The sequence below is a fragment of the Chelonia mydas genome, chromosome 9, assembly GCF_015237465.2.
Source record: "Chelonia mydas isolate rCheMyd1 chromosome 9, rCheMyd1.pri.v2, whole genome shotgun sequence".
Classification (NCBI taxonomy): domain Eukaryota; kingdom Metazoa; phylum Chordata; order Testudines; family Cheloniidae; genus Chelonia; species Chelonia mydas.
The window spans coordinates 74,259,971-74,369,926 of record NC_057855.1 but is presented as its reverse complement, the minus strand read 5'-3'; the positions used below and the strand labels follow the sequence as shown (position 1 = coordinate 74,369,926).

The window sequence follows — 109,956 nt, the reverse complement described above, 5'->3', positions numbered from 1 at the left end:
AATGAGCTGCTTGTTTTGAAAATAGCCAAATTTTTAAAAGGCTTTAAAAAGGGGCTAAAAATCCCCAAGTGAAACTAAACGTTTGTTTTGGTGAGAAACCTAAAAAAATTTCCATTTTGAATCAACCCAAAAAATTTCATTTTTAAAAAAATTGGTTCAGCCATTATTTGCCCAGTTCTAGATGGTAAGAGTGGAGGATGATGTACCAGCTTTCTCTTAGAGGGCATGGTGTCAAATAATCTGCTAACTATATAGCTGGTCAAATAGTGGGACAGAATGCATGAATATTTCATAGATTTTAAGGCCAGAAGGAATCATGTAGTACAGGAGGTCAGACATCACAGGCCCCAGAACATCACCCACCCACTCCTAGAGTATGCTCTCAACTTCTGGCTGAGTTACTAAAGTCCTCAAATCTTGATTTAAAGCAGAGGTGAGCAAACTACAGCCCTCGGGCCACATCCAACCCGCAGGACCGTCCTGCCCAGCCCCTGAGCTCCCAGCTAGGGAGGTTAGCCCCCGGCCCCTCCCCTACCGTTCCCCCTCCCTTGGAGTTGCGCCGCTACACGGGCAGCGCAGCTTGCACCCGCCCACCTTCCAGGCTTTCCAATAAGCCTGTCCTGCCACTCTGAGCGGCATGGTAAGGGGGCAGGGGGAGAGGGGGCTGGATAAGGGGCAGGAGGTCCCAGGGGGCGGTTGGATGGGGCCAAGGTTGGGGGTGGTGGTCAGGGAACAAAGAGTGTGTGTGGGGGGGTTGGATGAGTCAGGGGGGTCTGTCAGGGGGAGGGGGTGTGGATAGGGGTCAGGGGGGCCTGTCAGGGGACAGGGAGCGGGGGGGGGGGGTTGGATAGGGGTTGGGGTCCTGGGGGGTAGTTAGGGGCGGGGGGTCCAGGGAGGGGGCAGTCAGGGGACAAGGAGCAGGGGGGTTGGATGGGTTGGGGGTTCTGAGGGGGGCAGTCAGGGGGCAGGAAGTGGGAGGGGGCGGATAGAGGGCGGGGCCAGGCTTCCCTACCCAGCCCTCCATACCGTTTCGCAACCCCGATGTGGACCTCAGGCCAAAAAGGTTGCCCACCCTGATTTAAAGACTTCAAGTTAAAGAGACTCCACCATTTACCCTAGTTCAAACCAGCAAGTGACCTGTGTCCCATGCTGCAGAGAACGGTGAAAATCCCCAGGGTCTCTGCCAGCCTGACCTGTGGGGAAATTCCTTCCTGACCCCAAACATGGTGATCAGTTAGACTCTGATTATGTGGGCCAGACCCACCAGCCAGAGACCTGAGAAAGAATTTTCTGTAGTAACTCAGAGCCCTCTAGTGCCCCATCTCTGGCTGTCAGACATATTTGCTAATAGCAGTCACGGATGGGCCATATGCCATTGTAGGCAATCTCATCATACCATTCATTCCATAAACTTTATCAAGCTCAGTCTTGAAACAAGTGAGGGTTTTTTGCCCCCACTACTCCCCGTGGAAGGCTGTTCCAGAACTTCACTCCCCTGATGGTTAGAAACCTTCATCTAACTTCAAGCCTAAACTTATTGATGGCCATTTTATATCAATTTGTTCATATGCCAGCGCTGGCCATTAATTTAAAGAAGTCCTCTCTCCCGGCCCCTCTGATGTATTTATAAAGATTTCATTTCACTGAGTCTCTTCAAGTCATTAAAACTAGTCTGGATGATTCAGCTGAATGCATGTATTTGATGTCTAATGCTCATATTCAGTTGCAAATACATGTATATGACATCCAATATGTATATTCAAACTACTCACTTTGAAATCAAATTTCAAACCTCAGACACTGAGTACATCAGGAACTGTGCAGATACTTCAGAGCTATTATTTGTTAATTTAATAGATTCCCATGTTATGGGATTGATTCATAAAGGATTTGTGAAGAAAAAAAAAAAGCTACAGTTCACTCAATTGTGTGTTTAGGAACTACTGTTTAACCAGGTGAAACGAAAGAGGTAGGCGTTTAAAAATATAACAGACATATTATTAAGTTGTTAACTATGTGTATGGTGAGATTATTCAAAACAATTAGGGTTGCAATTTCCTCCATGCTCAGTTTGGAGGTCTCGTGTTTGAGAATCTTAGGAGAAAGGCCAGATTAACATTATGTGTAGTTTAGCCTGGCCATTTGAAGAGTGAACTCTTTTCTAAAATGGCTGTTTTTATGGATTTTTATATTGCTGAACTGGTTTTATTTTGCTACTCTTTTTTGGTTTCATTTTACATCTGATGATGTTTTGGAACACTTTTTCTCTGAAGATGTTAAAATTTGTGGGTGAGATGATAATGCCCAAGTCATTGGACTTAAGTCAAAGGAGCTATGCTATTTTACATCAGCTGAGGATTTGGCCCATTAATCTTTCTATCACTCAGTTTATTCAATTTAGGGGTTCTCTTTTTTAAATTTCTTAATTATAGTCACTTAATTTTTTTTAAAATGAAGTTCTATAGCTTAGGGGCAAATTTTCACAAGTGTTCATCCAAGCCTAATGAATTGCCCCCCCAATTTTATGAATGTAAAAAATAATCTACTGATCTGTTTTATACGGTCACCCATCACTGCAGTATCTGAGCACCTTCCACATATGATTAGTAGCAATACTAAATTCTTGTGACAAAGCTCTGTCCTTGCCTCCGTGGGTCCCGCATTTCCTGGCGGATTTTGCTCACCTCAGAGGCTCACTGTGACCCTCCACGTAACCCTTCTCTCTAGAGACAAGGGTCACAGTCTACTGAGCCATTTTCCTCATAAGCCAGCAAGGGAGGTGAGGAGAAGTTATCCTTCCTTGCACAGTCTCTGTTGTCTCCCAGTCTCAGTGATTAATCAGGAGGCAAAGGTGCAGGGGGGAGCCCAGGCTCACCCTCTACTCCAGGCTGCAGCCCAGGGACCCTAATAGTATCAGCTATGGTAGCTGACCTTTTAGAAACATAACATGTACAATTCCCTGGGCTACTTCCCCCACAGCAGCCCTCACTTCCTAAAGCTCCACTTCACCCTTACCTCAGGGCCTCCTTCCTTGTGCCTAATATGGTGTGTACTACTCAGCCTCTCCAACAGCACAACTTCCTTCCACAATTCCTGACATGCACACCCACCTGACTGGCTGGGAGGCTTTTAACTAGTTTCAGTCAGCCCCTGATTGGCTTCAGGTGTCCCAATCAACCTAGCATTCTCCCTGCCTTCTGGAAAGTTCTTAATTGGCCCCAGGTGTCTTAACTGATCTGGAGCAGCTGCCATTTCACTTAACCTGGTACCAGGGATTTGTTTAGCACGGAGCTAATATATCTGTCTCCCACTACTTTTCTATAGCTGTCTGGCCTTGCCCCGTCACATTCTGTAGTGGACTTCCTGGAGAAGTAATAGAACCTAGATGCCTGACAGTCTGATCAATTCAGGTATCTGCATTTTATTATTTGTGCTTGTAAGTGATTGCACTTAAAATTGCAGGCACAAAACAGCCGGTGCCATTGTAGAGGCTGTTTTTGAAAATATGACCCAAACATTTATAGGTTGAAGTAGATCTGAGCTCTCACTTAAAATATGATATGAATGGCTTGAGACTTCTCTTAGCCGATCACATTGAGCAATTTGTTGCCTTATTACGAAACTAAATAATGGCCTTATTGCTAAATGGTATGACAGTATCCTCTTTTAAGAAATACCCCATTAAATTTGATATGATGATGAAAAACTTATCTGTAAAAACTGCATGATTAAGCTAGGAAAATATTAACCTAGCAGCTTTCCCTAGTAAATAGTTCCTTGTGTATTAGTACTGCTTTTTTCAAATGTCCCACCTACCTCTTTTCTATTTATAACTGAAAAAAAGCATCTGATCTTTACACAGTTGCTGCTGGGTTCTGTTTTCTTATTTTCTGAAAGGGAAGTTAACCACTCTCTTGCACAGAAAAATCAATTTGGGGAAATGAAGATATCCCTATAAGAATGGGCATACTGGGTCAGACCAAAGGTCCATCTAGCCCAGTATCCTGTCTTCCAACAGTGGCCAATGCCAGGTGCCCCAGAGGGAATGAACAGAACAGGTAATCATCAAGTGATCCATCCCCTGTCACCCATTCCCAGCTTCTGGCAAACAGGCTAGGGACACCCTCCCTGCCCATCCTGGCTAATAGCCATTGATGGACCTATCCTCCATTAACTTACCTATTTCTTTCGAACCCTGCTATAGTCTTGGCCTTCACCACATCCTCTGGCAAGGAGTTCCACAGGTTGACTGTGCGTTGTGTGAAAAACTACTTCCTTTTGTATGTTTTAAACCTGCCTATTAATTTCATTTGGTGACTCCCTAGTTCTTATGTTATGAGAAGGAGAAAATAACACTTCCTTATTTACTTTTTCCGCACCAGTCATGATTTTATAGACCTCTATCATATTTCCCCTTAGTCGTGTCTTTTCCAAGCTGAAAAGTCCCAGTCTTATTAATCGCTCCTCATATGGAAGACGTTCCATGCCCCTAATCATTTTTGTTGCTCTCTTCTGAACCTTTTCCAATTCCAATATATCTTTTTTGAGATGGGGCGACCACATCTCCAAGGAGTGTTCAAGATGTGGGCATACCTTAGATTTATATAGAGGCAACATGATATTTTATGTCTAGTTATCTATCCCTTTCTTAATGATTCCCAGCATTGTTTGCTTTTTTGACTGCTGCTGCACATTGAGTGGATATTTTCAGAGAACTATCCACCATGACTCCAAGATCTCTTTCTTGAGTGGTAACAGCTAATTTAGACCCAATCATTTTATATGTATAGTTGGGATTATGTTTTCCAATGTGCATTACTTTGCATTTATCAACATTGAATTTCATCTGTTATTTTGTTGCCCAGTCACTCAGTTTTGTGAGTTGCTTTTGTAACTCTTCACAGTCTGCCTGGGACTTAATTATCTTGAGTAGTTTTGTATCATCTGCACATTTTTTCACCTCAGTGTTTACCCCTTTTTTCAGATCATTTATAAATATATTGCATAGGACTGGTCCCAGTACAGAGCTCCCGGGGGACATCACTATTTACCGCTCTCCATTCTGAAAACTGACCATTTATTCCTACCCTTTGTTTCCTATCTTTTAACGAGTTACCAATCCATGAGAGGACCTTCCCTCTTATCCCATGACAACTTACTTTGTGAAAGAGCCTTTGGTGAGGGACCTTGTCAAAGGCTTTCTGAAAATCTAAGTACACTATATCCCCTTGTCCACGTGCTTTTTGACCCCCTCAAAGAATTCTAGTAGATTGGTGAGGCATGATTTCCCTTTACAAATACCGTGTTGACTCTTCCCCAACAAATTACGTTCATCTGTATGTCTGACAATTTTGTGCTTTACTATAGTTTCAACCAGTTTGCCTGGTACTGAAGTCAGGCTTACGGGCCTGTAATTGCTGGGATCACCTCCGGAGCCCTTTTTAAAAATTGGCATCACATTAGCTATCCTCCAGTCATTTGGTACAGAACCTGATTTAAATGATAGGTTACAAACTACAGTTAGTAGTTCGGCAATTTCACATTTGAGTTCCTTCAGAACTCTTGGGTGAATTCCATCTGGTCCTGGTGACCTGTTACTGTTTAGTTTATCAATTTGTTCCAAAACCGAACCTCAATCAATGACAGTTGCTCAGATTGTCACCTAAAAAGAATACTCAGGTTTGGGAATTTCCCTCACATCCTCAGCCGTGAAGACAGATGCAAGAATTCATTTAGTTTCTCCACAATGGCCTTATCATTCTTGAGTGCTCCTTTAGCATCTCGATTGTCCAGTGGTCCCAGTGGTTGTTTAGCAGGCTTCCTGCTTCTGATATACTTTAAAAAAAAATTTGCTGTTACTTTTTGAGTCTTTGGCTAATTGTTCTTCAAATATTTTTTTGGCCTTCCTAATTATATTTTTACACTTCATTTGCCAGAGTTTATGCTCCTTTCTATTTTCCTCAATAGGATTTAATTTCCACTTTTTTAATGGATGCCTTTTTGTCTCTCACTGCTTCTTTTACTTTGTTGTTTAGCCACGGTGGCACTTTTTTGGTGTTCTTACTATTTTTTTGAATTTGGGGTATACATTTAAGTAGAGCCTCTACTATGGTATCTTTAAAAAGTTTCCATGCAGCTTGCAAGGATTTCACTTTTGGCACTGTACCTTTTAATTTCTGTTTAATGAACTTCCTCATTTTTTGTAATCCCCCTTTCTGAAATTAAATGCTACTGTGTTGGGCTGCTGTGGTGTTTTCCCTGCCACAGGGATGTTAAATGTAATTATATTCTGGTCACTATTACCAAGCGGTCCAGCTATATTCACCTCTTGGACCAGATCCTGTCCTGCACTTAGGACTAAATCAAGAATTGCCACTTGTGGATTCCAGAGCTAGCTGCTCCAAGAAGCAGTCATTTAAGGTGTCAAGAAACTTTATTTCTGCATCCTGTCCTGAGGTGACATGTACCCAGTCAATATGGGGAGAGTTGAAATCCCCCATTATTATTGAGTTTTTTATTTTTATAGCCTCTCTAATCTCCCTGAGCATTTCACAGTCACTATCACTATCCTGGTCAGGTCCCTACTGCTATATTCTTATAGCATGGAATTACTATTCATAGAGATTCTATGATACAGTTTGGTTCATTTAAGATCTTTACTTCATTTGATTCTACGTTTTCTTTCACGTATAGTGCCACTCTGCCACCAGCACGACCTGTTCTGTCCTTTCGATATAGTTTGTTCCCTGGTATTACTGCGTCCCATTGATTATCCGCATTCCACGAAGTTTCTGTGATGCCTGTTATATCAATATCCTCATTTAATACGAGGCACTCTAGTTCACCCATTTTATTATTTAGACTTCTAGCATTTATATACAAGCACTTTAAAAACTTGTCACTTTTTAGCTGTCTGCCATTACATGATGTAATTCAATGGGATTCTTTTTCATTTGACTGTTTCTCATCAGATCCTACCTGTACTTTATCCTCGTCCATTCTCTCCTCTTTACTAGGACATAGAGAATCTCCATTAATAAATCCTCCCCTAAGGGATGCCTCTGTCCAAACCACGGTGCTCCTTCACACCTGTCAGCTTTCCCCCAGCCCTTAGTTTAAAAACTGCTCTATGACCCTTTTAATGTTAAGTGCCAGCAACCTGGTTCCATTTTGGTTTAGGTGGAGCCCATCCTTCCTGTATAGCAGGGGTGGCCAAGCTGAGCCTGAGAAGGAGCCAGAATTTACCAATGTACATTGCCAGAGAGCCACAGTAATACATCAGCAGGCCCACATCAACTCCCCCACCCGTTCCCAGCGCCTGCCACCCACTGGCAGCCCCACCCATCAGTGCCTCCTGCTCCCTCCCTGCATCTCCCGATCAGCTGTTTCGTGGCGTGCAGGAGACAGCGGGGGGGAGGGCGGAAAGGAGTGAGGGCATGGCAAACTCAGGGGAGGGGATGCGAAGGGGTGGAGTGGGGGTAGGGCCTGTGATAGAGCCAGAGGTTGAGCAGTGGGCGCCCCCCGGCACACTGGAAAGTTGGCGCCTGTCGCTCCTGCCCCAGGGTCGGTGCCTATACAAGGAGCTGCGTATTAACTTCTGAAGAGCCACAGGTTGGCCACCCCTGCTGTATAGGCTCCCCCCTTTCCCAAAAGTTTCCCCAGTTCCTACTAAATCTAACTCCCTTCTCCCTACACCATCATCTCATCCACGCATTGAGACCCTGCAGTTCTGCCTGTCTAACTGGCCGTGCACGTGGAACTGGAAGCATTTCAGAGAATGCCACCATAGAGATCCTGGACTTCAATCTCTCACCTAGCAGCCCACATTTTGCCTCCAGGACCTCTCCCCTATCCTTCCCTATGTCATTGGTACCTACATGTACCACGACCACCAATTCCTCCCCAGCACTACACATAAGTCTATCTAGATGTCTTGAGAGATTCGCAACCTTCGCACGTGGCAGGTAAGTCACCATGCGGTTCTCCCAGTCATCACAAACCCAGCTATGATCAAATCCCGCACAAATATTACCTTTCACCCATTCGCTGATCAGAACCTTTTCTCGGGCTTAAGGGTATTCTTTTCTAGTGTAGAAAGGGCCTTAGAAAGTGGGAAAACAGTGCCTGGAGCAGGGCCGTCCCAAGCTATTTGGGGAAGGGGGCTGGCCTCAGGCCTCCGTGGGAGGGGGGTGCTGGCCACTTGCTGCAGGAAGTGGAGTGACCTTGCCCCAGCCTGCTCTGCTCCCCTGGCTCCCAGCCGCGCCGCCGGCGAGTGCTGGGGGGCGGTTCCCCGCTCCCCCCAAGCCTGGGAGCCAGGGGAGCGGAGCAGGCTGCAGCCGGGTCACTCCACTTTCCGCAGGAAGTGGCCAGCCCCCTTCCTCCCCCCGTCCCCCACGGAGGCCTGGGGCCAGCTCCCCCTGCTCCCGTCCGTGGAGAACCACCCCCAGCACTCACCGGTGGCGCGGCTGGGAGCCAGGGGCACGGAGCAGGCTGGGGCTGGGTCACTCCACTTACCACGCCGTGAGTGCAGGGTCGGGCCTGGCTGCAATCTTCAGGGGTGTGGGGGTAGGGCTGGGGCAGGAAGAGGCGGGGCTGGGGCGGAGCAGGGGCGGGGCCTGGGAAAGAGCCAGAGCAGGGGCTGGAGCAGCACACAGCTGCACAGGGCACCCAAATTTCCTGGTGCCCTACCCAGCTGCGTGCTTTACGTATGGGTAAGGACGGCCCTGGCCTGGAGCATAGCAGCGTATAGCAGTGAGGTTTTGAAAGTGATCCGGTCTCCAGCTGGCACCTGAGCGTCTAGACATCTTGGGCACTAAGTGCTGAGAGCTTATTTGGAAAGAACACATCACAATCTGCTTTGACAGTCCCCTTTCTCAGTACCCACAACTTTCTGGAAAATACAATGCAGAGCTTCCAACAGAGGCACTTTGAAATTTCCCCTGAAGGGGACTTGCCCAAGGTCATACAGGAAGTCTGTAGCTTTCAGCCAGGAATAGCATTCTGGTCTTCAGGCTTCTAGTACTGTGCTTTTACCACAAGATCTTCCTCCTCCTCTGTCATCTTAAACAAATACAAATGCAGTCTGACAGTAGAACAACAATGGCTAACTGGAGATATGCATTTCTATTAATTGAGCCTTTCTGTACATAAATATTGCCTATTCTAATATCTATCTTCTAAATTTTATTGTTAGTTTCTCATTCATTGTACATGTACAGAAAAGGCTTGGCAAATATACAATTAATTAGGTATATTTTTAAAGGTAAAATGCAAGTCTAAGATGATGTGATCTATTTCCCTCTAGATACATAAGGATGTATATGAGCTTCCTGAATGTTGAGATCATGTGTGTATTCCTAAATGAGAACAATAGTATTTCTTGTACAATCCACATTTCTAAATGCACTGTTCAAGGGAGGTCTAAGAGCAACAGACATATTAGTCCAACTCCATTGACATCAACAGAGGTTTAGTGATTTAGACTGGCTGAGTATCTGTCCCCATATGTGACAACACACCAGGAAAGATAATTTCTTTGGGGGAAAAAAGGGGGGTGGGCAAAGGCAGATAAAGTATTCCACCAAGAATTTGTAAAATATATATTTTTCAAGTGTTTCGGCCTGGTTGCCTGAGTTCCTCCTGTCAAGTGATAAGCAGCCTTGATTCCCATTAACTTCAGCTGAATCTCATGGTGGTCAGCACTTTATGAAGGTGCTCAACATCTTGCAGCATTGGGCCATTCTAGATTGTGCCTATAGCAACACTTATAATTAAGAATGTCCGACAACTTCCATTATAAAACCCTGTTTTCAATTGTTTCTAATATTGCCCCACTGGGATTTAAATTTGGCATGCTAGGTATATGTTTCTAGCTGACTTCTAGAAAACTGCAAAAACAATTTAGGCATTTCTCAGAATCAGGCTAGGGAAAAATACATTCCTTTTGCCCATGTTAAAAAAATTCTTATATCTTTTTAATTGAGAAGATCTATGCATGCCCCATACATCGGAACAGGAAGGTGACCTTTGGCAGGGGGATTGCTCTGATGTTAGGGATGGCCTTCTGCTGTCCCCATGAAAATCTGATGAAATTTGGTCAAAGTATGAGCTTCTGAAAATCTCAATTTGCACATGCTCAGAAGACACTTTCTAGTTTGGCAGCTAAATTCTCTGAAGATTCTATCTGAACTGAGGATGCTCCTTCTGAAGGTTGTGGGGGCTGAGCAGGATTTTCCCTGCTGTGGCACTGGGCACAGGAGCTGAGTGCAGGGAGATTCTCTCTTGTGCTCTCACTGATTCCGCTGGTGCCCAGGGAGTGGGGAGGAGAAGGAGGAAACTGCTTGACAGAATGGTGAGGAGCCAGGATGGGGGGACTGCAAAGGGTATGTGACGGGATCCCCCGGGGTACAACCTGGAACTGGGGTACTGCTCTGCCCTCTTAACTCTCCAGCCTGGGCTGTCTCTCTCAATGTTTTGCTAGTGAGAAGCAGCAAACCCCTCCAGGTGCTGTTATCACTCATGCTCCCTGAGCTACTCGTGAATCACACAGAGAAAGGTATCACTAAATCTCCCCAGCCCTGTACCCCAGAAGCCTGGCCAGTGTAAGTTCATTACCCAATCCGCCCCTCCCTCGATGTAGAGAGAGCACATGCTAGTCTTTGTAAACTGAGCAGAGATTTCCCAATCACTTCAATCAAAACACACAGTTTTAGGTTAAACATATAACAGATTTATTAACTACAGAAAGATAGATGTTAAGTGGTAGGCAGAGATAGTTACCAAAGAAAATAAAAAGGTAAGCATGCAGTCTAAATCTTAAACTTTATTAGTCTAGGCAGTATTTGGACCAAGCAGTTTTTCTCACCCCACTGGATGTTTCAGGTTGGTTACAGTTCTTAATATACAGGCTTCCCCTTTAAGCCTGGGACCAGTCTCCTCAGTTCAAGTCTCTGTTTTCCAGCGTTCTTGTTGCTTCCAGTGTAGGAGGGGAGGAGAAAGGTAAAGACATGATGCCGCTGTCCCTTATTTTATATCCTCAGTCCATGTGCCTGGAAAACACTAACCCAGACATGTCCTGGTGTGCTCTGCTGGGTCACAGGGTTGAGCAATCCTCCATTGTGTGATGCTTGCACAACTCTTTTACAGCATTGTAAATCCCTTGATTACAACTCCCCTGCTGATTAATGGTCGTTTACCACCCTCCTGGGAGTGGGTTACCTCCTTTGTTGTCACTGGAGAACTAGCAGTGGAGACTCTCAAACTACAACATATTTCAGTAACAATCATACAGCAAAATCTCATAACTTCCTACACACTAATGATATACATATTTTGACAGAACATTGGGTTTCAGCAGATCATGACTTTTCATTTGATGTCTTACATGGCATGCTTTTTATGAAATATATGTTGGGTGAATACGGGGTTCCAGGGTACGGCTTTGAGGTACAGAGTGCCATAGGTGGAGACTGGGATGAGGAACTGGAGGTAGGGTATCTGAGACAAGGAGCTGGGGAATTGTTTTGAGGGGCTGACGGGGTTGTAGAACGAAATTGGGATTTGGACATGCAGAGGCTGGACAAGCTAGGGGCAGAAGAGGTCGGGCATTGAGGGTACAGGGGTAGAAGGATCTGTAACCAGTAGAACACCCTCCCCATAGAACCTGGAATAAAACCCAGTATTCCTGGGCCTCAACATTCATCTGTTGTCAGCAAACAGCTGTGAAACCAACCGAAGGGAGTTAAATACTCAACTTCCACTGAATTCCAGTGAGATTTGGGCACCTGTTTCCTTTAGGTGTCTTGAAAACTTCAGTCCTGCTGTTTATGTTCCTCACCTTAATACCATACTTTCTGTCTTAGGTATGTCTACACTGCAGTTAAAGGTGTGATTGCCACATGAGTAGACATGTGTGACAGATATTAAAACCGCATACAGTATTTTTCGGGCAACATATTGTATGAAGTTTATGTATCACAGTGGGCCAGAGATTGTATGTATGGTTGTGCTCTGTTCCATGGGGGAGGGTTATTGCAACTCCTTCAAGAATCAAAAACAGTAGGGGGTGCTTGAGGTGAATCACTTAGGTTTTAAACACCTCCAGAGAATTACCACCCCCAGAGAATCTTGCATATACTCGTTCAAACTAGGTTTTCCAGAGAGCAACAGACAAAGAAAGGGCTTTGGCATAAAAAGGCTTCATTCAAATTGACTCAGGACCTTCTTTCTTATCCAGCAAACAGACAGGACCTTCTGTCTTAAGCAGGATAACAACCCTTGCAGAAGGATTGAAAAGACTTTGGCCTATTAGGGCCCCATAAGATTGATGGGTGACCTCTGATAAGCTGCTTGCATGCATATAGGAACTTCTGGTTTTTTACACGTTTTCTCTATAATGCTTTTGCCTTAAGAATAAATGGGCTTATTTAGAAAGAGCTGTGTAGTAATTTGTGATTACTGGCAATAACCTCAGAGAGAAAGCAAAGCACAGGCCTGCCCTTTTGGCAAACTGGCTTGCTGGGGATATCACAATGTAAGGCTGGGAGATGTGCAGCCTTAAAACCTACTCAGAAAGGAGACAGACCTGGGTCTCTGCCCAAGAAAGGTGACATCTGGGAACCAGAAATCTTATGTGGGTGCCCTTGAGTGACCATGTAGAGGGAAGACTTGTGCAGTTACCCTGAAACTGTGACAATATAAATATATATATTAGTCTTGCCGGTAATACTGAATCTCAGCTGAACTCATCAATGTGGTGTAATGGGGTATCCAAACTCCACACTGGGCTGAAAGAGGTTAAAGGACAGTACTGGGCCCAAGTAGCCCCACCCCTCCATCCCTGCAGACCATGCTCCAACTGGAGAAGAGGTTGAAAAGGGAGCAACCCCATTTAGAAGGGGGAGGTTGAGGAACAGGACAGACTTATCCTGAAGGCTCCTGAGAAGGGTGCTGGAGAAGCCTCCCTGAAGGAGTATGACTGTATGCTGAGTCCATTTGGGGTAATGGTTTGGTTACCTTTTCCTTTTCTTTTCACTGTATCTGGGACTGACCACTAAGAGAGGAAAGCAGCAGCAAGAAGTGACCAAGGGGAGGTAACTCAGAGGGCACCTTTGGGGGCCAGGCACTGTTGACCCTCTTAGGGCCCTGGGTCGGAGCCTAGTGGAGTGGGTGGGCTCAGGCTCCCCTACCACTGCCCTTACTACAGGAGGGACTTGAATCACCTATACTGCTCACTGTACCTCTGAGTAGAGGTGAGCCAGCACTGTGAGACTGACTCTCTGGGAGAGGGTAGTAGGTGAGCTTACCACTAGGCAATCTTAACCCACAAGGACCCTATTACAGGGGATGTTATGGGGCCCTGAAAGAAGGTAGATGTTTAGATATAAGAGAGCAGTAAAATCACAGCAATATGGTAAGTGCCTGACTGTATGTACAGAATTCAGTTCTTACAGAGGAAAGATAGTGAGTGGGCTGTGACTGAAAAAGCAAGAGACCTTCTATCTTCTATGAAGAAACTGACAGCAAAGACAGCTGATAGAATCTAGCAAATTAATATCTCCTGGAATTATATTATATATGGAATCATATTATATATATGGAATTATATATAATATAAATAAAATCAACAAGTAGACTCCTCCACATCAAGGGCCTAGTCAAGCACTCCTTTCCTACTCAAAACTCCCACTGACTCTATTTGGAGTTCAGGGAGCACAAGGAATGTAGGATCAGGCCCCTAGCTTCTTAGCGCCTAACAGAAGAGAACATTGCTCTTCCCGTACATTGCTTTCATAGCATTCTAACATTGCTCTTCCTGTACATTGCCCCTAAATTCACATACCCTCACAATCACTTTCTCAACTTGAATAGTTAAATCAGGTCAGGGGTCTGGTGAGAGTGAGAGGTATAATTAAATTCTTGCAGAGTCCAGATGTATTCTGGGAAGTTGTTCGGTACAGGTGCAGAGAATGTGTTTACTGATGGTGAGAGGAAAAAAATAGGTGCAGTGGGAAAGTCACCCACATCTGCACCCAACCTTGTGAAGGGCTGTCCTGTGCCATTTGGGCGGCCATGACCTAACCTTTTACCTGTGTAGTTATAGTTCAAACCAAAGACTTAAAAGAAATTAATTGGCTACAGTTCTAGCTCAGGGATACTGGGAATATGAAGACTGAGGGCCAGATTGATCGGTTACATCTTTATAAATTCAGAACAAGCTCACTGACTTCAAGCATAAATGAGATCAGAATTTGGCCCTCAGAAATGCAAAGGGAGAAAGCCACCTTAAAGGATAAATAAAGCTCTGTGGTCCTGGTCCTGCTGCAGTGAAGTCAGTGGGAATGTTAACACTGATGTTAATGGGAGCAGAAACAGCCACTAAGTGCATTGAGCTGTAACAGACGGAGAAATCTGCAGATATCTGCCTACTCTGATAATTATTCAAGGAATCAGGTAGAAGAAGAGTAGGTAATTTGGGAATTACTATACTCAAGGGGAAAATATTTTTTTCCGCTAATCTATTTTGCCTCTTTTCACAATGCCTGTTTTAGTAACGTAATCAAGGGGCTGTATAAATGCATATTCTTACTACTTATGACTGTGGAGCGTATGTTCCACTTTGATTCTGTGCATTTTGACATGTGGCAAAGGATTATCTGTATTGTTTTTTCCCCAGTATGCGTTAAACTACATTTAATCCACATTTTCAACTGAAAACTCATCTCCGTGCTTAGTAAGTGCATCCTCACAGCAGAATACTTTGAGTTGGGGAAAGCATAGTATTTCCTGACTGGCAGTTATGCACGTGCCAGAAAATCTGAAACCCAATGGGAAATGCAGGAAAGGATTTCTCCACTTTGAGTTCCAGTCCTCACGCCCAAACCCATCCAGAAACACTCCTCAGGCACTGTGACCTGAACCCTGGAGGATGTTAGGTGCTAAGGCTCTTTAGGAAATCCCACTCAGTGCCTACCTGCAACTTTCAACACCTACATACCCTCAAAAACCATGCCCATAGTGGCTGCTCTTGTCCCAACACCAACGAGGGCCTGTGGAATAGAGTTTTCAAGGAAAGTCGTGGGAGCCCCATCTCTTGAGATGATAGCCAGGAGGAAAATATTCAGCAGATAATTTTTGAAAAATAATATATTTGCGTATTTGTATTCAGTAAATTACCTGAGGATAATTTCTTTCCATTTTTCCTGGATCCACAGATTTTAAGGACAGAAGGAAAGGACCATTTAGTCCAGTGGTTTTCAACCTGTGATTCATGGATCCCTAGGGGTCTGCAGACTATGTCTAGGGGGTCTGCGAAAGGTTGTCATTACCATAAAACAGTGGTATTCAACCCGTGGTCAGCAGACCCTTGAGGGGCCCCAGACTATGTCTAAGATTTTCAAAGGGGCCACATATCCATTCAAAATTTTTTAGGGGTCTGCACATGAAAAAAGGTTGAAAACCACTGATCTAGTCTGATTTATATAATACATTTGCCGAGCTTTACTTGACACAAGATTAAACTAGATAAAGCACTAGACATTGCATTAGAGGCCAATCCTGCCTTGAGTACGGGATGGGCTTTCTATCATTGTAACTCCATTGACACAGAAGACTTGGGTGCAGTGCTCTTCTTACAGTCTACCTTTGTCATTATTAACACCTAAATGGAAACCTCTCTGTAATTTCTCTCTGTGAATCCTGTTTATTTGTATGTACTCTTTTGTGAAGGAAATGCATGACATACAATGCTTAATGGAAAGCATGACTCTTGTGTACTGAGATGTCCTTTGCAGTTTAGCTTTCGTGTCTGGATAATGAGGAAATCATGTGAAATGATTCATACTGAAGCCATAAACTGGAAGGAATTTGAAATGAAATCAATACAAGAGCAATTTTGAGGAATAGCAAACTGATAATAGAAGCAAGCTGAAGGAGCAGAATTATTTATTTCTGTTCCAAATTAACTTTTATTATTACATTGAGTTCATATGAGAATAAAATAATAATAATAAAGTGTTTTTCTGTAGCACCTTTCAGTTAAGGATTTCAAAGTCTTTTACAACATCAAATAATTACAACATCCATTCCATTCCCCTTAGAGTGCAGGATCCCTACAATAAAAGTTACCCACCTATACAAGGTACAAACTTGAGAGTAACATTTAGGTATCCTGAATTTTTTCTAAACCAGAGAAAAATTATAGGAGTTCAGCTGTGTCTTCAGTGCTTGTATTTGCAAATTTAATACAGAAGCCTGGAGAATTTCCACAGATGAATATTATTATTAGCTGGCCAATGCACTGATAGGGATCAGGACAGAGCCATGGGAAGTCAAAGCTGCTTTCTGTATTTAGGTTCAGTCCCTCGTTAAAGTTCCCCCTTCTGGAGGGAATGAGAAAAAGTGCACCTCTCCCAAATGCCTCCCAGTTATGTAAAACAAAACATGTCGCTCTCAATTCTGACCAACACCCTATGCAATTCTACGGGGGAGCAATGGGGTAAGTCAGCAGAAGCTGGCTCATGTTCTTTTAGATATTCTATGCAGTTTAGCCACAAAGGGATCATTAGTCAAACAGTGTGATTGCTAACTTTTATTTTCCCTTACTGTTGGACTCCATATCATGGACTGAGTATCTGTGAATTACCAACAGGAAATCAATTTGAATCCTATGGAAATAGTAATTCTGGTATGAAAGTAAACTTGTGCTTATTGAAGCTGAGGATCTTAACTTTATATGAATCATTATGAATTGCTAATTAAGCTACAATGAGCTTCCATACTTTTGTATTAGTGTTTTCTACAAGGTCTTCAGGTCTTATTGTTTCCATAATGTTACAAGTTCTGAATAGATTTTGTAAGCTTCAAGTCACTGTATGCAATTGGAATTCCTTGTATGGTATTCATTCAGTGCTTTGTTTTTACCTATTGGATCTGCTTTATAAATTATTATATTGATCCCTTGAAAATTATTAACAATTAAACTAGTTTGAGTGTGAGTGCTCGGAAGATGTGGTAGTTCACTGTTCTCAAAGGGTGGACGGTGAGGTCCTAACACTGGTTACAGAAGTATAGCAATTCTTTCTGATTGTTCTGTTTTGCATTAAGGGATTTACCAGTGTTTCCTCTGGAATGTGGAAATTCACTCATTATGTAAAGCTGCTACTAATGCAAGCTGGGCTAATGTAATCTTTGACCTTGAAATCCCACTTTGAAAACTTTTTTATTTTGTGCAACAGTATGATTACCTAATATCCTGTGCTATTATTGTCTAGTGGTTAGAGCAGAGGAATGGAATCATTTCTGCTTTTCGTTGCCAGATTTACAAATGACACTCTGCAACCTTGGACATTTTATTTATTTAACCTCTTTGCACCTCAGTTTATAGCTTCCTATAGAATGGATATAAAATTACCTGCCTCTCAAGCCTGGTCTACACTATGAGGTTAGGTGGAATTTAGCCACATTAGGTCGATTTTATAATGAATGCATCTACACAACCAACCCCCTTCCACCGACCTAAAGGCCTCTTAAAATTGACTGCTGTACTCTTCCCTGACGAGGGGAGTAGTGCTAAAATCGAACTTCCTGGGTCGAATTTGGGGTAGTGTAGACACTGTGCTGTGTAATTTGATGGTATTGGCCTCTGGGCACTGTCCCAGAGTGCTCCAGTGTGACTGCTCTGGACAGCACTTTCAACTCCGATGCATTAGGCAGGTACACAGGAAAAGCACCGGGAACTTTTGAATTTCATTTCCTGTTTGGTCAGCATGGCGAGCTCAGCAGAACAGGTGATCATGCAGTCCCAGATTCGCAAACGAGTTCCAGCATGGAGCGAACGGGAGACTCTGGATCTGATTGCAGCATGGGGAGAAGATTCTGTGCAGGCAGAACTCTGATCCAGCAGAAGAAATGCTGATATATATGCCAAAATTGCACAAGGCATTGTGAAGGGAGGCTACACCAGGAATGCACAGCAGTGCTGCATGAAAATTAAGGAGCTCAGGCAAGCCTACCAAAAGACAAAGGAGGCAAATGGTCGCTCCGGGTCAGAGCCCCAGACATGCCGCTTCTATGATCAGCTGCATGCCAGTCTAGAGGGGGACCCTACCAGTACCCCAATACTCTCCGTGGATACCTGCAAGGTGGCAGCCTCATGCAACACAGATGAGGATTTTGTGGAGGAGGAAGAGAATGCGCAGCAGGCAAATGGAAAATCCTTTCTCCCCGACAGCCAGGACCTCTTCATAGAATCAGAGAATATCAGGGTTGGAAGGGACTCAGGAGGTCATCTAGTCCAACCCCCTGCTCAAAGCAGGACCAATCCCCAACTAAATCATCGCAGCCAGGGCTTTGTCAAGCTTCACCTTAAAAACCGCTAAGGAAGGAGATTCCACCACCTCCCTAGGTAACCCATTCCAGTGCTTCACCACCCTCCTAGTGAAAAAGTTTTTCCTAATACCCAACCTAAACCTCCCCCACTGCAACTTGAGACCATTGCTCCTTTTTCTGTCATCTGCCACCACTGAGAACAGTCTAGATCCATCCTCTATGGAACCCCCTTTCAGGTAGTTGAAAGCAGCTATCAAATCCCCCCCTCATTCTTCTCTTCTGAAGACTAAATAATCCCAGTTCCCTCAGCCTCTCCTCATAAATCACGTGCTTCAGCTCCCTAATCATTTTTGTTGCCCTCCGCTGGACTCTTTCCAATTTTTCCACATCCTTCTTGTAGTGTGGGGCCCAAAACTGGACACAGTACTCCAGATGAGGCCTCACCAACGTCGAATAGAGGGGAACAATCACGTCCCTCGATCTGCTGGCAATGCTCCTACTTATGCAGCCCAAAATGCCTTTAGCCTTCTTGGCAACAAGGGCACACTGTTGACTCATATCCAGCTTCTCGTCCACTGTAACCCCTAGGTCCTTTTCTGCAGAACTGCTGCCTAGCCACTCGGTCCTTAGTCTGTAGCGGTGCATTGGATTTTTCCGTCCTAAGTGCAGGACTCTGCACTTGTCTTTGTTGAACCTCATCAGATTTCTTTTGGCCCAATCCTCTACTTTGTCTAGGTCCCTCTGTATCCTATCCCTACCCTCCAGCGTATCTCCCACTCCTCCCAGTTTAGTGTCATCTGCAAACTTGCTGAGAGTGCAATCCACACCATCCTCCAGATCATAAATGAAGATATTGAACAAAACTGGCCCCAGGACCGATCCTTGGGGTACTCCGCTTGATACCGGCTGCCAACTAGACATGGAACGATTGATCAATACCCATTGAGCCCGATGATCTAGGCAGCTTTCTATCCACCTTATAGTCCATTCATCTAGCTCATACTTCTTTAACTTGCTGTCAAGAATACTGTGGGAGACCATATCAAAAGCTTTGCTAAACTCAAGGAATAACATGTCCACTGCTTTCCCCTCATCCACAGAGCCAGTTATCTCATCATAGAAGGCAATTAGATTAGTCAGGCATGACTTGCCCTTGGTGAATCCATGCTGACTGTTCCTGATCACTTTCCTCTCCTTTAAATGCTTCAAAATTGATTCCTTGAGGACCTGCTCCATGATTTTTCCAGGGACTGAGGTGAGGCTGACTGGCCTGTAGTTCCCCGGATCCTCCTCCTTCCCTTTTTTAAAGATGAGCACTACATTAGCCTTTTTCCAGTCATCCGGGACCTCCCCTGATTGTCATGAATTTTCAAAGATAATGGCCAATGGCTCTGCAATCACATCCACCACCTCCTTTAGCACCCTCGGATGCAGTGCATCCAGCCTCATGGACTTGTGCTTATCCAGCTTTTCTAAATAGTCCTGAACCACTTCTTTCTCCACAGAGGGCTGGTCACCTCCTCCCCATACTGTGTTGCCCAGTGCACTAGTCTGGGAGCTGACCTTGTCTGTGAAGACAGAGGCAAAAAAAACATTGAGTACATTAGCTTTTTCCACATCCTCTGTCACTAGGTTGCCTTCCCATTCAGTAAGGGGTCCACACTTTCCTTGACCTTCTTCTTGTTGCTAACATACCTGTGGAAACCCTTCTTGTTACTCCTAACATCCCTTGCTAGCTGCAACTCCAGGTGTGATTTGGCCTTCCTGATTTCACTCCTGCATGCATGAGCAATATTTTTATACTCGTCCCTGGTCATTTGTTCAAGCTTCCACTTCTTGTAAGCTTCTTTCTTTGTGTTTAAGATCAGCAAGGATTTCACTGTTAAGCCAAGCTGGTCACCCGTCAAATTTACTATTCTTTCTTCACATCGGAATGGTTTGTTCCTACAACCTCAGTAAGGATTCTTTAAAATACAACCAGCTCTCCTTGACTCCTTTCCCTCTCATGTTATTCTCCCAGGGAATCCTGCCCATCAGTTCCCTGGGGGAGTTAAAGTCTGCTTTTCTGAAATCCAGGGTCCATATTTTGCTGCTCTCCTTTCTTCCTTGTGTCAGGATCCTGAACTTGACCATCTCATGGTCACAGGTTCCCATCCACTTTTGCTTCCCCTACTAATTCTTCCCTATTTGTTAGCAGCAGGTCAAGAAGAGCTCTGCCCCTAGCTGGTTCCTCCAGCATTTGCACCTCACCCTGGAGCCAATACCTTCCCAGGGCCTATTGTTCCCACACCCTGATGGCGGAGAAGGCACCTCTGGTGAGTGCACATTGTAACGACACTACAGGAGTTAAAAGCAATTGTGTTTAATGTTTGATTTGCCCTAAATAATTGGGATGCATTCGCAGCCAGTACAGCTAATGGAAAAGTCTGTTAATGTGTCTGGGGATGGAGCGGGAATCCTTCAGGGACATCTCCATGAAGTTCTCCTGGAGGTACTCTGAAAGCTTTTGCAGAAGGTTTCTGGGGAGGGCTGCCTTATTTCATCCTCCACGGTAGGACACTTTACCACGCCAAGCCAGTAGTAAGTAGTTTGGAATCATTGCAGCACAAAGCATGGCAGTGACTGGTCCTGGGTTTTGGTCTCATTCATGCAACATTCAGTCTTTATCTTTCTGTGTCTACCTCAAGAGAGTGATATCATTCATGGTCACCTGGTTGAAATGGGAAGTTTTGTAAAGGAACAGTAATCCCCTCTGTTTGGTGATCCCCAACACATTAGACCCCCGGGCATGCTGGGCTGTTTGCACTTGGCTAAAAGGGATCATCCCGGAGAATAGTCACGTGGGGGGGGTGTGATGCACATCCACCCCAAAACCGCAGCCCCTCCTTTTAAACGGCAACCACAGCCCCTCCTTTTAAATGGCAAACACAACTGGCATTGGTTGCTACGGGAAAGGAGGGCGCTGCAGTTTGAAACCATTCCCACATGTTATGAATGTGGAAGAAGCCAACCCCATGTAACCTTTGGCTTACCAGCGCTGCCTGGAAACCGAATTCCATTGCCCACCCGGGTGTGATGTGTCACCATACCGGTAGGTGCGCAATATAAAAGGCAAAATGCGACCTTGTACCTAAAACACATGTGCTGTCTGCTGTGAATTGCTTGATTCACTGTGAAAGAGTCTCTCTTTTGTTCTCAGAAATGTGTCTTCTTAAAAGTCTACTCTCCCTTTTTTCCCCCATGCAGCTGCAAATGCTTCTATGTTCCCCGCATCAACTCCGTCCCTGAGGCTATTACAGATTAGAAGGCGGAAAAAACCGCACTCGTGATGACATGTTTTCAGAGTTCATACAGTCCTCCTGCACTGATAGGGCACAGCTGAATGCATGGAGGCATTTGGTGGCAGAGGACAGGAAAGCATACAATGAGTGTGATCAGAACACGCAGGAGAAGATGCTGAGGCTAATGGGGGAGCAAACGGACATGATGAGGCATCTGGTGGATCTGCAGGAAAGGCAATTAGAGCACAGACCACTGCTGCAGCCATTGTGTAACCGCCTGCCCTCCTCGCCAAGTTCCATATCCTCCTCACCCAGATGCTCAAGAACGCGGTGGGGAGGCTCTGGGCACCCAGTTACTCCACTCCAGAGGATGGCCCAAGCAGCAGAAGGCTGTCATTCAAACAGCTTTGATTTGTAGTGTGGCTACAATAAGCAATGTGGCCTTGTTCTTCCCTTCTCCCCCACCGCACCCCACCCCACCCGTTATCAAACCCTTTGTACATTGGGGCTTCCTTTTCCTAGTCAGCATTGTCAGTGATCTCAAGTTTTTTTAAATAAATAAAGAATTAATGGATTCAGAACAATAGGGACTTTATTTCCTGTGCCATCTGTGGTTGAAGAGGGGAGGGGGTTTGACTTACAGGGAAGTACATTCACCAAAGGGGGTGGCTTTGCATGAAGGACAAACACACACAACTGTCACATCGTAGCCTGGTCAGTCATGAAACTGTTTTTCAAAGCCTCTCTGCTGCGCAGCCTCAGTGTGCACGTCTAATTGCCCTGGTGTCTGGCTGTTCAAAATTGGCCACTAGGCAATCTGCCTCAACCTCCCACCTGCCATAAATATCTCCCCCTTACAGATATTATGGAGCACACAGCAAGCATCAATAACAATGGGATTATTGCTTTCGCTGAGGTCTAACCTACTCAGCAAACTGCGCCAGCACCCTTTTAAACATCCAAAGGCACATTCTGCCACTATTCTGCACTTGCTCAGCCTATAGTTGAACTGCTCCTTACTTCTGTCCAGGCTGCCTGTGTACGGTTTCATGAGCCATGGGAGCAAGGGGTAGGCTGGGTTCCCAAGGATAACTATTGGCATTTCAACATCCCTAATGGTAATTTTCTGGTCTAGGAAGAAAGTCCCTTCTTGCAGCTTTAAGAACAGCTGAGAGTTCCGAAAGATGCGAGTGTCATGCACCTTTCCCAACCATCCCACGTTGATGTCGGTGAAACGGCCCTTGTGATCCATCAATGCTTGCAACACCATTGAGAAGTACCCTTTGTGCTTTATGTACTCTTTGGCAAGGTTGTCCGGTGCCAAGATAGGGATATGCGTTCTATCGCCCCACCACAGTTAGGGAACCCCATTTCAGCAAAGTCATCCACTATGACCTGCACATTTCCCAGAGTCACTACCCTTCTTGGCTGAAGGGTATTGATTACCCTGGCTATTTAGATCATAGCAGCCCTCACGGGAGATTTGCCCACTCTAAATTGATTCCCGACTGACCAGTTGCAGTCAGGTGTTGCAAGCTTCCACAGGGCTATTGCCACTCACTTCTCAACTGTCAGGGCAGGTCTCATCTTGGTATTCCTGCGCTTCAGGGTGGGGGAAAGCAACTCACAAAGTTCCATGAAAGTGGCCTTACACATGCGAAAGTTTTGCAGCCACTGGGAATCATCCCATACCTGCAACACTATGCGGTCCCACCAGTCTGTGCTTGTTTGCCGGGTCCAGAATCGGCGTTCCACTGTATCAACATGACCAAATGCCACCATGATCTCTCAGTTGCCACATCCCGGGCTTTCAGGAACCTCTGTGTCCATGTCGTCCTCATAATCTTCCTCGTGGTGGCGGCTGCTAGCTAGGCTCTGCACATACTGCAGGATAATGTGCGAGGTGTTTGCAGTGCTAAGAAAGCAGTGTGCAGCTGAGCGGGCTCCATGCTTGCTGTGCTATGGCATCTGCACAGATAAGTCAGGAAAAAAAGGATGAAATGAATGTTTGCCATTGCTTTCAAAGAGGGAGGGAGGGAGGGGAGACTGATGATATGTACCCAAAACCACCCGCAACAATGTTTTTGCCCCATCGGGCATTGGGAGCTTAACCCAGAATTCCAGTGGGCAGCAGGGACTGTGGGATAGCTACCCACAGTGCACCACTCCATGAGTCGATGCTAGCCATGGTATTGAGGACGCACTCAGCCGACCTAATGTGCTTAGTGGGGACATGAACAATCAACTGTATAAAATTGGTTACTAAAGATTGACTTCTAAAAAATCGACCTAATTTCATAGTATAGACATGCCCTCAGTGGTGTGGAGATACTTAGTAGTGCTGGAGGTGCACTTTGAAAACCTCAGGTAAAAAGTGGAGCGACTCGGCCCCAGCCTGCTCCGCTCCACTGGCTCCCAGCCGCGCTGCCGGTGAGTGCCAGGGGGGTGGTTCCCTCCTGCCCCCCAAGTCCCAAGGCTGGAAGCCAGGAGAGCAGAGCGGAGCGGGCTGGGGCCGGGTTACTCCACTTCCCAACGCCCTGTGAGTGCGGGCTCGGGCCTGCCCTGCATTCACCGGGTGGCAGGAAGTGGAGTGACCCGGCCACAGCCTGCTCCGCCGGCTCGTGCTGGGGGGCGGTTTCCTCCCTGCCCCTCACGCCTGCCCCCCACAGACCTTAGGTACAGCCCACCCCCGTGGAGGCCTGGGGACAGTCTTCCCCCCCACCCAAAGGGGGCGCTGCATAGGGCATCACAATGTCTAGGGACAGCCCTGCCTGCCACCCCACCCCTGGGGGTGGCAGCCTCCCCAACTTTAGGCCAAGAGGCCTGCGTTAGTCTGTAGTCCACCCGAGCTAGGACACCGGATGGTTTTGCTGTCTGCCCCGCCAGAGAGTTGACCCCCCTAGACTGCTGTGTTGCTCTGCCTGACTGCAGGCCAGAGCCATTAACTATTTGCTGCCCTGTCCTGATTGAGGGCCCTGGTCCTATAGACTCATTGTTGCTCTGCCTGATTGCAGGCCAGAGCCCTTAATTGTTGGCTGCCCCGCCCTGGTCAAGGGCCGGGGCTCACAGACCCAATTGCTGCCTGACCTGCACTGCAGGCTTGGGCCTACTAACTGTCGGCTATTTCCCCCCTGAACAGAGTCGCTCCAGAGGCATTTTAGCGAGGGGGCATGGTCTCCTCTCTGACGGATGGGGAGAGAGCCCTGACCCCCTTTCAGGTGCCAAATAATTGTTACTGTGATGGGGTTAGCTTCCCTCAGGCAAGAGTTTGATCATGGGCAAAGTTATGGTGCTAAGAGTAGTCCCTAAAGTAGTAGCTAAGGGGGTGAGGAGTCTCTGGCTTTCTGCATGACTACTCATTCTTTCTGTGTTTCTTTTTACATCTCCTTTTCTGAGTCTGCAAAGCCATCATCTTTATTTCTCTAGGCTCAAGTCACTATTGTGTTGCACTTTGTGTAGTTATTCACAGCAGTTGCAGAATGGGTGTAAAATGCTACCAGATTAGAGTGAGTGAGTTTTACACCTACTTTGCACTCACATTGCAATGGTGTAAATGACACACTTGGGGCAGGTCTACACTTACAACGCTGCCTTGGCACAGCTGCACTTGCTGTAATGCTTTAATGAAGACACTCTATGCCAACAGGAGAGATCTTCTCCTGCCTGTGTAGTTAATCCACCTCCCTGGAAGACGCTTTCCCACCAACACAGCACTGTCTACATCAGAGTTAGATGAGTATAACTGTGTAGCTCAGGGGTATGGATTTTTCACACCCCTGAGCAACACTGTTATACTGATGTAAGCCTATAGTGTAGACCAGACCTAGATGTTGGGCAATTGTGATTCAAGAGCCTCTGTTTCTCCTTTTCATGCCATCTTCTTTCTTTGGTAAACGCTACGCAGGAAAGTTTTACTGGTTATAACAGTATAGTTATGGCTTATTCAGGTATAAGTCAGCAGTATCTCCTGTAAAAGTAAACATACTTGTTTGTCTTAGCAGTTGGCTGAACAAGAAGTAGGACTGAGTGGACTTGTAGGCTCTAAAGTTTTACATTGTTTTGTTTTTGAGTGCAGTTACGTAACCAAAAAAAATCTACATTTGTGAGTTACACTTTCATGATAAAGAAACTGCACTACAGTACTTGTATGAGGTGAATTGAAAAATACTGTTTATTTTGTTTATCTTTTTTTACAGTGCAAATATTTGTAATAAAAAATAATAATATAAAGTGAGCACTGTGTACTTTGTATTCTGTGTTGTAATAGAAATCAATATATTTGAAAATGTAGAAAAACATCCAAAAATATTTAATACATTTCAATTGGTTTTCTATTGTTTAACAGTGCTATTAATCATGATTAATTTTTTTAATTGCAGTTAATTTTTTTGAGTTAATCGCATGAGTTAACTGTGATTAATCGACAGCCCTAGTAAATACAGTTTGCTCCTGCTCTGTTTACATATTCATCACTTATGGCTGTGTCAAAGGATCAACTTTGGCTGGTGTTGGCTACAAATGACCTTAGTACTGAGTGCAGGGGTAGTGAAATATGGTTACCAATGTTGTAATTATTGTAGCAATACAGGAAAGCAGGACTATGCTTAACATGTCCCAGATGAGGGGGGACACCCTCAGTTGAAAGAATGTTGTTAAGCAGGGGCTTGAATGTCAGAGCCCTGTGAAGGTAAGAGGGGTGGGGACAGAAGTCCTGGTGCCCTGGTTAGGAGGCTGCACAACCTTCTGGGGTCCTCTCTAGACTGGCTTAACCTGTTCTTCCCCACTCTTCAAAAAATAGAGCTATGTAGGCTTTATTAGGAGCCTCTTTTGTTATTTTAATTGCTCAATCAGAGCTGAAACCAGTTGTGGTAAGACTATGTTTCTGCCCTGCCTGCAACAGAGCTGAAAATCAGTGAGAGACTGATGTGCAGAGGTCACAACAGAGAGGCAGAAGGTGACTGACAGCCAGCGGGGTGGCGGTGGAGAGGCATGACAAGCAGCCAGCAGGTCGGCGGTGGAGAGGTGTGACGACCAGCAGGGCGGCAGTGGAGAGGCGTGACGAGCAGCCAGCAGGGCGGCAGCAGATCGGTGTGACGAGCAGCCAGCAGAGCGGCAGTGGAGACGCATGACAAGCGACCAGCAGAGCGGCAGTGGAGACGCATGACAAGCGACCAGCAGGGCGGCAGTGGAGACGCGTGACGAGCAGCCAGCAGGGCGGCGGTGGAGAGGCGTGACGAGCAGCCAGCAGGGCGGCAGCAGATCAGTGTGACGAGCAGCCAGCAGAGCGGCAGTGGAGACGCATGACAAGCGACCAGCAGGGCGGCAGTGGAGAGGCGTGACGAGCAGCCAGCAGGGCAGTGGTGGAGAGGCATGAAGAGCAGCCAGCAGGGCAGCAGTGGAGAAGAGTGACGAGCAGCCAGCAGGGTGGCTGGTGGAGGGGCGCGATGAGAGCGGTGAGCAGGTGGGCGGTGAGCAGCCAGCAGAGTGAGTAAGATGCCTCTTTACCCCTCTGCCCCAGGGTGGGAGGTGAACTCTGAATTCTGGGTCTGCACTGACCAAGGCCAGCAACTGTGAGTGGGGTGCAGAGAAGCAGAGAAGGGTCAGGCATGTGAAAGGGACTTTTGGGTTGCTGGATTTAAGAACCTGAGAGGAAAAGGGCACTGCCCAACCTACTTGGCAGTGGGTCTTTTACTCATGGTTTGTATTTATGAACGGTGTTTTCCCAAATTAACTCTGAGTTACTTCCCTTCTTTTATTAAAAGTTTCTTTTCTACACTCAGACTCTGTGCTTGCGAGTGGGGAACTATTGCCTCTCAGAGGCACTCAGCGTTGGTGTGTAATTTCCCCAGGTTTCTGGGTGGGAGCTCGAGCCGGCTCTGTATTGTATCAATGGAAAGGAACCCCTAAATCACATGCCACATGCAGCTCTTCAGAACCCCTAAATCCAGAGCCACATGCAGCTCTTCAGAAGTTAATATGCAGCTCCTTGTATAGGCACCAACTCTGGGGCTGGAGATACAGGCGCCAACTTTCCAGTGTGCCGGGGGTGGTGCTCACTGCTCAACCCCTGGCTCTGCCCCCCACTCCACCCCTTCCCACCCCCTCCCCTGAGCCTGCCGTGCCCTCACTCCTCCCCCTCCCCCCAGAGCCTCATGCAAGCCATGAAACAGCTGATTGGGAGGTGCGGGGAGGAAGGGAGGGGGAGGTGCTGATCGGCGGAGCTGCTCCTGGGTGGGAGGCGCTGGGAGCCAGTGGGAGCTGATGTGGGGCTGCTGACATATTACTGTGGCTCTTTGGCAATGTTCATTGGTAAATTTTGGCTCCTTCTCAGGCTCAGGTTGGCCACCCCTGCCCTAGATATTGAACCGGGCCCTGGTTCCTGCTGACTTCACCTGGCAAAAGGGTTACACCTACATAGGAAGAATAGAGAGGGGGGAAGGCAAAATCAGTTGCCACACATCTACATTTTTGTAGATGTTAAGTAGAATACAACTGAGTCCACTTTCTAGTTTCAAAGGGAATAAAACTTGTGGTACTTATTAGAGATCGACAAATACCATAACAAATATTTATAAATATTGAAATGAATTCATTTGGCCTATACTTGTGCCACTTTCCTGTTTGCTGGATCAAGCAATCAAGCTTTACTCGAATGAAAATTCATGAAGTGTAAACTTCACAGTCAGATGTACAAAAATTGCAGAAACTGAATTTTAAGTTCATATGCATGAGTATTTGCACAGGAAGTGTTTGCATGCTCAGTCAAGGAGCGGAGACAAAACCATGTTGCTTACCTAACCCATCACAACTAATTAGCTCAGCTCAATGACTGAAAATCAAATACAGGGAACTGTTCACCATCAACCTACAGAGCTCATGCACAGTTTGCCAGCAAATTTGTTGAATCCATCTACGTAATTAATACATTCTAGGGAGTTGCCACCTGCTCATGGTTATTCCACAAAGAGAAAAAGTGGCTACATTAATCAGCTATAATATTAAGTGCAAACCACTCACGCTCTTGCAGTACATACCTGTCCCAAATCAGATTCCATTGCAGTGCAGGATCTTGCTCTAAGATAATGTGGTTGCAGAAAAGTACAGTAAGTCCTGCATGGTTTTGCGAATAAGCCAGAACCCCAATATTACTGTGAAACAGACTAAGTACAGAAACTTGAACCTTTTAATTGTTTTTTAAAAAATAGAAAACATTTTTGTCCTGCAAGTACCTACAAGTGTATGAAACTCCAGATGATCTTTTAAATGCCTGTGAATCACTTACCAGATGTAACTATTGTGGTCTGATTATATGGTTCACTTACATTATAGTTCAAAACCCATTGATGACAATGGGAGTCTTTCCATTGACTGCAGGGGCTTTGGCTCAAGTCATCTGTCTTTCTGACTTAACAGCCATTGGCTTCTCACTTCATCAGGTGTCAAGTCCTGTCTTTCTCTACTTTCCAAGCTGCATGTCTCGCCTCCAGATCTCTTCTCTATCTCCTGTGTTCTCCCCTCTTCTACACCCTGTCTCACTCCTGCAGGATGCAGTCTACTATTAGCCACTTTCCCTTTCTGTAACCATTCCTCCCAGCCTATGTCTAACATCACAGCCTCTTAGCTTAAATGCAACATTCTCTTGTTTACACGGTCCTTAGCAACATCAAAACGTAAAGGGACACCATAAGATGCATTACTGAGGGCACTTTAAAATAGGTGCTATCCAATGTCCGCACCAGCTGGCAAAGCTTACAGCTGTGGGGATAATCAATATATCGTCATGAGTCAGGGACCCAAAGGGGGCACCAGCTAAAGGGGGGCATGTGAACTCCCCACGTGACTTGTCCCTGCCCTGCACGTAACCCCCTCACGTGACTCCTCCCTGTCCTGCCCCCACATAACCCCCCCACGTGACTCGTCCCCGTCCCACCCCCAGCCCGGGGGCCCCATGATCTCCCTATCCCCTCCCCATCCCAAGTTAACTGACGGCGGGGGCTCTGCTCCAATCCCCTAGGCATGTGTGGAGTCATGCACTAATGCACTCTCCCAGGCAGCCTCCAGCCACGCTGCCTGTGTGGAATGATGCCTTTGGTGCGGCACGCAGCGACTGCTCTCTCCCAGGCAGCCTCCGGCCATGCTGCCTGCCTCGGACGCTGCTCAGTGCAGCACTGGCAAGGCTGATTCCCCGCTCTGGCACTTTGAGTGCAGAAGGTGGGGGCCTGCAAGGATTCTAAAAATTAATACTGGCCACTCCAGGCTTGTATTAAACTCCCACGGTTACAGCTTTTCGCTGACCATGGATTGGTAGACGCTGCCACCACCCAAGAGCAAAACCCCTTGGCAACCCAGGAAGGCGCACTTGGGAATTCCTTCCTGGGGGGTATCCTCAAGCCCTTTCACCCCCGCTCTGGGGAAGAGCTGAGCAAAAAAACAAAGAAAATCAGCTGTGTCCGTCAGCTAATTACACAACATGCGCACAAACCTCTTTGGACACAAAAATCCAATTTTGTTTTTAAAGGTAAATTTTATTAAATAAACAAAAGAAAGAATATATATGTGGGAATTTAGGCTATTGCTAGATTTAAAAAGAGCAACTACAAAGATTGAGCATCAAGGATAGTTTCTTGAGGTCCAGCTTAAAGGTTATAAGCAAAACAAAAGCACCTGGAGTCCACAAGCCATAAAGAAATAAAAGGGATAAACCAAATCGTGTCTTCCTAGACATTTCCTGATCTACTTACATATCTGGGGTTTTAAATGAGTAGCTTCTAGGTATGATCCTGATGATTTTTTCATACCTGGCCCCAAGCTCCTTACAGCATAGTTCTGCCCTATCCCCTCGCTCCCAGAGAACAACCACAGACAGACAAAAGGGGAGTCTTGTTTCAATTTTAAAAAGTTCCAGCCTTCCCATTGGCTCCCTTGGCCAGGTGCCCACTCACTTCTTTTAACCCTTTACAGGTAGAGCAACCAGAGAACAACTTCTAAGAGGGATTTTATAGCCAACTGGCCAGCTGGGTCCATAAAAGGGAGCTGCTACCCCCTGTTTCATTTATTACAGACACGCAACAGCTGCTCTCTCCTGGGCAGCCTCCGGCCATGCTGCTTGCCTGGGACACTGCCTGGTGTGGCACACAGTGGCTGCCTGGGAGAATGCAGCTGCTGCGTGCCGTTCCAGGCAGCGTGGCCAGAAGAGGAGGCCGCAACAGGAGAGGCTCTGGTCCTGCCTCTTCCCTTATGGCTCTGGCTCTGCCCCTTCATCTCCCTGGCTGCTGGTCTTGCCTCCCCCTCCGCAGCATTTTGGGGAGGGTCATGTGACCACCCTGCAATGGGTCACCATTGCAAGTCAGCATGCATTAGCCAACAGTTACAGGCAGGTGAAAAGTTATGTTATAAAAGCAATAATGCATCAAACTGTATTAATGTACTCGTACTTCTCACTGGTTTGAGCCCTAGCTCCCCCACAATGCACCCCGACATGACCACAAGCAGTGCTTATTGACTTCCACACTGACAATGCTATTCTAAAGCATGATAATATCCCCCAATTGCATTACCCTCCATGTTTGTTTGCTCTTGTTAAAATGATTAGGGCTCAAAATTGGGTTCAAAGTTAGAGGGGATGGTTTACCTTGTTGAATACATAACATAATTGTTCATGTGTCCACCCAGCCAAGTTCCTTAAATTTATAATGAACAGTGGAACACAATACCTTGGTAAATGAATAGTTTTAATTTTACTACCAGTTGCAATGCATGTTGCCGGAGATAAACAATTAGTGCTTTGAAACTCTAGAGGGCAGCAGACACAGCAAACTAGCTCAAAAACTGGCTCACAGCCCCTTTATCAGTTCACACTCAAGTTTGAGGTTGAGCTTGCAGCTTCGTAGGTATCTTTGCCTGGTCCAGTGTGTAGCATTGACAGTGTTGTATAAAGAGACCTGATATGGGTGCAGAGGCAGGCATCAGCTAAAGAGATGAAACAAAAGGGACTAAAATGGTAGCTAAGAAAAGTCCCTTCTTTGCTATTTTGGGCCTCTATCTGTAATATGACAGGTTTCAGAGTAACAGCCGTGTTAGTCTGTATTCGCAAAAAGAAAAGGAGTACTTGTGGCACCTTAGAGACTAATATGTAATATGTAGAAAGAAAAAGAGACAGTGGTTTGCTGAAGCCCCAAGAAGCTTTTGGACTGATTTAAGAGGAAAGGACATTTGTATTAAACCTAGCTGTATTTCCAAGGGATGTCAACTGAAGCATTATTTGGATGAATTTGGGTAATCTGATCATTTAAAAAAAGAGATGTGGGGTTGATGGGAGGGGGACAGAAGTGCCTTCATATTTTTAGGGGATAGACATTATTCTTACCAGAACATCATGAGTTTCAAAATATTTCGTTTGCAATTGCTGCAAATTGCCAGAGGTGTCTCAAAGAACTCAAACTCTGGGATTTAAGTGACATACAAATATTTTTGTGAATCATACATAGATATAAGACCAGAGAGTTTGCCTATTTGTCATTTTACTGAAGCTGCACTTACGGTCTTCTCTAGAGATAATGATGAAGAACAAATATTAGAGGCCATTTGCAAATCATTTAAATGACTGCTCAGAGTGTATGAGTTGGTTGCTGAGAAAAATACAACACCACAGAGGTCAGGGCCAAAATTATTAAAATGTACTCAGCCTGTATTTGTCCTAGAGGAATTTTTTAAGTCAGTACTAATTGGGTGGCTGTAAAGTTGTGATACAGCCAGCCTGAATGACTGTAGTGTCAGAACTGCTGCTTCGAGAGGAACATAACCAGACTGGTGTATCCGATTGTTATGGGAGATTTGAAGGGCCATGGGAAAAGAATGGGATACTAGGCAGGGAGAAGGTTTAGAAACAAGTAATTCATTACATTTCAGATCTCTCTGTAATACAACTTGGATCTCCAAATTTCTGAAAAGTAAAATCAGCTATCAACAGGTATAATTCTCACGTTGTGAATATATGCAGAAATGGTCCCTAAAGTCTGCATAGAGCAGAGTATAAAATCTGCGCACCTTTCAGATTGTCAGAGAGTCTTGGGATACAGATAATGTATGTCTCCTCTTGATTATTTTTTTCTTTGCTCATTTCTTGTTAACATGGCTGTAGTTTTCTCAGTGTAATTTTTCATTAGTTCAAATTCTTTGTACATGTGGGTTGTCGAGAGAAGTCACTGTAGATTAATGAACTCGTACAAGTTTATCCTTCCATGAGATCCACAGGGAGCATATGAGATCAGCAGTAGACAAATTAATTTAGCTCAGCTGCACTGTGGAAATGGCTTCACAGTGTTCACTGGGCAGTGACCAGAAGGACAGCATTGAGGGCTTTCATTCTGGGAGGCTGGTGATGGCTGGGGCTGGGACTGTAGTGTCCTCATCAGAGATCACCAGCCAGCAGGGATGGTATAAGTCTTAGGATGGCCTGAATGGGATTCACTTTGGAGATGGATGCAACATGTGTGCATCCAATACAAGTGTGGGCACAATGGTGTCTGAGTTGCAAAAGCCAGCAAGGCACACACAAGACAACATCTTTCACTTGGGAAAGGATTTTTTAAAAATAATATTTTATAAAGCCTCAACACCCTGGTGTTAAAACAAAACCTTTTGTTCAGAGCTCTATAGTTGGGGATTGCGTGGGCTTATGTTGTCCCTATTTTTTTATGCTGTTGTTAATAAGTAAAAATCATGTTAAGAATCAACACTATGGAGGTTAATAATATGTTACAGTGACTTTATTTTTGCAAAACAAGAAACACAGGCAAAAGTAAAAAACACAGGCAAAGCATAAGGAGCTTTTGTTTTGCTGTTTTACTTTAGCACTTCTGGCTTGAGAGACAGATGGAGCATTTCCTAGTTAAAATGCATTCTGGGCCCAACATAACAGAACGAACCAATTTAAGTGAAAACAGAAGCCATATATTTTACTTCTGTCAGCTACTGTAAACATAACTACCTAAATGGAGGTTAGCATTTCTCCATCTGAGCAATAAGGCCTGGATCCAAAAAAGCATACAAGCATGTGCTGAACCATAAGCATGTGAGTAATTCCATTGATTTCAGTGGCACTGCTCATGTGCTTAAAATTAAGCACATGCTTAAGTGCTTTGCTGGCTCAGGGTCTGAATGCCCTGGAAAGACCTTCTGGGAGCAAAGATAAAAAGCACAGTACCGATGACTCATTTCCATGTATAATGTATCTGCTTTACTCAGAATGATATGATGCATGAATTTCAGTAGCTGATATAAATTAGCATAGGCTGTTCGTGTTTCATTACATGATGTGTACATATACATAGCGAAGAATAGAAGTTATGAGTTATATGCCCAGCTGTGCCTAATACTGTCCTTATCAATGCCAGAGCAGCAGAACTAAGAGCCAGAAGGGATAAAATCCTAAGTCCCCCTCCTGTTCTTTTCTTTACTGTAAAAGTAAGGAACAAGAAGAAGTTGGCACTAATGAAATTAAAGCGTATCATATAGGACCTGTTAAAATGCTTAACTTAATTCAATAATTTAATCGCACGAGCCCAGATTCTGATAACTTTACTCATATTGAATAGTACTTTACTCTTCTAGTAATGCCATTTAATTTCAGTGGGGTTGCCTGTGTTGCAAGGTACTAGTCACCATGACTGAGGGGATCAGAATCTGGCCCCAGAACCCTATGAATATGGGAAAGAATATGACATCAGAAAAAGTAAAAGCGCATCAATAAACATATGAACAAATGCTACTCCCATTAAAAAGTGGCTCAGTATGGTTCAATACCCATTAAAACAAGAGGAATAAATATCTACATACTGCAGGCTTTAGAAAAAAATCAGACTTTGACTTTACAGAGAAATTATTCCACAATAAAAGGTGACGACTGAATAGTTAAATTCTTGAGGGAATTGGTGGACTGATTTGTGTCAAACTTCAAAGTAGAACTGTTCAAAAAATAAAAATACATCATCTTAATGAAATGCTAAAACAAATTCTAAGACTAACTAAGATCGCACCCAAAATTAGACGTTATGAAGACCCTTTCATTATGTCTCTAGATATATTGGCAAAGTAAATCAGTGATTAGGCTGAGGATATCAATGGGAAAAGTTGAGTGCATGTATCAGTCTTTTCAGGATCGGGGCCTAATTGCACACAGAAGCCGCAAGGCTGCAGTTATTGGAGTTGGGACTTCATGTGAGCACAGGGCTCCAGCTGCTTGGAGTTTACTGCAGGATCAGGGCCATGATCACAGAAGTCTGAGAATACAAGTGAAGGAAATTCATTCAAAACTCCAATAGATATTGGCAAAAAATGTTTCACATTCTTTTTTCAGATATGATTATTTCCCACAATACACTTTGTGTTATTCAGACGGGGAATTTTTTAGTGTAATTCTGCATGTGTAAATTGTCATGAAATCGCACTTGCAATTTTTGCGCACAGCTCAAGCTTTTGGTTTTAAGCATTTGGCCTAAAATATAGTTTTATTTTTAAGTAGCCACATGAAGCAAATTTTAACATTATTTCCCTCTAATATTCCCTCCACACCTTCCCTTTTCTAACTGCTATTTTTGTTTGTTGCAATTGATTAAATGGGCATTGATTTGGCTGGTAAAACATTTTGTAGGAAGCAGTATTGAGCTCTGCTTTGCAGCTCTGCCCTCTGCTGTAATGCAAACCTTTCTGTTTTTGCGTAGGATGAACATGAGTGAAAGTGAACTGGAAAAAATGACTCTTGCATTTTCCTTGGAGTAGCAAAAATCAAAACTGATGCTTTTGTTTCACAAAGCTCTAATTACCTGGCTCACCAAAAACAGAGCAAATCTTCCAAACCCAAATTTCATAACCAGAATGTTCTGCTCGGTGGAGATTACCTCATAAGGAGAAGCATGAGCTGGGGTCAAGTCTGCTTGTTCTGTTCCTAGCTCTGCCACTGACTTACTGGGTAGCTTTGGGTGTCTCATCTTGTCATCTGTGCCTCAGTTTACTCTTCTGTAAAAGGAGTAGAATTAATAATTATGTAAACAAAGAGATCTTTGGTGAAAAATGGAACCATGGTGATTACGCTTTACTACTGTTATGGTTATCATAGAAAAACTCTCAAGTCAAGAGGGGCCCCGGGGAGACCAAAACTCTGTGGCTTTTCCCCATATTGATCTGTCAGAGGGAGAAGGTGTTGCCCTGTCAGAAACGGCAGAATTTTGGCCCCCCAAAGCCATGGATCAGCCAAGATCTATTGTGTGCTTCCTTGGGGGATGTGCCAAAGTCATGGCTCTCCATGCGGAGCTCTGTGTCTGGCCTCACTCTTAGCTCCCTTGGGCTCTTTGCTGTCTCTGCAGTTATTGCTGTACTGCAGGATCTGCTGACTCTAAGAAGGTGCTCCCGGGATCCTGGGCTATGCTATAGGAGCACTCAGCACAGCTCAGGAGGAGGGGGTGAAGCCGTGCAAAGGGGGCTTTTCACAACCTTTGTGCTTCCATGATCCTCAGGCTGGTGAGTGCTAGGCCAGTCCCCAAGTACAGCTTAAAGCAGCCTGAAGACTAAGAGGCACTGAGTGCCAATGCCCTGCAGCAGTCCCCTTACCAGCTCTATCCCCTTATTCCCAGCCATGCCACTGGCACTCACAGCCAGGATGGGGGTTGAGGTAATAGCAAGTATGGTGTCTTTGAGCCACCCGAGAATTCCCTTTGCAGAGGGAAACCTCCACTGGCCAGCTTAGGGAAGTTTTGCACTACCCTAATGCACTACCCTAATCAAGCTCCAGTAGGATCTCAGGGGCTCAAGGCTCTTTTGGTTACTGTGGACACTTGGGCACCCAACTTTGAGCACGTGCTGTATTTGAGAGGGAACTCCAATCAAAAGAGACTGCAGACACCCCCAACTGAGCTAATGGGGTAATTAAGGGGGAACTATGGGTGCCTCTGTTATTTCCCTAGCACAGAAATCAAGAGATGCAAATTTCTGGAAAAGTTTTGGTTTTGATTTTTTTATTATTGTTTTTTGTCGAAAACAATGAAGGTCTCAATCATCCCCTGGGATTCCCATGCAGACAGGGCCCACCCCTGCCCAAAGAGGAGCGGCCTGGAGGGGCAATCATCCATCTCTGCAGCACCATCTCCTTTTTCTCAGACCTTACAGAGGGGATGGTTCCTGCACATGGGGAGAAGGTGGGTAGAGTGTCAGAGAGATGGACTTCATCCTTCCCAAATCTGCAGGAAATTTACTCAAAACTTCATGCATTCTGGGGCATTAACTTTTCCATGGCCTCTTCCGTGTGGAAGAACCTAACTTTTTGACACGGGGTCAGTGGAAGACATCTAGGAACCAGAGAGAGGACTCATAGCTGGTGCAGGTGGTCCTGGCCTCCTAGGTAGGGCAACCATATGTCCAGTTTTGGCTGGGACAGTCCGCTTTTTAAGCCCTGTCCTGGACATCCCAACATTTTTTGGCAAAAATGGGCATTTATCCCATTTGCTCTTGACAACTGATGATCAGCTGGCAAGAGCAAATGGAACAAATGCTGAGTTTCCCCCAAAAAGTGGAGTGCACACCCCCAGGGGGTACGGAGGAACATTTGTAGGGGGCGGGGGAGCAAGTGGCAACACGAGGCACTGGATGGCAGAGCTCGGACTGTCAGCCCTGGGCAGCATGGGACTTGAGCAGTCAGCCTCAGCCTCAGGCGGCGCGGGGCTCGGGTGCTCAGCCCCAGCCCTGGGAGGCACGGGGCTCAGGCGAGTGGCAATGGCAGGTGGCTCGAGCCACCCCACACGGTGTCCCTTTTTTACTTGGGGAAATATGGTCACCCAACTCCTAGAGTTATCCCAAGAATCTTTGGATTCTGGAGGCGGAACACCCTGGTAAATGATCACAGAGTCACTTTCTTCCGACACTGAACAAGGAAATTTATTAGCATGTTCTCAAGATTCTTCTGCCTCTTTGTGAGTTTCACTGTAAAGATTCTGCCTAGATCACTTCAGCCCCCTGCCACCAAACTTCCTGTTTAATATTTAAAGGAACAGTGCACATATGCTTAACCCCCATTTGTTCCAAACTGTGAGGGGCCTTGTTCCCCACTCCAAGGAATGATTATGGGGAAATGCATAAAGGGAACCCTGTAGGATTGCCCTCCCCCAGGATTTCCTCCTGTCATTTTTTTCCACACAAAAGGAGAATTTTTTCCAAAACTCTTGAAATCTCAGTTTGCCCAGAGGTCAAGACATCATTTTCTTTAGTCAAGGTAGAAATTCCTGTTAAAGGCACATTATAAAAGCAGATAAATAATGTTAAATGGAGGGGCGGGAGGGTGCCTTTCAGAATGTATCACGGCTTCCCAAGATTCCTGTTTAATTTTCTGCCCTACAAAATAATATCAGAAATTGGGACATGGTGTGTTATTGACAAACAAAGAGTACATACATGTGTGATTTTGGTCTTCCATCTAGCTCTCCATTATAGAAAAAATGGATCACCAATATGTCATTAGCAGCTTGGGTTTGGTGTCCTTTGGGCATCTGAAGAAAAAAATGGGTCATCGATTAGTCCAGCAGCAGCCTGGGGCCCCCATATTTTAATTGCTTGTGCTACATGGGCTAAATTCATCCCTGGTGAAACATCACTGGTGAAATCATGGAGGGATTTGGCCTTCTGTGTTTCGCCCTCCATGTTATTAATGTGTCTGATAATGTGTCAAACAAATACTCTGCTTCTCAAAATGAGTGCGAGAGTATCCCCTAAAGTCAGTGGATACCTATCCCTGAACCTTCCCAGTGGCCACACCGGCCACTGCAGTATAAGAAACTGTTCTGAGAAGAAATGGCCAAGTAATCAAAAGCCCCTGAAGTTCAGATATGGTAGTTAATGACATCTCTCTGTCTGTGTCCATTTTACATGCTGCTCCCCACCCCCGTCCCTGTAGTAGCTGAGTGCCTTGCATGAAAAGTAAACACAGAAATAGCTCTCTCTTCTGCTCCTGACAGCAGAAGACAACAAACTATTGCTGGAATTTATTCTTGAGATGCCCTCCATCCTAGACCCTCCAGTTGCATGCTTAATTAAGTGATTGTATTAGCTGGTTGTAGTTATTTTTGTTGGATACTCTGATTTGCATTTGGTTTACCAAAGGGAAGATGCATCAGGCAAAGGTGTCATCTATACCAGTTCTATGTGTAAGCACTAGAATTGGGGGACTGGGGCCCGAAACCAGCCACCTCCAGCAGTGCCTGAGGATCCAGGTTTTGCTGTTGCCTCTAGGTCTGGGGTTTGGGGGGGTGCAGAAGGAACAGTTACACTTGTTCTCCATTTAGGCAGTGGAATTTGGGTGGCTGAGGCCCAAAACAGTAAGGATCCTGCTTTTATCTTCCCCGCCCCTTCCCCCATACACACACAGAATCACACATACTAAGGGTTTGTGAGGCTTTCCTGTAAGCAAACACTAAGCACCTTGTGGCTGAGTGCAGACTTTCCCTGTGTGCGGACTTGGCCCTGTTCCCCAGCTCTCCAGGGCTGGGATTCACTGGGCTGCTTAGTGGCTCCTGCCTTTGCACCCACCCACACAAGTGGCTCCTGCAGGGCCTGTTAGGCTGGAGCCCTGCCCAGCCACTCAGGGTCAGAGCAGCAGCAGCAGCCAGGAGCTGGGAAGCAGCCAGTCACCAACTTTCCAGGGCTCATGGAGAGGCAGAGGCTGGGATGGGAGGCTGCAGCAGGCTGGATGCTGGGGCCCTGCCTGTCCTTGCTGCTGGGTGCTCCTGTGGTCAGTGCACTCCAGGGACCGTCACTGCTGCTGTCCCCCAAGGATAGTGGCACAGAGAATGCCAGCTGGGGGTCCCAGGAAGCCCAGGATAATGAATCCTCTGTGCACACAGTCTTCTTCTCCCTGGATTATCAGCACGTGCAGGTTCCCTTTGAAATAACGCTCTGGATCATGCTAGCTTCTCTGGCCAAAATAGGTAAGGAGCCAGGTTTCTTCTGGGCTACAGCAGGAGGAAGAGGAGAGGGGCAGAGCTCAAACAGGGGAGGGATACTCTGAGAACTTCCCTGCATTGGGTATCTGTTTGTCAAACCCCAGCTAGGGTGGAAAGTCCTTGCCTAAAACCCTCCTCACCCCTAAATCTGTCTGTGAGGTTTTCAAAGTCTCTGAATGCCCCATCCTGCACAGTGCCTGACTGAATTGCCCTGGCCTGGGAAAGACAGTCAACACATGCACTTCCCAGCCAGCTTGGGGAAGCTCAGGTGGGAAGTGAGTTATCAATAATATTTTTAAATCTTGGGCTAGATAGAAGAGAACAACTTCTTCTCTTTATGGTACTGAGCTGCTCAAACTGACTGCAATTCACCTCTGCAGCGTCAGGTAGGGCTGTTTGTTGACAGGATACCAAACTAGATAGCCCTCTGGGCTGATTGTTTCTTTATCTTCCCCTTTCCTCCAAACACACATACAGACACACAGGGTTTGTGAGGCTTTCTTGTAAGCAAACGCTAAGCACCTTGCAGCTGAGTGCAAGACTTTTTCTGTGTGCGAACCTAGCCCTGCTCCCTGGCTCTCCGGGGCTGGGTTTCAATAGAGTACTGTGCATTAAATTGCCATATTTGCAAATGGAAAAAACCCCCACAAAATTGCTTGTCAGCTTGTAATACTGCAGCTGCAAATGATAGTGACATTTCCAAAGCCACGTGTAAGTTTATACATGCAAAACTTAAGAACTGCACACACGTATCCATGGGAGAGGAGAGTCCAGAAAGGATAATGGGAGTAATTGTGTAATTATGTGTAATTGTGTAACTGGAGTGACAAATTACAAATGTGAATAATAATCCTGAACTATGTGCCTGCTTTCGCAACTTTTCTGCACACAGGTCTCCACTGATGTCAATGGGAGTTAAGAATGAGGAGCGGGTTGGATCAGGCCCATCACAATGAATAATTTGGGCCTAAGAGTAATATGGTATAAGAAGGGAAATGATAAATACAGGCTATGAGCTCCATTAGTACTGCAGAAGCCCCTTAACCTTAATTTAATTATTCAGAAATATGAAATATCAGATGCTTACTTACATTGTAAGGTCTTTGGAGCAGAGATAGTCTTTTGTTTTAAGTCTGTATGCCACCGAGTACTCTAGGAGCCCAGTTCTGGTAATACAAACAAACAATACAAATAATGATTAATAAGATTTTTTTCTAATTTTTCCATTTCAGTTTGGTTTATTTCGGTTTATTTCTTTTCATGACTTGTGTTGTATGAATTTCTTTTTAAAGTTTAGATCTGTGCAAAGAAGCTGGATGTACCGCTTGTCCGGAGGTGCTGAGCTCACTTTTCACAATGTTGTATTCTAACTGTTTAAAGAGCTAATGATTAGTGAATATTAAAATATCCTCCTTTATAATTAATAAGAAGGCTTTCTCTGACAAAGAACATTCGTTAGAAACATGGAACACAATTTAAAAAAAAAAGAACTGCTGCTCTCTACTTTTGTGGTGCTGAAGAGAGTATGCTATTTAGACCCTACGCCATCTATTATCCTGAATTCCTTCATGTATATTTATCTTAGGTAGATTGTTTTCAGTGCCTACTGTACTGTTATCTAAAATATATAGCTTTTAACCTTTTGTTGTGATGAATTGAGGAATATGCCAATTGTAGTTATTAAAAATCTCTTGGCACTTTTGGCAAAATTAGAGGTGTGCTAGCTTAATTCCAATTTAGGTAAATATACTCCACCTACTTTAAATTTTCCCTCATATTTTGAATTTTATATGCTATTCTTCAGCTTCTCTTTAAAAAAATGTTGTCTACTGATGTTGTGTAGCAAGATGGCTGTGTTTCACCCCAGATGTGGCTGTGTTTCAATAGAGTATATAAAACTGTAAAGCACTTTGGGATCTTCCTGAATGAAAGGTGCTATAGCAGTGGTTCTCAAACTTTTGTACTGGTGACCCCTTTCACATAGCAAGCCTCTGAGTGCGACCCCCCCGTTATAAATTAAAAAAAACTTTTTATATATTTAACACCATTATAAATGCTGGAGGCAAAGCGGGGTTTGGGGTGGAGGCTGACAGCTCGCAACCCCCCCATGTAATAACCTCACGACCCCCTGAGGGGTCCCGACCCCCAGTTTGAGAACCTCTGTGCTATAGGATGCTATTTATTTATTAACTTTTCATTTTACCAACATTTACAGCATTTTTTAAAGTCACTTCATGCTTACCTAAAGAATCCTACTGGTATTAAGTTGGAAAATTATTATTTAGGATAAACAGCATCAGTTCACACCCCACAATGCTCTCTTCTAAAAATGACAACGTGGAGCGATTCCTCTTTTGTATTATAAAAAAGTGTGATGAAATGATGATGTCAACATATTATGCTGATTCTGGATAATGATGTAATCTTTTTACTGTTCACCAGCATTTCATCTGTTTAACAAGCTGCCGTCAGTTGTGCCTGAAAGCTGTTTATTGATATTTGTGGGGCTCATCATGGGAGGAATCATCTATGGCTTAAACGACAAGTCCCCACCAGTCATGGACAGTGATATCTTTTTCCTCTATTTATTGCCACCTATAGTCCTTGATGCAGGGTACTTCATGCCCAGCCGTCCCTTTTTCGAGAACATTGGGACTATTCTTCTGTATGCTGTAGTGGGAACTATATGGAATGTGTTTGGGATTGGCTTCTCACTGTATGGGATATGCCAAGTGAAATCCTTTCACCTGCAGGATATATCGTTGCTCCATAATCTCTGGTTTGGCAGTCTGATTGCTGCAGTGGATCCTGTAGCAGTGTTATCTGTGTTTGAAGAGATACATGTCAATGAAAAGCTTCACATTTTGGTTTTTGGAGAATCACTCCTAAATGATGCTGTTACAGTGGTAAGTACTATCTCTTATGTTGATATTAAGTGTACGGAGCTAGCCTGGCACTCAGGAGACTCACATTCAATTCCCTGTCCTGCCAAAGACTTTCTGTATGACCTTGAGCAAGTCCCTTAGTGTCTCTCTGTTCCTTAGTTCCCCAGCTGTATAATGGGGACAATAGCACTTCCCTACCTTACAGGGATGTTGTGGAGCTACAAGCAGTGGTCATTACAATAGTGTAAGGTTTTTTTTAGTGTGGAAAGGGCCCATGGAATTTGGCCCATTGATTTTTATGGAGAGCTCTCATTAACTGCAGTGCGAAAGGGTTACAGGATATGATCTATAACGGTGTAGTATCTACAGTCTGTTCTCAGTAACATTCCCCAGAGCCAGTATGTGCACATGAAGACACTAAGATATGAAGAGAAAAAGTAAATTTGCGGAGAAGCCTAACAGGTTTTGTTTCAGAAACATCGTCAATATGGGAATTAGATTGGCAAAAGGGGCGGGGGGAGGAGGCAGGGAGAGGGAGGGGAACCTTTCCAGTGAACAAACTATAATTAAAAAGTAAAACAAAAGTATCTTGTTGCTACTATTATTGGCTACAAGAAAGCATGATTCTGGTGCTGAGCTGCCTCAGCTCCCATTGAAATCAGCTGCTCTCAGGGATGAGTTATGCAGGAGGTCAGACTAAATTATCATCATGGTCCCTCTGGCCTTAAAACCTGTGAATCTATAAAGTGTTCTTTGGAGCCAACTCAGCACCTTGCAGGATCAGGCCCTAAAATGGTTATTTATTTAAAATGTTTGGATGGACACTTGCTGTGTTGTCATAACAGGAGCAGACGTGTTTTGAGAGGACAATTTGTTAATAATATGTACCTTCTTCGTCTTTCTACTATGAACTAAACCTCAGTCCTCTTAATAGTTACTTTATTTAAAATAACAAGAGTGACTTTCCTTTGTGTCTCATCTTCTGAGGAGCAAAATCCAAGCCTGGTTCCTGATTTAAAAAATGACTTATTTAGTTTAAAAATGAGTTATTTTGCCTTTTCTCCACTCTAGCTGCAGAATCCCATTCTGAACTCACTTAGGGCCTGATCCAGAGCCCACTGACTGCAATGGGGGTCTTTCCATTGATGCCAGAAGGCTGTGGATCAAGGTCATAGGGTCCACATAACGGTGAGCATGTATACAGCAGTGAGCTTTTACACAAGAGCAGTCCCATTGAATTCAGTGTTCACCAGGGTGGGTAAAGACTGCACAATTTAGCCCCTGAATAGTGAGATCCCTGAGAAACATCCTCATATTTGTACAGTGCTGAGCAGACTATCAGCACTCAATACATTATAGTAATAAATAAAGCTTATCAGGTGAAGTGTCTCTATTGTTATCTAATGTGCCCAGTCCTTTGTTTCTTGTGAGGTTTGGGCATTGAGGAATACAGGATTGGATCTAGTATGCTGACTCAGTCATACCAGTTTCTTCAAGTGGGTTCAAAATAAGATTCTGCAGCTGGAGTCAGGCACTGCCTATCACTTTATATTACGCAGTGTCTTTTATACTGCATACGGTACTCTTTTATACTGAAGAATTCTAGTCAGGAAAACACTAAGTTAAAGACTATTTCTCAACAATTTAATTTCCCTATAAATAAAAGGGACAGTAAAAAATCAGGACCTGTTATGCCCAATACTTCTACATCAAATTTGGGTTATAGAAATAGTTTAGCGTGAAATTGTCCATTTTAATCAACAGCCAGTACTTGCAGGAAGGTATTTAGGTCCAACATCTCTGCAAAGCTCCCCACTTCAGGAAGTCTCCTGTTATAAAGTCTGTTGTAAAGCCCATTGAAGTTGATGGAATAATTCGCCTTGATTTCAGCGGGTGTTGGGTCAGGCCTTATCTGCATGCCAGAAAGTTGGTACACCAGAGTTGCCACTCATGATAGTGCACTCATTGCTTTCAGTGATTGGTATAAAACTGCTGGTATCATTGGCTGCATCAACAGCCTGATGTACACCCAAAATTTGACTCGATGGAGTTACTGTTAATGTTTAAAAAGAACAGGAGTACTTGTGGCACCGTAGAGACTAACAAATTTATTAGAGCATAAGCTTTTGTGGGCTACAGCCCACTTCATCGGATGCATAGAATGGAACATGTGGTAAGAAGATATATATACACATACAGGTAAATTGGAAGTTGCCATACAAACTGTGAGAGGCTAATTAGTTAAGATGCACTATTATCAGCAGGAGAAAAAAACTTTTGTAGTGATAATTAAGATGGCCCATTTAGACAGTTGACAAGAAGGTGTGAGGATACTTAACTTAGGGAAGTAGATTCAATATGTGTAGGTTTCAGAGTAACAGCCGTGTTAGTCTGTACTCGCAGAAAGATGCATCCGATGAAGTGAGCTGTAGCTCACGAAAGCTTATGCTCAAATAAATTGGTTAGTCTCTAAGGTGCCACAAGTACTCCTTTTCTTTTTGTCAATATGTGTAATGACCCAGCCACTCCCAGTCTCTATTCAAACCCAAGTTAATGGCATCTAGTTTGCATATTAATTCAAGCTCAGCGGTTTCTCCTTGGAGTCTGTTTTTGAAGCTTTTCTGTTGCAAAATTGCCACCCTTAAATCTTTTACTGAATGGCCAGAGAGGTTGAAGTGTTCTCCTACCAGTTTTTGAATGTTATGATTCCTGAGGTCAGATTTGTGTCCATTTATTGTTTTGCGTAGAGACTGTCAGGTTTGGCCAGTGTACATGGCAGAGGGGCATTGCTGGCACATGATGGCATATATCACATTGGTAGATGTGCAGGTGAACAAGCCCCTGATGGCGTGGCTAATGTGATTAGGTCCTATGATGGTGTCACTTGAATAAATATGTGGACAGAGTTGGCATCGGGCTTTGTTGCAAGGATAGGTTGCAAGGATAGGTTCCTGGGTTAGTGTTGTGTGTGGTTGCTGGAGAGTATTTGCTTCAGGTTGTGGGGCTGTCTGTAAGCAAGGACTGGCCTGTCTCCCAAGGTCTGTGAGAGTGATGGGTCGTCCTTCAGGATAGGTTGTAGATCCTTGATGATGCGTTGGAGAGGTTTTAGTTGGGGGCTGAAGGTGACAGCTAGTGGTGTTCTGTTATTTTCTTTGTTGGGACTGTCCTGTAGTAGGTGGGTATACCTGCTGAAATGAAAAAACAGATTGACAGAGCCAGAAGAGTGCCCAGAAGTCACCTACTACAGGACAGGCTCAACAAAGCAGGTATACCCAACTGCTGAAGTGAAAAAACAGATTGACAGAGCCAGAAGAGTAACCGGAAGTCACCTACTCCAGGAGAGGCCCAACAAAGAAAATAACAGAATGCCACTAGCTGTAAAAGATTTAAGGGTGGCAATTTTGCAACAGAAAAGCTTCAAAACCAGACTCCAAGGAGAAACTGCTGAGCTTGAATTAATATGCAAATTAGATGCCATTAACTTGGGTTTGTATAGAGACTGGGAGTGGCTGGGTCGTTACACATATTGAATCTATTTCCTTAAGTTAAGTATCCTCACACCTTCTTGTCAACTGCCATCTTGATTATCACTACAAAAGTTTTTTCTCCTGCTGATAATAGCTCATCTTAACTAATTAGCCTCTCACAGTTTGTATGGCAACTTCCAACTTATCTGTATGTGTATATATATCTTCTTACTACATGTTCCATTCTATGCATCCGATGAAGTGGGCTGTAGCCCACGAAAGCTTATGCTCTAATAAATTTGTTAGTCTCTACGGTGCCACAAGTACTCCTGTTCTTTTTGCGGATACAGACTAATACGACTGCTACTCTGAAACCTGTTAATGTTTAGGATTTTAACTGCACTGGCATGTGAGTAGAAGGAAGATAGTGAGAAATAATATGTATTTAAATGCTTTGATTATAGATATACAATATCAATGTGTTTGTATTTATAATCCTTCATGGATCAGCAGCAAAGGTAGGAGTTCACCTCTCTTCCCGTTCATTCACATCAGTAAGGGGTGAGCTTCATAATCTAATTGGAACCATTAAATTGAGACGTTCCATCCCACAGACAAATTCTTATTGCTAGTTTCTTTAATACAACAAATCTTTAGTGGAGACTTAGAGGGAGAAAATCTCCATGAAGATCTCCTTGCAGAACACCCCCTAGGTATCATTCCATGGGGAGGGTGGGGTTTGTCTCCCATGTGATAGGCCATGGAGAAACCCTGTTTTTCCCCAGGGATCGAAAGGTCTAGGGCAGGCCGTGAGGAAACTGTATGCCTTTACACGTGACCAAGCTCCTGGCAGGCCGCCCCCCCCACCCCTCACCCCTCACCCCCTCCCCCGCCACATCCATTGAAACCTCAAGAGCCAAGGTTTAGGTTGCTTTATCTTTTCTTGGAAATCCTTGCAGGGCCATAGGGTAGATGATGTAAGTATGAGGCAAAACCCATTGGTTAAAAAGAACAGAGTGTCATTGTCACAACACTAGGAAAGCATTTCACCACATAGGCAGAAGTGTCACAAACATTTAATGATGTGTCTGTTGCCTGTGGTCATCTCTAGCTAATGTTTGTTTTTCTCTCTCTTTTTCCTTTTATTTTCTTCTAGGTGCTGTACAAGCTGTTTAGATCCTTTTGCGAAATGTCAACAATCAAAACTGTGGATGTGTTTGCAGGAATTGGGAAATTTTTTGTGGTTGGAATAGGAGGGGTATTGGTAGGCCTTTTATTCGGGATGATTGCTGCCTTTACCACACGATTTACCAAGAATATCCGTGTAATTGAACCCCTCTTTGTCTTCCTGTACAGTTACCTATCCTATCTCACTGCAGAAATGTTTCACCTCTCTGGTATTGTGGCGTAAGTATATGCACGGGTTTTCTTATTCATGCAATTAATGCTTTTGGCTATATTCAGAAAAGAATCAGTCATGATTACATCAGCATTGCTTAGTGTGAGATGTATGATAAACATCTCAGTATTAAGTGAAACAAAAAAATATAAAAGCCTTTGAAATGGTACTGGGACATAACCACATTGCATGCATTATACAATTACACATAAATGGTGATATGCATTCTTCAAATGCGCTCACATTTTCTGAGGATTTAAAAGACAAAGAAATGGCCTTAGCAGTGTTTCACAGAACAGATGGCATCTGACTTTAAATGATTTGAAATGCTAAAGGACTTAAGTTGAAATTTCAGGGTGTAGAGATTGGAGCCAGCTTGTGTATTTTAAAACTGGAAATCATAAATAGCCCTGATTATTAGAGCTGGACAGATTTCAAATGGTTCATCCATTCAGTCAGGCATCCAAACGTCTGCAAGCTTATTCAAGCTTGGTTTAGTGTCTTTGGTCTGGAAAATATGCATGGTCAGTATGTGTGAGACTTCCAGTTCTTTGTGGTTTTGGCTGGGCCAGAACAGGCTTTCTAGAAGTATTTTGAGTTCCAGTCAGTACCAGGATGTGAAGAGGTGCACTAAGTGGTTGATTGGATTCTTTGAACATCAGAAAAAATTGGGTTTGATCTGGGTTTTGGGCAAGACTTGAGTCCATTCTAACTTTATCTCCAGTGATTTGCCCATCCCTACTGATTAGCTTATTTAGGTCTATATCCTGCCTTTACTTTCTGATGGTATGATTGGGCAGGCAGGATTGCTCATGGTGACTGGGATGACTGTGTGGTAGGTTGCACATTGCTTCTCCTTTAAAAAAAAAAGAAGAAGATTGCACACTTTCCTCCACTTTGTGTATACTCCAGCATATGTGGTACCTGGCCAAGACCTAGCTGCATCCCTGGCCAGCAGCCTTTGGGGCTATAGCACTTCAGTGCACAGCAGCCAGTCCCACAGCACTCTGTTGAGTGTTCGTTATCCTGTCCTACTGTTGCTAAGGTGATCTTCTCCCCCTAGCATGCCCCTGCTCAGCCCAGGGCAAGATCTGGCTCCTTGTGTTTTAGCTTAGTTTTTCTAAATCAACACAATTCACAGGTATACTTTCACATACCGTGAGTGTCACAAAACAGCATCGCCAACAGTTACCACACAATGGTATCCACGATTACCAGTTTTCCCTACACTTAGATTATGAAGTAGCAATGTGCGTAATGACTCTTTGATTGTAGGTAGACAGATAGACAGGCGCACACCCACTGACCTTGATGCTATCATGCATGATCAGGGACCGGATTCGTCTTTCTGTTAAACTGATGTAAATTAAGAATAATTCCACTAACCTCAGTAGAATTATACAGTAAGTCCTTGCTTAACGTTGTAGTTCCTGAAAAATGCGACTTTAAGCGAAACGATGTTAAGCGAATCCAATTTCCCCATAAGAATTAATGTAAATGGGGGGGTTAGGTTCCAGGGAAATTTTTTTCACCAGACGAAAGACTATATTATATATATATGTATATACACACTGTATAAGTTTTAAACAAACAGTTTAATACTGTACACAGCAATGATGATTGTGAAGCTTGGTTGAGGTGGTGAAGACAAAGGGTGGAAGAGGGTGGGATATTTCCCAGGGAATGCCTTCCTGCTAAATGACGAACTAGCACTCAGCTGAGGCTCAGGGGTTAATACATTGTTGTTAATGTAGCCTCACACTCTACAAGGCAGCACGAATGGAGGGAGGGGAGACAGCATGGCAGACAGAGACAGAGACACACACCCTATGTATGATAGAGAAGAGAGAGAGATTCACATTGCGCCTTTAAGTACACTGACACCACTCTAAGTACATTGCCTTTTTAAGTAGATCAGCAAGTTGAGACAGTAGCTGCTGCCTTCAAGCTCCCCCCGCCCTGAGCCCTGTTGTGTCCCCCCCGCTCTATGGAGATGGGGTAAGTGGGGGCAGGAGCAGGGGGGAGGGGGACACCCTGACATTGGTCCCCCTCATACCCCACCCCCCCCACAGCAAGCAGGAGTCTCCCGGGAGCAGCTCCAAGGCGGAGGGCAGGAGCAGCACATAGCAGTGGGGGGCAGGGACAGCTGAACTGCCGGCAATTGATAGCCTGCTGGGCAGCTGTCACATAGGGAACTTAGGGGAGCAGGGAGCTGCCAATCCACCCTGGTTCCAACCACCCACCAGCTAGCTCCAATGGGCTGCTCTTTCTGCAAGCAGTGGACAAATCAGGCGGCTGCCAAACAACGTTATAAGGGAGCATTGCACAACTTTAAATGAGCATGTTCTCTAATTGATCAGCAATGTAACAACGAAACAATGTTAACTGGGACGACTTTAAGTGAGGAGTTACTGTACCTGATTTCAGCGGCGTAACTGAGAGCAAAATCTGGCTTGTAGCGTAGTGCATATGAATTAGGATGAGTGTAACTATGGGCTTGTCTACAAGGTGGGGTGATGCACTCTATGGGGGCGTGATTTGTTAAGTGCAATGTCATACTGCGCATTAAGTAGTTTGTGTAGACCAGTGGCTCTCAACCTTTCCAGACTACTGTACTCCTTTCAAGAATCTGATTTATCTTGTGTACCCCCAAGTTTCACCTCACTTAAAAGCTTACAAAATCAGCCATAAATATACCAAAGTGTCGCAGCACACTATTACTGAAAAATTGCTTACTTTCTCATTTTTACCATATAGTTATAAAATAACTCAATTGGAATATAAATACTTACATTTCAGTGTATAGTATACAGAGAAGTATAAACAAATCATTGTCTATGAAATTTAGTTTGTACTGACTTTGCTAGTGCTTTTTATGTAGCCTGTTGTAAAATGAGGCAAATATCTAGCTGAGTTGATGTACCCCCTGGAAGATCTCTGAGTACTCCCAAGGGTACATATACCCCTGGTTGAGAACCACTAGTGTAGACCCTGATGGTGCTCACTCAAGGTTCTCTAGTGTTTCAAACAGCACTATGCTAAAGCATACACGGGAACCTGTAGGGAGCTCCTTCACTGGTGCTTCTGCTGCTTCCCTTGACTGTCATCCTACGTTGCATTCCTGACTTTGGCCCTGATCCCTCAGTGAGCTCCATATGATCAGACCACTGTGCCAATGCGAAGCCCTTCAGCCACTGGGACTCCATGCAGTCTCAGGAGTCAACACATGCAGGATGTTTGGAGATTCCCAACTCTTGTGATTTCATCACAAGTCTCTTGGTATTCAGTGGTTTTTGTAAAGTTCCAGCACCTGGTGTCATAAGATTACTGACTGTCAGTAGAAAACCGAGAGATAAATAAATGCATGTTGTTCAACTTGTAGTTGATTAGCCCAATGCAGAGGGTGCTGAGGATGCCTTCTCTAGAAGTGGAGAAGGCATTTGACCATACAAAAGAGATGATCTTTTCCATAACTGAAAGTGCATGGAGAAGTGGCAGCACTGAAAGGTCACAAGAGGAACCTGGTATTTGTTGAACTATCTATATCTACATTTTGTTTCTGAAAATATTGGAGGTTGATAGCCAAGAAGATAAATGCAAGATATTGATGTCTAATCGACAGTTAAAATATGTGGCTCCTTTAATAAAGATTTTTAAACATCAGAAAGTATTTTTGTTTAAATGTTGCAAAATCATATCTGTACTTTAGTTTCAATGCCAGTCTAACAAAGAATTCAAGAAACTGACTCATCTAAGGAATGGAGACACCTTTCCTTTACAAAACTCCCCTACAAGTCTCTGGGGAAGCTAACTGGAGCTATCAAGGTTCTTTAAGTACAGCTTTATATAGTAATTGAGAGATACTAGTTTTTAATTTGAAGAAGTTGACTTTAACCTTAGGAACATGATTAACTGTGGGCTAAATCCTTCAATCTTGAATCAGACACCAAAACGCCCACTAACATCAATGAGAATTGTGCCTGAGGAAGAACTGATTTAGTCCTGCAAAACTCGATCCAGTATTTCTAATGAACAAAGAGATCTTACCTTAGAATCAAAGGCAGTGTAGATGGAAAAGACTGTATGAGGTCATCCAGACCGTTTCCCTGACAGTGGTTGCTAGCTCTGATCCTGACTCAGGAAATGGACTCATCTAGTGCTGACAAACACAAAAGTAAAGATATTTAGTATTTCCCTAATGACTGTAAAGTGCACCTAGACTCCAGTGATATTTGCCTTATAGACAACTCCAATATTGATAATACTGATGATGAAAAGAAAATGAAACATTAAACATCCACCTACAGTTCAATACAGCAGTATCTGGATGATCTATGTTGAAACCAATGATACTACGCTGTGTAAAAATAGGAATCGTCTATACTTTGCAGGTTTTGTTTCCTAGATGGCCAATACAAAGCAATATTTCAGTATTGCTGAAACAATCATAGTTCAGGGGAAAAGGTAAACTAAGGCTCTGTTATAGTATCATGTGACTGAACAGTAAAATAAATATGCTGCATAATCAGCATGGAAGGAGAAGGCTTTCAGACGTAATGGTGTTTCCTTCTGTCATGGGGTACTGTACCCAGCATGGAGCCCATTTTGTTTCCTTTTCAATAATGCATCATTTCTGGATCAAAATGGGTGCTTGGACAACTACTTCCTTGTCATAAGAAATTGAGATTACAGATAACGGTATATTTTAAGATTTAAATATAAGAAGTAGAAAGACACTTATGGCTCATTTGTGTTTCTTAAGCCTTTTAAACTACCTTCCAAGAAGATGTTGTCAAGCACATTTTTTGTATTGCTCTCTTGTTTGTGATACCAGTTTAGTACCCTGAAAATATTCTCCCCAAACTAACAGTATTTTTATTTTGTGCTTTGAAATTAACATCACGGTTGTAGTTTAACTTAATTGTTTTGCTCTGTAAATATCTGCACAGCTGGGTCAATAAGGATTTGTTAATTAGCTGCTCCTGAGCCAGCAGAGGGGGAAAGATCACAAGAAGATGAGCCTCATTTTGCTCTTGCTAACAGCAGTACAAACCAGGAATAACTATGTTGAAATTAATGGTGTTTTACTAGTAGCAGAGGACAGCGGAGGCTGGTGAGAGGAGAATCAGGCTCATTGGTTTTCCATGGGTTGCAGAAAAATAGTCATGTGAGATCTCATCTCATGGAAACCTTGGCCATTGTTGCTGTTGTCATCCTTCTGTTCAGTTGTTTGCTGCCCTTACAGATAGCGCTCCCTACCCACATTATTAATGCTCAGTACAGATCTTCACATCTAGGCTTCCCAGTGGCCACATATTTCCCCTATTTAGAAAAATTGACAATTTCCAGCAGAAAATGATCACATTTATTCCTGAGGTCCTCTCTATTCCCACTATACATGAGGATGTACTTTGCCCAACGTTTTGGCAGTGAACGCAGAAAGGACAGATGAGCTCCTCTCCCTGCCTCATTTCACTGCATTTCATTGCAGTTTAGAAGTGGAGGCAAAAAAGTAGTGGGTTTTTTTTGTCAATTTCCTGGGACTCGCATATGAAATAAGAAAGGATGGAAATTACAGGTAAAATAAGACTTAAAAATGATGAGATTAAAATCAAAGAGAAGGGGGAGGGAGGGAGGGAGAGAGGAGAAAGTTGGACAGAAATGTTCTCATTATCTCTCTTTTTCATGCCCATAGCTGAACTGTATATTCACTGGGAGCTGGCACACAGTTGTGACTTTGCCAATAAAGCCCAAACACCCAGTCAGAATGTGTTTTTTGCAGTCAGTGTCCAACGCTAATCTCCTTGGCAGTGTATACTGCTTCCCACTGAGTAAGTTTGTCATTTTGTGGTCCCTGTATTATATGCCGAATGACCACCAGCTGAGAGCATGACTTATGAATAGAATGGACCAGCAGTAGTCAATGGCTATTTGGAAAACAATGGAGTGGCAGTCACCAGTAAAGTAAAATTTAAAGTCAATAGGCTAGATCCTATGTGGATCAGACCAATTTATCTCAGTGTAATGCTAGCAGCTTCAGGGGAGTTACTCCTGATGTACACGGATGTAGATTAGAAGAAAACGAAGCCCTTTGCTTCAGAGAGTTGTTGTCAAAATAGCAATGGTGACAAGAATTCAGAAACTGATATTTGTCTTGCCTTCATTCAACCAGTCCTTTAGTACAATGTGTTTCAGTCAAAGTAACATGCCCCCCCCCAACCACCACCACCAGTGCTTTGGCTCTTTGATTCCAGTTGCTTTGACCTTCTGAGATTGCTAGGCTGAAATTATGCTGATTTGAAAAGCTGATGAATTAGGCTAACCACATGTATCCTGTAGTTTCAATAACCAATTATCCATGAACAATTAAAGGGTAAAAGTTTTAATTAAAGGGTAAAAAGTGCTTAACACTTCTAAAATGACCTTGTATGTACAATACATGAAGAGGTAAAATGTTACTGTTGTAGTGACACTCTCTAATTTCCTCAGTAGCACAGTGGTCCGGTTGGAGGCCCGCTCTGTGTTCATCACGCAGCCTAGTGAATGTTCAGTGAGGTTTCTTTGATATCAGTTGAGGTCTCCGTAGTCCTTCAGCTGATTTAAGGGGCCAGCTCCTCAACTGTGGCTAAAGAACATAGCAGCTCAGGATGGGGATGGGAATGTAAAATGCACTTCCTCCATCCTGGGCTGGCTGTGCACTGGGCCAGTCCCTGGTGTTAGTTAGAACAGCTTGCAGGCTACTCATATGCTATGTTGGCTGCCCCTGGCCCTGGATCAGCCGGATTTGAAGAAGCCCTCTTCACACCCTTCATGCCAGCAGCACAGGAGCTGCTACCTCAGGTCTCTGTATTCTGAAGGTTCCTCTGTACTGGGATGATCTTCCTGTGGCTGATTATGATGGTTTTAGGGCCAGAATTCACCAGATATGCTTCCCAAAGCATCAGAGAACAGTGCAGAATCTGGGTGAACGCCTTTGTGCATGACATTCTCCTCAGCCCACCTCATCACATGCTACTTCTCAGCACAGCCCTCTCTGAGAATGTGTGGAAGCTATGAAAGGGCAATAAATGCTCAGCTCATCAGCATTATCCTATGTGCCATACTGATCTGTGAGTTAGAGCTGGTTTCTGTGGGCACATGGGGTGGCACAGGAATGGAGTTATAAAAAGACACGATATAAAGAAAAACACTGGAAATACTCTCAAGATTTTTTTTTAAAGAACTTACGCTTTTAAAAAAGAAATTATACCACTGTTATGCTTTTGAGAGATCAAAATTTTATGGGCCAGATTCTCGTCTCATAGTGGTGTAAACTCCATTGAATGAGCTGAATTACTTCAGATTTACACTGGTGTAACTTATGTCAGAATTTGCTCCCGTTCCTTTTCTGTAATTCTTGTCTCTTCAGTATTGTCTCATCATTTCCTTATGCTCCCTACTGCCAGTTTTCAGCATCCACCCATTGTCTCTGGTCTTGCACTTGGACTGCAACCTCTTCAGGGCAGGGACTGCCTCTTTGTTATGTGCGTCTGCAGAGCCTAGAACAGTGGGGCGTGATCCATAACTGGGACCCTGAGGCACCATGGTAATACAAATAACAATGTACTGCAGAGAGCAATTTGTATTGTGTGTAGGGAACAGTCCTGCTATGACAGGGAGATGAACTTGGTTATTATCTAACAGGCCTTTTGTATATCTAATATTTATGAGTCTTTGATTCCAAAAATTGAGGTTAAGTCTTGATTAGAATCTGTCAATGTTGCACTGCTGATGGCAAACAGATTACAGGAAGTGGACATATGCAATATATTAATCATGATATTAAAAAGCTACATTAAAAGAATGTTACAAAGTTGCAAAGTAAAACACTCAAAAGTTAGGAAATGCTAGAAATAAGGAGGCCCATGGAGGAGGTGCTAGATCTTCTCAATGAAATATTTATAAGAATATTTTAACATAGGCAAACCGATGTATTTTTCCCCCTAACCTCATTCTGAGAAACAGCTGAACCTTTTTTGCTGAAATTTTCCAGAAAACATCAGCCGGAGGCAAATACCCAGGATTGAAAATTTCAGCCCAAATTGTTAAAGTTTGGCAAACTTATAAGGAACTGAAAACAGGGTTTTATAATGGAAAGAGTTGGGCAACATTAGCTATAGGTGTCGCTACCTCCCAACAATAAATGTAATAACTTAGCATTTATTTATTAAGGGCCAGATCCAAATACCCTTACTCACACAGAGTAGTCTCTTTCTGCACAAGTAGTCTCACTGATTTTTAATAGAATTACTTGGGGAGTAAGGTACTACTGAGTGAGTCTCAGCATACCAGAATCTGCCCTAAACTAAGTCTTACATTGTCTTGGAAAGGCTATGATATAATTTTTGCCTATCTAGCATGTTCCTCCAACCAACCTATGTACCATATATAATTGCTTTATTTTCTTTCCTCAGTATTATTGCGTGTGCCATGGGCATGAAACGTTATGTGGAGGCGAACATCTCTCTAAAGTCTCACACTACAATCAAATACTTTATGAAGATGTGGAGCAGTGTTAGTGATACCCTTATCTTCATCTTTCTTGGGGTCTCTACCATTGGAGACAACCATGAGTGGAGTTGGTCTTATATTTGCTTTACCGTCATTTTCTGTCTTATTTGGAGAGCGCTAGGTATGGTGAAAAAGCTGATTTTTCTTTGTGGGAATGAAATGTGCAATTTCAGAGTTTATTATGTATCTCATTTAAGTGTAGGAGGGGAGGGACTCTTTGAAAAGTACTGGTTGCCTAACATTCAAAACGTAATCTTTAATTCTAACTGCTGGTTCATTTAGTACTTCCCTTTGTATTTCTACCATGTTTCCAGTTCACTTTATCACATCCTTCAGTGGAAAATGTGATTGACTCCCTTTGTTCGTGTACTGGTTAAGATAAACTGGTTCTTGAGCTAATGGGGGGGATCTTGTTGTTTTTGGAGCTGACCATCTTGAGCGTGAATCTTATTGTCTCTTCTTCATGTGGTTGTAGGTCTTGGGCACAGACTGTTTCAGATGAGTGCCTCAGGATTGGCTTGGACTCCTGAGTACTCAGCTGCTCTAAAGTGTATTCAAAGGCAAATGCTGTCTTAACTGGAAGAAATAAGTCATGTATTGGCTTGGTTGCATGTGAATCATTGCCATTAGCTGGGAAGGTGGTGGACTGGATGTTATGTATAAGCAGTTCTCTCTGCTGTCTGAGCTAATGAGCTGTATTATTAGCTGGAGAAGCAGAGGCCTGTGTTTTGTAGTGAAATGTGAATCCCCATGCGCATCTATGTAGCTGGGTTATCAATCCAGAGTCCTTATACACAATGTGTTGCCATCTCTTACAGTAGATGTGGGATGGACGTATTTTAAAACTACAGCAGTAACTGTACTTAAACCCAGGCCAGATTCTGCCTAGCCCTTATGTGGGTACAGTGGGCAGAAAGCATGTGAGAAACCCATCACCTGCTTGTTTGGTAACAAGAATTTCAGTTCCTGAACTGACAGTAGCACAGGAACTGCTCCCTCCTACTGCCCTGGGGCTTGCACTGTGCCCCAAAGAGGGCAGGGAGGATGGAGGTCCATGACTCCATCCATCTGTGCCCTGTCCAGCAGAACTGGCTACCTATGCAGGAGGAGCAAGCTGTATCCCATAAAGGGATGTGACAGCTGGCACACAGGATCTCTCTGTCCTGGAACTCCTGGACCATTCTGCTTCCCTGTGGAAGAATGTCTTCCACTGAGCTGGTAAGCGGTGCACTGCCCTTTATTATGAGCTATGTCTCCAGCTGAGCCTAGAGATAGGAATCAGTTTGGCTTTCTTTCCTGAATAGATCTGAACGTCACCACGGAATAATAGTAAATAGCTAGCAGCATTGATACAAAATGTGAAATCTAGCAGGATGCAGCAGTTCTGAAGTCATTTCCTCCATGTCACCATCACTACAAAACACATGACTTGTGGTGTATGAGCCATATATACCATAGGCCAGATTTCACCACCCGCACTCAGTGCTGGCTTCGCATTTTGCTACTTTAGTTTTCAGTCAGTAAAATCCCTGTCAAACATGTTTGGAATAGTTCTACTGTGGAGACGAACTTCCTTGTTGTCCAGAAATATAGAGAAACAGATTTCTGCCCCAGTCCTCCAGTCTGACTGAGCAGTGTCAACTTTACATTCCTGCCCCTAATCCTGGGGCTGCCTCAGTGTCCGACACAAGTTCAAGCACCCTCTGTGCTGCTCTAATTTATGTCAGGTAATTATGGCCCTTAAAGGCACTTACACCTGCTATAGATTGCTGGAATGCAGCAGCACTCTGGACATGCCCCTGTCCTTGTCAGCTTCCTGGTCTGCTCCCTGCACTGGGTATGTGATAACCAGGAATTTTCACCATATCTATTTGTTGGTATCTCTATTTTAGGTGCTCAGATAGACTCCACTGATCTCACCTGCCCCCTCTTAGTGTATCTTTATAGTCCCTTGGTGGCTCCAGCGTGGAAGGCATGGAGTGTAGCTGGGGCTAGAAGCAGCAAAGAGCTTGGAGCCAGACAGCAGTGTAGCGGCAAGTAGGATTGCCCAGAATCTCCAGGAATGAAAGATTAATCTTTAATTAAAGGTTATGTCATGTGATGAAACCTCCAGGAATACATCCAACAAAAATTGGCAACCCGAGAGGCAAGGCATCTCCACATGGAGTCCCTAATGTACTCAGGTCTGAGGGGTAGAACCCCTGGCCTCTTCTGTGAGAAGCATTGCCCTTAAATGGGAAAATTGGAAGGAACCTGTGAGCTGATGCCCATGGAGTTTCTGTTCTTTTACACAGGTTTTTCCTGCATAGAAGAGCACTGGGGCCTTAAAATGGAGGCGGCCAGCAAAAATGTGAGAAGCCCAGGGTTTGGTAAAGTTTTGAGTTAGCATGCCTAAGAACATAAGCAACCGAGGGGAGCTGCAGTTACATCAAGATATTTTTTGCAGAGGATAATCCACACTCTCTGCAGCACAGGAGGGAAATGATATGAACCAAGACCTCTGCAGCTGTAAATTCTCCCGTAGGAACAGCTAGGAAATGTTAATGGGCAAATGGTATCCTTGAAACGGAACAAAACTGGAGATTAAACTAGGCTTCAGAGCCGGGCACTGTGATGTTCAGAATAAGATTCAGTGGGTAACAAATAGTGGATGAACACCTCCCCTGATGATCATGTGGAGGCCCCATGATTACTTTTTCTCTCATCTTATATTTTTAAAGCAGAGGGCTAAACCTCTCCTTTACTCAGCAACCCTAGGATACTCCCAACCTTACTTTTTTTAGGGATTCTTCCTTGCTGTCATAAAAATAAAGGATATAATATAAATATAAATAAATATTTGGGGGAAGACGTCTCCAAGTGGGCTCTTTCCCTGTTCTTTGTTTAACACGCTTGGTGGTTGCAGCATATGGTTCAAGGACAAGGCAAAGTTTGTACCTTGGGGAAGTTTTTAACCTAAGCTGGTAAGAATAAGCTTAGGGGGTCTTTCATGCAGGTCCCCACATCTGTACCCTAGAGTTCAGAATGGGGAAGGAACCTTGACACTTGCCATAAAGGCCACAACACGTGCTCCTAGCCCAGAGTTTGGAGACATTATATAAACAAATACTATGCAAATATAGAGACTTAATATATAGCCTGGTATTGTGCCCCGTTGTTCTATGTCTTTGTTCTTCTTTCTTTACCTACCTGGGCACAATGTATAGAGTGTTTTATATAGGAGAGATTTTCCCTCTCTTTATGGCCACTCTTTGCTCCATAAAAGCCCCTTGGCCAGCAATAGGAGAATTCCCCCCATGCAGTTATGGGAAACACAGGGTCCCTTGCCCGTCCCAGTATGTTGGGGTGCCCCATACTACAGCAATTCTGAGCAGCTCTGACTGTCTGACTTAGAGCAGCTCCTTCAGACACCTAAATAATGCTGGGGTCTCACCAGCCCAGAATTCTAATGAAGTAAATGTGGCTCAAAGCCTTAAAGTGAGGAAGTTTACACTGCCAATGCCTGGGCATTTCCTAAGCTGTAGCTAATAAGAGGACTTCCATTTGTGGGTTTGTGAGTTAGGCATCTTTCACAACCACTTCAATTCATATAGACAGTTTGTTAGAGAAACAACACACCTTTTTTCATATAGAGGCATGACAGCTAGAACTCAGGCATGCTAGGGAAAGGTTAGCCATTTAAATGGGCAAGTTAAACAAGACCCAGGGCTAACTTGCTCTCCCCGTCACTAGGTTATAAACTCACACCTGAGAATACAGAGTCACTCATGGGTGGGGAGACCAAGACCAGGTTCTAAATGGGAGGGTAGGGATAGGCCCAAAATCCTTTTCTAAAGGGATAGGCCCAAAATCCTTTTCTAACACACTTGGAGTTGAAAATGATCTTCTTAAATCCTGAAAAAAGGCTGTTCCCTAGATATTTGCTGGCTTTTACAGTAACCAGACAAAAACCAGACCACATGTAAGCAGGTGCAACCCCCAAAGACATTTTCCAGTGTTTGTAAATGGTCAGGAAAATGGGTGAAAGTAGTAAAGGAGTGTAACTTGCACTGATTTGAGATTCAGGGAGCATGATTCTCCACTGCCCTGCACCACATGGAGTCACTGACATCTGTGCAAAGTCAAGGAGGGGTGTTTGACAACCACTTTGCACAGGTGGAAGGGACCCCACAATGGAGTGGAGAATCAGGCCTCTTGATACTGGGATTTAATCCTGGAGCCCATATAGGCTGATCAGACAGCAAGTGTGAAAAATGGGGACAGGAGTGGGGGATAATAGGAAACTATATAAGAAAAAGCCCCAAATATTAGGACTGTCCCTATAAAGTTGGGACATCTGGTCACCCTAAGCTTGTAGCTACCATGCAGTCTCTTTTCTCTTTTAGGGATGCTTTTTATAACTTTTAATCTTAAATTAAAGATGCTTTTAATCTTAAATTAATGTACAAAGTATTCACAAGCATAGCACATTTTTGAGAAGAAAGGTGGCACCTAGAATTTGTGAACGCTGCTTCGTAGGGTGTCTGTTTACAAACCACTAAAGCAACCAGAAATACCTTTGTGGTTAAAACTTGACCTGACATTTAATAGGCTCATCAACAAATTACTTAAATTGGATACTCAGTGATTATCAACAAGACATGGCAGGATGTGCTTTATTGGCTATTAATACGTGACTAGATTTGCTGTTAATGACTGAGTGCCATAAATGCACCTGGAAGCACATTTATTGGTCAATTATGCACACCCTTGAGTGTTTTACTATGAGAAAATGGTTTCCTTTGTTTAAAATGTTTGTTTTCAATGAAATGAAGAAAGCATTCTGAATTATTTGGACTCCCCTTGTTTGAAAACAGCTCATGGCAGGAGGGTGACAAACAATGACAGTAACAATCATTAAAGTACCTAACAAACTGCTCTGGTGTTCCAAGAATAGGCAGTAAACCTCAAATTCTCTATTTACTTATCACATTATCGGAAAGGGTTTAATATTGTAAACAGAAAGAGCAAAGAAGAGATGACACCAAAATCAGTCCTGTAATAATTAGGTGCAATTCCCATTGACTTCAAAGAGCGCCAGGCCAACATTCATGCAGGGTTGAATTTCATTAAACATTTGGTCTCTGGCTCACCTATTTACAATATTTAGGGTATGTTTGCGCGTGGAGCTAAGGGTGCAATTCCCAGCTCAAGGAGACATACTCACACTAGCTCTCATCAAGCTACCATGCTAAAAATAGTAGTGTAGCCATGGTAACTCAGACGGGGGCTTGGGCTAGCACCCCTGAGTGCATACCCGTGGGGGCCTGGTGGGTTTGTACTTGGGGTGGCAAGCCCCTCTCGCTATTTACCACTACTCATGTTTCTTTTCTTTTCTGTAAGAACATTTGTAGCTCGGTTTTTTTGGCAACCTGAGGACCCTAAACCTGAGAATAAAGCTCTTGTGAAAAGGTCTTTGTGGCGAGAAGTTTTTGATCTTATTGGAGCAGCTGGGCCCTCTCCACCAGGTTCCAGGCCCCCATCCCACTTGTAGAGCCACTCTGATTCTCTCGCTGATGCTACACTAAATCAGGAATAACTCTACTGAAGCCAGCAGAGTAGAGTCACACTGGCATAAGTTGGAGGAGGTCTGAAAAGTGAAGAAATATGAAGCAATTGAGAGGGTGATAGCAGCCCCCAGGACACCAATATTTTGCCATTCTTTAAACAAGTTAGAATTTTCTGCTATCTGTTTGTTATGGTGCTTCTCCAAAAGGAGAAATATTTTGGCCCAAATAGTTAATCATATGCTACGTCTTCAACCAAACAGACCCTGAGTTAATTTAAGGGACATAAATGATAATTGACTGTATGACTGGAAAATGTATTTATTACTAACCAATCCTACTTAAAGATGGCACTTGAAATTAATTTGAGTGTGAATTACTGGCTGCGTTTGGCTCTGGTCTAGTTGTGAAATAAGTTTCTATGTAGCATTTTTTCAAACTAAAAGTATTATTGTCAGTTAGATAGAACATTAAAAATGAAAACTGGAGTCCTTGTCATTATCTACTCCTCTTGGCCTTAATTCCCAGGTGCTCCTGGAGCTGGGAATACATCATGGACACAGTTCCAGTTAATCATGTTCGCTATTCCTGAATATTCCAAGATTTCTTGTTTTCTCCAAATTGTTCCTCTGTGTGATAGAAATTGGTTATTGCTAGTTATCAGAGCGTGTGGGGAGGTGTTTGTATATTGTTGTTTTTAAAGTTTATTTCCCAACAAATAAGGTGGATGATGTCTTTAAAACATTTTAAAAAAAAGCTGTAGTGATGTGAGGGGGTGGGGGAGAGAATTAATGACCCTCTTATGTTATCAGCTCTCAAACCAGCCATTAATCTTGAAGATTAATCTTCAAGAAATGAAATGTCCAGGTTCTCTGTTGTTGTTGCTTAATTATAGTCACTGTTTAGCGTTTAAGGGCCTGATTCTGATCTCATTTGTACAGGTTTCATTGGTGTAAATGGAGTAAGGCCTGATTCACACAGGTGTTAATGAAGTCAGAATCAGGCCCTAGAAGTTCAGAGCCACGTACATGTTTCTTTCTCAGTTTCTGTAACAGGGATATTGTCATTAATAGACCCACAGTTTGACCAACTGTAACTTTTTTCTTCTGTTTAATTGCAAATGATTATGAATTGCATCAATTGCTGTGGCACCTTTCATAAACTTCAAGTTCACATAGTATTAATCTCGATGAATTAGAGACTGCCAAATACACCAGTTTAAGGTAATTAATATATATATATATATATATATATATATATATATATATATATATATATAATATTTCATGTGCCCTGGCTGTTGGTTAAAACTAAATGCAGTTCAAAAGGTAACTGTAACTAAATTATTTAAATAAATCAGATTGCCAGTTTGCCCTTGAGAGAGTATTTATCACCCAGAAAATCCAATAATTAATTACCAATCAGAATGAATCAACTACTGTTTAAGTCAATTCCCAGGGTCAATTTCCACATTAGTATATTGATGAATATGAATTCTTGGACCTGTGCATTACTGTTAATATGAAACAAAGTGACTTTTAAAATATTTTTTTAAACTGCCATCAAAACAAATATGTTAATACACTGTATTGTACTATAATAGTTATTATTTATTAAATACTCAGTTAATACTTAGCTCTTATTCACTAACCTAATTTGTATATTTTAGGAACACCTCAGTGATGGCTATGTACATAAACTAAAACTCTGGGTAAAACCTCATTCTTGTTCTAAAAGGAACCCCAGTTTCAAGAATAGATCCTGACGTCACACAAGGTTGACAGTGCCCAACAACGGATATTACCAAAAGATCAGTCTAATGTCTTATATATACGAGACCTACCAAACCATGGCCATTCAACACTATTTCCTGTCTCCTCCAAGTCAGACATAACTTGGATTCTTAAGTCTGGATTCTTAGCTATTCTGGGGCTAGTACCAGACAGATAGAAACCCAGTGGATCTGGCCAGTGGAGGAGCATAGTATATTACCAAATTCTTCACTGCCCTATTCCTACTTATGTGTAATTTGTTCACAAATGTAATAGCCACTTCTTTCAAGCTGTTTCCTGCCATTATGAATGCTGTATAAGTTCTCTTCTTGCTTGCTAATTTCCCATCTTCTTTCCTGCTTTAATAGGGGTTCTTGTATTGACTTTCTTCGTGAACCGATTACATGTGAACACCGTTACCAGCAAGGATCAGTTTATTATAGCATATGGGGGTCTTAGAGGTGCCATCTGTTTCTCTCTGGTTTTCTTGCTCCCTGACTTCCCTAGAAAGAAGCTCTTCATTGCAGCCACAACTGTAGTTATTCTCTTCACTGTGTTTGTACAGGTAAGAATACTATCAATATGATAGAATGCCTACATCAGTCCAGTTATTGCATAGTGCATGACAGTGTTTTTGTTTCAGATACATGGCTGATACTGACACTTTAGATTTAGTGTGGACTCTAATTGGACAAAAGAATTGAACATAAAGCTATCAGACCTTTCCTTGTATCAGGCATACAGAGGTTAGAATTCTTATTGAACGAGGTAGGAGTTGGGAGAATGTGTCTTATATTTGTGGTTGACAACAGTTGCTGAGTACCACCGTTAGGCCTTGTCTATGTGAATCTTTTCCATGTTGACAAATTCCATCTTTGCACTGGTGTAGCTCTACCAGGGGTAATAATGATGAAGAGGTTAGTAGGAAAAAGCTAATGTAGATATGCCTTTAAAGCGAGGCCCTTAGGTATTTTACCAAGGAGCAGAATGAGTACCAAAGTAAAATACACTCTAGGATTTGATACCCTAGGAGAAAAACAGGTGCTATGTTGGGTATTGTCACAGAGTTGCCATCTCAGAGCACCCCCTCCTGGCATGGGATGACCCTGCAGGAGCTTTTACCTCAGTTTCCTCTTCTCAGGGCTCCTCGAGAATACTTCTCAAACACACTCTGGACTATGAGATGGGTTAATTTATTAATACCAAATCACAAAATAAACATCAGTGCCATAACTCAAAAGGTTCTGGCTTCATTGTCTTTGGTGACCTGAGGCTTTTTGTCAGTCTCAGTTTTGCTTTAGGCTGGAGGGCTCTCATGCTTACCCCCTGGAGTCCCCCACTAGAGTTCAAAAGCTCAAATGAAGCAATAACACAAACACCATCCATCCAACCTGGGCTTAATAAAAGCCTCACATTCCTCCTGGGCTTTTCCCAATTCCCTGCTTGTTGCAGGGCCGGATTAACCTTTTGTGAGCCTGGCGCTAAACATATTTGTGGGCCCCAATGGGAGCAGTTGAGCGTGATGTGGGGAGAATGGTCTCTGGAGCCAGGGGCTGACCAGGGGCCTGGCATGACAGGGGTGGCCCCGCTCCGCCGAGCCCAGTGCGGGGGCACTATTTATAAACCGGCAGTTGCCAGATGCACAATGGCCCGCCCTGTGCTGTGCTGTGCTGCCAGCATGTCCCTTCCCCTTGGGGGTGGGCCCATGCCATGCCACACATCCCCCCCTGCCCAACACCGGAACACCCCCCCGATTCCCTATGGCCAGAGCCCCCCCCGGCCTCGCTATGCCCAGAGCCCCCATCCACCACAAATGCACAGTGCCCTGCACACCACCACCCCTGCCCAGCACCCCCCTGCCCACAGCCCCAAAACAACTGTCTAGCATCCCACACAGAACCCCCACTCTCGAGTGCCTCAACACAGAGATTTTTCCTGCTTTCTCACAGCCCACCCCTACCCACGCCCTCCAGAGACCCACTCTCACACGCCCTGCCTCCCGGCTGCACTCACCAGCCCTCTGGGAGGTGACTGTGTCTGCCCGGCTGAGCTACCAGTGCAGCCAGGGCATGGAATCACTCCAGCCCCTTGGGAGTGGCGCGATCAGCCAGGCCAGGGCCTGCCCTGGCTGGGCTCCCTCAGAACCCACTTGGCTGGAGGGGCCCAGCCAAGCCCTCCACACTGCCCGCCCCCCTTAACTGGCCAAGACTGGCCAGGCTTCTGCAATAGTCCCAGGTGGCTCAGCTCCAGGGAGACAGGTGGAGCCCCACAGGTGATGAGAAGCAGAGACTTCCCGGAGCCGGAGGAGCACTGGGGTCTGGCCAGGAGGCAGAGAGAAGCCGGTGGGTGGGGCCAGGAGGTAGCGAGGAGCCCTTGGCCAGTCGGTGGGGAGGCTGAGAGGAGCAGTGGTGGGCGGGGGAGGAGAGCCAATGGGCTCCCAGGCTTTCAGGGCGCAGTGCAAGCAGAGCAGGCTGGGGCCCCTTCTGAGCATGGGCCCAGTTCCATGGCGCCGCTGGTGCCATTGTAAACCTGGCACTGGCTTGTTATACAGGACAGGGGCCACAGGGGCACTTCCCAGGGCTCTCTCTTGCTCCAGTGGCTCCTTCTCCCATTCCCCAGGCCATCCAGCTAGTGGCCTGTCTCCCTATTCTCATGGAGCACCTGCAGAGCTTTCTGCTCTCTGCATTCATTCTCTCAGGCAGCTAAAGCCCCACATCTGCTCTCTCTGCCCTGACTCACCCAGACTCCTCTGCTCTAGGGCCCAGGTGCCCTCTCTTAAGCCATCTGAGCATCAGCTGACTGTCACAGGTGCACTAGCCTCTTCCCTCTTAAAAGGCCAGTGCTGTCTTGTGACAGGCATATTTGGATTTGTAGTAAGATGGAACTTTAGTTAAACCCTCCTCCAGACAAGGTCAATTCTCACTACACCCCGGGGAGAGAACAAAGGAACGGAAGCATTTTAAACCCACTTAACACTAAGGGCAAGATTTTTAAAAGTAACTAGTGATTTTGAACATCTCAGTTTTTGGCATGAGACAACTTAAAGGGGCCTGATTTTGAGTGGGTGGTACTGATTTTGAGAGACTCAGTACCTTCTGAAAATCAGGTCTCTTTATGATACACACAACAACTGGGGCAATCAAAATCACTAGTCACTGGAAAATCTTGGCTTTAGTATATATGTCAGAGATAGCTTCACATGCATACAAAAAGGGAGGTGTTAGCACTTTATGATGTTTCATTGAAAGAAGGCCCTGCCCTTGTGATAACTTTAAATTGCCATAATGTCTTGCATTGAAAAAGGATTGGGGTGTGTAGCTAGTTAGATAACTAAGAAAAATCAGACACAAACAAAATAGTGGTTCATTATAGTCCAGTTCATGGAAAGAGTGGATTTTTAAGGGGTTTATTATTCCTCAAGAATAATATGACAAATAAGATGATACCACACACGTTAGCCAAATGCTCTTGTCTTACAGACCAAGGTGGCTCGAATATATTATCTTACTAGTAAGATAAAAAAATCGAAACTTTGCCAACCAAGCTGAGTTTGGAAGCATTCTGACTTTATCTAGATGTTTTGTAATGATAAGAAATGGAATTATGAAAAAGGATCCAGTGAGCTAACAGCACAATTGTTAATCTCTGTATCTCACAAATGATGTAATTTTTCATAGATGCTTCTGATTAAGGTTCAAAATTTATTTCCATGTTTACTTAAAGTGAGGTAAATTAGAGAATTTGCCACTAGTTGCCATGCACTGAAGTTAGTCCTGCTTCTGTTCCTGCGAATCTGTGGATATCTGCTTTATAGCTGTGGATATCTGCATTTGCGGACCATGTTTGTGGATCGTGGATGGATGCAGATCCAAATTTTATATCTAGAGCTCTGCAAATCTGTGGATATCCACGTACTTTGTTTGCGGATTGCGGATCGGATGCAGATACAAATTTTGTATCCAGGCAGGGCTCTACCTATTTAAATCAATGGAGGTTTTGTTATAGACTGGAATAGAATGGGGATCGGGTCCCTAGAATTTTAAGAGTAATTAAATGGCCCTTCTGTTAAACATGGGGTGCTGGAACAATTTGTATAGAGTATATTGGTAAAGCCTGTATATAATGAAAACCATTTCAAGCCAGGGAGTGTGGCAGCACTCCCCACACCCCAAGTTCCAGCATGTATGCTGTTAAATGATATAATTTTACATTGGGATTCTAATGGCAATCTTTTTTAAAATGTTAGTTTCAAAATACTTCTATCTATATGAAATTTCTTGCTTATATGATTCTATTTCAATATATGTTGGTCTCTCTTTTTTACAATGTCCCACTTTTATTTTAAAATGATGACTAATTCCCCTTTCTTATATGTCAATGAAGGTGAAAGATTTCCCATCATTTTAGTGTATGCTAATACTGAAGGTCATTAAGACCTACTTTGATTGTGGGGTCCTTTTATAACTTGTGTGCTTCCCTTTAAGGAAAAATGAACATCTCTTGGCATTCAAGTGCCATCTAGTGGTTAAAATATTGCTAGACACTTTTAGTTTGCTAACGATTTTGGCCCTGATTCTCTGCTGTCCTGCACCCTGTGTTGTCATCATGCTGCAGCAGCAGTGACTCCATGGTTGCATCAAGGTTCCTGATTAAAGCCCAGATTTCATACCTCCCTAAAATGCACTTGCACAGTTAGTTCATCTTGAAAACTGGTATGTAAGGTCAGGGCCCAAGATGAGTTTGTGGTACAAATTTGGGATTATCTGGTCAGGGAATTCCCAAAACTGTCCTGTTTTTAAAAGTACAGGGTTAGGTTTAGGGCCTTTATTTCCGCGTAAATGCTTGTGGGAAGCACATGATGCTGATACTCTTGTTTCCTGGAATGAACATAGCCTTATCTTCTCACCTTCCCCCGTTCCATTGGTAGAGTTGGATGAGCAAAGCAGCACAGTAGATCCCAGGGCAGTTCTGCTGCATGTATCTATATGGGGCAAGATTCAGAAGGTCAGTGAAAGGGGTGGCACCATTTAACACAGCTCCATGGGGGTTTCTTGCACCTGTGTGCACAAGCTCCATACAGATTTACCAATCCAATGGCTGCCCTCCTCCCCGCACCCACTTCCCATCCTGTAGAGGGTCTGAAGCAGCTGTTGAGGCTTCTGAAGCCACATTTAGAGGTGCACAGTGGCTTCACTGCTGATCCACACCCAGTGGGAGAGAATTTCTTCCACATGTACCCCAGCACACTGCTCATGCTCAGGCTGCATACGAGGTAAAGATTCACACTGGTATGTTTTACAGTTAACCCCACACAGCAAAGCTTCTGTGCCTCCTCATATTTGATACGATCAATTGGGCAAAACCAGTAATGATCTTGATATACCAATGTGACTGGGCCTGGAGTTGAGTCAGACAGACAGCCAGATCTCTATTGTGGAACATAATTTTCAATCCTATCTGGCAGACTGAATGGAGTGAGTGGAGGCCAGGGGGTGGGAAAAGGGGAATTGGGTTTAGGTTGACAAGTTTTAAGATGCAAATGTGGGTTAGAAATTGAAAAGATCTGGTCACTTGGCAGGACCGCTCCTGCAGAGAGACTGAGTCCCTGACAAAGGTTGCTCTAAGGCAGCGGTTCCATTCCGCAGAAGCTTCATAAAATAATTCTCAGGATGGTGGAAGGGCTTTTGTGTAACCTCAGAGCTCAAATGATGATGTCATCTCCATGCTAAAGGGTGGGACTCCCCTGTGGGTATGTGTCAATAGAATGACCCTTTGACCTTGAGTCATTCAGCAGAAACTTAGTATTCACGAAGACTAGCTTGATTCAGATTCTTGGTACCTGTGGCATCATGTAGCAGAGACAGCCAAAAGAATCAGAAACATTTAAACTTGCTTAGAGAAACAACAACCTTGACATGCCCCAGCATAGAAAAAAATATAAAAACGATATTAAAGAAAACCTTTTAAAAACCACCGAGTGTAAATTGATCCCATACCCTATGAAGTCAATGGGAGTGTTACCAATTACATCAGTGGATGCAGAACTGGGCCTGGAATGATTACTTCAGTGTCCCAGCATTCTTCATAATGCATTTCACCTTGGATGGAAGGGGGAAGAAAGAAATGATTTGTTAAAAAATAACATTCACGGTGCTGTTGTTTTTAAAGCTTTTTCTTTATTGATGTACGTCAGCAGCTTGTATTAATAACGGTGCAAATCCTGACCTCAGGGAGAGCTTTTGTGTGAGTAAAGACTGAGTAAAAATGGCAGGGCATAGTGTAGTTGGTCTTGATGCTGGTGCAGAGGGGTAAAGGGATGTGCAAGGAATCTTGAGGGAACACAAATTGCTTCTTTCTCTTGGAAAGCCCCAGCTGATTATCTGGCAATGCCTTTACTAGACCCAAAACATTATATGTAAGCAGTTAGGTGTGGCCATGCATGGTTATAGCCCTGCAGTATATAACCCAATCATAATGTCTATTTTGGTCTGTCTGAACCTGTGGCAAGTGCATCCTCATCATTCCTAAATTTACACAGCAGGAGTGATCAATAATTTTGTGAAGTTTTTTGGGCAATTGAAAGATGCTCGGTGCTCCCAGACTGGCCTGATGTATGCCACTTGCACCATAAAGTCCTAAAAAGAGCCTTTGGTTTGTCTTGAATGCCACAAAGGAGCTTCACTGTTTTTTTCTCTCAATGTCCTTTAAAAACTAAATGCCATGTTCTCCATTTATAGTTCACTCTCTCTGCCTATTCAGATCCTGACCTCCTTGGTGAAATTACTAAGGAGGAACTGTTAAATTGCGAAGGTTTTTGTTTTGGGTTTTTTGTGTGATGTGGACACTTGTCCACTAGCAACTGGATTGACACCAGTAATACATTTCACACAGGTTATATACAGCCATCAATCAGTACGAAGGCCATGATCCAGCAAGTTTATCCATGTGGCTGCAGGAGTCTCCCTCCCCTCAACCCCCCGCCAGAACTCTGTTGAAGTCAATGGGGCTCTGCACAAGCACAGGGGCCTGCTCGTATAAAACAACACTCAGGATCAGAGCCATAGAAATCTCTTTCTGTGTATGTGAGAAGTTGGGAGTCATGGTCACAGAACTCAGTACTGTCAGTTTAAAATGCAAACAAACCCAGCTGATTATCCAGCAAAAGACAAGAGGCCAAATTACATAGGCGCTGCTTAATCTGCAATCTGTGTTATTTCTAAATTTGTAAGATTTATATTATTTACACTGAATGTTGATGAATTCTGTATTGACATTAGTGGTTAAAATGACACATTAATTGTTCTTGCAATTAAAGCTGTCCTCCGTGCCAACTCTTGTGACATTCAAGAGAGCATCAGCAACTGTATCATTTCTGCTGCAGGCGTAGCATAGGAAAGCCATTTCTTCAAGTGGCAAACTTAAGAGATATAATGGATTGTAATCACAGCAGAACGTCAGAATTTCTCATTCATGAGGCCATGGAAAGATTTTTTTTAAACTTTTTTCCCCCTCGCTCACCAGTTAGAGGCATAGATAAATCAAAGATGCTGACAGTAAAGATTAATAACAGATGACACAGTAAATCAAAAAGTTAACGAACCCAGGACCCTCTTCACAACAGGCAAACACTTAGCTTGGCTCTGCAGGATGTGGAGTCCCTCCTGCAAGGTGCTCAGCACTGTCATGTGTTAACCTGTTTAAATTTTGACTAGACCTCTTTCTACAAGACATGCTAGTGCTCACACGGAAGTTTTAGGCTTTACAGCTGCATGAAATTTGTCGTTGGAATACTTTATTCACCAAAACAGGAAGTTTCAGGATGACCAAAACTGTTTAATGGATTTAGGTTGAATTTGGCAAATAGTTTTGGCTGAATGAAAAATGAAAAAATGCATTGTTTTTTTTAAATCACAATGAACTGTTTTGACATTTTTGAAATATCATGCTTTGATTATTCATTTGGAAATGACATTTTCTTTCTAAATTTAGCTAGATTTGTTTGAATTATTTGCAAAGGGTAAAAAAAAAATCCACCTGAAAATGTAACATAGTAGAATGAAAAAAAATATTTTTGGATCAAACAAAATATTTTGTTTATCCTGAAATGTTTTTTAAAAAATTCTTTAGGTGAGAAAAAAATAAAAAAATCAGTTTCAGTTAGACTCCAAATGTTTCCCCCCCCGCCCCCAGATTTTTTCAGTTTGGCCACCAAACTGAAAAAATCAATTAATTGTGGCTTTTTAATAGACTTGAGGCGGAAATTACTGGGTGAGGTTCTGTGACCTGTATAATGCAAGAGGAAATGCAAGTCCCTTTGGCCTTAAAATCTATGAATATGTGACAGGACTGGAATCGTTAACATAGCTTGTCTGTTGGTAAATAAAGTTTTTGGGCTGCAAACAGGCACAGAGTTTTGCACAGGCAGTGGCTTCACATATTGAAAAGAGCAAAAGAACTGAGGAGAGAGGCTGGCCCAAAGAACTCTTCTCCTTGGAAACAAGTCAGGATTCAGTGCCTCAGGAACTGCGTTGCTATGCTAATTTTGTGTTGACGTGGGTGATGCTGTTCAACAGCAAATTTTCAGCACAGGATAAAAGATATATAACTAGAAAACGTGCTGGTCCTTTGAAAAGTTGCTGTGTTGTGAAGAAAGCCTGATTTGTGTGTGTGTCATTATGCTGCAGGGAATGACCATCCGTCCTCTCGTTGACTTATTAGATGTGAAGAGAAAAAGAGAAAGTGCGCCCACGGTGGGAGAACAGATTCACATCCGGGTAAGTGGCTCAGTAATTTATGCCTAGTCAAAGGGTGGATGTGATTGCAGCATTTCAATTTGGTTTGCTAATAAGCCCTGATCCTGCCAAGCAATTTGGCTGTGAGGACCCTTCGGCCCTTGCAGAGTCCTGTGTAGTTCAGCGGGGGATTCTGAATGCAGATTCCTTTCAGGCTCAGGGTCATATGAAGGTAGTAAGCTCTGCTATTCTTTATTTGTATTGCAGTAGCACACAGGGACCTGATCAGGGAGCCATTGTGCTAGATGCTGTATCTTCCCCAAGAGTTTACAGTCTAACCTAACCTGGTCCTTTCCGCCTGTCTGGAAGGGATCAAGGAGGAAATGGGGGGGGAGGGGGCGCTTTCCTAGATGGGGGAATGACCCGGCATTGGTGCCCTGTGCACCAGGCACTAGCCCCAGCTCTGGACCTAGTGGTAAGAAGTTAGCATACAGGCTTAGTTGTAGTTCTGTTTTTTGTGTTTCTGTGGGGGTTCTGGCTGGCCACTAATAATCACCACATGCTAGAAGGACACCCTGCAAAAGAAAAGAGCTGACACCAAAGGAAAACACAGCCCCAAATGTGGTCAGAGCTCTGAGTTGCGGGGACTGGCTGGGACATGATAGCAAGTCGAGTGGTAATGTATATGGATATGTTCATATACATGGCAATTACATCTCTCAGCTTCGATCCCTCAGCAGCAGCCTGCTCCAAAGCCCGCTGAAGTCATTGTAAAGACTCTCATTTGATTCATGCCACAGAAGTAAGAGCAATTAATCCTATTCTTGGGATGAAGATACTCCTGATACAAAGAAGGGCTCCCGTGTAGTAATTTTCCATGTCCAGCATTTGTTGTAAGTCGGCTTTAGCCCACATAAGCACAGATATTCACCCCCACACACAAAAATATACATTGGAAATGCCCACTTTACAGGCTTTGCAAACATAGGCTGGGGAGGGGCTGAGAAGTCCCTTCACCTGGTTTATGCAGAACAGCTACCACGCTGTTTGCTACCCTGCTTGTGTGCACAGGTTCTGCACAAATAGCCCGCAAAGAGTTGTCACGTGAGCCCCAGAGCAAGGCCGGGCCCTGAGGAAGTGGTAAATCTAATTGGATGTTAATTTGTAGCTTCAAATTGCAAGGGATTATCACACTCGAAAAACCAAATGCACATCGTTTCCCTAACACAGCAGTACAGAGTTCTAAACTAATTTAATTTGGTGGACTTGGCTCACTTCCTATTTGAGGTTAAGTATCAGCCATTTCTATGAGCCTTTATGTAATTGGAAAACTTTATTTAGTGTGTTTCAATATTGGTAGATCTGAGTTGGTGTAATATTAACAGTTTCTAAAATGTGAGAGGTGAAAGCACTACAATTATAAAGATAACCTCCCTGAGGTCACTTTTAAACAGCTACACGAACAAGAGAGGAAACAGGCACAGAGAGGCTAAGAGACTTGCTCATAGTCAAGCAGCAGATCAGTGGCAGAGTCCTCAGTAGACCCCAAATGTTTACACTCCCAGGACAGTTCCTTTATCTACTGCATCTAGGACAAAATGGGATACATCCTCAGCTGTGACAAATTTCAGCTCAGAGCAGCTGTAGGGAATGGGGAGGAGACTATGGTGGCTTTACACTTGGCCCAATCTTTAAGTTCCCATGGGGTTGTTATGCCAGCTGGGGATTGCTCGAATGAAGTGTGCTTTGGACAAGCTCCCTACTACCTCTGATATGCCCTCACATTAAGGGGCCAAGTAGGGGCGATGTAGAACTGGCTACACCAGCTACGCGGACAAAGGATTCCAGCTTGCCAAGGGACTGCTCAGCTGCCCGTTTAGCATAGTTTAGAGTACCTTTGTACCACTGCAACAGCCAGAGAGTCTGCAGTGTGGGCCAGAATCTAGCGCACTGTGTCTTACATATCACAACAAATAGGAGGTTTAAACATCATTTGGAATCTAGTCCATTTAAAAACCTGAGTCGGTAGCAATTCCAGGTAGTACCCTTGTTTCTGAGTCTCACTGCCAATACTGATGGTATTACAAACACAAATGGAACAAATCGGGGAACTGGTCTACAAGGAAAACAGCTCGTGAAAGTACACAAAATGCTGCCAAACTCGCCCATGAAACAAACTGGAGAGGCTTTGTTTTTTCTCTGGTCGTGGCAGTGGGATATTTTACTAGGCAGTGTCCTTGAAGCATTTTGTCAAAGGTAAAGTATTAGTTATGAATAGAATTTTTTTATGGCAAAGCATTTTTACCTGAGTACTAATTCCTAAGGAATATTTCTTTTCTCTTTTTGACAACAACAACAACAACAACAACAACAACAAATAAAATGAAAACACAGGTGTTTGCTCTGAAAGCACTTGTAGGAAACAGGCTTGGCATTTTCCCAATTAGTATGTATTACAGAGCTTTGTCTAAGGTTAATGGAACAGTTCAATAGGCTGAAGAGGCTTTTCCTATAGCAAACAGGAACCACTTCCTTCTTTTGTTAGAGCATGAATGGTAAATCATCTCTAAAGATGTGTTTATTGGGTAATGTGAGCTGAAAATAGCTATGTGCTAATTAAGTAGACACGGTAACGATACAGGTAGCTAGAAAGCAGGCACTCAGGAACCCAGAGGAAGCTTTCTTCCTTTAATTTATTTCTTCAGAGGGGATAATTGTAATGCTCTGCCTGGGATCCTTTTTTACCATTTTGACTGAAAGACACAATTTAGGATTTTTAAAACGAAATATTTGCAGTGTTAGTGTTATAACAAGCGGGCCTAATTCTGCAGTCCTTAGACAGCCTGAACGTTTGCATGCATGAATGGAAATGGATACCCATAAATATGAGTAGATGTGCCGATCTGCTGCCTTGGTGGATCAGTGACCGCTCTGTGACAGTGGCTCCGAGTGAACTTCACTCCATCAGCAATGGTGATGCACAGTCACAAATGGAGAGCTTCCTATTCCTGCCTTGCTGGCTTGGCCTGGCTGCCCCGGCATCTTCCCATTGTTCACCTTTTTCACTAAAAGCTTCCCCTGCAGGCTGTCCACCCTTCATGTTGCAGCATGCTCTCCCCCACTTCCACTTTTCCTTCCCCACCAATCCCTATTTCTTGCTGTTTCCTAGCTGCCAGCTCTCCCTAGTTCTAACTCCCCACAGGCCAGCACCCTTTGAGAAAGAACTGCCACTCCCTCTTGACAGCCTGCCCAGTCCTCAGCTCCCAACACCTTTCTAGCCAATGTACAGAATGTCTTGTACCACCCTACACTGGGGATCAGTTGCCTGTCAGCACCATACTGCTGGTGCTGTACAAATAATAATAATTAATACCTTCCTGTTAATGATTCTGGCTTCTGATCCTTGCTGATCTGAAGGCAGAAAGTGTAAAGACGGGCCAGAGATGTAGTATCTGTTGACATCCCCTAAGATATAATGGGTATATGATTCACCCAATTCACTTACTTATCCAAAAATCCTGGGGGGAGGTGTTATACCAATAAAATAAAAACCAGCAGGATCTTATTAAAGGGGAAAAGGCAAAATGCCACATTTATTGTGAATACAAAAAGAATCATAGTAAGCAGTTAGTTATAGCTATAACATTCCATTCAATTTCATATTTATTCACATATTCATTCATACACACACACAGAGAGGTTCTACAAGGTTGTTATCATAGTTACCAGCCTTCGAGTTGCTCATGCCAAGCCACTGGCCAGGTGGCCTGGACATGAGGAGGGAGCAGGGCCTTGTCAGATGCTCATCTGATGCTCCTGGAAGTTGGTTTGCAGAATCAGACCCCAAAGTTCTCACTTTCTAGAGTCCATTTTTATAGGAATTTCTTCCTATGCCAGTCTATGGGAATTGCTTCATCATGCTGTTGCTGAATCAATCAGGAGATAGCACACTTCTGACGGCTCCGTGCTGCCAGATGTTATCTTGTTCTTTGGTTCTCCCATTCTTGAGGCTGTTGGGTGGATTCCAGTCTGCCCCCTGAGGGTCCTCTGGTTATTTCCACTTGACGCCTTCTTCAGCCGTTGGACACTGGATTCTTAGGCTGGCACCTCCCTGATCATTCAGTTATTATCCACACCAAGCAGCCATCCACATACATCCTCTATCTCTATTTTAATCACAATTGTTAACAAAGCGAGATGAATACAACAAAAGGGCGGGGAGTCTCTGGGTGCTGTTTCTGTTGTTACAGACTATTGCTTTGAGTCTCTCTCTGTGTGAGTAGTTGTTGTTACAAAGAATTGCTCTGAGAACAGACTCTGTCTTAGAATGTACTAACACAATTAGCAGCTTGCAAGTTTCACACATAGAGGGAGAGAAACAGTACCGAAAACCAAGAGACCTCTTAATTAGTAATACCCTGGAATTTAAACTATGGGGAATCAAACTCATTTGTGATTTTAATACAGAACTTCTTTAATATGATCCAACAGAGGTGGGGTTGGGTATTTGTTACTCAAACTAAACTCAGCCTGGGAGACCAAGTATTGTCTCATTAGCATTTACTACCACTAGCTAAAGGGAAAAATGAAGCCCTATAAATGTAATAGGAGAGAAATGAAAAGGAAAACTTCTGTGGCATCAAATGTCATGGACTCCCGTTCCCAAACCACCTTTTAAAGGTCCTGGTTTGATGGGCAAAAAAAATGTGCCTCTCAGGTGTGTTAGCGCAGTTGAGTTAGTTTAATGTGACAGGGTTTGTCTAGAATTACCAGGGGATTGAAGTACGGTGCTTGATCCACTGACTGTCGATATAGCAGGTCTAGTGAAAACCTGCAAAATTGACTGCCGGTCGCTCTCTCATCGACTCCAGTACTCCACCTGACTGAGAAGATATAAGGTAAGTCGACGGAGGGTTTCTCCCGTCGACCCAGTGTGGTGTAGACACCGCAGCAAGTCTACCTAAGGTACGTCAACTCCAGCTATGTCAGTGGCCCATCAGGGTAATCTAATTGCGGACTGCAAGACATTTTGCTGACGTTGACCGTCCACAGGCATGGCCCCCCACCACTCCCAGTGGCTGTGATTCACCATTCCTGGTCAATGGGAGCTGCGGGAAGCGGTGGGCTGCAGGGACGTGCTGTCTGCCGCTTCCCACAGCTCTCATTGGCTGGGAACAAAGAACCTGCGGATGGTCAACGTGAGCAAAACGTCTTGTGGCCTCCAATCAGATTACCCTGATGGGCCTCATGTGGCCCGTGGTTGCAGATTGCCCACCATTGAACTACATTATTCACGTTGCTGGAATTGTGTAACTTAGGTCAGCTTAGCTCTGTAGTGTAGACCTGCGCTGAGAAGCCCCTGCGCTGAGAAGCCCCAGTAAGGTGCAGTCTGACACATATGAAGCCATGTTAGGTTGCTGTGTTGTAGCCTCAGGGGAAGTCAAAGATTGGAGGAGGCTGGTTTAGCGAGCACTGTCACATGATTAACACCTAGTTGCTGAAAGCTTAGCATATCTCTGTGTGCAAAAGGAGATTTCTCTAATTAGAGCTGGTTGAAGCTGCACAGGAACAATTGTATGATGGGGGTAATGAACAGTGGCCTAGCAGAGTCTGCTGCCTGTTGTACTGGTGACAACAGCGGGGGAGGCAATTTGGGACATTCAGGAGACTTTTTAAGGTTGAAAATTTCCCTGTTCAGAATATTTAACATAGAAATAAGCCGCTTGTGTTTAAGACGCAATGTAGTCATTGATTTTATTTAGCAGCATGGGGGTATTTATTATTCCAGGAGAAGCTCCAGCCCTGTGTAGTCAGCACCTATGCACCAAATATGTCTTTCTCCTGAAACACGTTGCTCTCCAAACATTCAGTATGAACTTCCAGTGTTTTTCAAGCTGCACTATGCAGGGCATGCAAGGCATTGGCCAACTTGCATGTATCATAAAAAACATGTAACATAAAAATCATGTCCCTCAGTGATTATTCTCTGCTTGCGCAAACTTGAAAGAAAGAAGCCAAATCACTCATATTCTAGAACCAAGGAATAAGCATGGATGATTGAATGGGGAATTATGCAGACAGCTCCTGTTCTTGTTTACTGTTTACTGCACCTAGCTGAAAATGTCCTCCATTTTGTCTGCTGGCTTTTGATATTATCCAACAGAGTTCGTCATATATGCAATAATAAACCAGTGTATAGCAAAATCCTCTCTTCTATTTAGTTCTTGGATCATTTGCTGGCTGGCATAGAAGATATATCTGGACACTGGGGACAGTATTACTGGAAAGACAAGTAAGGATTTGCCAAAAATACAACTATGTACATGTTTGAAAAAAAAGAGTCCGGTTTCTGTTTCTGTATGGTTCCACCGGGGATAGCTGAGCTTCATTCATCCATGTGTCATAAAGCAGATGACAGCCACAAACAAAGAGGGACAGCTTTTCTTTTCTTTCCTTAAGCTCAAAAGGTGGGACCAAATCAGAACAGACTGTCCCTGTTCCTCGTCCCGTCCTCCCCCAATTTGGATGTCATACATTGTGGTACTTCACTGACAGAGGGCTCTTTTCTTCTCTTCCCAAAACCTTTCCCCTCAGTCAAAACAAAAACATGGAGATGTTGTAAATGAATGGCCCAGGTGTCATGTCAACACCCTACATAACACTTGTTGCTTCAAGGATTGGTCTGTTGGCACGTTCCTGTGTTGTGCTGATTAGAACCCTGATCCTGCAAACACACACATACTTAACTCGCCACATTTGAATAACCCCATTGACGTTGAAGAGGTTACGCACATGCGTAACATTAAGCACATCTGTAATAGTTTTCAGGGCAGGAGCTATATCCCTTCCTTTCCAGGGAACCAGCCCTTCCCGTTAGGGTGCACTGGTTTGATATAGCAGGGACTCTACCAAAGGGCTTTCACCACTTGGGCTCTTTCATACACTGGTGAGACAAAGTTGGGACAAGCGACAAAAAATCATATTTCTCATTCACTTTGGTTTTAAATGGTCCAAATAACAAAGAGAGACTAGCGTGCACCAAAGTAAAGACTAAAATGCTATCCTGAACCAGGGTTTACCTCACTAGAAATAGCTAAATCTTAGACTATTGATGTCCTTCCAGTTTGCTCAGTATCTCTTGGTTTGGCTATTTGTATTATTTTTGTTTCTTCTTTATTTTAATTTTATATATATGGGTGTTTCATGGCCACTTTTTTTGCTATATTACTGGGAATGTGAGGACGCAGACTGTAGCTCATTTTTGATCCTTTTAAGAATTTTAGTTTTGGTTTTAATGGACCATGCATTTCCTTTAAAAATAAAAACTAAAGGCAAAGACAGAAAACATGGGATGCCCTATCCAGACTTGGAGATCCAGTATTTGACATACTCAAGTGCAATATGAAAGAATTAACCATAGCAGAGTCACTACTATGCTATTTTAGCACCGCTAGTCATGTGAAAAAATGTAAAGATATGTGTTTTAATGAGGAGGTACAAATACAGCGGTATTATTAGTAGGGCTGTCAAGCGATTAAAAAATTAATCTCGATTAATCACGCGATTAAAAAAAATCAATTGCGATTAATCGCATGGTTAACTGTGCTGTTAAACAATAATAGAATACAATGTATTTAAATATTTTTGGATGTTTCTGATATTTTCAAATATATTGATTTCAATTACAACACAGAATACAAAGTATACCATGCTCAGTTTATATTTCTTTTTCATTACAAATATTTGCACTGTAAAAAACAAAAGAAATAGTATTTTTCAATTAATCTAATACAAATACTGTGGTGCAATCTCTTTATCATGAAAGTTGAACTCACAAATGTAGAATTATGTATAAAAAAATAACTGCATTCAAAAATTAAAAAATGAAAAACGTTAGCCCCTGCAAGTCCACTCAGTCCTACTTCAGCCAATTGCTCAGACAAACAGGTTTGGTTACAATTTGCAGGAGATAATGCTGGCTGCGTCTTGTTTACAATGTCACCTGAAAGTGAGAACAGGTGTTCGCATGGCACTGTTGTAGCCAGCGACCCAAGGTATTTAAGTGCCAGAAGCCCTAAAGACTCAGACATCCTTCATGCTTCAACCACCATTCCAGAGGACATGCGTCCATGCGGCTGATGTACAAAAAAATGTGTACAAAAAAGTATAACGATACAAAGCAGAGTGGACCGACGCATGTTCATTTTCATCATCTGAGTCAGATGCCACCAGCAGAAGGTTGATTTTTTTTTTCGGTGGTTTGAGTTCTGTAGTTTCCGCATCGGAGTGTTGCTCTTTTAAGACATATGAAAGCAATCTCCACACCTCGTCCCTCTCAGATTTTGGAAGGCACTTCAGATTCCTAAACTTTGGGTCGAGTGCTGTAACAATCCTTAGAAATCTCATATTGGTACCTTCTTTTCGTTTTGTCAAATCTGCTGTGAAAGCGTTCTTAAAACGAACATGTGCTGGGTCATCATCCGAGACTGCTATAAGATGAAATGTATGGCAGAATGCAGGTAAAACAGAACTGGAGACATACAATTCTCCCCCGAAGGAGTTCAGTCACAAATTTAATCAACACATTATTTTTTTAACAAGCATCATCAGCGTGGAAGCATGTCCTCTGGAATGGTGGCTGAAGCATGAAGGGGAATACAAATGTTTAGTATATCTGGCATGTAAATACCTTGCAACGCTGGCTACAAAAGTGCCATGCGAACACCTGTTCTCACTTTCAGGTGACATTGTAAATAAGAAGCAGGCAGCAGTATCTCCCATAAATGTAAACAAACTTGTTTGTCTTAATGATTGGCTGAACAAGAAATAGGACTGAGTGGACTTGTAGGCTCTAAAGTTTTACATTGTTTTGGTTTTGAGTGCAGCTATGTAACAAAAAAATCTACATTTGTAAATTTGACTTTCACGATAAAGAGATTGCACTACAGTACTTAAATGAGGTGAATTGAAAAATACTATTTCTTTTATCATTTTTACAGTGCAAATATTTGCAATCAAAAATAATAATATAAAGTGAGCACTGTATACTTTGTATTCTGTGTTGTAATAGAAATCAATATGTTTGAAAATATAGAAGAACATCCAAAAATATTGAATAATTTTCAATTGGTATTCTGTTGTTTAATAGTGCGATTAATCGCAATTAATTTTTTTGAGTTAATGGCGTGAGTTAGCTGCCGTTAATCGACAGCCCTAATTATTACCATTATTGTTTGTTATTTGTTATTAGTTATCTTTTATCACTTCATATTAGGAATCTGTACAGTTGCATTTGTTGAACCTACAGCTGTTCTTTACATTTAAGTTTTAATTATATTTACTCCTCCTTCCTTTCACTTGTCCAACTCTCCTCTTTCCTGCCAGTGCTCCTGCTATAAGTCATCCTTGTGTTTAGATCAGTGAAGGGTTATGAATCTGAAAATGTAGCTTTTCCTTGTTTTTCTTGTAAATAACGTAAGATCAATGCTGGTTGGAACAGTGATTGAAGACTGTTGTGTTACTTTGAGGTATTGAAAAATCATGGACCATCCACTGAGATTTTCATAACAAAAATGCCAAATTTTCATTAAACATGAGGTAAATTGTATATACATGTGCATTTTGTTTTTGTAAAGAAAAAGACCTTTAAAGTGCACTGGTAATAATGTACCATGTTTTACTATTTGCTCTACAAACATGCACACCTAATTTCATGGTAAGGATTCTTGTATGTGTAATCTGACAGATCCTTCTTTTGTTAAGAATGACTGTTTTTGGAATGACCACTAGAGGGTGTTGAAAACGCTGTCTGCTAAGCAACTCAGGACTGGCTCTTTCTGAATGTACAGTAGTACCTAGGCTAAATTGCTGGCTAGAGAGAGACACATGATGCCAAACAATGGCTAAACTTGAGCATCTGTACAGGTATGTGAAGTGAACTAGGGCTCCTTCAAGTACTGAGCTGGGAGCTGCTTCGAGAGGGGATTCTGGAAGCTGCTGGATTGATCCCAGTCACTTCTGTTTGATCGAATGTAATAAGCAACGGTAATGGAGTTCACAATCATTTTGGCCCTTCGGAGGCATTTTATTGCATTACAAATTGCATTCTGAGAAGCTCTAACTTGCTTGATGTGCCACATTATAGAATTAATATAGAGCACAACCCTGTGCTCTTTGCACACCCACAAAGCAAGGTGGGCCGGACGGGGCTCTTGACCTACTAGTTGCTGGAAAGCAGATGTCTAAAGGAACAACAGCCAATCTGCCAGAACCAGTTCTGGGTCCTGGGGAGGAAAGAATGAGACAGTGCAATTTTGTTCAAACAAAGGTTCAGCACAGCAGTGTTTCATTTTTGTTTTCTTCAAGTCATGAGCATCATCACAGTATCAGTACAGCAGTGTTTGTTTGTTTTTTGTTCCTGAACAGACTGGAATATTTCAACAGCAAGTATCTTCAGAAGTTCTTACTCCGAGAGTATGACCAGCCAAAATCAAGTATTGTGCTGCTCTACGAAAAGCTAGAGAGGAAACATGCCATTGAGCTAGTAGAAGCAGGGCAGTTAATTCATGAGCCGTCCCATACATCTTTGCTGTAAGTGTTTTCCTAGCCTGGTGTAATGACACAAATAGTACTTCAGAAAGGCTGATGGGAGGTTGATTCCCTGCTTGGGAGTCCTGACTGCAGGTGGGCTGTGTCCCTGCTTGTAACACAGACATTAGCATGTTTGTGGCATTAGGTAAAATATAAATGACTAAATATTTTTTTAAATTGTAAAATTTGGTTGACATTTTCTTGTTTAACCATTTGAACCAGATTCAGTCAATCCATGTTTGATTTATCCATACTGTGAGATAGGGCCCTTGAAAGATTAAAGTGCTAGCCAATCCCCTGGCACGTAATGGTTGTACAATAACTTTAAATCAGAACCCTTTAAAATCCTAATGGAAATTGTGGTATGATTTGGAGTAGCTGGGTCACCAGATCTGATTAGTTGTCTGCTTGGGGTGTTAACGCAGATAATCTCGCTTGCAGGTGTGGAGGAGGCATAACCTGGAGGTAAGGAATGGGACATGGGCAAGGGACCCTCACACATATCAAATCTTAAAGCAGCATTTTCTGCAGCTCAACCTTTTGCAGAGTGACTAAGCAGCGCAGCTTGTGGGCAGATGATAAGGGGGCCAGGTTGACCATGTTTCCATGCAGATGCCTCTGCATCCATTGGACGAGGACTAACCTTCCCTTCCGAGTGGATACTCAGGATCTGTGGGATTGGGAGTCTGCACCCGCACATAGCCCACCCTGCCTGGAGGGAACAGTTACTTGGAAACCTGGCAGAGTTCCCTGCTCCCTTCGCCCCTCCTTGCTGGCTGTTCTGTGAGAAGAGATGGTGTAGCCCAGACAGATAAGCTCTCAGTCTCTACTCCTGGCAGGGGTATGTGTGTAACTCCCAGTGAGTTGTGCTGAGGTTGGACCTGAACAGTCAACACTTACACGCATTTGGTGGCAAACTTTAAAATCATTGAAAAATTATGGGCAATTATGTCAGAAATTAAAGTAACATGACTCTGATCCCATCTCCCCCTGACATTTCTGCTCTTTCATGGTTCTTGCTGTTCACCAATCCAATCTCCTTGTATTAGCCTATCTACTCAACAAACAAGCTGCTGATTGTAACTTCAGCTTCATTAAGTGCCTTTGCAATTTATCTCATGCACTACGCACTGATGAAGAACCCAGGTGTTTTCTTTGCAGTGACAGCCACAGGTCTGCCACAATGGTCAAAGAATCGGACTCTCTGAATCCAGATGTGCTGGAAAATATACAGAAAATATTGGCAAGGAACCTATACAAAATAAGGAGAACAGTAAGGTTTTTCCACTCAAGCTACAGTACAGTAGTTACATGAATTGTAAAATATTATTAGTATGATTCTCAGCAGCATGCACAGATATTGGGATTATTTAGATGTGGTACTAAAGGTCTACCTCTATGGAGAGCGAATAGTTGACTAAGCAAAATGAAGACTAACACCCAACTTGTTCCTCTGTTTGTCTGTCTGTAATGTGGTAACTTTAGCTCTGTCCATCCTCCCCATACAATTTAAAAATGTTGACACCCTGAAAGAGAGAGAGAGAGAATGGTGGGGGGAAGAGGGATTGCATGTGCATGCAGAGCCCCTGGCAGGGCGGGAGGATGGGGGACTATGGTTTGGGGGCAAGGGAGGTAAAGAGAGGAAAGGGGGAATGAGAGGGCACACAGAGCCCCCGGCATGGGGTAGGAGACTGTGGTATGGGGGAAGGAGGGCATGGGGGACACATAGCCCTTGGCATATGGCAAAGGGGCAATGGAGAGGCACACAGAGCTCCTGTCTTAGGGGGAGGGGAAAATAGGGGGCCATACAGAACCCCTGGTATGGGGAGGGGGCGATGGAGGGATAAGGTGTTGGGTTTCAGGGAGTCCCTGAAAGAGAAGGGGATGGGAGGGTGGTACACATGGTTGTTGGGGGAGAGGGAACTGGAGTGATGTAGGGAGCTCCTGGTGTGTGCAAAGAGTTCGGCCAATAGCAGCAACAGGTGTTTGACCCTATAGTAATAATTAAATGAAAAATGTTTTAAAGCTATTCAACAGTTTTGCCATGAAATGTTTACCCTTGGGTGCATAGGAAATCCTGCTGTTTGCAGAACAATTGCACTATGCTATACTATACTATAGTATACTATACTATCTAAGCACTGTTTATATGGTGGTATGTGGAGCTTTATCTCTTAAACTCAACTAAAGCCTTTGCTTTCTTGGCTTAGGCATGAAATGCCAAATCATTAGGAATGTGGCTAATATGGGTATCTTGGCACAGAGCTACCACTTTTTGTCTTGCTGCTGTGCTAAGAGATGCAACAAGATAAGGCTTTTGGGGAAACATTAAAAAGTGGGCGCAAAAGAATCCAGGTCTGGTTTTTGCTACCAGTCTGAAGCTGGAGTATGGCCATTGTAGCCAACAGAGATACTCCAGGTCTACACCAGGGGAAGTGAGAGCAGAATTTGGCTATAGAAGTTTACACCTGGGAAATTTATTTTTGTGATGTTACATATGGTGCTGACCCAAAGCCCATTAAATGGAAAAACTGCCATTGACTTCAGTGGGAGCTGGATCTATATGATTTATGATTTATGTGAGCAGGTGCCAGCATATAACAGGCATACGCTTCCTGGAGAAAGTGGGACAGCAGAGCAGGCAAAGGAGATCCTGATTCTCAGACACAGGAGCCTTCGAATCCATATGAACAGAAGTGACTCTGATCACTTTAGAAAGGAGGTATGGAGGGCTGGGAAATCTTTTAATTGTAAAGAGGCATGATGCATGATTCCTTTTCACTCTCTTGTATATTCAGTGGTGAGGAGTCTCATACTAACAGATATACATGTTATCACCAAACTCCAGAAAGTTATTATTTTAAAGAAAAGAGATTCTGGCACCTTTTAATAAAAGTGTCTATTAACCTTCATCTGAATATTAGCGAGTACAAAACTCTTGGGTTACCTGAAAAATTCAGATCCCTTGCAAATGAATGAGCAGTAGCACAATTCAGCTAATTGTTATCATATATTCTATCAGTGTTAGGACAGTTATTTACTTAGCAGTTTTAATGAATTGACACTTGGCTTTTCTGTTATAAGGGCCTGTTTTTCATGCGGGGAGGAGATCTGGTAAGATTTCATAACAAGCTGAAACTTGGGGGCACAAGTTATCATCAATCCAGATGTATTGTAAATATTTTTTTTTTTACAACTTTTTCAGAAAGACAGAGCCATTTTTGTAAGGCTTTTATATCACAACTTTGACGTTATTTTTTAAACTAGTTACAGTTTTGAGAAGCCTTCAAGAAATAAAAGCAAATCAAAGGAAATATAGTATACCTAATTCCTAAAAAGCCCACTTTAAGGCCAGATTTACCATTAACATATTCTGAATTAAAAAAGAAACTGACAAACTATTTCAGTTTAACTATTAGTTACTGTGCATGATTCAAACAACTGTGACTACTTGATGACATCCATTACTTACATTGACTTGAAGCAAGCGAGCAAGATCAGGACCAAAATATTTAGCTTCCAAAGCCCCAATTCAGCGGTTCATATATACTGAACAAAGCACTTTAGCATGTGCTCAGTGGGACTAAGCACATGCTTAAATGCATTGCAGAATTGCTGTCAAGTATCCAAGGGCAAACTATGGCTGTTAATGTGTATAAGAATAAAATTATATAACAGAGGAGAAAAGTATGGTAGTTAAATGATTAATGATTATTTAGCTAGTGATTTCCCGGACAGCATAGGAAGCTCTAAACCCCCATGAGCTTTATTCCCCTCAGATTTCTTTGTTCAAAAACCAGTCATTGAAGAGCCAATCAAGATATCAAGTAATGTACCAAATGCCTCTACTTCTAGTCCTTCATTCACAGAAAGGTGTTTCAGGTGTAGAAGCAAACAACCAAAAAGATTTAATTTGATCATTTACATGCTGATTGATACTTATAATTAAAAACAGATAGAAGACAACATGGCATTTTCTTGTAGAACATTTGGTATAATTAAATTGAAAAAGAGCTAAGTTAAACTAATGCTAATGTTGTGAGCAAGATTATATATTTTAAGTAAGGACATTCAGCGATTAACCCTTTCACACCATCATAGACTTCCTCTGTTGTGTCTGTTAGATATTGCAGTGCACATGATATTAAACTCAGGAAGATTCTTTCCCTAAATAATTCTATTGGGCTTTTAAGATGACAGAACTTTGTTATGCCCTTTAGTAAAGGGAGCAAAAGCCAGAACATTTATGTTGTATCTGGTGAGTAAACGATGGGTCGAGTCAGCAAAATGGCTTGTACTGTATTCATGCTCACTTTGCAAACTTGTGAAGGAAGTAGGTACCCCAAGATACAGTCCAGGCACTGATCCTGCAATAGGATTTATGCAGATAGAGTTCATTACTGGACAGGGGACTTAGTTAGCATACTTCAGGGTAGTATACAGCACTGCAACAAGTCTCTTTACATTATGTTAATTGTAATATGAAACTGTCTGAAAGTTAACACTGGTATTTAGAAAGTTAAAGTTAACAAAGTTGTGCTTAAAGTGACTGTCATGTCACCACATTTTGGTGCTAACTGCACCATTTTTGGACTCTGTAATTAGAACAAATATAAATACTGAGGCCCTGATCCTAGAAACACACATGGAGTAACTTTACACACGAGATAAATCCTTTACAGTCAATGGGACTACTCACCTATGTGTTTGCACAGTCAGGGCCTTTTCTTGGTAATTTTCTGATGTCATTTTTACAGCAAACAGAAATGAAAGAAATGTGATTAATGTCTGAAAATTCTAGGAAGATGTCTCATATGTGTTCTAAAAGAGTCTCAGTGTATTAACTTGGAAAGATATGGAGTGACAAATTATAGCATTTGATTGCACACAAATGATTTTTTTGCTGGATTAAATTAAAAATGCATTGATAAAAATAGATTTAAAAAGCCAAATATTTTCAGATTATGTCATTTAGGCTTAGAGTTTTATGTCAAGTTGATACACACAGTCCATATTCCTGCAGAAAGGATTCATTATTGAAAACCCTGTAGAACTCTAGCTAGGAACTTTTGAGCACTAAACTGTAATTAAGGGTCACATACTATGCTTTATGTGGATTCCAGGGAAGAATTTGACCCTCAGGATTTTATTTGAGACAGATATGGACCATTATACCAGAGAAAAGTATGTGTTCTTGTTCCATGCAGTATTCTATTCTGCATTTTACCACAAGGTGGAACTATTACAATTATACTCACTGACCAAATCTGAAATAAAACAAACCTGAAACAAACTTGTTTTGTATATACCCTCTGACTGATAGCAAGAATCAGAAGAATTAAGAGGGAAGTAGGAGCAAGGTACAAGGGATCATGCTAACGCATCCAGTGCTGGTGGAATTTGCATGTCGTCTTCCATTTACAGTCTAGTAGAAAAGTGCTGCCTGATGTAGCAGAGGAATCCAATAAGAGAAAATTAACCTTGAATCATATCTCAACTCTTTTAACAACTTAGGGGCCTGAGTCTTCAACCACTTGGCACCTTTTTTCAGGAAAAAATAAAAGGCAGATGCATTTAAAAGTTATTACTCATTAGAGCTAGATAAAAAACAGGTGAATGATTTAATGAAAATTTTCAAAGATGTGTCTATTTCACAGGGTTTGAAATTGATCCATTTTCTGGTTTTTTTCTGATTTTTTTGGTAATATTTTTATGACAACAGTATTTGAAATCATTTTCAAAAATTTTCATTGACCAAAAGCTCAGTTTTCAATAACAAAATGTGGATTTTCGTAAACAAAAATGTCTGTACAGATTTCATTAAAAATTTCTGGAAACATTTTGGTTAAAGTATCATGGAAATTTTCATGTAAAATGTCAGTAATGTCGACATGTTTTTTGTAAAGGCCATTTTCTCCCCTGCAAAACGCTTTTCATGCAAAAAGTTTCTACCAGCTCTGCTTTTTAATTCGAGTAGTTCTACAGTAACAATTAATGAGGCGGGCCCCATTGTGCTGGTCAGTCTTCTTATACATATACATAAGAGTCCCTGCCCTGGAGAGCTTACAGTCTAAACAGGCCAGTCAGATGAAGAAAGGAAATTTAATCACCCCATTTTCACAGGTGAGGAATGGAGGCACAGAGAGATTAATGGATTTATCCGAGATTACATAGGACATCTGTGGCAGAGCTAAAAATTTAACCCAGATTTCCTGAGGGCTAGTTCAGAGGCTTAATCCAAAGACCATCCTTCTTCTCAAAAAAGTTCAATTTCAGGTCTTAGTTTCACCCTCTCTCAGGGGAAAGAATCATTGAAGAGCGCTGACCATTCAGGGATAAGGTCTCCTATTACTGTTTGCTGTAGATATGTATAACAATGCACGCTCTATATTACTGTGCATGTTTTGGGTTTCTTTCTACTGCACATGTGGGATATGATCCAACCCAAAATCTCATAGGTGTTGCGGTTTCAGAGCCTTAGTACAATACCTAATTATTATTCAGCACCCAGAAAACACTTGCACCTGTAGCCCTTGAAATTTGTACTAGCTCTTCCCTCTGTTCTTTTGCCAACACACATATAGTCCCCTCTCCCCTTTAAATGGCTCATTTGGAGCTGCTTGTAAGGCATGGCCATAAATTACATATTGCCTTTAGTAATTGTGTCAGAGGGACTGAATGGAGCACGCTCTGAGAGTCCTTGGATATCCTTGGGGATGGCTTTCCAGGGAGCTAGGCCACTGCTGTTCAACCCTGGAAGCCATTGTTACTAAAATAGTCAACAAAACTGCAAACAATGGATTGAGGGCATCAGGTCCCTGGTTAAAGGGAAAAAAGAAAGAAAACAAAACTGAAAACTGGGCTGGGAGGTGGCCAGAAGTGATTTGGCAGCATGGGTTTCCGAACATACAAGCCAAATCATGGCTGCATAAAGGACTTATTTCCTGTTAAAACAATATCAAAGAATTCTAGCTGCATTGTGCTAATAGAAATTCCTGAGAAGTGCAGATTAGTGCTGAAGCAAAAGGAGAGAGCGCTCATTAGCATGAGCTCGCTACCTAGCAAGCTTTCCACTGGCTACTTGGCATAAAGCCAGGGAATAAATGTATGTGGCCTTGCCAAGTTTCTGCTCAGTCACTTGGCTGGGTCCTCATCGCTCCAGATCTGCTGCTTTCAGATCGTATCTGCTAAATTGCTCCCTGAGAGTTCAGACCTCTTTCATCAACATGAAACAAATAAGTGTCGGTAAACATTTCCTCCCAGAAATCTATGCTGGGTATTTAATCTATTTTTAGAAGCATTTCTTTTTGTTTTTCTTGTATTCTCTTGGCAAAATTAAAACAAATGGAAACAGAGTGCATGGGAATCGTGAATGGCTTGTGTCTGAAATATGAGTGTCATTTATAGACTTACAGGCTATCTCCATAAAAGTCCTAACCTACTTCCTTTCATAATCACAGAAGGATGACTCCTATTCTGCACATCATGGATCTGACACAAAGCCTAAACTGCGCCGTTCCTTAACTGGTAAGTGGGAAATCATATGAGTGACCATGCTGATGTTTTCCCCTATGGTATATTCAAGAAGAAGAAATAGTGTTACATCAGTGATTCATTAGTTGGGTTGTTGGGATTCACTGGAGCACGGGGGGCAAAATTTTCATTTTTGCACACTCTCTTTTCCCTGAGGAACTGATTGCACTTAGTAAAGTGGGTGGGCAGCTATTTTACACACACACAGTCAGTTATTAGTGCACACAGATGAGGCTGTCAGTCAATCACCTACCCAATTTGTATGTGCCAGTCTGGGTTTTTCACAGGTAAATTGGGAACATGGCCACTTTTTTGGTCACAGTCTGTAGCACGCACAAGCCGAAATGGGGGCTGTAAATATAGTAAAAATATATAGTAAATATGTAGAGTAAAATAGTCCTAGCATATAGAGAGTGGAAAATAAAATATGCAGCCTTAATGTGTGCACTATCAGCTAAAATACTCAGACACCAGATATCTAGCTTTCCACTCTCTCTGAGTTACAGGAGAGGGGTTGAGGATAGAGATGGGGCAACACTATTTCTGATGTCCACAGCTAGGGCAGATATAATAGGGTGGGACACACGTATTCACTCACAGCTAACTGTTCAGGTAGTTCCCACTACTCTTTGCGCTGTCCCCTCCATTGTGGGGCAAAAGTCTACAGGCGAGGAGTGAGAACGTGCCCTGCCCCGAGTGAAGAACTGTAGGTGAACAAAAGCCTGTTCTGCGAATCTGTAGGAGAATAACTTGAAGACTTGGATTTGGAAAGTTACTGGGAACCCAAGTTTCGAATGTGGGCACCAAAATGAGACGCCCAGTCCTTGTGCAGGGATTCTCAGATTAGTACCTAGGCACTTAAATGTCAATGAATGAACATGCTAAGCAAGACAGAAGATGTATCCTTTTGTGACATTTAACCAGTGATATGAGGGACGCTGAAGTCACCCATTATTATCATTTTATTCAATTTTCTTCCCTTTTTATCTTCCTCAGCATTGTACGCTCAATGTCCTTTTCATAACCAGAGGCTGGTAGGATATCACCTTGCTAGTATGTTTGTATTCTGTTGCACAGCTTTCCCCCTCATTCATTACTGATGGGTCAATACCCTCATCTATGGAAGTCGGAGACAGTCCAGGGCTATCGTTGTAGGCTCCAGGACTAAGCTCTGCCCTCAAGCCCAGGCCGCCAGGTTTTCTGCCTCTGGTGGCGAAACCAATTGCTGGTTCAGTTTCTCCCAACCATTTTGTTTTAAAACCTCTATTTGTAATTGTTTTTGTGCAGTTATGACTTCCTCCTCCTCCTCTTCCACCCCTCCCGGATCAGGTAAAGAGCAGCACAGTGGCTTCAGCCACCTGGATCTACTGATGCAGCAGCTCCCTGTCTGAGTTCTCAGCCCCAACTCAGGCATGGCAGAGTTGTCCTGCAAACAGCTGGCTTAAGTCTACATATATGGGCAACATATATGGGATCTTCAGAAGGTGAATTATTCCCTGCCAGTTCCCAGCCAGTTGACCCTCACACTGCCAGAGCATGGGGCTCAGAGGTAGACCAGCATGTCGGGTCCTTACCCTGCTCTGAGGAGCTCCCACTGCAACACTGAAAAGCCCAGTGAGGAGCTTCTGAGCTTTCAGGGGGAGTCTAAAGATGGGGAGGAAGCTATCCAGCCAGCGTAGGTGGTAAGTTCCGCAACAGACCTGGGCTGGAAAGGGGGGCAAATCCTGAAGGATCCAAAATCCTTCTCCTCCCCTCTCCCCAAAACTGAAGTTGGTCCTCAGCTCCCTGGGGAAAGGAGCAGCCCACTTTGCTCCCACTAGGAGTCAGGGGATTTTCATGATACTCAGGAGTAAGTCCCACAAACCCCAGAGACTCTGGGTCCCAAAACTGAAAACAAGCAAATGTGTCCTTTGCAAGGCAGCGATTATTGTTGTTATTGAACAAGAGGGGTGAAATCAGGGTGACACCCCTTCTCCTTTGCCTTCTCCAGCACAGAAGCTGGGTTTGCTGGGACTTTTCTCCAGTACAGAAGCTTTCCCGGGGCTCTGTGTCATGCTCACGGCCCCTCCCATATCTGACAAGCCTGTCCCTTCTGTGCAGTCCTGCCTCTGGCTGCAGCCTCATGCGAACTCTGCCTTCAGCCCAAGGACCTTCGCTTTGCCAAGGAAAGGGGATCAGACTCTGAATGGCGGGAAAGGGTCTCTCCCCACCTCCCCCACACTCCATAGGCTGGATCCACATTAAAGCCTTAGGAGCCCTTCAGGCAGTATGTGACCAAAACTGAGGCACATGAGGATTCCACTCCCCGTGGAGCGGCACCATCATGGCATGACAGAGGGGTAAGTGACAAATTCCTTCCCACATTCTAAATGATCCTGACTGTCTGAGTAAAGCCCCAGGGTGATGTCAGCTTGCCCCTACTACACTACTCGTGTGCTAGCCAGCTTGAGGGAACAAGCGAGCAGCCTTTCGGGCTCATGGGGACACCTAACAAGGTACTTCCACAATCAAGGTATGGGCACCAATTCTCCTCAGTAGTGTGGACCTGGGGCCCAGATGAATAATGTGTTATCTCCACCTACAGACAGCCAAGGGAAGAAGTACAGTAACTCCTCACTTAAAGTCGTCCCCGTTAACGTTGTTTCGTTGTTACATTGCTGATCAATTAGGGAACATGCTCGTTTAAAGTTGTGTGATGCTCCCTTATAATGTTGTTTGGCAGCCGCCTGATTTGTCCACTGCTTGCAGAAAGAGCAGCCCGTTGCAGCTAGCTGGTGGGGGCTTGGAACCAGCATGAACCAGCAGCCACCCTAGTAGCTCCCCACTCCCCTAAGTTCCCTGTGCAGCAGCCATCCAAGCAGGCTTTCAATTGCCCGCAGTTCAGCTGTCCCTCCCCCACTGCCATGTTCTGCTCCTGCCCTCTGCCTTGGAGCTTCTCCCCGAGCCTCCTGCTTGCTGGGGGGTGGGAGAAGAGGGGGGCTAATGTCAGGGTGTCCCCCTCCCTCTTGCTCCTGCACCCCGCTTACCCCATCTCCATAGAGCAGGGGGACACACGACAGGGCTCAGGATGGAGGGAGCTTCCTGGCAGCAGCTGTGGTCTCAGCTTGCTGATTAACTTAACAAGGTAGTGTACTTAAGAGTGGGTCCTTAAAGGGGAAATGCGCATCTCTCTCTCTCTCACACACAGGGTGTGTGTTTCTGTCTCTGTCTGCCATGCTGTCTCCCCTCCCTCCATTCCTGCTGCCTTGTAGAGTGTGAGGCTACATTAACAACGAGTTAACCCCTTGAGGGCTCAGCCAATTGCTAGTTCATAATTTAGCAGTAAGACATTCCCTGGGAAATATCCCACCGTCTGACTTCACCACCTCAACCAAGCTTCACAGTCATCATTGCTGTGTGCAGTATTAAATTGTTTGTTTAAAACTTATACTCTGTGTGTGTGTGTGATATAGTCTTTTGTCTGGCAAAAAAAAACTTTTCCTGGAACCTAACCCCCCCTATTTATATTAATTCTTATGGGGAAATTGGATTCGCTTAACATCTTCTCGCTTAAAGTCACATTTTTCAGGAACATAACTACAACGTTAAGTGAGGAGATATTGTAGTAAGGAAAGCCTGCTTCATGGTAAACAAAATACTCCTCATCTAGGGGTCTGATCCTTGCTTGGAGTGAGATGTCTCAGGTACTGCCTTGGACAAACCCCTGACGTGATTTATGATGAGCAATGGATTCTAAGCTGGTGGCTACAAGGAAGCCATGTTACACGCATGAATAGTCATTGATCATTCTAAACAGGTATCTTGTGCCTCCAAACTTACAGGTGAGGAGCTATAGGAGGAAACATTAGAGAGTTTAGTAACTGAGATTGCAGAGAAGCCTCAGCCCTCATTATCAAAGCTAGCATAGCAATCCATTGGTAGCTGCCAACACCCTGAGTATTCAAGAAGGTACTATCACCTGGTAGAGAGGAAAAATCTGGAGCAGAATCTTCCAAGGAAACCTAGATAAAATTTCCTCCAAACCAACAATCCTCAGCATTTCAAAAACAAATGGAGTATTTGTGTAAGAGAGCTCACAATTCCTGTACAAGACTCTTCCTTCTGATCCGACCTCTGCACTACCAGTACCTGGTAGCTCTCACAGTAAGGCACAGGTCACACGCTACACACGGATAAGTACCCTGCCCAGAGATACAGACCTATTCATAACTGGACAGTTGCTGGAAAGGATTTATAGCCACCAGTTCGTCAAAATCAAGAAAAGCTTTTGATATCAATGCAGAGAATTGCTCACCCAGTGATCAAAACAGACATAGTTCTGACCATTATTTGACCATAATGGTAAAGATTTGCAGAGATCCATCATTGCATAAGTAATTTCCTCAGGGGTCATCAGTATCCAGTTATCACCAATGGCTAGGATTACTGGTGCATCTCAAGGAGGTTTCTCAAAATGCACCTGCAGAAATTCCTTCTGAGGACACAGAAGTATATACTTGATACAGTCCAAATTTAGGTGCCATTCTCAGGTTACCTCTGAATTCCACTTTATGGGCAGGTAAGTACAAACAACATGCTGAAAGTGAGCTCAATGTCCACTCTAGATCTTTGTGTATTCACTATGAAAACAAGTATACTTGGAAGACAAATGTTCAAATCTCATGGTACGCATCCTTTTAATTGATTTTGAAACCTCTACCAGGGTATGTCTTAAAGGAAATAAAAGGAAACCCCACAAACATGGCCATATGGGATTGGAGCAGTGGTCCTTCAAGTTCAATATCTTTTTGATGACAGTAACCAGTACCAGCTGCATCAGTAGAATTTGCAAGAACTATGAAGTAGGCAATTAAGGTACTTGCAGAGGAAGTCTCCTCCTACCTCCCAGTAGAGGTTGTCTTATAATTCAGGCATGAATGTTTATATCCCTTCTGAAACCAGGAAGTAACCAGAGGTCAAAGCTTCTCCATGGCAATAGAAATAATGTCCTGGGTAGAGAAGAATCTCCTACCTTTCAGGACAGTTCTCATAAAGGATGCAGAAAAGTGGAAAGTGGAGAGTTTAAGTCCTCCTTCTTGTCCTCCACTGGCCTAGAAGGCATTTTGGACAGCCACGGTCCTCACATTGTACCTGCAGAAAACACCAGACTTCCTGAAGCAGGGACTCCTTCACTCAGACTGTGAACACCTGCAGTTAACAACCTGGACATCGGAAGAGAAGTGTAGTTCAGCATGGATTCTCCATTAACCTCTGATATAGTTTGGTACCCAAACAAAACTAAATCAGGATATTTCATTTGTTGATCTGGTCAAATTTACATTTCTGGTATGAGGGGAAACAGAAAACTCTTTGGGGCACGGATTGCATTTTGTTTATGCAGTACCCAGCCCAATGGGGCCCTGACCTCTACATGCTATTGTAATACAAATATAATAATAATCCCAAAGTTCTGGTGATCTCATTCACATTAAAGTTTCTCCAGGAGGCTTGGCTGGAGTCCTACATCCATTCACCTTAGAAATGTGAGTACTAGCCCGAGTGACATTTTGTAGACAGAAACATTGGATTCTCTATATGAGTATCAGGTGCCAGGTTTAATCAGAGTGACAGATTAGACAAGCCTGTGGCTGGCCTTTCTCATCACCATTACCTCCAAAAGGCAAGTTTTGGAATTAGTTCCCATGTCATTACAAGAAGCACTCTGTCTTCGTCATGAGGAAAAAATTATTCTTATAGCTTCAGAAACCTTTCTGTTCAAGGTAAGTTCCTCTTTCCACAATTCCTGAGAAATAGTTCTCCCATAATACGGTTCTAACCCTTGGAAGGTTGTGCCATAAGTGGGACTTTCTAAAGCTCTGAAGATATATCTCAAGTCTATGGAGTACATATGCCAATTATACTCTGTTCATTTCATTTAATCCAAAATGCCAGAGTCTTACAGCCTCAAAGTTGCTGCAGGCACAATGTAAAAATCCTACACCAGTTGGCATGTTAGGCACCTGGGAAATTATTCACAGAAGTCCGTAGAGTCACTGTGGGGAAAATGTATGAGCCTCATCTAAGGAAGATTTGCAAAGTAAGTTTTTGTTCCTCTGTAGGGGCATCCTTTGGTAAGAAGGTGCTACTGGATTGGTTCCCACATAATTCCTTAGTTTATAAAAAAACTCATGTTTTATATGGTGGAAAACTTCTATTCCTGCCTATTATTTTGCTATAATAATTTATCTCTGCTTATCCTTCCCTTCCCGCCCCGTCTTCCCCGCAACCCCATGTGACTCAGTGCTCTCTACTTCCCATTAGTGATGAATGAGGTGAGAAGCTGTGCAACAGAATGAGAAATTTCTTATCTGATAATTTTTTTTGTTAGCAGCTTCTCTCCAAATTCAACCCACCCTGGTAGCCTATAAAGACCAGTACAGACACTGACATTTTTCTCTAAAGGGAGACTTATATTGTCTTAAGGTTAGTTTCATACCTTATATTGATTTGTCTTAGTGCTAATAATTGGTTGCTGCAGTGTTCCTACAGCCGTGGAAAAAGTCTTCTCGTGGCCAGAGCTTAGTTCTGGACCCTCCAGCAACATTAGATCACCTCCAGATTCCATAGGTGGGGGCATTAATCCATTAGTAATGAACTCAGAGAGACGCTGCTAACAGAAAGAAAGAAAATATTCAGGTAAGAAACTTGTCATTCTTATGAACTTGGACTTGTCTGCATGTAGATTCTTCTGTGTGGTCCTCTCCACCAGGAATGCTATGAAATTGGGTTCTATGGAATATTTTAAAAACAGTCCTGTGACTTACTGTGTCACCTCTATGACCTAATCTGCCACCTGTACAATGTTAATAATGCATTTATAATGAATACAGGAAATGGCCAGTCTCAAAGGTAGCCTTATCAGTGTCACCCACGTTAATCGATCCGTTACCCTGAAAAAACCCCCAATATGGTAACTAAATTACAGCTCCATTGGGAACACTTTTAGTAACACAAAAACTCGAGGTAAGATTTCCTGGCGATGGCACAGCTAACTGTGACATTACTGCAGCTTTCTCCCTTCACAAGAATTAAAAAAAAAAATCCTTATTAGTTATGGTCTTGAATCAGGAAACCATCACTATTCAGCAAAGCACTTATGCTTGTGTTTGATTTTAAGCACATGCTTAAGTTCTATTGAAATCAACAGGACTTAAATATATGCTTAAAGTTAAGCGGCTACTTCAGTGCTTTCCTGTATTGTTGTTTATTTTTGCAAAGTGCCAACGTGTTCTTTACCAGTTACCAATACCAAGACAGTCCGTGTCTTGATGGGCTTGCAGTTTAGAATGCAAGCATAGAAAGACCAGAGGCAGCTGGCTTTGTGCGTTTTCACAATCACACCTGTCGCCCTCAGGGAGCTGAAACCTTCTTTTTCTCACTTTTAAAATGTTTTAATGTTAATGAAGAATCAAAGAAAGCTACATTGCTACATAAAGAAGCTCAGGTTTATTGTATCTGGAGGAAGTATAAAAGAAATCCTTAAGGATACAGAGAAGCAGTATCCTTTCATGCTTTGAACCACAATGTAATGTTCAGTTCCTAGGCTTACTACAGATATTGTGTGTGAGATATTGAACACTGTGAGTTTTCACAGTGCTTGGTACACAAGTATTTAGCACAAATGTTTCTGTATAATTCTATGGAAAATTCTGTGTTTATTGGCCGCTTCTTCCAGAGCAATGAGTGTGTGCTGTGGGGAGGGGATGGATCTAGTTTTAGTATACAGAGTATTTCTTGTACAAAATATCTACTGTAAAAATATAAGCAAAATAAGGATATTTCCTTATACCCTTTGCTTCTTTCCTTATCCTACTATTTCCCTCTCCCATTTCATTTAAAATTTTGAAGCAACTTAGTTTACTAAAACAAGCTGATGATATGGTAGTCATCCACGTCATAACCAGACCTACTAGCACTGTGTTCTGGGATGTTGCAAGAAGGGCTGAAAGGAATGCAGTCAGTTGTGTGACATTTGTGAGTCCATAATGTTGTCATCAAAATGTGCACACATTATATCCTGTAGGCATTTTAACTTGTAGTTTATTTTAGTTATTCAAGCAGCATTGTTGTTCCCCAGAAAAAATGTGGATGTGGCCTAATGATCAGAGCAGAGAGGTAGGAGCTAGAATTCCTAGGTTCTGTTCCCATCTCTGTCATTGAGTCAAGTATATGCACAATAGATCTAGGTCAGGTTCTCAGGACAAATTTTTTGGTGGCCTCAGAGTGCAGCCACCGACTCTTGCTGGTGGCCACTTTCACACTTTTTCCTAAAATACTTAATTAGCTTTGGGAAAAAAGAAATACACATGCACGTTCAAATCATTGTAATTTATTTATTGCTAGCTAGTAAGTCTGCTATGAAAAGTGATATTAACAAACATATAAGTATCACTTTTTGCAGCAGACTTACTCAGCCCTGGCAAGCCTAGGGACAAATTAAGCCCTGGATGGGGATTAAGGGGAGGCAGTGGGGAACTAAAGCCTGAAGCCTCGCAGCCAGAGCCCGAAGCCGCGCAGTCAGGAGATGGGGCCCGGGGACAGAGCCTGAAGTCGTGCGGCTGGAGCCTGCCAACCCATCACCTCAGGGCTGAAGCCCAAAGCCTGAGCCCCACCACCCCTGGGATGTTGTGGAACTCACTGGCTGCCTGCTTCTCCGGTGCTGTGCCCCCAATGTCTCCAGAAGAGGGCAGGGCCCAACCCCGGCTGGTGGCCCAGCAACCAATACCAAGGTGGTGCATCCAGGAGCATCAGGGAGGGGGAGGGGCCAATACTTTGACCCCTCTCCCCCATCACAGTCCAGGAGACTGTGGACGCAAGAAAAGCACTTGGTGGCCGCATGCAGCCACGGTGGTTATATTTGAGAAATGATGTCATGCAATTGCTGACAGAACTGGAAGAGAATGTAATCCATCCAGTCCATTAGTTGTACATCTCAATGCCCACATTAACATGGTTTGTTTTGGAGGTACCGAAAATAAAGTGTTCTTCTGCCATAAGATTTGTACAGAACATCCGTTTCTTTAAAATGTTATTAAAAATTGCTCATTGTCATGAATGACGGGTCTTACAACATTCTGACTAAGTATTCAGTGGTTACCAGTGGGGACTGACAAAAGAATTACAGTATTTGATTCCTGGTTAAATAACATATTTCAAAATTCAAAGCAGCTTTAAGGTTGTATTTTTCCTTCTATCAAAACAGTGCTGCTTGCCTGCTAATTGTTTTTGTAACTAAAAGATAATCATTGTAACTGGATAGTTCAGCCCAGCGTACAGGTAATAATTTAAACTAGCTTTAAATATTTCTTCATTACCATTGACTGACAAATGGAAAAAATTCTCAGCAGAGTCTGTTTTTTCCTCCTCTCACAGTAGGGGATCCAGAAAGAGTACCAGGTATGAAATGCAACCGATCAAAGTCTATGACCTTCAGCTCACCTCCACAGCCTGGCAGCACTGAATTGGTTAATGAAGAAGAAGCAGGAAAAGGGTCACATGCAGAAATGTAAGAGTACATGTTTCTGGCCGCCTACCTATGGGTCTGACTCTGTTCCCTGGCTGTGTAGAAGAAAATCTGTTCACCTTAGTTTAGAAAGGAGTCAGCAATGTGATGCTGTTGTAAATAAGACTATATGTATAGTGGGCTGTAATAATAGGTATATTACATATAGAGGAAGCAACTGATCTGTGTCAGCTGGATCTCTGTTAGAACATTGATTTCATTGCTGGATGTCACATTTTTTAAGGGACATTAAGAAACTGCAGAGAATTCAGAGGAGAGCAGCAGCAATGAAAGATAAAAGTCAGAGGGAAGCTTAAGAGAAATTAGCATGTTTAGTCTGAAAAAGGCAGAGGAAAAATGCTGTAACCGCAAGTACAAAAACGGATATTTAAAAAAAGAAGAGGGATCAATTATTCTCTGGAGTCCATGGGGACAGAATGAGCAGCAGGGAAGATTTAGATTAAATGTTAAGAAAAACTTTATAACTACAGGGAGAGTTTCATTAGGCAGTTGAGCAAGTCGGCAAGGGAGGCAGTGCAATCACTATTAGTGATGAGATGTGGGATTGCACTTCCCACTCATCGGTACTTAATGTTTCAGGAATAAGGAAATCAGTCCTGGAACATTTGAAAACTAGCTGTGTCCTGAAGGTCAGGTGCCGTGCCTTACTGGACTAGCAAGTCTCACAAACACCAAACTATTAAGGGGAATCTAACACAACAGGGTTGAAATTGAACAAAGTTATTCTTATTGTTTTTCTAATGTATTTGGGGCAGGGAGGGAGGGGACTTTACGGCATCAAATGTAATATTTCCTGCAGAAAAATGTGGTTATATTTACTTCTGATTTTTTTTAATATAAAATTTGTTGCAGAGAAATATATACAAAGGAGAGATAGAGAAAGAAGTTTGCTGGACTGAGGTTCTCTTGCCCACATAGCCACTGCACGTCTGCTGAGAACAGGCCCAAAAACCTGCTCCAGGTGAAATAAGAACTAATCTGAGTGTTTGTCCATGCCATGAAGAAAACCTGGACTATTCCCCTGAGAAAAGTCTCCCTCCTCTTCCTTTTTGGTCATGGTAACTGCATGGTAACAGTCTGGGGGTTCCCAGCAATGATTCATAGCACCTGGGAAGCTCCAAATCCTGCATCAGTAACAGGAGAATACCAGAGCACAATCACTTACATAGACAGGTCTAGGCTAGCACTGTTTCTGCTGGAGGAAAGGCGGCAAAGCCTCCCTCAGAAGATTTCCGCTCCTGCTGCTGCTACTCGGGCCTAGGGACAAAGAAAGCCTGAGTGAGGAGGCTCTTCCCAAAAGATTTTTGGAAGAGAGTAGTCCTCAGAGGTTCTGCTAAAAAGTGCTGCTGTCAGGGAAGGAAGGGGGATATCCTTATAGCACAGGCAGAGGTTAAGGGGAGAACTGAAGGGGCAGAGTGTGAAGATAGAGGAAGTGGGAAACCTCGATATTTTGGACAATTCTTAGAAACTCCAGATATGCATCCAAACCTTGGAGTTTTGCTTTACCAAATCAAACCAGATCTCCAAATATGTTAGGTTCGCCCATCACTAACATCAGTCCTTTTCCTTCTCTGCCTATTAATTTGCACAATAGAAGGTATGGGGAGTTTAACAAAACACAAGTAAATAAATAGATCCTTTATGAAAAAAAATTATAAAGAATGTACCAAAGACCTCAGTCCTCTTCTACATGGCACAATTGGACTTTCACAGTCTTTATCCTCCACGTACAGTATTATTCCACTGGGAAACACTGTACCACTAAACCAGATGCATAATTCATTTTTTAGTTAATCACACCTTACTGATTATAATTATTTTTCAAAGATTTGGGGCCTGTTTCTCATTACACTAAGGCCCTTTCACAGTGATCTGGCAGTGAAAAAGGCTTGAAAGCAGACTAAATAAACTTAATTTACTTCCTTTTTAAGGCTCTTTTTTTACACTGACCAATCCATATAAAATGGCTTTAATGCAAATGAGAAGCTGACACTTTAGCTTTAATTTAATCTGGATCTGCTTTATATTTTATTTTATATATATGTTGTGTGTATATATAGCTAGAATATGCAGTCATAGGAGAAAAAGAGTGGGTTAGTGGATTACAGATTGTTGTATGCAGTATTAATGGGCCACTCTACCTTGAATAGTCCCTTATAATATGTGCTCACTACTTATAATATGTGCTAAACAAACTGTTCCACCTTGCATTCTGCTGTCATACCTGAAGAAGATCTCTCTGTGGCTTGAAAGCTTGTCTCTCTCACCAACAGAAGTTGGTCCAATAAAGATATGACCTCACCCACCTTGTCTCTCTAATATCCTGGGACTGACATGGCTACAACTACACTGCTTTGTTTATTGACACTAGTAATCATGTACATGTGCATGTGAGATGAGAAAAATCAGAAAGCTAACATTTTGAAGGAGGCATGTTCATTTACAACTGATATCTCTGTTTTGATTAATTAGTGAATGAATTTTAATAAATGGTGAGTTCTGCCTTTTTTTTACCTATAGTTTAATTTTTACATTGTTTAAATTACTGTTTACATTTTACATGGTATGTATAATTATATAAAGGTTTACCAAGGTGGACATTTTCAGGTTTTTTATCTGGAGAGCAGAAATGCAGAGAATTTGGTATTTGAGCTAAAAAATGTTGGAACCGAAGAATGGAAACTTTTGAAACCTTTTGGCTGATTTATTGGTATCTGTAGTGATGACCGTATCATCTTTATGTCTTGTGAGGTACCTAGCACATTTTTGGGTACTGGATAAAAAAATAAAGAATGATTTTTTTCTTTTAAATTATGATTTCCATGTCTTGTCAAATAACTTATCTGTGGTAGTATTGGGCAAGAAGCCTATCAAATGGGCGATTTTTCACCAGTTTTGAATTTCTTTCCAAAGCTGCAATATATGGTTAATAGAACTAGTCAGGAATTTTCTGTGGGAATGATTTTCTGACAGAAAATTAAATTTTTGCAAAATTGAAATTTTCCATGGAGGACAATCAATTTTGCTCCCAAATTTTCATTTGTCATCAGGAATATCTAAATAAAATATTTGTTTTGGGTTGGTGAAGAACATCAGAATGGCCATACTGATTCAGACCAATGGTCTGTCTAGCCCAATAGCTTGTCTTCCAACAGTAGCCCTTGCCAGATGTTTCAGAAAGTGTCAATCTAAGCGCTCCTGTATTCACACCTACACACTACTGTAATGATGTCTGTAGAAAATATGCGTTGTAAGGTATCATTTGAAAACTAACAGCACGCTGGTCATTAATATAAATGCATGTGTTAACCTTATATGAGAAGTAATGAATTATCTCTGTATAATGTTACTAGAACCTATTTAAGAAGACAGCCTATCCTAGGTAAAGGTGATAGACAGAGGGATGTGGATTAACCCTAATTTACATATTAGCTTTAAACAAAGCTATCGAAAAACCAGTGGGGCTGTCTTGTGCCTGAACTCGAGAGACAGAGAATTAATATGGCTTCTGCACCCCAGAGAGACACAGACGATGGAATCCCCCAGGAGCCTTCCTAACTTTGAGAACAAAGACAATTCTTTGGGAATAAAAGGTCCAGAGAGAGACTCCATATTTATCTTTCACCTAAAAAGACAAGGGAAACCAGTACCTTGTAGTTCTGTGGAAGGTACTGACTGAGAGACAGTCAGCCATGCTGGACAAAGAATAATTGGTGAGAAAAACCATCTTAAACTAAGACTGAACCTTGCAAGATTAAGTTTTAGAATTTTAGATGTGTGTTTTCAATTTTATTTGCTTTTGATGATCTCTGCCTTTATTTCCTTTACTTGGCATCACTTATCCTATGTCCTTCTGTTAATAAACTTGTTTTATTTTAATCTAAACCAACCCAATGCTGTGTTTTGAATTGAAGTAATTGTTAACTCCAGTTAATGTGGCCAGCTGCTGGTATTGTCTCTTTAAAGGAGCAAACAAACAGTATTATTTCTCCAGTATTTGCCAACCCCAAGTGTTGAAAAATTATGAGTCAAGTGCACCAAAAATCATGAGAGTGGCTTTAAATCATTAGATTATGTAAAAATAATAGATTTGATGTTCTTTTTATTTGCCTTCTACTTTTGAGCCTTTAGAGTGCACTGGGGTCACATTTTGAAGCTTTCTCCATTGCCACGAGGGCTAGAAACTTTTGCAGGACTGGGGTTGTAAAATAGATCTCTGTTGTGTTAACGTTTTGCGTGATCTGCAGAAAAGACAGTATTTTATACAGTGCATATTTTCCCAGTGATTCACTCTGCCCCAAATTTAACCTTCCAGAAAGTATGGAATATTTTTTAAGCTTCTTTAAGCAAAGTATAATAGCTCAGCCAAAGCTTTCATGAAGTATTTTCCAGTTGCTCAGTGGCCCTAGCCTTATGACCAATATAAATCCCAGCCTAGAATACACTTGCTAATCTTTGCCCGTATCCAGTGTTGGTGGTCTTGAAATCCTACAATTGAGTGGAAAACTGTTAAATGCTTGGGCTTCAGTGCATGGCTAATTAATTCTTTGCAGAGTTTTAGTCCTTTAAAAAGTGTTTAAAACATTGATTCACTGTATCATTTAATATTGCATGGTTTTGTGGAAATAAATTTTAACAGTTTGATTCCCTAAGCAGTTCATAGAGTTATTTCTCTTTGGCTTACACAGAAAGTGTAGAGCAGTCTTCTAAACTTTAAGGTCAAAATATTCATACTGATATTGGGTGCCTCCCTTCTTGGGTGCACAAGACACCTTATGTGACACCCAAAACACTGAGGCACACAATGGCAAGTGGTCGCTTTTAAAAGTATGGCTATACATCTTTTTCACACTAATTCCTCTAGGAATTGGGCACAAATTTCATAATTCATAAAGATGTCTCTGAAAGGTGGCTTCTTTTTTTTATTGACCTCTTGTTCTCTGGAGACAGCATTATTATTACAAGGATGTATAATATTACAACTAGGGCTGTCGATTAATTGCAGTTAACTTGCACGATTAACTAAAAAAATTAATTGAGATTAAAAAAATTAATCGCTATTAATCGCAGTTTTAATCACATTGTTAAACAATAGACTATCAATTGAAATTTATGAAATATTTTTGATGTTTTTCTACATTTTCAAATATATTGATTTCAATTACAAACCAGAATACAAAGTGTACACTGCTCACTTTATATTATGATATTTGATTATAAATATTTTCACTGTAAAAATGATAAAAAAAGAAATATTTTTCAGTTCACCTCATACAAGTACTGTAGTGCAATCCCTTTATCGTGAAAGTTCAACTTACAAATGTAGATTTTTTTTTGTTACATAACTGCATTCAAAAACAAACCAATGTAAAACTTTAGAGCCTACAAGTCCACTCAGTCCTATTTCTTGTTCAGCCAATCGCTAAGACAAACAAGTTTGTTTACATTTATAGGAGATAATGCTGCCCTCTTCTTATTTACAATGTCACCAGAAAGTGAGAACAGGAGTTTGCATGGGCCTTTTGTAGCCGGCATTGCAAGGTATTTAAATGCCAGACATGTTAAACATTCTTACATCCCTTCATGCTTCGGCCACCATTCCAGAGGACATGCTTCCATGCTAATGCTGCTCATTAAAAAAATAATGGGCTAAATAAATTTGTGATTGAACTCCTTGGGGGAGAATTATATGTCTATGGCTCTGTTTTACCTGCATTCTGCCATATATTTCATGTTATAGCAGTCTTGGATAATGACCTAGCATTTGTTGTTCATTTTAAGAACACTTTCACTGCAGATATGACAAAACGCAAAGAAGGTACCAATGTGATATTTCTAAAGATAGCTACAGCACTCAACCCAAGATTTAAGAATCTGAAGTGCTTTCCAAAATCTGGGAGGGATGAGGTGTGGAGAATGCTTTCAGAAGTCTTAAAAGAGCAATACTCCGATGCGGAAACTACAGAACCCAAACCACCAGAAAAGAAAATCAACCTTCTGCTGGTGGCATCTGACTGAAAATGAACATGCTTTGGTCTTTACTGCTTTGGATTGTTATTGAGCAGAACCCATCATCCGCATGGACGCATGTCCTCTGGAATGGTGGTTGAAGCATGAAGGGACATATGAATCTTTAGCACATCTGGCACATAAATATCTTGCAATGCTGGCTCCACCAGTGTCGTGAGAACACCTGTTCTCATTTTCAGGTGACATTGTGAACAAGAAGCGGGCAGCATTATCTCCTGCAAATGTAAATAAACTTGTTTATCTGAGCGATTGGCTAAACAAAAAATAGGACTGAGTGGACTTGTAGACTCTAAGTTTTACATTGTTTTATTTTTGAATGTAGTTTTTTTGTACATAATTCTACATTTGTAAGTTCAACTTTCATAATAAATAAATTGCACTACAGTGCTTGTATGAGGTGAATTGAAAAATACTATTTCTTTTGTTTACTACAGTGCAAATACTTGTAATCAAAAATAAATATAAAGTGAGCACTGTATACTTTGTATTCTGTGTTGTAATTGAAATAAATATATTTGAAAATGTAGAAAACACCCAAAATATTTAAATAAATGGTATTCTATTATTGTTTAACAGTGTGATTAATCGCAATTCATTTTTTAAATCACTTTACAGCCCAAATTACAACTTTAACTTGTTCTAGCAGCTCCACAGAGCACTTACCAATAAGGAGACAATTCCTTTAATATAAGGGAGGAAAATGAATTCAAACACCAACATTATCGTAGCTAATTATGTGTAAATGTATATAGATAGATAGATGGGGTTTTCAGATATGCCTAAGTGAGTTAGGAACACAAGTTAATCCCAAGTCCCACTGACAGTCAATGAGATTTGTTCTCTTAACTCCCTTTGGCACATTTGAAAATCCTACCCTATATGTATATGAATGCTGGATGTGCCCCTGTTTTGAAACAGTATTTTTAATTATCCCATGGATAAATTAAAACAATTTAATTGAAGTCCTAAGCATGAATCATGGGGCATATTTTGAAAATATAAGACTATCTTTTCTATTAAGATGAATGCTAGGTGTAAATGAGGGTCTGAGGCCTAGCACACAGTTTTGTTGTCTATGAGGTTCAGGATTTTTTCCAGATCCTAATGCTGAAGAATGCATGTATGGGGCATGCTGAGGAGAAAGGGAAACTAATTAAACAGAGAGACATTCTGACATTCTAAACATAATTCCTATTCTGCATGTTAAAAATTTGGAAAATATTTTGCTATATGCATAACAGTCTAGCTAGAGCAAGCACTGGGTGCTTACAATACTTTACCTCAAATACACACAGTCTTTCTACCAAAGGGATTGAGTTTCAAAAAGGAAACTTTCCAAATGGAAGAAGGAACTAGATTGCAACTACGTATTAGCATTAATATGAAAAATTCAAAGCCACATGCATCTGATTAGAAAGCATACACAGCACTATGGAATAAATTCATTAGGACCTTTTTAAAAAAAGGAACAAGTGCCTATATTGTGCTTTAACTTAAGGATCTTAGATAATTATTTAATAAGATACCATGCAATCTGTAAAAGGGATCTCACATCTGCAATGCAAACCCATGTCTTAACTGAGCATTTTAAAACATCCCCAAGATTTCCAACTCCAGTTATGTTCAACTTTAAGATATAGGTCACCAGTACAGAAGGGAACTGATTTTCCATGTCATTTAAAACAGGTTTAACCAGTATTACATGTTAGTTAAATGGAAACTGATTTAAATTACATTTATTGAGGATAAATTGATGGGTACTTGCCATTTTGTATTTAATTAACCATTTTCTATTCAATCTAAAGAGGTAATCTAGTTGCAATAATTGTTGCCTACAAACTAATCAGGTGATTCTAAGATGAGTATATATTGCTGAGGTTCACAACTATGTAAAAGTGTGCATGTGTATGATGGATGACTAGGAATTGGCAGGAACAGGGTTAATAGTAAAGGAAATTCTACAGCTGTGTTGCTTAGGTGCAGAATTGCAAGAGTCGCAGGACTGGCCAGCTGTTATGAATTAAATGATCCTTCCCAGCCCTTTATAAGGAGCAGGTGACGAGAGGGGAGTTGGTTTGCTGGTAGTTGGGACAGGTTCATGTTGGGCCTGAAAAGAAAGGAAGATATCAGCTCAGTTCAGCTCCGCTCCGCTCCGCTCATCTAATCTACATTCTTTCTTCTTCAAAGCTGATTCATGCTTTGGCTGTGCAAAGCCTTACTGAGCTCCCAATTGAGAACTTAGCTGTAGGGATTTTGCTTGGTTTGATCAGAGATCTAAAACTAGGCTGAAGAGAGCTTTTTCTCGTAAACTGAATTCAGCCCTGTGTTCAGATACATGCACATAGTTCTTGTTGAAATGAATGGGAATGTCCGATATGCATCTCAGGGCAGATCAAACACCTTAGTTCAAACTCTGGGGGGAAGCTATTTAGATTATTTTGAGTTGGCTCCAAAAAGCTCTGCTATTATGCATGTTGCTGGGATTGAGAATGCCTGGTGTATGGGTCCCAATCCTGTTGGTGACTTGTCTGACTGATCCTAAGACTATATGAGACTAGCAGTCTTCAGTGAATGTGCTGTAAATGGCCCACAAGCATTGCTATCCATGGATGAATGCACTGAGGGAGAGAAATTACACTGAACAAATATGACTTTTGAAAACCCTCTGTTATCTATCCTCTCCCTTGCATGGTGGGCCAGGGAATATGAGTTGGGGGTGATAAGAGGGCACAACAGGGCCACCAAATGTGCAAACAGAGAATCAGTGAGCAAAATGGGTGTAAAAACCAGACTATATGGGAATATCTCTTGTGCAGTTCCAGAATCCTCCTCTCTAGCACTGTCAAAACAGCTAACTCTCTGCCATGCTACTACTGATTCCCCTAGTGGCAGTGGTTCATGTGACTTCAGCATATAGCTGATTTTAACTTCTTCAGCAAACTGCAATGTAAATTCTGTGAGTTTAGGAGGGATCATGTCATGTAGTGTGATGGGTCCCTGACTCTTTCTCTCCTTTGACCGGCGTGTTGGGAGGGTGGGAAAGAGCAGGGGACGGCTACCGAGTGCAATGGTCTGAAACATGTCTCACTTCTCCTGAAGCAACTTTCCCAATCTTTCTGTATGTAACTTAGGCTCATCTTCCCCTCACCCCCGACCTCCCGAGCTGTGTGGTAGAAGGGATGACTTAAGGCCTTATCTAGTTGCAAAGTATTATCATGCATTTGGGGACATCCAACGCTGCTTCTCTGCACTTGCTGATCACATCTTGCTGCCTCATATGTTAGGGACTCTCACATCATCGTACAACTAGCAAAAGATGTTCAACCATTTTAGAGACTTGACCAGATATAAAACGAATGTTCACAACCATCAATCAGCTCCAGGCTATAGCTCAGGCCACATTACTAACCTACCCCTTCTGCTCCACCAACAATGCCAGCCTCAACACCACTCCCGTGGCCTTCTTGCACATCTCCATGCCCGTTCCAGCCACCCCCGTCCAGCTATGAAACATTCTTCCAATATGTGTTTGTCTCTTTCATACCCTTCCTAAAAACTTATTTCTGCAGCATTGCTTCCACAGACTAGCCTGGGGGAGAATTAATGATGGGGATATGGAGTACAAGGCTATTCTAATGATCCTATTATCTTATTCCTGTAACCTTGCCCTAGTTTCCTATTACGTTTGTAGCCTGCCATGTCTTTACTAGAACGTGGGCTCTTTTGAGCAAGGTCCTATCTTGCTTCTGATTTCTATAATGGGCCTAGTGCACCTGTGGACATAAATACATAATTATAATGAGACACCGCTCTTGACATTTTATATCCAGGAACCAGATATCCAATATGTGATTTAAGAGCTGCTGCATGAAATATTTAAGGAATAACCATGCAGATGACACAACCTATCATTATCATTTAAAATTGTTCCTAAAACAAGACAGAATGGATGGCCTCACCTGCCCATTTACCTCATTGGATGGCTAAATCTAGTCAAAAAGACTTACTAAGAAATCCCCAGATTCTTACTGTGAGTTCAGGTTCTCCTTTAGCACTTAATTTTAATGACTAAACAAACAGATTCACAAATTAATCTGGCAACACAAATTACTTTAAGTATAAAGAAATTGCTGTCTTCTGTATGAAGAAGGGAGTCTATTCTACTACTGAGCATCAGGCAGAAGACTGTGAACTAGTTTTGATATACTCAAAAGATATGATATCTTGCATTTTCTCAAAAACATGAATTTCTGTCCCTGTGCCAGCACTCTTGGCATGTCACAGGAATACGGAAATTG

The 109,956-nt window shown here is 42.9% G+C and overlaps 1 protein-coding gene across 1 annotated transcript; it reads left to right on the top strand.

The window, feature by feature from the left end:
• Positions 1 to 39,300: 39,300 nt before the first annotated feature.
• LOC102930620 (sodium/hydrogen exchanger 2-like) lies at positions 39,301 to 103,675 on the top strand. Its single transcript, XM_037908091.2, has 13 exons — positions 39,301 to 39,577; positions 42,035 to 42,498; positions 47,101 to 47,351; positions 55,797 to 56,014; positions 63,580 to 63,776; positions 71,896 to 71,985; positions 78,165 to 78,235; positions 82,369 to 82,533; positions 83,695 to 83,806; positions 85,121 to 85,255; positions 89,994 to 90,060; positions 99,478 to 99,610; positions 100,481 to 103,675. The coding sequence occupies exons 1-13, from the start codon at positions 39,340 to 39,342 to the stop codon at positions 100,503 to 100,505; spliced, it is 2,166 nt and encodes a 721-aa protein (XP_037764019.2). The 5' UTR covers positions 39,301 to 39,339; the 3' UTR covers positions 100,506 to 103,675.
• The last annotated feature ends 6,281 nt before the right edge of the window (positions 103,676 to 109,956 follow it).

Bases quoted from the DNA above. Each gene is read 5' to 3' on its own strand.
- LOC102930620 (XM_037908091.2), top strand. From the start codon at position 39,340: ATGCTGGGGCCCTGCCTGTCCTTGCTGCTGGGTGCTCCTGTGGTCAGT. The intron at 71,986-78,164 runs GTAAGTGGCTCA...TCTTCTATTTAG, and splicing joins GAGAACAGATTCACATCCGG to TTCTTGGATCATTTGCTGGC. The intron at 99,611-100,480 runs GTAAGAGTACAT...AATTTGTTGCAG, and splicing joins AAAGGGTCACATGCAGAAAT to AGAAATATATACAAAGGAGA.